The sequence below is a fragment of the Eucyclogobius newberryi genome, unplaced genomic scaffold (assembly GCF_026437365.1).
Source record: "Eucyclogobius newberryi isolate DKJ021-1_F unplaced genomic scaffold, fEucNew1.0.hap1 SCAF_4, whole genome shotgun sequence".
NCBI classification, from domain to species: Eukaryota; Metazoa; Chordata; class Actinopteri; order Gobiiformes; family Gobiidae; genus Eucyclogobius; species Eucyclogobius newberryi.
In genome coordinates this window covers 13,871,898-14,009,376 of record NW_027316056.1, presented here as the reverse complement: position 1 = coordinate 14,009,376, position 137,479 = coordinate 13,871,898, and the positions used below count along the sequence as shown (strand labels likewise).

At 40.1% G+C, this 137,479-nt stretch overlaps 6 protein-coding genes across 8 annotated transcripts in view; 3 read left to right on the top strand and 3 right to left on the bottom strand.

Moving 5' to 3' along the window:
• Positions 1-9,051, top strand: part of dgke (diacylglycerol kinase, epsilon) — a 9,582-nt gene extending 531 nt beyond the window's left edge. The window contains exons 2-11 of the mRNA XM_072462963.1: positions 1,518-1,671; positions 1,743-1,862; positions 1,929-2,072; positions 2,191-2,348; positions 2,428-2,476; positions 2,893-3,006; positions 3,088-3,159; positions 4,099-4,226; positions 5,363-5,474; positions 8,807-9,051. Of these exons, the coding sequence (XP_072319064.1) occupies positions 1,518-1,671; positions 1,743-1,862; positions 1,929-2,072; positions 2,191-2,348; positions 2,428-2,476; positions 2,893-3,006; positions 3,088-3,159; positions 4,099-4,226; positions 5,363-5,474; positions 8,807-9,016 (1,261 nt within the window). The 3' untranslated portion in view covers positions 9,017-9,051. The remainder of the gene's footprint in view (positions 1-1,517; positions 1,672-1,742; positions 1,863-1,928; positions 2,073-2,190; positions 2,349-2,427; positions 2,477-2,892; positions 3,007-3,087; positions 3,160-4,098; positions 4,227-5,362; positions 5,475-8,806) is intronic.
• A 6,937-nt stretch (positions 9,052-15,988) lies between these two features.
• On the bottom strand, positions 15,989-25,458 carry trim25 (tripartite motif containing 25). The gene is made up of 10 exons (XM_072463112.1): positions 25,185-25,458; positions 24,086-24,460; positions 22,611-22,706; positions 21,707-21,940; positions 21,011-21,179; positions 17,957-18,034; positions 17,791-17,877; positions 17,225-17,374; positions 17,090-17,149; positions 15,989-16,524 (listed from the first exon to the last, which is right to left on the bottom strand). Exons 1-10 carry the CDS (start codon positions 25,437-25,439, stop codon positions 15,992-15,994), a joined length of 2,037 nt encoding a protein of 678 aa, XP_072319213.1. The 5' UTR covers positions 25,440-25,458; the 3' UTR covers positions 15,989-15,991.
• A 1,293-nt stretch (positions 25,459-26,751) lies between these two features.
• Positions 26,752-41,519, bottom strand: rasal3 (RAS protein activator like 3). The gene is made up of 17 exons (XM_072463105.1): positions 41,452-41,519; positions 41,007-41,071; positions 40,846-40,925; positions 39,575-39,698; positions 39,392-39,490; positions 37,941-38,615; positions 36,966-37,110; positions 36,760-36,904; positions 35,375-35,611; positions 32,779-32,980; positions 32,168-32,259; positions 31,961-32,074; positions 31,087-31,252; positions 30,898-31,008; positions 30,002-30,213; positions 27,233-27,317; positions 26,752-26,909 (listed from the first exon to the last, which is right to left on the bottom strand). The coding sequence occupies exons 1-17, from the start codon at positions 41,492-41,494 to the stop codon at positions 26,817-26,819; spliced, it is 2,688 nt and encodes an 895-aa protein (XP_072319206.1). The 5' UTR covers positions 41,495-41,519; the 3' UTR covers positions 26,752-26,816.
• A 288-nt stretch (positions 41,520-41,807) lies between these two features.
• On the bottom strand, positions 41,808-47,350 carry LOC140377401 (uncharacterized). The gene is made up of 5 exons (XM_072462792.1): positions 46,942-47,350; positions 46,016-46,316; positions 44,450-44,496; positions 43,757-43,878; positions 41,808-41,894 (listed from the first exon to the last, which is right to left on the bottom strand). The coding sequence occupies exons 1-5, from the start codon at positions 47,291-47,293 to the stop codon at positions 41,808-41,810; spliced, it is 909 nt and encodes a 302-aa protein (XP_072318893.1). The 5' UTR covers positions 47,294-47,350.
• A 3,806-nt stretch (positions 47,351-51,156) lies between these two features.
• On the top strand, positions 51,157-89,167 carry LOC140377049 (SEC14-like protein 1). 3 transcript variants are annotated; one of them, XM_072462321.1, is made up of 18 exons: positions 51,168-51,419; positions 51,808-51,834; positions 54,708-54,797; positions 75,512-75,661; positions 75,828-75,959; positions 77,539-77,667; positions 78,553-78,832; positions 79,675-79,784; positions 79,907-80,096; positions 80,837-80,925; positions 81,103-81,173; positions 81,947-82,118; positions 82,212-82,346; positions 82,826-82,960; positions 83,604-83,855; positions 84,835-85,013; positions 85,381-85,407; positions 87,210-89,167. In XM_072462321.1, the coding sequence occupies exons 2-18, from the start codon at positions 51,829-51,831 to the stop codon at positions 87,313-87,315; spliced, it is 2,253 nt and encodes a 750-aa protein (XP_072318422.1). In that variant the 5' UTR covers positions 51,168-51,419; positions 51,808-51,828; the 3' UTR covers positions 87,316-89,167. The 3 variants fall into 3 exon arrangements, with proteins under 3 accessions (XP_072318424.1, XP_072318422.1, XP_072318423.1); XM_072462323.1 differs by lacking the exon at positions 51,808-51,834 and having other exon boundaries at positions 51,157-51,419; XM_072462322.1 differs by lacking the exon at positions 85,381-85,407 and having other exon boundaries at positions 51,169-51,419.
• Positions 89,168-90,900: 1,733 nt separating this feature from the next.
• Positions 90,901-133,535, top strand: LOC140378172 (endonuclease V-like). The gene is made up of 9 exons (XM_072463888.1): positions 90,901-91,069; positions 100,387-100,558; positions 102,085-102,219; positions 103,839-103,878; positions 104,257-104,369; positions 110,666-110,734; positions 110,825-110,953; positions 128,581-128,638; positions 130,071-133,535. The coding sequence occupies exons 1-8, from the start codon at positions 90,903-90,905 to the stop codon at positions 128,635-128,637; spliced, it is 882 nt and encodes a 293-aa protein (XP_072319989.1). The 5' UTR covers positions 90,901-90,902; the 3' UTR covers position 128,638; positions 130,071-133,535.
• The last annotated feature ends 3,944 nt before the right edge of the window (positions 133,536-137,479 follow it).

The window sequence follows — 137,479 nt, the reverse complement described above, 5'->3', positions numbered from 1 at the left end:
GGCTCCTAGGACCGGGACAGGACCGGGACAGGACCCGGACAGGACCCGGACAGATCCCAGATAGGATCGGTTCAAGACCCTGGACAGGACCTGGACAGGACCTGGACAGGACCCGGACAGGACCTGGACAGGACCTGGACAGGACCCGGACAGTACCCGGACAGGACCCGGACAGGACCCAGACAGTATCCGGACAGGACCCGGACAGGACCCGGACAGGACCTGGACAGGACCTGGACAGGACCCGGACAGTACCCGGACAGGACCCGGACAGTACCCGGACAGGACCCGGACAGGACCAGGACAGGACCCGGACAGATCCCAGATAGGATCGGTTCAAGACCCTGGACAGGACCAGGACAGGACCCTGGACAGGACCGAGACAGGACCCCGGACAGGTCCCGGACAGGACTGAGACAGGACCCTTGACAGGACCTGGAAAGGACCTGGACAGTACCCGGACAGTACCCGGACAGGACCCGGACAGGACCAGGACAGGACTCGGACAGGACCCGGACAGGACCCGGACAGGACCCGGACAGGACCCGGACAGGACCCGGACAGAACCCGGACAGATCCCAGATAGGATCGGTTCAAGACCCTGGACAGGACCAGGACAGGACCAGGACAGGACCCGGACAGGACTGAGAAAGGACCCTGGACAGGACCGAGACAGGACCCCGGACAAGTCCCGGACAGGACTGAGACAGGACCCTGGACAGGACCTGGAAAGGACCTGGACAGGTCCCGGACAGATCCCGGACAGGATTGGTTCAAGACCCTGGACAGGACCCAGACAGGACCCGGACAGGACTGAGACAGGGCCCCGCACAGGTCCCAGACAGGACCTGGAAAGGACCTGGACAGGACCAGGACAGGACCCGGACAGTACCCGGACAGTACCCGGACAGGACCCGGACAGTACCCGGACAGGACCCGAACAGGACCCGAACAGGACCCGAACAGGACCCGGACAGGACCCGGACAGGACCCGGACAGATCCCAGATAGGATCGGTTCAAGACCCTGGACAGGACCAGGACAGGACTGAGAAAGGACCCTGGACAGGACCGAGACAGGACCCCGGACAGGTCCCGGACAGGACTGAGACAGGACCCTGGACAGGACCTGGAAAGGACCTGGACAGGTCCCGGACAGATCCCGGACAGGATTGGTTCAAGACCCTGGACAGGACTGAGACAGGGCCCCGGACAGGTCCCAGACAGGTCCCAGACAGGACCTGGACAGGACCTGGACAGGACCGAGACAGGACCCTGGACAGGACCCTGGACAGGACCCCGGACAGGACTCCGGACAGGTCCCAGACCTGTCCCGGACAGGTCCCAGACAGGACCGAGACAGGACCTGTCAAAAGGGAGAGGAAGTGCTGTGTGTGACATAACCTAATGGCTCACTGGGCTTAATCCCACTTTAATATGCCCTAATGCTGCTCCCGTCATGACTAATGCCATGTCCTTGTCTCTCTGGGGTCTCTTTACATGATTGTCTCTGTCGCAGGTGTGTGTGGTGCCAGAAGACGGTTCATGACGACTGTCTGAGTGATGTGCCTGACCAGTGTGACTTAGGGGAGTTTCACAGCCTCATCATTCCCCCTCACTACCTCTATCATGTCAACAAGCTCAGGCGCAGGCATCCAGACGAGTACAGCAAGGTGCGCCCAACTCAGGCTCACACTAAGTCTTCTCTATAATCTATACAAACATTGTGCTTTGTCTTCTGTAGTTGGCAGAGTCGTGTGGGAGCAGCTGGACCCCAGTGTTGGTGTTGGCAAACACACGCAGTGGTAACAACATGGGAGAGATGCTGCTCGGAGAGTTTCGAAGTGTCCTGAATCCAGTGCAGGTCAGTGTGCAGCGAGGGGTACAAACATTTCTATAACAGTTGTCTCACTGTGTTTGGTCCCTGCAGGTGTTTGACGTGTCCCAGCTGAACCCCTCCAAAGCACTGCAGCTCTGCACACTGCTCCCCCCGGGCAGTGTCCGGGTTCTGGTGTGTGGAGGGGATGGCACCGTGGGCTGGGTGCTGGACGCCATCGACATAATGAAACTTAAGGTACGTTGTTTTTGTCACAGACGCTGTAAGAGGTATATTTTTGTACCTTTCTCTACTGCTCCACCATCTGTCACTTTGTTACTGCCAAGTTAATAATAAACCTGCTGCTCCGGGCCAGGGCCAGGACCAATTTATCCCCCGAGTGACCATCCTGCCCCTGGGCACCGGAAACGACCTGTCCAACACTCTGGGCTGGGGCGCTGGCTACGCCGGAGAGATCCCTGTGGAGCAGGTGCTGCGGAACATAGTGGACGCTGAAGTGGTCAAAATGGACCGGTGGGAGCTCGAAATACCCAAAATATATCACAAATAACATACAATGTGCTTTGATTATAACTATATTTAACATTTACAGATGGAAAGTGCAGGTCGCATCAAAAGGTGCATATTTTCGCAAACCAAAGGTACGTTTAATCGTCTGCATTAGCCACAGCTACAGGTGGATGTAAAAGGCATAAAATCAGCTGTACTGAGAATAAAAATGTACTGGGTTTCAAAAGCCCTCATCAGAACCCTAAAATACTTTACTTTAGCATTGTTGAGTCTTTAGTATTGCTTAGTGCTGGTGATGGACTGTACTGAAAGCAGCTTTAATACATATTACAATATATATTTGATATGACTTTCTTTCACAAAGCTGTCATTCTCTCTTGATTGGAGAAGCTGTTATCTTAGTGCTCATTTTGTGAATCTTTACTCTACCTCTCTCTTGCCAGATTAAAAAGAAGAAGTAAAATAGGCTAGAGATAATAATACATCAGTGTGTTATTCTGGCTTTGTCTCTAATAATAAGATTAACTTCTGTAATAACTCATCGCAGGTTCTGTCCATGAATAATTATTTCTCTGTTGGACCGGACGCGCTGATGGCTCTTAATTTCCACACGCACCGAGAGAAAACGCCCTCTTTTTTCTCCAGTCGCATCATCAATAAGGTCAGAGTAGTGTAACTCATTTTACTGACTGTGCAAATATGATCTAGCCTTTTTATTTGAATATGTAACGTCTTTCCACAGGCTGTGTATTTCCTGTACGGCACCAAAGATTGCTTAGTTCAAGAATGCAAGGATCTGAATAAGAGGATTGAGGTAACGCTTGAAGAAAGGGCTGAGTGTTTGGCATTAAAAGAAAAACTGTAGAGAAGTTCATTTATTAGTAACTCTACTCATAAAGTGCATATTTCTGTATTTAAAGGTGCTCCGTGTAACTTTTCTCATCTGCCGCTTCGTGGAAATGTTGTCCACGTTATTGCTCTGCTTGAATGTTCCACAGTATGACGTTATACACCTTGCTTTTATTCAATTACGGGTGTTTTAATTGTAAAAAATAAATAAAAAAAACCTGTGTTGTTACTGTTAGCGGGCTCGCTTCTCCACAGATCTGACCTGTAACTCTTGTCGTCACAAAGATGTACAGGTTTAATTCTATACTGTGGAACAACTCAATGAGGACAAACGAGTGACAGGCCAGAAAAGTTACATTCTGACGGTATAAAATAATGTAATGCGTAGATTAATATACCGTATTTTCCTTTTTTCATTGTTTTGGCCGGGGTGCGACTTATACTTATATTTATACTTATATACTATATATATACTCCGGAGCGACTTATATGTGATATTATTTGTTATTTTCACACTTGCAACCGCATTTCATATTCCAGTGCAACTTATATATGTTTTTTTCTTCTCCATTACCATATTTTCCGGACTATAAGCCGCACCTTTTTTCATAGTTTTGGCCGGGGTGCGACTTATACTTATATTTATACTTATACTCCGGAGCGACTTATATGTGATATTATTTGTTATTTTCACACTTGCAACCGCTTTTCATACTCCAGTGCAACTTGTGTATGTTTTTTCTTCTCTATTATGCATTTTTTGGCTGGTGCGACTTATAGTCCGGAAAAATACATAGTGCAGAAGCTTCATTACTTCGCTTGTTTACTCATTATTCATAAAGACTGTGATATGCTAATGCTAATGCTAATGCTTGTCCACTTGTCGTCCTTGTATTGACCGTAGCTGGAGTTGGATGGAGAGAGAATATCCCTGCCCAGTCTGGAGGGGATCATAGTGTGTAACATCGGATACTGGGGCGGCGGCTGCAGACTGTGGGAGGGGATGGGGGACGAGCCTTACCCACCGACCAGGTACAACACGCCACAACATGCGGCAACCGCATCGACCGTGCAGAGGACGGCAATAGCGGCAGAAACGAGTATCCCGATAACGATGGTCATGCTATGATGTGAATGTATTAGTTTAGGTTTAATTGTCAGATATTTGTACGTATATACAAAGTTTCCATTATTGATAGTTTTCAGTGACATTATGTTCTGCTTATTATTATGTTCTCAATATAAGATTTTAGTTTTAAGATAATTGTGAGAATTAAAACATCACGATTTAACAATTATTCACAATTATTGAGACTTTGACCGAACAAAGGTGTAATCTGTAATTTTCTTTCATTCCTCTGGTCTAACATGTTATTTATTCCTCAAATTTGAACTTAAATGTGACAAAAACAGCCAGATAATCAAAATGTCTTCACATTTAAGTCTATTCTTTGGGCTATATATTGAACAAAAAATACTTAAATACCGTAAATTTGGATTAAAAAATTCTAACGGTTATTCTTTTTTGGTTCTTACGATTTACTGTACAATGATTTTCAGGATAATGTCAGTAGAATGTGATTAACACGAGCATTTACGGTCTCGTTTAGGTGTTTGATTTTCAACACAATGATGAAAGTTTGTGACTTTTTTGCTGTTTGAGAAGGTCAAAACAGCTAAATCCGTTCTTTACGGTTCGATTGTGTTAAACAAAGCTCAGATTAAAGTCTAACCTGAGGAACAGAAAGAAGTTCAGTCCATTCTGTAAAATCAAGTCATGATTTTGTTCCTGTATAAACACGTCCAGAAGTATTAACACTTAAGAGAAGACATAGTTGCTAATAGTCTTAAATGTACACAATCACATGAACCCCTTGCAATTTCATACAAGAGGACTAAGCTGCAGTGGTTGGTTTCATACATAGTAAGATGGAATAGTTTACAGTCACAATATCACATTTTAATTCACACGATTTTACCATTTATTCTCGATAATTGAGGCCGTGAACTACTTTTCTTTGATTCCCACTGACCCAAAAACGTGACTGTTCCTCAAATTTGTGACCGGCTTTAGGAAATCAAACGCTCTGAATGACAAAATAATGTAAATGTGACAAAAACGTCCAGATAGCGCCAATAATAGCTTATGAATTGCCTTTTTGCTGCAGACTGGACGACGGTCTGCTGGAGGTGGTGGGGGTCTACGGGTCTTTCCACTGCGCTCAGATCCAGGTGAAACTGGCCAATCCTGTGCGCCTGGGACAAGCCCACACAGTCCGGGTAAGACACACACACACACACACACACACACACACGCTAACGACAGGATGCTAACTTCCCATGCGATGCCGTGAATGACGGATGAAAGAAGATCATGAAAGGAGCAAATTAGTTTTGGAAAGCCAATTGCATTTTCTTAATGGACGAGCCGCAGCGACGCGGGAGCAGAGCCGCAGCTGCTGTTGACACTCACGACGCATTCGAGTCCTCGTTTATCACACCGAATCACCGCAGGAAATGACAGTGGCTGGTTTCCACGCTTTCAAACGGCGGCGAAAATAGCATGGTTATCTTATCTTGAATTACAGTTTTAATCCTGACGTTTTTAAAGGCACGTTTGTTTGAGTTTGCCTTAAAAGATGTGTAAATATGTAATGAGTAATGTCACATAATTATAGTGTTCTAAACCCACCAAGCTTACAAACGAATCAATTCTTAAACTAGCATTGAAACTAGATACTCATTTGAGCAGGTATTGAAAAACAAATATGGCAAATTTGACCTTGAGCTATGTCAGAACTAGTGTAAGATCACGTTTTAACATGAAATAAACTACAATTGTCCTATTTTATGTTCAAATGTGCTCTCTATTGTCTAAAAAAGCAGGTAAACAAAGGCAGAGCAGTTTCAGGCTCTAACGCCTTCATTAGGGCAGGACTAATCGCACCCAGCTGTAAATTCTACCTCAGACCAGTACCTTCAGATTGAAAATGACATGATTGTGCTTTCATAATTTTTTATTTGAGTCTCAAGCCTTTTCCTTAGCGTCAGAGTTTAATTTTAGCCAAACTATAATATACTAAATAAAAGCATATTTTTTCATTGCAAATGTTTTTATTGCTCTGAAAACGTTAATGGAAAAACTGCATCCTAACTGTGAGAGCGCTTTCATGTCTGGTTTCCATTCAAATATTGCTCTTTGGCTACAACATTCTTGGATCCAGAATAAACACTTCTTCACTTCTTTGTGAAGAGTGAGTCAACACAGATTTATGTTTTGTTAATTTATTCTGCATAAATCTGTGAAGTTTTTCCATCCGCTGTGATACTTTTTTCCTTTCTTTTTACCTCCTTTGATATTGACAAACCATGCGTGTCCCTGATTGGCTGATCCACCTGTCAATCACATCCCTCTGAACTCGGGGGGATTAAAGCAGTGGCATTGTCAAAGAGCCTAACTGTAGCTGTGGGAGTGATCAAGAGTGCGAGTGTCCTTAGAGATGGCTCGCTGCTGGTCGTGTGCAAGGACGCGGCTCAGCAACGGAAGGCGATTGGAACTAAACGTCTGGGTGGAAAGGACATTCTTGTGTCTGATGCTGAAAGAAACACGGTCAGAGGAGTTATCGTAGGTGTCCCTACGGCGACGTCTGTGGATGAAGTTAAGGAGAATTTGACTGGAGCTACGGTGGTGGACGCTAGGCGTTTGAAGGTGACCCGGTTTGGGGTAAGATGTGACAGCTTGTCGGTAATGGTAACACTTGAAGGGAGGTGCCTGCCTAGTAAGGTGTTCATTGGGTTCATGTGCTATGGCGTTAGGCCATATGTTCCGCCGCCCCTGCGTTGCTTTAAGTGCCAGCGCTTTGGGCATATTGCAGCGGTCTGTAGAGGGAGGCAAAGGTGTGGTAAATGTGCAGGAGATCATGAGTATGGGAAGTGTGACGTGGGTGCAAAACTGAAGTGCTGTAACTGTGGGGAAGAACATAGCTCTGCCTACGGGGGATGCAGGTTTAGCAAAAGAGCTGCTGAGGTGCATAAAATAAAGGTCTCTCAAGGTATATCCTATGCAGATGCAGTCAAGAAAGTTTCAAGTAACGAGTTTAGAGTAAATACAGAGAGAGGAGCCAGCGCTGCTCCCAGCCAGGGCGAAATGAGAGAGGCCAGCGTGGCTCCCAAGGGGTGTGAGGGTTTCAGGAGTGGCGGTCCCAGGTGTGCAGGTTCCAGAATTAATGAGAATACCCTGGTTGTGGATAGAGAGGATTTTGTACTCTTTATGGTGGATGTTGTAAACTGTGCTGCTCAGACTCAAAGCAGAACTGAAAGGATGAGGATCATTGCTAAAGCTGCAGGGAGATTCCTTGGAACAAAGGAGCTTGATTGGGCAGATATAGAAAACAGGCTAAAGGCGCTAAATGGGAGTCGGAGTGATGGGGGTCTGCTTGTGGGGAGTCAGAGTGATCAGAGTGACGAGATGGGGGTGGGGGTGGTCTCCTGTCCTCGTCCAGTCTCGTAGACGCACGGCTACCAAGCGGCGACATCAGTGGACATATTAAAGCCTATAGAATGAAGCCTGAAGAATAAAGCTGTACGGTGGAAGCGCCGAACGTCAAAGAAGGAGAGGAAGATGAAGAAGAGTCTCCCTGGAATAAAGCCGGTCGGTCTCTGAAACAACAACTATTCTAGTCACAAAGACATATCATGACCTCATGGGCTTTGTAACACCAAAGCAATGGAAGGAGTACTTTTACGGACTACGACAGTCTGAGGACTACGACAAAGTCTGAGGAATAAAGTCTGGCGGTAATGCAACACTTGGATGCCAACCGCCATAAAACAACAACAACAACAACAACAACAAAGCGATGACCAAACTGATATCAATCTGTATAAACTAAAGAGCAATAACATTCTGGAATTTCCAGGCAGATCATGTTCCACAGTTAGGGATGTCGCAAAATCTAACTTTATTGTGTAAAAAAAACATCTAAATTTACAATTATTCACGATTATTTAGACTGTGACCAAACAAAAGATTGTGATGAAGATTTCACCTTCATCTTCATTCTCGGGGTCTAACGCGTTACTGTTCCTCAAGTTTGTGACCAGCTTTAAAAAAAACAAAAAAACAATTCTGATACTACTTAAAGGCGGTATGGACGATTTTTCGGTGATTTGAGAACGCCGGCGGAAGTGCACATGCCACTCCCCCGTGCGGACTGATACAACACACACGTGTGTTTGTTTATTAGCGCAACGGAGCGCATCGCATCGCTCGTCTCCCGTAGATTTCTGTCCACTTCTGCGTCAGCTCGAACTGTCTTTCTCCGTCTTCATTTTGCCCCGTACACTGAGGGAACTATATTATGATAGATCCATGCGCTTAGGCACGCGGAAACGTGGGGACGAGCCTGACGCGGCTGCAGGTGAGCAATAGGTGTGTTTTATGATTGATACGTGGCAGGACAAATGATTTATCCACGCCACGAGGAAATATGATAAAAAATTTGCTGAAAAAAATCGTCCATTCCACCTTTAATGTTGATCCTTTGACATTTGAATAAAGACGATGTGAGGCGAGTTTGGTCTGAATATGACATAATAACATGTGTGTGCAGCTGGTCCTGAAGAGCTCCAAGATGCCCATGCAGGTGGACGGAGAGCCGTGGGCCCAGGGGCCCTGCACCATCACCATCACCCACAAGACGCAGGTGCTGATGCTGTACCACAGCTCGGAGCACACGGACGACGACGACAGCAGCGACTCCGAGGCCGAGAGCAACACGCCACACGACTCCCCAAGGCCCCCGGGCTCTGCCCGAGCATGACCCCCAGAACCGCCTGCAGTCAGCGTTCATACACCTCCTCTGCTCCACTCCTGCATTTCAGACTGAACTGACTTTTATGAACCCAGGTAAGATATTAAGAAGGTGTTTCCTTTTTACAACGACAAACTGGGAACACGCTTGACCTCAGTGTTTCTTTGGTCTTTGTATAAAATGTCCAAACTATGTTGCTTTTTGTGCAGTGGAGTGGCCATCACGCCGTAACACATTACAGTCGAGTGCTCTAAACCTTATTTTGAGTCAAAATGACCACTATAGAGTTCATAACATGCTTGACATCCCAAAAATTCTCAAGACTTGATTAATCTATAATTCATTTTGTGGCCTTGGCAAAAAGAGGATAAAACGCCAAATCAAAATGCATTGAAAAGGAACGACATGAGCTCATTTGTGTCATGTTTATTTGTGTTTGCACTGACCTCTTGTGCCATAGAATCTTTTTTAGAGATCTATAAAATGTATAAATGATACATTTTTACAAGTGAATATTTATTCACCAAAGCCATGGCCATGAGGATTTGATGAATTCCTGACAGAGCACAAACCAAGCGAAAGCGAAACATCTTTGGGGTTTCATACAAATAAATCAAATGTTGAACCTCAGCACTGTAGTTGACCTAACCACTTATTTATGTTCTTTTAGCTACATACGATTCGTTAGGTTTTATGTTGAGTAACTACTGCCAAGAACTGCTGTTAACGCTCTTTATTTTGCAGAAATGTGAAATTGTTGTTTTTCCTTATTATTTGCCTTTCTATTAAGTTGTGTGTTGCACCTTTTGGCACTTGTTCTACTAGTTATATTCAATCAGATTTATATTTTATTACCAATATTATATATGATCTGTTTATGTTCCAAAGCAGTTCCAAATCCCTACCACAAGATGGTAGTATACAAGCAGTGTTTCTCTCTAGGCTCTTGCTTGATCTTCTGTTTAGAGTGGTTGCCATGTGACTTTCTATCTGAGAAATTATAGCCATATTTGAATAGACTTTTGAATGTTCGTTGAGCTTGGAAGTGTAAATGTTTTATTTCATGCTGTTTATGGCTCTTATGCAGGTAACAACCCCTTCACTGTCAGACGCCTCGTTTTGTGACTGCATTTCTCGTTTCATCTGTCGTTTTCTGTGTTGCACTGAAGTCTAAAGTTACTGAGTTTGGCTTGATTACCTGCACAGCTCTCACTCCATTTTTGCCTTTGCTGATAAAGCCGAAATGTGTTTGCTTATTTAAATTAGGCATATTTATTTAGGCCGTGTGTGTTAAGTCGATCATTAACCAGTCTCATCCTACAACATGCAATCTTCAGGTGTTTTATGAATTGTGTCTTGTTTTCTTTTATGTTTTTTCCATTTATAAATGCCATAAATACAAATGTACTGGCCATGGGGAAATGGCAGTGCAGTTACATTTAGTTTGTACCTTTTAATATGCTAGGAATAATAGTTTTAGGTCATTTTTGCTTAGAACTGCACGAGTCTGACATGTGTTCTTTAGATCACATCAGTGGCTGCAGTGGTCGACGTGTTTATTTGAGACTGTATTTCTTTCCCATTTTTGTATCAACACGTGTTAAGCAGGTGTTCAGACGCCTTTCGTGTCGTTGTGAATAAGAAGTCATTATTCTGGTTGTGTATTTGCCATAATTGTTTTAAATAATCTATATTGGGACAGCCCATACGACGGAGTATAGGGCCAACCAAAAAAAAAATATCAGTGGCTATATAGCCTCAAGGCTAACCCTGACCCTGACCCTGACCCTAACCCTGACCCTGACCCTGACCCTAACCCGGCGCGGTCAAATAGCCCAGCAGTTTCAGGAGCCGCGGCACGACATAGCCTAGCAGTTTCGGCCGCGCGCCGCGGTTCTGTAGACAGGATTTCGACCGTGTCCCTCGGGGAGTCCTTTGGGGGGTGCTCCGGGAGTACGGGGTCCGGGGCCCTTTGCTCAGGGCTGTCCGGTCCCTGTATGACCGGAGCAGGAGCTGTGTTCGCATTGCCGGCAGTAAGTCAGACCTGTTCCCAGTGCATGTTGGACTCCGCCAGGGCTGCCCTTTGTCACCGGTTCTGTTCATAATTTTTATGGACAGAATTTCTAGGCGCAGTCGGGGTCGGAGGGTGTCCGGTTTGGGGACCACAGGATCTCATCTCTGCTGTTTGCAGACGATGTTGTCCTGATGGCTCCATCAAACCCGGACCTGCAACATGCACTGGGACGGTTTGTAGCCGAGTGTGAAGCGGCTGGGATGAGAATCAGCACCTCCAAATCCGAGGCCATGGTTCTCGACCGGAAAAAGGTGGCTTGCCCTCTCCAGGTGGGTGGGAAGTCCTTGCCCCAAGTGGAGGAGTTCAAGTATCTCGGGGTCTCGTTCACGAGTGAGGGAAGGATGGAGCGTGAGATCGACAGGCGGATCGGTGCAGCGGCTGCAGTGATGCAGTCGCTGCATCGGACCGTTGTGGTAAAGAGGGAGCTGACCTATGGTCATGAGCTTTGGGTAGTGACCGAAAGAACAAGATCGCGGATACAAGCGGTCGAAATGAGTTTCCTCCGCCGTGTGGCTGGGCGCTCCCTTAGAGATAAGGTGAGGAGCTCGGGGGGGAGCTCGGAGTAGAGCCGCTGCTCCTCCACGTCGAGAGGAGCCAGCTGAGGTGGCTGGGGCATCTGTTCCGGATGCCTCCTGGGCGCCTCCCTCGGGAGGTGTTTCAGGCATGTCCCACCGGGAAGAGGCCCTGGGGAAGACCCAGGACACGCCGGAGAGACTATGTCTCTCGGCTGGCCTGGGAACGCCTCAGGATCCCCCCGGAGGAGTTAGAGGAAGTGCCTGGGGAGAAGGAAGTCTGGGAGTCCCTGCTCAGACTGCTGCCCCCGCGACCCAGCCCCGGATAAAGCGGAAGAAGATGGATGGATGGATGGATAATCTAATAATTTAAAGAGAGTAAAGGCCCGGGGCCGATACGCGTTTCACTTTCAGCACCACGGCCAGGACACAAATGGAGCTTGACTTGGATGGATTAAAGTTAATATAAAAGCCCACAATAGATGTCGACCTTTATAATGCGCCTTTTAGACATCACAAACAATCATTTCCCCTGTGCAGTGTCCCCATGTCAGGTCACTGACCGCGCTCAGACCACAGAGAGCTTTGTACAAAGTCACAGTTCATACGAGGTTTGTGTGTTTTACGTCACAGCACTACAGGCTGGTGGAGCTGCAGGGCCTCAGTTAGAGATATGTGTAAAATGACGTACTCCGGTGTCGGTGCACGTGTTGTTGGAGCTGAGCTCATGCCATGGCCATAAGCATATTGCAGGCTTTTATGTAGTTCTAAACTGTAAACTCATCCAAGCCTGTCCTGCCGTGGTCCTCAGTGAACTGCTCACGTCACTTTGAATCGGAACATTGACGCTGGACCCTAAACTACGACTTTATTCTCGTTAATTTTTTGAGTTTAGTCTTGTTAATTAACGAGAATGTCATTGAATAATTACATTGTTCTCGTTAATTTCCAATTTTTTCCTGACTTCTGACGATCTCATAAGATTATGACTTTAATGTCAAAATGTAATGACTTTTCTCGTTGTTCCCTGCATGTATTTTTTTGGTTGGCCCTTATACTCCGTCGTAAGCCCAAGTGATTCTTACCAAAAGATTCAGTTGCTAACAATCACACTGTGTTTACAAGAGGATTGCACTGTCAAAACCAATGTGGATTAAGCTGAATGTAGTGAAACTGAGTCTGACATTCCCATAAATATTTTCATAAATAAATGGTGTCTTGTTTTTTGTGTCAGGATTTGAACAAATCTTTAATTTCTACAAATGCATTTTTAACTCCTTGATCCACTTACAAGAATCCACAATATTTTCTTTATTTGCCGACATGAATGCACTATAAATAACACTTCATACCGAGGTAATAAAGCTGCAAAGGCTGCATCTTTCATTTGATTAAGTAGTATTCAGTGTCCACACCTAAACCGGTCGTCTGCGCGTCACACGGCCTTTACACAGATAAAAAGATGTTACTCCATTGTTTGCTTTGTGTTGCTGGGAGTTGTTTGTGCGTCTGAAATAATGAAAACATGAACACCCACACGTCTGCGTTAAGCCAAGAGCGACGGAGCAAACGACAAGTTCCATGTTTATCACTGCAGCGAAACCTTTACCATTCAGTACAAAGATCAATGAAAATGCAGACAAAGGTAAATTTTTATTAGTTTCTATAAGTGCAAGACAATATAACAATGTGATTAAGACTAGATGCAGAACTACAGATATTCATGCAAGTAGTTACAAACATGGGATAAAATCTGACAATATGAAGGATTAAAGATGTTACACACATGTTACATAAAAAACATAGAACTCACAATAATTAAAGTGATTACAAACCCCAGCACCAACATTGGCTCTAAAGTGCGAGGAAAACAAGGTGTACAAGCGTTAATTAAGTTCAGTTGTTGCATCAAAATGCATAGCAACATAAACTCAAGTCATTTGGACGGATGCACAACGTACGCATCTCAGTCCAACCTCCAGAACCACGTGGATCATCACAAACTAAACCACCTCCGGAAGTGAAGAAAACATTATGTTGCAAAGGCCGTGATGGAGATTCAATTCATTTGTTGCATTGTGAAACGTTTTTATTCCTTTTAAATCCAGTTTTGTCCAGAATTTCCAACGGGAAATAATACTTAAGTTTATAAAATGGTCATGATCATGTCTTTTTAAATTCAACCTATAGAATTGGAAGCAGAATTTAGTCTTTAATTCAGTCCGTACAATACTTCTTTTGTAATTCGGAACTATTAGAAAATTAACGATCCGTTTGGTCATGTCCAAGTAATCAGAAGTAATTGTAAAATAGTGTTTTTTGTAAATAATATTTGCAGCACTGACTGAACTAAATTCACATCGACACCTCCTATAATAATAGATTTGAGGAAGTTGCCCTCCTTTGCCATTCCAAGTACATCCAAATACAGCTCATCAATAACCAAGCAATTTACATTTACCTATAACATTTTGTTGCCGAGGAGGAGGGCGGAGCAACATAATATTAGCTTCACCTTTTCCACCGCGTTCACAATCTAGCCCCGTTCCAAAACCTTCAGACAGGTGAAAGGTCGAGAACAGAAATATTAAAGACCGTCACCACCATAAGTTCAACCTTTCACCTCCAGCGCCTCCATAAACCCTGGAACAGCACCAGGTTTACAGAGTGGTCAAAGAGCAAAGCGACACTATGCAAGTTTTTTTTTAAATGTGCAGCCTCATCGTGTCAAAGGTAACTGCACTTTCCTTCCCATAAAGACGTTTATCATCCTTGTTTCACATCGATCTTTACACGCCAAGTGACTGAAAAGGGTGACGTTGCATAGTGCTGCTGCGGAAAGCTCCGAATCCCGTTTGTTTCACACTATTGGGCACGTGCGAGACAAAAACCTCTCGTGTGATCCGGCGATACGCGTTCACACACAGTAAACACGGCCGGGAAAGTGATCTTAACCGGCCCGTGATGTCTGCGAGTTCATCTCACACGTGGGATCAAGAACGTATGCGATCCTGCGAAATTATAGATTTGTAATACACAACTTTGTCACGTCGACACAAACTCTGGGAACGACAGACAATAAGAAAACCCTCCACTCCTTTAACCAGAAGAAAAGAAAAAAGGGCTTATTTTATTTATTTTTGTCAATCAAGGGAGAGGGTCACGTAAGAGCGTAGATAATAAGGAGAACTGCAATTGGAAAGGATCAATTATAACTCTGGATGTCATGATTAGACTAAATTGAGAACATTCAGGTCACTATATCATAAAAAGGCTGTGTTATGTGCCAATATCATTACTTTTTCATTCAGAAAGTTCAATTTAGACGTTAAAAATTGTGAATGAAAGCAACTTAAGGATTTATTATCGCAATAATTGTAACGTACAAATATTAAAACGCAACATCTCTATTTTTAACAATGACATACAGGGAATTCAAGACTTAAATTTGTGAGAATTATTTAGCCACATCTTTGCTCATAATATAATAAGTGTTTGATTCGGGATGTCAAGGTTATTCCGGTGACAATATAATGGTCAGAACTAAAAAGTAACGACATTGGCAATTTTACAAGCAAAATTCCAACAAATCTGCACTCTAAAATGTAATGCCCTTTTTTTTTTTTTTAGGGACGTTAATGTCATGGCTCTCATTAAGCTGCTCACGTCCTCGAGGAGAGGAATTGTGATTTTGGGGAGTGTGGGGAAAAAAAAAAACTATTCCAAAGTTGTTTGGTCGTGACAACCTATACGAGTATTATTTATACAGCACTAAATCAAAATCGTGCACAGTATTAAAAGATAAAAGGATACATTTGACTTTTATCAATATGCACATGAATCCAGAGCTAAATACGTTTATTGTTAATGCGTCGTGTGTGAGATTATCCCAACACATGTTTGATTGTAGATGTTAAGTACACAACACGTCGTGTGTGTGTGTGTGTGTGTGTGTGTGTGTGAAGGCCTTGGCATTTTAAAAACAAGACACTGATATTTAGTTTGACTGATCTTTTTCTCAGCACTCGTCAGTCAAACAGTCTTACAGCGTTTCCTTGTCCGTATTACAAACGCAGACAAGACCCGATCTCACCAAAAGTAACAAACAGTAGCAATTCACACCACTACCGTTTGTGTACTGCAATTAAATAACCTTAATCATCTTAAATCGAATACCGTAAAACCTTTATAAATGCTTTCTTGGTTCGATTATTCTCTAGATTACACAGATTTACATTTTCACCATAGAATATCAACACGTCAAACATTTGATTTAGGACCAAACATTGTGATTTACTCATTTCTTTTCCAACTTCGAATCAAACAAATGGGAAAAATTTGCTTTTTTTTTGCGATACTGTAATCTATCGCTCGCTGTCAGTTTGATTACTGCGCATTCTACGACGTCAGTTTGCACAAATTTATGGACGAGCCACTTGAGAAGATCCAGAAAGCCGGGTACACGGCTTTAGCGAACGCGAAAACGAAAGTGTGGAACGGATAGGCCCGGTCCGCCACGCTGTAGAAGGTGGCGGTGCCGCCCTCGTAATCCAGCAGCACGCCCACGCGTTTGGGATTAGGATTGGCCAACACCGACTCGTTGTTGCTGTGCCAGGCCGAGAGTTTGACGTTGAACCACTCCACGCACCACGACTGCTTGTTCCGGCCCAGGCGGCTGTTGGGCCCCTTGCGGTCGATGGCGTCGTAGGCCAAGCCGACGCCCACGAAGTTGTTGCTGGTCATTTTCACCTCCCAGTAGTGGCGCCCGGCGGAGAAGCCCTTGGAGCCGAGGACCTGGGAGCAGACGGCGAAGCGCTCGGGGCAGTCGGGGTAGTCAATGTGCTCGTCCGACACCACGGCTCTGGTGAAGTTATCGGTCAGGAGGATGCGTCTGTGGGCTGTCTTTGGGTCCAGAGTCATCACGGTGCCGTCTGCGGGGAGGGCACAATCTGTTCTAAATCTGAGAGAGGTTTTAGGAATACTACGACTGCACAATATTGGATTCACTCTGACTGATTTAGTCTGTAGAGTACTGCAATATCAATGTTGTTTACGGTGTTTGAATATACTTTTACGTTATTAAAACAAATATATTTATTCTTTAATGTATTAGTCAAACTCTGTCAAAGTAAAAACTGAACAGACAAAACTAAATAGAATCAGATCTTTGATGTTGTGATACATTTAGTTTGTAGAGATTATCAAGCAATATGTAGGTTCCAGTATCGGTTTTGGCCGATATTTGGAGCTGATATGTAAAAATGGAAATAGAAGAACAACATTTTAATCAGAAAGCTGTTCCTATCAGGATTATTGTGGTGATCATTTGTGTAGCGAGGGCGGTTTGTAATGAGCCACTGTGACTGTACAAAGCTCCTCATTCACTCCAGGCGTTCACTACGACCACGCACTTTGAGACCACATGTTCAGTTTGGTCACTTGTATATGACCAACAACGACAACCCTTTCAGAATGATAATATCTACATGCACTCACATTTCAGAAGGTCGCTCCTTTTTTCGGCGGTTGTGATGTTCAGGGGCACCTCCGTGTTGTCTGCAGCACAAACAGACCAGTTAACCAGGGCAAGCAGAAGAAAAATCCTTCAAAAACAGCCATTGATAGTGACACCATTGTGATCTGAAGACTGAGGTTTGCTGGGTTTCTCCCGGTATTCTGGGAGAGGAGGAGGGCCTCTGGTCTTGTCTTTTCCATAGTCTTCCAAACGATCCATCGAGCGATTCATGTGCTCCGCATTTCCCTCTAAGGATTTGTTTTGCTCTGAGGAGAACAAATTAAAGCAGAACTCTTAACGCTGGTGCCAAACTTTAATAAACGTCCCTGTGCAAAAGAAGTTTCAGATTGCAAGAATGAACGTAGGTCTGTCACTAAAGATTATTGTAGTAATGGTTTAGTCATAGTCGAGACAATACGTTATCGACAAAGTAAAAGGTTGAAATATTGTGACTGAACATCTACAAATGAAGTGGGTAAATAATCATATCTGATAATTGGTTATTCTTTGTTGCATGCATGGAACTGTCTTTTCCTATGCATTTATAGTCCAGTCCGTCTTTCACACTACTGTCGTCATTATTTATTAAAAGTGCACAAATGGAACAGAACATTTTGTCTGTGAGGTTTACTGTGACGTGTGGTCGATACTTTGTGGAGAAAAATGGATTGACTGGACTCACTCTGCGCCTTCTTCTTTGGTGCCAATTTGGCCTGGTGGTGAACGGGGCCGGGGCTGTGAGACCTTGGGAACCTTTGGAATCCTGGTGCTACAATGTAATTAGAACAATATTCATTAGAAAATAAAAGGTGACATAAACGGGTTGGGGAAAACAACAACGCACAAACCTAGAAGTGGCCCTGGGAGCAAATAAGAGGATCCTGGTGGAGGTCTTTCATAAGAGGATCCTGATGGAGGTCTTTCAACTTAAAACAAAAAAACAATCAACACAAGTCATTAAGCAAAGGAAAGAGACATTTGTAAAACACTAGACATTTTTAGAACAGTTGTGTCACTTGTGTATGTCAGAAAAGTACAGAATGTCATTGTTGATTCAAACCACAAAAGGAGTCTCAGAGAAGGAACGCGTCAAGTCAATATTAAAAACATCTTCACTTTGATTTCAACGCCAAAGTGAAGACTGACTTAACCATGTGCAATACCGTCATATTCATGTGCAATACTGACTTAACCATGTGCAATACCGTCATATTCATGTGCAATACTGACTTAACCATGTGCAATACCGTCATATTCATGTGCAATACTGACTTAACCATGTGCAATACCGCCATATTCATGTGCAATACTGACTTAACCTTGTGCAATACGTCATATTCATGTGCAATACTGACTTAACCTTGTGCAATACCGTCATTCATGTGCAATACTGACTTAACCATGTGCAATACCGTCATATTCATGTGCAATACTGACTTAACCATGTGCAATACCGTCATATTCATGTGCAATACTGACTTAACCATGTGCAATACCGTCATATTCATGTGCAATACTGACTTAACCATGTGCAATACAGTCATATTCATGTGCAATACTGACTTAACCATGTGCAATACAGTCATATTCATGTGCAATACTGACTTAACCATGTGCAATACAGTCATATTCATGTGCAATACTGACTTAACCATGTGCAATACCGTCATATTCATGTGCAATACTGACTTAACCATGTGCAATACCGTCATATTCATGTGCAATACTGACTTAACCATGTGCAATACAGTCATATTCATGTGCAATACTGACTTAACCATGTGCAATACCGTCATATTCATGTGCAATACTGACTTAACCATGTGCAATACAGTCATATTCATGTGCAATACTGACTTAACCATGTGCAATACCGTCATATTCATGTGCAATACTGACTTAACCATGTGCAATACCGTCATATTCATGTGCAATACTGACTTAACCCTGTGCAATACCGTCATATTCATGTGCAATACTGACTTAACCATGTGCAATACCGTCATATTCATGTGCAATACTGACTTAACCATGTGCAATACCGTCATATTCATGTGCAATACTGACTTAACCATGTGCAATACCGTCATTCATGTGCAATACTGACTTAACCATGTGCAATACTGTCATATTCATGTGCTATAACTGTCGTACTCACAAGCAATTAAGGCCATATTCATGTGCATATAACTGATGTAAATAAGAGTGTTTTGTTTTGTTTACTTACTTACCATTAGTATTATTTAGTCAGTATGCTAGCTATTTTTACTATTTTATTAATTTATTTTATCTTTTATTTATTTATGTTTATCTTTTTATTTCATTTTATTTATTCCCCCTCCATTCCCTATTAAGATACGAGAGTTTTGTTCATAAGAGTTCTTCTATTAAGAGTGTTTTTTGAAGCTTCCTATACGTTTTGTCCTTTCCCCCCGTATCTACTGCGTTGCAACACCGAAATGTCCCCATGTGTGGACAATCAAGGATGATCTTATCTTAAAAGGTGCGACCGCGTTCTTTCTCTGACCCCTTTAGAAAAGCCATGTTTGTTTAATGTTCTCAGTTCGTTTCAAGTACAAACTGTTAATCCGTCACCATCGAGGGCTGCACAATACAGTCAAGCAAGTTTGGAATACAGTTCAATGTTTCTGCCAAGTAGGAATATCCAAGCCAATGTAGTTTTAATGCCAATGTTTTATATTGTGCAGCCCTTAAATCAAGAGGAGTCGACATGATTTATGTCCATTCTTTGCATTCACTTACTTAGTGCATTACCTTCAGCCACAACACCTAAAACACAAGACACGATCACTCTTTTCCCCTTCAATGTGTAACAATTAGGAATGCAACAATATTCAACATCATATCAAAGAGTCCGATACGGGAGTCACGCAAGGACACTGACAAAAAGACTTTGCCATCTTCTTTTCAGGCATTGTTTTCAAAGTTTAACTCAGAAAACGGTCCGTCAAGACATTTATTTGCAATATTACATCATTAAATACATTAAGAAGTGTTCCCCAGGTTAAAGGTTCAGAGCTGTAACTCACTCATGTTTCATCTGTTTATATCTGTTAAAAGTTCATATCACAGGTGTTACCACAAAAAACATGAAACTTTTATTTTTATATTTAATAAGAGCCAAAATGTATCGAAATCAAATGAATCACTTCCTGTGCCACCAGAACGGCCCCGCCCCCTTTGGGTGAAAACAAACCTCCATTAGAAATGAAGGGGATGCGATTGTGATAAACTTGAAATAAACGTCCCAAAACTATATATAGTGATTAGTTTTAAATAGCCAAAGACAAAAGAATGCAAACGACCAATGCTTCAGGCAAATCACAGACATTTTTAAACTCACTCGACTCAAAGCTAATTATAAACGTTTGTATCAGACGCACACGTTTTCATATCAAACACCTGTTAATGTTCACGTTTTATAATAAATGAGCTGTCAATCTAAATAAAATTTGAATCCACAGTATGATTTGTGATTTCTTACATGTTTGTTTGGCATTTCTACCTGTAACATTCACTTTGTGTGGTTTTATTTTTTGGGGATAATTTAAGTCCAGTATTTATTGTGTTGGATTTTATATAGTTGAAAGAATTGTAAATAGATTAATGAGTTTGTATTTCTAAATTACCGTTTGTTCACTCGAAACAGAGGAAATCCAATGCTATGTCCTATTAAAATCATCTGCTGGTGGTGATTTCATGCGTCTGTGAGAAAGAGCGTGTGGTTCTGATGCTGGGTCTCAAAACTTTAGGATTATAAAAGGAGAGAAGATCCGTCAATTTGTATCTGCAGCGCTTGAATGAAGCGGGACTCCTGAGTCACTATATCGTGACCCATGTGTCGAGATACGTATCAAACTATATAATGTTGTCAGAGTTACCTGCTTTGATCATCGAGAGTCTGGATTCTACCGGCTGTTTGAAGATCTCCTTAAGATACTCCTTCAGGGCAGTGGCAAAAGCCTGAGAGGCCAGGAGCCGTTTGGAGTCCAGGTTGATGCGAGGGGTGTAAGGGTCAAAGTTCACAGCCTGAGGAAGATTCACTGTAGTCTGCAATGAAAAAAGACCAATGTTAATACACTAAAATGAACAATAGGACTTAGTTTAGTAGTCGACAAGTCACACTATTATATCTATTGTGCACTGTGACTTTTTAAAACCAAATAAAAGGTTGAAATCAAGGCTTCTAGATAGAGAATACTTACAAATAAAGCTTAATAATGATTCAAATCTGAAATAGTTTATACATTTTTGACATTTTGATCTGATAATGCCTTTGTCCTTGTTATAAACGGTCTTAGTTTGTTTTACAGTCTGTATAGTCCACATAACGATTATTGAGAATACAGAATGTTTTACTTTCAATGACGACTTGCATATTTCATAATAATAATAATAATAATAATAATAATGAGACATTTGGACCGTTTATGCTCGATTGTAGTTCTGACAAGTACGGGTCAATTTTGTATATTACATGGACACGACTAAAAATAGGAAAATGACAAAGACCTGCATATATTTTAAGACACATTCAAGTGTTTCTTTTGTATGCATCAGTTTTATGTGAGCAGTACCTGGAGGAAGGCTATGGTTTGTGTCTGTCCCAGCAGTGTGTAGATCTTCTCTTTGCTTTTGCTCATGTTGTCCACGTTCTCGTTGAACTTCTTCATGAGGCCGTCCAGTTTGCCCTGTCCCAGCTCCAGCTCGCGGTCCACCACCTGCAGCGCCTCGTTCTCCGCCAGAGTCAACATCTCGCGCATCTGCTGGAACTCCACGGACGCGGCCTTCTTCCTGTTGGTCGCAAAGTCCTGTGGAAAACACAAAACGTACACTTGGTTTGGTCCTGTTCTGGTCCAGATTAAGACGCAGTTTAGTACCGACTTTCATTTGGCGTGAAGGCAGCGCAAATGAGTGATGTCATTTGTTTTTAGTCTCTTTTTAAAAGGATTTTATCAGGTCAACTGTATGATTTGCTATGTTTTTTTGATCAGATTGTATTGTGTTTTAATGCAGCTTTCCTCTTACTTTGTGAATGAATTGTGCTCTAAAAATCAAACTTACCATGCTTCAAAGAATTTAAATTTGACCAAAATCCAGTATTTCTTTCAGTATTCAGTATTGTGGAACTTGACACTCAATAGCTCGTCATTAAATGCTTTTATCAGTCAAGTTGTTCCCCACAGGTTTATATTGAGACTATAGTTACTTCTAAACGTTCATGACAACAAATGAAGCCAAAAGTATGACCTTTTTAAAACACAAACGTATTGCTCAGCTCGTTTTTAGACTACGTGGGCAGAAATTAGCCATTGCGGGGAAACACGGTACACAATCGTTTGACTTACAAGAAATACACTGGTTACAATTGACCCGTACAAAAGATGAACTCTTCTACTCTGCTGTCATTTGCAAAAGAGCCGCACAGCAACAATCACCACGTAGATGATCAACACGGTCTATAACCTAGGAGTGTTGTACCTTGAGAGTAAATTGCTGATTCTTCATTTGAGAAAGGACCGTGGCATTTTTCATAATCTTCCCGTCCAAAAATGACAGCTTGGCTCGGAGATCAGACTAAAAAGAGACAATTAGTTACGTTTTGTGCACTGCATGCGTCCAGCTGGTAGAATAAATGACCCGGAAGAACAAGTAATTCATTAAAAAACAAATATTAGAGACAGATATTTTCCCGTTTGACTAAGTGTAGGTTTTGTAAAAGGGTGATACAACCAGTTTCTTCTTTAAGATGAATACAAATGTGCTTATTTTACTAAACAAGTCAAGAAATGTCAAGTGTTTCTATTCTAGTTATTATGTGCCTGATGGATCAAGGTGACTAATCTCACAGGGACACTGATCATTACCATTATTATTCTTGTGATGACCTCAAAATGATCCTGCTTGTGTAAATGATTAATACAACTGCAATTAGGGCTGGTGTCTTTAAACATTTTAGCTGAGGTTTAATTATCTGACAAATGTGAAATGTCTTTCTAAATAAAAATGTAAAAAGTTTTATAATTAGCACTTTTGCTTTGTGTTATTTTCACTATATACACACAATAATACCTTTTGCATCTAAAGACATTGAAATTTAATAAATATTCAAAAAAATGTTGATATTCTTCTTTACGGTCTCCGCGTAACACGCCCTCAAAAGGACAAGTCACGCCTATTGGAAATGATCTACGGAGCTCATATTATTTCACTCACTAATGCGTTTTTAATGATCTGAGTTGAAATAATAAATACCCATGTAACAAATTTACTCCATAGCGCCCCCTACCCATTGTGTGAAAAACTCAACATTGTCTAATTTGTTTGAAACTCATGGGTTATATTCTCGAGACGCCATGAAAAAAGTGCATTGCAGATATTGTGTATTTTCACAATTGGCCAGCAGAGGCGCAATGAATGCCTTCACTTCCTCTTTTATTTTGATGGAAAATTTCCTCTTGTGCCGTGATCTTAGCATTAGCGTTAGCATCAGCATTAGTGGTGGGTCTCTGTTGCTAGGTGACGGAGGCACAGGGAGAAGGGGGTTTAAAGAATAAAGTCTGAAGAATAAAGTCTAGGAGAACGCAGTGTGGAGGCAATCATGATCAAAACACGGTCGTGAGGGAAGGCGGTCGCGCGGGTGGCGAGAGCCATCATCGCCGCTACCGCGGCTTTAATTTTTGTTATTCTTTCTTTAGATTAGTTGTTTAGATTACACAAGAATTCCAAGAATATTAGACTTGTACTAAATCTGACCCAAATGAGGCTAAAGTGAATTGACAAAGTCATAATTTCATTGAAAAGACAGTTTCATTCCTGCTTGATCCTTAAAACTCTTCCCTCAGCCCATGTTTTGGAGTGTTAAGTTCGCTGATTATCTCAGTAACTGATTGGCTGTGATGAGTGGATTATTGGCTGTGATGATCTCGATGTGGACAAGTTTAAAACAGACACACCTCTTTGTGGTTCCTCTGCTCTTCAGGGGACACAAACGTGCAGCCTTTGTGTCCTTGCTGGAGGCAGAAGCTGCAGATCGCCTGCATGTGATCGCAACAGAAGAGCTCCATAATTTTGTGATGCTCGGAGCAGATGCGCTCAGTGAGGTCGCTCACCGGCTCGCTCAGCTGGTGCAGCCGAAACACGGGGTTGTCCACGTGGGGGCGCAGGTGCACATCGCAGTACGACACCATGCAGGTGAGGCACGTTTTGGCCGCTACCTCCGTCATACACGTGTCGCATTTTACAGCAGGTGAACTCGATGGAGTAGGAGTCGATGGAGTAGAAATCTCCTCTTCTATGAATGACTTTGTCTCAGGGTTGTTTGCTCTCACCTTGAAGAGCATGACAGGTTAGACTACACAATTTACTGTTTAAAGTTACATTTTACTGTACATTTTGAGTACATAGTAAGTCTATTTTAATGTTGTTCACTGAATATGGCAATAAACATTTTCTGAGTCTTTCTGACATAACACAATAAAGTAGTGGACATGATTTGAATTAAGATTCTACAAAACATGCCGTTTGATCATTTTGGTGAAGTTTATACTTGGTTGGACATGAACAGATGTGACAGAGGTAGAGGTTACCTAGCAACCATGCTATAAACACGGGGCCAAAATCTATATAAATCACACAAATGTTATAATTTGACAAATAGTAATACTGAGAACACCTTTATTTGGTTAATGATGGTTTAAACTGTCAGAGAATGTCATGTTGACAACATAAACGGAGGGATTTGGGTTAATTTGTAGTTTTTGTAGTTGCAAATATTCCTTTTTGCTAAATCTTCATCATATTTGGGAGAAGATTTGGGTTAGGATTAGGTTTATGAATAGTTTATTTAGTTAAAATTAGAGTTAAGATCAGATTTTTGCTACATGGAAAGCTAGAATCCTATAAGCTTTTATCTTCTTCTGTGGCAAATGTTTATTTTACAAATCAGGGTACAATAAAGGTTGGGTCAGGTTTACGCCGACCCAGGACGAAATGAACCCACATGGAAAAAACGTACAAAAACCACGTTAAACATCCCGAGTCTGCACCGCGCACCTTGAACGTCGCCACCACGTTGTTGAGCACGGTGTTCTTCTTCAGCTCGGGTCTGGTGGCGAAGTGCGTGCGGCACTGGGGGCAGCTGAAGGGGGCGCAGTCCCCCCACGTGGCCAGGAGGCAGCCCTGGCAGAAGTTGTGCCCGCAGGGGATGGTCACCGGGCAGTCGAAGGGGCTCAGGCAGATGCTGCAGCTCAACTCGTCCTCCAGACTGAGCAGGGAAAACGGCACGTCGTCCACTGCGGCGGCGGCCATTCTGACGGGAAAACGAAACCTAACGAAAACGAAAGTAAAGTGTGAAATAAGAGTCAAATGCTGCTCAAATGTCATCATGATTAGGGTTTTGATCAGATTTTGACAGATACAAAACAAATAAACGTGTAACTATAAAGTGAAGTAGCATTGGTCGAAAAAACCTCCATTGGATATGCTGTTGTAATTAGTGAGTTTAGTGATAAGGTTTCTCCATTTCGCCCGCGTTTGACATTAAATTAGTCAAAAATACATCGTCCGAACAAAGCAAATGAAAATTCGGCATGAAATGTGAACTTAAGTTGTTAAATTTACCTGCAGGTTCGCTCCGTCCAGTTGTGAATCCTTTGCTTGGGAATTTAAAGTATCGTTTTTGAACAGGTCAGTTCCGTGTTCTGGTGACGTGACGCTGCGTGGGCTACGCCCAGGATGACGCGCGCGCTACAATAAACAAATAAAACATGCATTAACTTTTAATATTTATAGTTTTGGCTTTAGTTTTAGCTTTAATAGTTGCATATGTTGATGCAATGTGAACAATATAAAGATGATAAACTAACACAGTACTCGCCTACAATAAAGACATAATTTAATAATGATAGAATGATGTACACTACAAACTATTCATTCTACGTAGGCTACATTTTCTGCATGCATTTTACGTTAATAGTTTTATATCAGGTTAAATTTAGATATCAAGTTATTTGGAAGAGAAGAGGGAGTAAATTATATATTATGTAATTGTAGTGGAGTTCGATCAAGTGAAGGGTGCATTGATACTTTGTTTGTCTCATTGGCTGTTTAGGCTTGAGCTCGGTTTTAGTTCTATTATAGACTTGGTTTGGTCCTGTTAGTCCTGGTTTAGATCTGGTCGATCCCAGCATTTGTCTCGGTTTAGTCTTAATTGTACAGGCAATTTAAGCCGTACATTAACGAGTTGCCTGTAAAGTCACCTGTAAATTTCCATGAAAATAGAAAGTTAAACCTTGGAGACAAATGAGCTAAAAGAGAAACTACATTTCCATGGAAACGAGCAGGATGAGGCTCTAAGCCCTGCCCTATATTTTCTTTTGCGCAAATAAAAACATTGGGGTAAAAAAATGCTTTTATTTTGGTAAATTCTTTTGACAAGAAGGTTACACGTTTAAGTTTTTTTTTACATTTTCGATGGTGTAATAATACACACTATAAACAAAACAAAAACAACAATATAGTTTCATTACATTTGTATTGTACCATCACAATACAAAGACATAACAAAAAAATCTCTTAAATTCAAAATCATCCAAAGAAAATCAGTAACAGAAAGAAGTCATGTGGCTGTTTTAATTCAACTTCTATGTATATATTTGAGCATTTAGCAGTGGTAACAATGACGCTTCACTCTCCATTTGAATTCAGATGTGGTCGTATGTTGTTCTGACTGCTGTAGGCCTCGGTCAGATGCTTCTGGAGCCCTGCGACCTGCTCCTCCTGGAAATACAAAGTAACAAGGTCTGTACCTACTATGTCGCGTGGAAGTGGGCAATATATCCAAATTTAGATCATATTTTGAACTTTCCAATAAGGTGATGTTTCTGTACTTTTGTGATTCTTTTACAGAGATTTCAATCTGGCTGATAATTAAACCTAATTTTTTGTTTGTTGGATTGGCATAATATCGTCTGACTCATATTCATTTTTGACAATATCGCCCACCCATAGTCATGATTAATCACTGTATTGACCTGGTGCACATAAAATAAAAGCAAACTAAATCTTGACTGGAGGGTCTCGGATCAATGTGTTTGTCTTACCAATACGTTCACTCGCTCAGCCGCTGCCATGGCCACGCTTAACTTCCTCTCATCCTCCTCGCGCTCCTCCTCAATCACACCCAACCTGCAAAAAATGTGTAAAAAAAAAAAAAAGGTTGAATGTATTTTGGCACTAAGTGTCAAATTAAAATGGCATGAACAAATTAACAAATAAAAAGGGAGTGTCTGCAGAGCCGCGGCGCACGGCCGAAACTGCCATGTTATTTTTGTGCGGGCCGCGCGCCGCGGCTCCTGAAACTGCGCCGCTATTTGACTGCGTTATAGCGCCGTTTTAGACCGCGCAGGGTTAAGGTTAGGGTTAAGGTTAAGGTTTAGGTTAAGGGTTAGGGTTAGGGTTAAGGTTAAGGTTTAGGTTAAGGGTTAGGGTTAGGGTTAAGGTTAAGGTTAAGGTTAAGGTTAAGGTTAAGGTTAAGGTTAAGGTTAAGGTTAAGGGTTAGGGTTAGGGTTAGGGTTAAGGGTTAGGGTTAAGGTTAAGGTTAAGGGTTAGGGTTAAGGTTAAGGTTAAGGGTTAGGGTTAGGGTTAAGGGTTAGGGTTAGGGTTAGCCATGAGGCTATAACGGGCTATAAGGGAAATTCCGCGGTCCCTGAAACTGCGCGGCCATTTGACCGCGCTGCGGCTCTCCAGCCACGGCCAAATAAAAAAATAAAATTCAAGCCCAATTTGCAGGAAAATACAAGGCAAGGCAAGTTTATTTGTAGAGCACAAGGCAATTCAAAGTGCTTCACACATCAGGAGAAAAATGCATTAAAATCACACAGACATGACAGAAATCACAAAAGAGTCTAAGACCTAAAAGAGAAGAGTTCAAATAAATTAATTTCAGTCATATGCACAGCTAAACAAAACTGTTTTTTAGCTTAGATTTGAACATTGTCAGAGTAGAAGCCTGTCTCACATCTTCAGGAAGAAGAGGGCACCAGCAGGAGGCCGGTCCCCAGATGTTCATATAGACCAGGGGCGTCCAAACTTTTTACACCAAGGGCCGCATTTTGAAACTTAAACGGGGCAGAGGGCCACAAACAACTTGACAATGTCGAATTTGTTGAATGACAAAGTGAATCATTCAAAATTTTGCATTTGATGTAATTGCGATGAGCCTCCACACCTTTAATTAGACCTAGAATATTATTATTTTCCCAATTTCACAGTAAAAAGTACTTGTTTTTGTTGTTTGGGACGACATAGCAGGAAGCTGGAGGGCCATACAAAATTGGTCTGAGGGCCGCATTTGGCCCCCGGGCCCCTGGTTTGGACATGCCTGATATAGACCTAACATTGGTGCTAGGTCATGGAGAGACTTGTATACAAGCAAAGCTGCTGTCTATTCTCTGAGCCACATATTCTCTGAGGCACAGGAGCCAGTGCAGAAACCTGAGAACAGGACTAATGTGATCGTACTTCCTGGTTCTAGTCAGGACCCGAGCAGCAGCTAAAATATCGTAAAAAGTAATCAGATATTTGACTTTCACTTCCCTGTAAACCGGGACAACCAGTTGCAATACAAAACTATGCTGAGTTTGTCTTTCTCTGAATAGAAACACATTTCCCTAATCTTATTTAGTTAACCTAATTTTTATTCATGCCTTATTCATATTTTGAGTCTGATCCTGAGTCTGAGTCTGATTCTCAGTCTTGATATAGCACAGTATATTGCTATATCCTGAGTCTTAGTCCGAGTCTGAGTCTCAGTCTTGATATAGCACAGTTTATCGTTATATCCTGAATCTTAGTCTGGGTCTTAGTCCGGGTCTTAGTCCGGGTCTTAGTCCGGGTCTTAGTCCGGGTCTTAGTCCGAGTCTTAGTCCGAGTCTGAGTCTTAGTCTGATTCTTAGTCCGAGTCTGAGTCTTGATATAGCACAGTATATCGCTATATCCTGAGTCTTAGTCTGAGTCTGAATCTGAGTCTGAATCTGAGTCTGAATCTGAGTCTGAATCTGAGTCTGAATCTGAGTCTGAGTCTTAGTCTGAGTCTTAGTCTTAGTCCGAGTCTGAGTCTGAGTCTGAGTCTGAGTCTTAGTCTTAGTCTTAGTCTTAGTCTGAGTCTGAGTCGTGAGTCTGAGTCTTAGTCTGAGTCTGAGTCTGAGTCTGAGTCTGAGTCTTAGTCTTAGTCTTAGTCTGAGTCTGAGTCTGAGTCTGAGTCTGAGTCTGAGTCTGAGTCTGAGTCTGAGTCTGAGTCTGAGTCTTAGTCTTAGTCTTAGTCTGAGTCTGAGTCTGAGTCTGAGTCTGAGTCTGAATCTGATCCTGAGTCCGAGTCTCAGTCTTGATAAAGCACAGTATATCGCTATATCCTGAGTCTGAGTCTGAGTCTGAGTCTTAGTCTTAGTCTTAGTCTTAGTCTTAGTCTTAGTCTTAGTCTGAGTCTTAGTCTTAGTCTTAGTCTTAGTCTTAGTCTGAGTCTGAGTCTGAGTCTGAGTCTGAGTCTGAGTCTGAGTCTGAATCTGATCCTGAGTCCGAGTCTGATCCTGAGTCCGAGTCTGATTCTTAGTCTTGATATAGCACAGTATATCGCTATATCCCTAGTCTGAGTCTGAGTCTTAGTCTGAGTCTTAGTCTGAGTCTTAGTCTGAGTCTTAGTCTTAGTCTTAGTCTTAGTCTGAGTCTGAGTCTGATCCTGAGTCCGAGTCCGAGTCCGAGTCCGAGTCCGAGTCCGAGTCCGAGTCCGAGTCCGAGTCCGAGTCCGAGTCCGAGTCTCAGTCTTGATAAAGCACGGTATATCGTCATATCCTCTTGCAGTGCCTGATTCTTACCTGAAGGTGGCACTGGCGAGCTGCTCCTCTGTCATTACTAGGACATTGCGCAGATCGTTGACTTCAGCCTGGAGCACTGCGTTTTGCTCTTGGAGCAGTGCATTCTGGTCCTGGTTCTGATTGATGAAGTCCTCCAGGCGTTTGGCCATGTCCAGCTCTTGCTCTGTCACCTGCTCGATCCCAAGACGCAGCTCTGACAACTCCTGAGTGTGCTGAAGTAAAAAAACCACTCTTTTAAACTTCTTCATCAAATGTGAACAATAGGCAAATATAACAGTAACTCCAAATGTGATTGATGTCATTATGGTTTAGAAACATGCTGATAGTGGCTCTGAGTACAGACAATATCAGAGATTACATTGATCAGAATTTTGCCTCAGAAGTGATGTCTACATGGATAAAACAGTTGCAGACTACCAAACAGAAAAGTTACAGAGTGCAACTGTAATTTTCAACATAATATACTGCATGTTTAGAATAGAAACGATTATTAACTTCCATATGTGGCGAATCTAGACTAAACAACTTTACAGTGGTGGAAGTACTCAGTTCTGTTACATTGGTAAAAGTACAGCTATAAAAGCAAACTCTAATAAACTAAGTAGCACATAAAAAAATCTACATAAGAAAAAGTATTTCACTCAGATCTTGAAAATTGTTAAATGTAGTGATATGGCTAAAGAATCACACTGATCTTTGGTCATCAAAGGCCAATTCAAATCAATGTATACATTTTTCAAGTTCAGTTTATGTGTATATTTTTAGTACAGTACTTTTAGTTAACACTGTGTTACTTCTCACCACTGTAACTTCATAACATCTCTTCAGTGTCATTGTCATAATGCAAGTGTCCTAATCACACTGTGTTGTGTTGTGTCATGTGTTGGTTACAATACCCTGTCCAACACACTGAACTCTTCCGTTTCGGCCTTGGTCTCATTTGACTCTCTGTTTTGGTTGACTTTGATCCACGGGACGGGCGCAGGTGTCCGCTTGACGCTTTCATTCTGTTCAAGATGGAAATATGTTGTAGTCATGGGTTTCAATGTCTAAAAGAATCCCTCCTTATTCCTCTCTGCACTCACAGTTTGAGGCATGGTGATGTGTGGTTGGTTGGGTTCTGCTGCATCCTGTTGGTGATCGGTGGTGGGCAGGTTTTCGGTGCTGGTCTGTCTCTTCATGGCGTACTTTTTGTGGCCGGCCGGTCTGTGGGGGGCACTATGGGTTCGGTGGACTGGTTTCCTCCGGGTCCTGATATCACAAATATGATATACAACATTAATAATAGAGGGTATATAAAGTATTTGTAGGGTTTATTAAACATTTCTGTTTGTTTGAGCTTTTAAATGGTTATGGATATTGATAACAACCTCAAAGCAATTATTTCCATACAGTTGGTGACAATGGTAACTCCATAGAGAGGGGGGTATCAAAGACTTTGACTTAACCTAATGTTAAAACAATGAAGGTTCCAGATGCTACATTTCCTTGCAAAGTGTTTTGACATTATATAGTGTTAATATATTTACCTGTAGTGTCCCAGAGCCTTATCAGGTTTGTCTACAGCTCTTTTGTCTGATTTTTACCATTACATGGCCATTACAAATCTGATAACTAGATAATCCAAGGTAATCCAATAATTAGATGACATTTTTGTGTCTAGAAAAATCTGATCATCAAAATGACACGTGTCAGTTTATTCATGGGTTTTACAGTCATTTTTGTATTTTGAAGACAACGTACAAATAATTAAAAAAAAAAAAAAAAAAAAAATTAAATTCTTATTTTATTTGCATAATTTTCCTTATCGCATCAGCTGTAACTGTGATGATGTCTCAAATATCTGATGGATGTTTGGTGTGCATGTAAACATAGCCATTGTTTTGGCTAATGCAATGGGCGTTTTGCACTGTCTCTGTTAATGATCATATTCATTTATTTATTTGGAGTCCATCTTACCCATCTCCTGTGCCTTTAGTCTCAAGGAGAAGCTGCTGCATTGATGACTGAAGAGGGCTGTATTTAGCCAAGTCCTTTGGTGGCACGTATGTTGGCTTTATTTGACCTGCATGGCTAAAAAATACAATACAAATAAATCCATTGTAAACCTCATAACATAATACATGCATACGGTACATATCATTGTCATATTTATTCATGACGTACCTGCTGATCATGATGCGAGGGGCTTCAGGTCCCAGAGACTCTGTGATCTGGTTGAGGATTGACGGCAGTGGGTGCAGTTTGTCTATCGTTTCCTGATGAAAAACGAAGATTGTGTGCTTGTTTGTATTGGTTTGTAAGAATTTGGAAAGCTTGGGTCACATTTTGGGGTCTACACTTTTTATACTATGAATGCTTAAATATCAACATTTGTATATATTAGAACATGCATTTGTAAATACTGTATTACCGGTAGTATTGCAGACTGAAATAAATACACCAGTAATAGTATGTTTCACAAATCTAAAATGTTGCAATCATGTAGTCCATTTTTTCTTAATAACTGGAAGATGCGTTCTTTGTTCTATTATAAAATGCACTTTATGTATACTGTTTTGATTGAATATGATTTGAGCTGTATTATATGATAAAGCAGATGTGTGCAGGTTATACAAAGCAAGGTTGTTTAAAAAGTACAAAATCTGCAGTATAGATGAGCAATATGAGATCATGTCATGGTATTGTAAGGCATGTAAATGTGTGAGATGCTCTTTGATTCCCAGCCCTAATGTTTGTCTATATATTGGCTAAACGTTTGCTGTGTGTTGTCCTACCGGGTCCCTCTGATAGATGATGTCCACCAGCAGCCCGTGCAGCACAGCCAGGCGAAGCGGCAGGTCCACGTAACCGTCAAATGAAGTCATGGGGATTTCAGTGTCTGAGTTGGACACGGTTTGTAAAAAGCCTCTCATGCCGTCCCAGTGCTGCTCCAGGAAGTTGTTCATAAACAGCATGTACTCCTCCTTCTCCCCAAATCTACATCACCATCAAAAACGAATACAGTGGCTTTTAATGCCCATTTAATGAACATAAACAAACAAGACAGACCTTTAATCACTGTCATTTGCACCAAAAATAATCAAATGTTCTCCAAACCACGTGCTTTTACTGACGGAGGATTGACTGTAAAAATCTGTGAGTCACTTATATAGTAATTAATAAGCATTTAATATTGTAATGCATTAATATACCTTTCATTGTTATTGCATACTGGACACACACACACTCCAAATTCTTGCTCTGTCTGCTTGTGTCTGTTTCTACTTCTCCCAAATCCAACCAACTTCTCTGTCTGGGTCAAGGGTCGCACCTCACGACCATATTAGGAAGTGGAAGGTACAGCCTGGTACGCCTGGTGCCAGAGAAGATCCACCTGTGTGTGAGAAGCCCCCCAGATGAGGAGCAGACCGGTCTGGGGGAACTTGAGGGACAGGCGTGTTTTAATCTGTTAGTTTTGTAATTGTAGGGAATAAATTATTTTATTTTAACGATAATAAAATATCTTGTCTTGTTATTCTCAGTATATTATAACCTAACACTCCACATGAATCATTTGTCACTGAGATCATCTTAAACTATGAAAATAGCGAGCTCATATTGAGTTTGAGCAGAAACATGTCTGTGATATGAACATTTCATATCATAAATCACATCAAAAGTCCATGTTCCTGCTCCTGCTGCTGCATGAATATGGACTCTGTCTTTCACCTGCTGCAAAAGTCTCCACAACTATTACTAGGCTGTAAAAAAGCTATTTATTTCTTATATTTTTTATTGTTTTATTTTGTACACAATATTTGGCCCACGACTCAGCTTGAGCGTCGAAATTCGACAAAAGAGTTTGGTTTGATGGAACACTGGCTCATGCACTGCTCCAACTTTTTTTTATTCTATATTTTCAAGGCCAGAGGGGTAACTTAAGCTCCTTACTTAACGCTCCCACGTTTGTTTGTATTTAGTGGTGAGTCAGTTCAGGTGAACAGAGAACTACGGATAACTACAGATGACTACAGAGAACTACACAGACGTGGAAATGTTAGTTAGTACATTTAAAAGGTTTTTTAGATCTTGAGAAGTTTATTTTGTTATAAAGTCAAATACAATATTTTTCAGTTCCAAATACCTATGACTAAATGCTCTGTAGATCAACTGTGATCTGAAGTTGTGATGCACATAAACTGAAGCACAGTATTGGTGAAATTACACTGTTTTTTCTTGATAAATTTCAGTTTATGACAACAAACGTTTTGTAATTTTTTTTATCGATCCAGTAATTGCTTCAAAAACAGCGTAGGCTATATAAAGCTCTTTATTTCTTATATTTTTTATTGTTTTTTGTTTTACGTTATGTTCGGCCCACGACCCAGCCTGAGCGTCGAAATTCGGCCCAAATGAGTTTGACACCCCTGTAACTAAACTAAATGCTGTGACAATGACGTTTGTTTCTTTCAAATATGTTCAAGTGAATTATAACATGTAGACCATCATTTTACATTTTGTTCATTGTAAACTGCAAATCGGATGTTTAGTAATAAAAAAAAGGTCCATTGACTTTCTGTTCAAAACTGCAGAACTGATAAGCCCCGCCTCTTCACAGTGACTTTTTCATTGTAACAAGCAGCAGACTGTCATTTACACGCTATGTGACATTTAGTAGAACACAACATTATCATATCATCATTTGGAGTCTTCCTTTTTCAAATAATTGTATCTAAGTTCAGGGATGTGGGATGTGAGGGGACGGTGTAAAACAATTTTGAGTAAACTAATTATGAGGAAACACTGTTGGAACAAGGTTAAAAGCTCATTAAAGTTGATTTTGCATAATATGTGAAATTATATTGTTATATTATATTGTTTATTTAGTAATGATACCTTTGTATATTGTTTTCCTTTTCCCCCTCAATAATTTGTATGTTTAAATTATTACTACTAGGTGGATTTTGGACGTAACAATACATACATGTGACAATCCCCTGACCTGTCGACCCGGATGCTCCTCATCTGCCTGGATGAACTCTCCCTGTACTAGATGAACCACCCTCTCTCCCCCTGAGTGGTTCTGGCTCCACAGTCTATGTCTACACAGGGAAGCCCATCGGTCCTGGACCATCTGCGGCCTGTACGTCTGCAGGAGTAGGATCTCTCCTTCACAGTGGTCTTGCCTGAGTTTTCTATTTTTCCCCAACAGGATTTTTTGTAGTTTTTCCTTGCCAAGAAGGAGGGTCGACTTCCATTAAAAAGCCATTTTCAATCAGATTAAGTCCAGACAATCACCTTTGAAACCTTTTCTAATCTCGTTTTTACTACTTCCACTGGTCATACACAATACATGTTTACAGACTAGCAGCTAATACACAAATGACTTACTGAGTGAAGTTAGCGAGGTTCTGAATGACTTTGGCCGTTAAGGTGAGCGTGCGTAGGGTGCTTGGTTCAGGGTAGGGTTGTGCCAGACTGAACAGAGACGGGCTGAGGATGGCCGGACACAGGAACCGCAGGAACAGAGAGGCGGAGATGAGCCTTTGTCCGATCTCGGGTTTGCCCTGATCCTCACACAGCTCCGTCCAACTCGAGAAGATCTTGTTCAACTCTTTAGGAAACGGTCTAGAATGTAAAAAGACAAATTATAAATCCACACAGTCCCATGGCTGAATGTAGATGGATAGGTTTGCTACAGTCATAGTATCTATCAGAAAATCAACATCAAATTACAGTACAGTACAGAAAACGACAGGAAAGAGGAACTCAACCAGGTGTACTTTTATACTTTTAGTACTTTTTATGTAATTTATACCTTCATTTTGAGTTTATTGTAGATTTGTTTGGTTTACGGACATACAGCAACACTTTTGGATATTTTCACTCATATCACTGATTGGATTAAGGTATATTGTAACGCACATATTGTACATACACACAAGATGATGTAATTTATGGATTTATCAGATATGTCCTGTACAAACAATTACATCTCATGTGAATATTCTGATTTATTTCCGATTTTTCAAGCCTGTGCTGGTTTTGGCAAAGAAAAATGTGTGTGGGGGGGGGAAACTACCGGTAATGTGGAAAAGACACAAATGTAAAAGATACAAAGGCATCTATCCATCTATATTTAAAGAGATATTTTTAAATGTATTGTAGTTTATCTTCCAAAAAGTTTCTACAAAAATCCATTGACAAACTACATGTTTTGGATGATCAGATTTCTCTTGAGAATGTAAAAACACACCATATATCTCTCATCTCTAAATCTCTTATTATCATGTTATCTGATTATTCTAACCGTGTAAAATAAGATAAGATAAGATATTCCATTATTGTCCACACATGGGGAAATTTCGGTGTTAGAACACAGTAGATACAGGGGGAAAGGACAGATAACTTATAGGAAGTTTCAAAAAAACACTCTTAATAGAAGAACTCTTATGAACAAAACAAAAAACTCTTATTAACAAAACTCCTTTCATATCTTAATAGGGAATGGAGGGGGGAAATAGATAAATTAAATTTAATTTAATTTAAAGATAATAATAATAAAAATAATAAAAATAATAAAATAAAATAAAGTAAAGTAAAAATAGCTAGCATAAGACTAAATAATACTAATACTAATGGTATGTAAGTAAACAAAATAAAACAAAAAAATGTTAAAATGTTAAAATGTACCCTCTGGCCCTACCGTGACTACACAGCGAACAATATTGTACTTGTTACACGCTCCAGGGTTGTTTCATGCTAATTCTTCTCACCCATGAATCCCAACGATCTTCTGCACCACCTCCTCACACGCGTCCTCCAGCTGCTTCTGGTTGTTTGCCAGATCAGACGGAGGACATTTCTTGGGGTCGACTTCACACATCTCCACAGACGTGTACAGACGGGTGATGAAGTCCCCTGATAATTGAAAAACCATACTGTGAAAACTATTTGAGAGAGGTTTTATTTTCTGTCTTACCTAATGTGTCGATGAGATACTTTTGCCCGACCAGCTTCATATATTCGTCGATGGCTTTCGTTGCCAGTGTGTTTTCTCTGAAGATCAGGGCCTTGTTTTCGCCGAGCCGCTCCACCTCAGCACTGCCCAGGTCAATCAGGAACTCCTAATATTTCAGAGGAAAATATTACGGTTAACTAAAACAGAATTCCTAACAATTAATCTTAATGAGTAGTAGTAACTTTGCCTGCATCATTTATACATTTGAAATCACAATTTGAATGGCGGAAATCGCAAAGAATGCCATTATTAAAGTAACATAATAGTCTCTGCAAACAACCAAATATCCTGTTTTATGAAGTAATAACCTTGCTAACCTCTTGTATTAGTTTTAGTCTTTTTTTCAAACGTTAATTCTCCTGGGTGTGTTTAAAATATGAACTAGTATTAAACACATATCGCAAATCTAACCGCAATTTATAAGATACTAGATCAAATCAGAATCAGATACGGTTTATTGCCATTGAACACAGTTTGCAAACATAGGAACTTGTCTAGGCATTAGGTGCAACATAAAACAATGAATAATAAGATAATAATAATCACATTGACTATGGAGTCACAAATGGCATGCATAAATTAAGAATTTCACAAATGGGAAATTTGTAAAGGGTTAGTGTAGCACAAAATGACATATTCTGTATATACATGACCTCAGATTCAGTTAATTTGTCACATAAAATATATCAAAAGTGCCATATTACTATAGATTTGCTTCATCTTTTACACTCACTCTGAACCTTTTGTGTCTGCTGTTTCAGTCGGGCACCAACACCTTTTCCTGATTTAATTTGAAAGAACCTTTTCAGTAATATTTATTCATTTGTATCATTTTCATTACTCTTACTTGAGTACAATTTTTGTCTGCTCGGCCCAACCTCTGTGTATAGCGCGGTATAAAATGACAGAATACATTCACGCAGCGGTAACATTTACCTTTGCTTTGCCAATACTCTGCAGCACATGGACCAGCGCTCCCGCCAGCTCCTCTTTCTCCTTCACATTCAGCAGAGGCTCCAGATTGGTGCACATCTCCACATAGTCCAGGGTCACATACTCCGCAAACTCTTTGTACTTCTCCATCGGCAACACCTTCAGATTCTGGAAGCGTGCTTTAATTCTCAGCGAAGCCTGCGGCCCCAGCATTTCTTTGGCCCCCGCTGCTCCAGATGCTTTGTACGGCACTATGGGATACCACTTCTCCTGATAGGTCCTGCCTCGGATCTCAGCCAGAGTTATGCTGACACTGCCCAGCGGGTGCAGGGCGGACTCATCCCGGGAGTGACGCTTCTTCTTGGGGTCCTCGTCGCGGAAGAGGTGCAGGCTGATTTGGGAGACGGAAGGGAGGTTGTCGAGCTCGAAAAACTCACCCCAGAATATTTGACACCCCGCAGTCACGCCGCCGCTGGAGTTGAGGACGCCGGTGGAGCCCATGGCGCCCTCTCCCGCCAGACTGGAGCGGTTCGAGGGTTTCCCAACGGCACGGCTACTGGTGCGAGCAAACAGGGTCCCGTCCAGGTGCACCTCGCAGTAGTAACGCTTCTTTGGGAGCAGATCCTTGGCCTCGTTCACCCACAGACTGAGGAAGTTCTCCGTGCGCTCAATGTTGTCCTGGGAAGTAGGGAATTGCTATTTATTTGTATACGATTATGATGAAATGACTGCACGTTTACAACAAGGTGAATTTAATGACTGTTGTGTTCTGAGAAAGAACCAGAAAACGGTGTGAAATTATGAGAAATGTTCCAGTGGATTTGACCGCCTAAATCCTTGTTCAGATAAATGTTTTAATCTGGTATATTTCCTCATTTTATACAGTATAAGGCCTTGGTGTATTTAGATATTAAGATTAAGTTTGATTTACTTTTATTTTATTAAACATGTAGATATATTTATTTTTACCTTATCTGACCCGCTTTTCTATTTCTTTTGGTTATTATGTCTAAGTCCACAAGTTATTTATAGATAATAAAGATAAAATGTTAGCAGGTTTACTGATCTAAGATATTTTGTTGTACAACTTGCATGCTGAATAACAAATTAAATACAGAATTATCACCTGGCTGCTTGAGATGCACTAAACTACTTTATATTTAATAGTTTTAATGAATAGACGTTTTCTGTGCAGTAGTATGTTCCATTAGTTTGATGGCTCACAAAGTTTTGCACTAACCACTAACACAAACACTAACTTTGACTCATTATCAACATTTAGACTTAAATCTGTGGATGGGCTATGATAAAACCAGTATTTCTTCCTTTTTTTTTGCCAATACAAATTACATTTTGTTGTGTAGACAGCGATGTGGTATTCAATCTGTACTCCTGCTCATTGATCGTTCCAACTCATCATTTGTTCATTTTTTGTAATGGTGTCGTGTGCAAACCTTATTTGGCTGCGCAGCCCGTCGCAGATCTTCAATCCAGCGGTCACGTTCTGATAATGAAGTGCATCCAAAGCAGTGGGTATTTTCTGAGTTTATCACCTGAGAATTTAAAAAACAACCATTACGATTTATTTATATTACAATAGTGATGTGACCTGGCTAATATTACGAGCAGAAGTCCACCTCAAAGCAGTACTTCTCCCCGAGGATAGAGCTATGGACGGGCCTGATGACTGTACTGGAGTCTGTGCTGAGGTCCAGACTGGGCAAGACTGGGATGGTGATGGAGGTACTGGAGCCATAATGCCTTTAATGCAGAAACAAATGAGTAAGACTTTAAAGTGCAAATGACAGGTTCTTATGTTTTTTTTTTCTAATTATGACTTGAAAAATGAAAAATAAAAGTTGAAATTCATAGAAAGCAGAGCTGAGTTCTAAAACTGAATCCCTCTGTCATCAATATGCCACATTACATCCACAATGCAGGGGCAATTTACATACAACTGACACATTTTCTTACAGTTTAAATAATCATTTAGAAAAATAAAGGTTTTATCAGAAATGATTATTTGTCAAATCATAACTATTGTGTAATTAATATGAACAGGTAACAGTTACGGAATTACCTCTAACGGTGTCACATCTGCTGCTCATGTCCAAACAGGAAGAAGTATTATAAACTAGTTTTTCTCAAACTTTTCACACCAATTAGGCCGCAGTTATTTGATTACTTGGTTTACGGATCCGCCGCACTTAGATAATTGATTTATACAATATAAACAAAATTAATTATTATCAAAAATGTTTTATAAAGTACCGCCGACAACGCAAAATAGCATTAAATGAAATATAAAAAGCGGTATTAAGTCAAAAGATATGAGCACGTGAAGCGTGACGGAGCGGGTCCGACCCTGCGCGGTCCCGGCGAGAGCGCGCCCGTTTCCTTGTCTGCTGCGCGCCTTTATATCGCAAATATACATTTTAAACCCGTTTACCACATTTTCTCCAGCGTGTTTTGCTTTGACTGAGACTGCACACTTAGAAGCGTCAGTTCTACCAATGCAAAACATGCTAAATCTACTGTTGCACTCACCTGCGCGCCGCGTCTCCCCCCCTCGTCCTCCTGGTGCGTTTTGGGTAAACCCGGAAGAAAAAATCTTTTGAAAGTGAAATTATATTTATATTTCGTCCGCCTGTTCAATATATTTCATTTAAAAATCCGTAAACCAAGTAATAAAATAACTAAGGCCTTACCACCTAAAAATATATTTCATCCACTGGTTCCTGGAACAAGGCTAGTCAAGGTCAAAGCTATGGCTAAAAGAGGTCTAAAATAGGACTCTACAATATTTCAAGTGCAAAGGAATCCACGTAGCACCTGAAGAAACCCCTATCATAGTTTGAGAACCACTGTTTACAAACGTTAACAAAATTGTCACATTGAGTAGAAATACCCGTTTCCTTTTCGGAGCCCCAGAGATTGTGAAGAACTGTTCCTTTTGGCTTTATTCTCAAGGCGTTTCTTAATCAGCCCCTGATCAACACATTAACATTGTCATTAACATTGTGATACAAAGGTGAATGAATGAGAACTCTTCATGTATGCAACACATACCAGTACGCCGCCATCTTGGTTCTTGGATCGAGGTCCGCCCAGACCCACGTTGTCAGGGCTGCATTCTGTGAGCGAGAAAAGTGAATTTCAATCTTTAATCATTCAATTCTCTTTTAATTCATTTAATTCATTTCTAAATCATTTTTGAATGTGACATGTTTATATCATTTGAAACAAACAAGGTACACTTATTTTGTTTAAATTATGTCACATGCAAGAATACATGTATAACTACAATATATCTCTTTTTTCTTTTTTTAAAATGATAGAATAAGTAAGAAAGAAAAGTCATAATATTACTGACTAAGACTCAGAGGAGCAAATTAAAGTAATATTATAAACAAAACTACTTAATAGAACAGGTAACTACTGTATATTTGAGACGATGCGAAACAAAAAAATATAACATTCCACATAAAAAAGGTCCAAAAAGGTCTTTTCTTACCCAAAGCTCCACCACAAACAATCCAGTGTCTAAATCCCATCATTTTGTCGAGTTAAAGTCCTTCTACTAACTTTCCAACCTACTTTATTGACCAAACTTGACACGAAACATAATGAGTAAAACGCGAGGGCTGTAGAGATGCATTGCTTTTCCTTCTCAAATGTGATTGGACAGTAACATGATGGTATCAAATAGGAAGCAATTTGACACTGGCACGCATAAACATCAAGTCATTTCCTGCCTGAACCTTTTCGTAGAAGACAATAACAATTCTTTCAAGGAGAATGTAGTCTTAATATACAGTATATATCAAAAAAATATAATAATAGTATAGAATTTTAAATAAGGAATGTAAGCTACTGACCTTTTTCAATATCGACCAGGTTCTGCATACTAAGGTTGAACAGGCAGCTGCTGAGACGACTGCGGGTCCACATTGTCGGCTACAAAACAATACGTTATACAAATAATAAGAAATGCCATGTTAAGGCAAGACAAGGCAGGTTTATTTGTAGAGCACATTTTGTACACGAGGCAATCCAAAGTGCTTCACACAACAGGAGAAAAAATCACAAAGATATGACAGAAATCACAAAACAGATTAAGACATAAAAGAGAAGAGTGCAAAGAAAATCCTTTCAGTCATAGGCACAGCTAAACAAAACAGTTTTAGCTTAGATTTGAACATTGTCAGAGGAGAAGCCTGTCTCACATCTTCAGGAAGACGCAGATTTCCAATGTTTAGTCCTGACTCTGGCACCAGCAGGAGGCCGGTCCATGTTTAGTCCTGACTCTGGCATCAGCAGGAGGCCGGTCCATGTTTAGTCCTGACTCTGGCATCAGCAGGAGCCCGGTCCATGTTTAGTCCTGACTCTGGCACCAGCAGGAGGCCGGTCCATGTTTAGTCCTGACTCTGGCACCAGCAGGAGCCCGGTCCATGTTTAGTCCTGACTCTGGCACCAGCAGGAGGCCGGTCCATGTTTAGTCCTGACTCTGGCACCAGCAGGAGCCCGGTCCATGTTTAGTCCTGACTCTGGCACCAGCAGGAGGCCGGTCCATGTTTAGTCCTGACTCTGGCACCAGCAGGAGGCCGGTCCATGTTTAGTCCTGACTCTGGCATCAGCAGGAGCCCGGTCCATGTTTAGTCCTGACTCTGGGCACCAGCAGGAGGCCGGTCCATGTTTAGTCCTGACTCTGGCACCAGCAGGAGGCCGGTCCATGTTTAGTCCTGACTCTGGCACCAGCAGGAGGCCGGTCCATGTTTAGTCCTGACTCTGGGCACCAGCAGGAGGCCGGTCCATGTTTAGTCCTGACTCTGGCACCAGCAGGAGGTTGGTCCATGTTTAGTCCTGACTCTGGCACCAGCAGGAGGCCGGTCCATGTTTAGTCCTGACTCTGGCACCAGCAGGAGGCCGGTCCATGTTTAGTCCTGACTCTGGCACCAGCAGGAGGCCGGTCCATGTTTAGTCCTGACTCTGGCACCAGCTGGAGGCCGGTCCATGTTTAGTCCTGACTCTGGCACCAGCAGGAGGCCGGTCCATGTTTAGTCCTGACTCTGGCACCAGCAGGAGGCCGGTCCATGTTTAGTCCTGACTCTGGCACCAGCAGGAGGCCGGTCCATGTTTAGTCCTGACTCTGGGCACCAGCAGGAGGTTGGTCCATGTTTAGTCCTGACTCTGGCACCAGCAGGAGGCCGGTCCATGTTTAGTCCTGACTCTGGCACCAGCAGGAGGCCGGTCCATGTTTAGTCCTGACTCTGGCACCAGCAGGAGCCCGGTCCATGTTTAGTCCTGACTCTGGGCACCAGCAGGAGGTTGGTCCATGTTTAGTCCTGACTCTGGGCACCAGCAGGAGGCCGGTCCATGTTTAGTCCTGACTCTGGCACCAGCAGGAGGCCGGTCCATGTTTAGTCCTGACCCTGGGCACCAGCAGGAGGTTGGTCCATGTTTAGTCCTGACCCTGGGCACCAGCAGGAGGCCGGTCCATGTTTAGTCCTGACTCTGGGCACCAGCAGGAGGCCGGTCCTTGAAGTCCACAGATTCCGAGATGGTTACGGATGGTTAGGCCATGGAGAGACTTGTATACAAGCAATATACAAATTTTAAATAACTTTATAACAACATTCCACCAAAATGTCCCCTTTACGGCTTTAAGTTTCAACAAAGAAATGTCAATGCCAAACCACTTTTTATGGTTGAAATGAGACCATTGTTGTATTTTTAGTTTTCATACATTTTAATATAAAATCTTGTAAAATGATTGGTTTGTAATGACTATGTACAGTATAGTATATGTATTGTCGTACCTCCTCCTCTTGTAAGATGAGGATTTGTCCATTTTCAAGCATACAGTTGCTGATGTCCCACAGTGGCACTTCCTGAAGCGGCACCCACGACAGACACGGCACCTCCGAGAGGGCAGCCGGCTCTGTCACATCCACAGACAGAAAGAGAACATACTTTATTACCAGTGTTGTTACACGGCCCAAACGTAGACAATTACAAGTACAAGAATATGTTAAAACTGTAAAGCTATGTTACTGCAGTGATATAATACCTTTGAAAATGTGCACAAACCCTCACAATCTCTGGGTTTGCCACCTGCTTATCACCGTGGAGATGTTATTGCCTTGTCTGGAATGTTCCACAGTATGGCATTAAACTTAACTAATACACAAGCAGATCACATCACCAGACCAGGTTACAGGTTAGATTTGTGGAGAGGCAAGCTCGCGCACAGTTTGAGTTATTTTATTTTTTAATGGTATTTTTGAGCAATAAAAACACCTAATTGAATGAATGCAAGATAAATACATTTAATGTCATACTGTGGAAAATTCCAGGCAAAACAATATCTAATTACTAATCTACTGATGTATATTTAAGTACTCTTTATGGTTTATATAACTCTCAGAACAGTACAGTTGCACACGGCTATTGTTTATTCAGTGACTTGACAGCCTTTATCTCACAGTGACCACTCCTGTTTGTGGTGTTACCATGGTGACTGATTCTATCATACCGAGCCAGGATGAGCTGGTACATCCTGTGCAAAAAGTGCTTCTTGTCTACTTAATTTCCAACTTTATGCAGTGCTCAGGGTTAAACGTATAATGTGTACCTCCTCTGCAACAGTTTACAGAATTAGGCAATTTGGATTTTTTATCGTCACATTTAAATCTTTTCATGATATTTCTGTTTCAGTGATGTTTAAAAAAGCTTAATGTGGAGAAATGTCAAAAAGTCTTGGCCGCCAATGTACTGCAAATTCATAAATAATTGAGGCCACATTTGAAGATTAATTAATTCATCTGCAACCCACAATAAATAATAAACAATTGAGCAAACGTTTTTACTAAAACATATATCCCTGTGCAGTAGAGGTATGACTGAAGTGTTGCCTAAAGTTTAGAAAATGTCCTGATGTTGCCTCATATCCCTTACACACATTTTGTGTTTTTGTGCAAGTTTTTAAAAAAATGATACACCGGCTTACTATGATAAATATGAAGTGAACATTTATTACCATATTAATTGGGCAATGTGCTGTTGAACTATGTTGAACTTACCACAACTTGATGGGTTGTTGTGATTTTGGGCGTTACAAAAATAAATTGAATTGAATTTTTGAATAATGTTCTATTGTGTCATTTATATAAATTATCTATTATAAGTTATAGTGTTACCACAAAATCACGGTATACATTATGTGGGAATGATTATCTTTTCAACACACTCCTATTCAGGATGGAGACACCCATCCTGCTAACTTCCAGTAAATTGTCAACTTTTGTGACTGGCATTCACAATATATATAGGTTTTTCACTAATGTGTCATAGAGTTTTTGTTGTTGTTGGGTTGTTTTGGAGTATCTTTGGTAAAGATATAAGCCACTAAATGAACACGTGGCTGGAAACTCTTACACCAACCACTATGCCACGTGCATTGTGCATGGTGGGAGCTAGTCAGCTATTCTGCACCAAACCCTAACCATTACCTGTTTCCTGACCTTCATCATCACTTCATCACTTTGATCAATCATAACACAGCACCCCCCACAACATAGCACCAACCGTCAGTATAAATGATAATGCCACAATACCACCTGTAAAAGGAATGTCTATCCCACCATAAAAGACAAAGTCAACAAACCCACCACACCAAGTTGAGTAAAGATTTTATCACAGGTACCAATTTTGTATATATTTATATATTTATGCTGTGTTGATACACATTTAACCTTCACAAATCTGACAAAATATTATCATAAAGCTAAACTGTATTTCATCATCATTTTTCATTTATTTAATCATCCTGTGTAGAACAGGTCAGGATGGAGTTGTGGCTGTTGTGGCCAAGACAGCAGCACAAATCATCATAACATCAACATATTTACAGTCACAAGAATGTGTTCCCTAAAAACAGGTATAAAACATAATTTCCAAACCTTTGAGCATTAATTTAAACCGACCTATTGGAATCAGTCATTTTAGTTTCCTTTGATTCTTAAAGTAACACCGAGTCTTGAGATCACAGAGAATGTGGTCCATCTGTTTTTACATACATAATATGTGGAGATGCACCATTACCTGTGATAAGGGCGGGGTTGCTGCTCCGGCTCTGAAGTCTGGGCCTCTTGAGTTTCTGCGACACCGTGCGCAGGTACTTCTTAAACAGGGCCCCACCGCCCGCTGCCCCCTTCTGCCCCGGGTCAGTGCTGGGCGACCCCCCGGAGCCCTCAGTGTCAGTAGCAGAGGAGGAGGGCGGGGCAGCCTGAGAAGAACCGCTGGACTGGCCCAGGGTGGAGAACAGCACTCCTGGAGGCTCAGACAGGGCTCTTCTGAACGGATTCTTCCTCCCTCCTCCTGTAGATTCACCAGATGTATTTATCACATGTGGATTTATGTTCCGAATCCTTATGCACGATTTTAGTTTGGAGAATTTTGATGATTACTTTCTTATGACGACGACCAATGTTAAGACACGATATTGCATAGGGGCAGATCAGGCCCTTAATAATGACCTGATCCATAGCCACAGCAAACCTTCCAAATATTATGAATGGTATTTTCTCTTATTTACTGGTTTAGTCGTGGTGTGATCCTGGTTTAGACCTCAGTCCATTCTGAGTTGGTTCTAGTTTGGTCCTGGTGGTAGTTCTGGTGTAGTACTAGTTTATTCAGTTGGCACAAGACAAGTCCTTGGTTAGTTCTGGTTCAGTACTGGATCAGCAAGTTTGCAGGGCAGTGTTGAGAAACCCTTTTGTTTGTTATTTTCCACAAATAAAATTTAACATAGCAAATAGAGATATTTTGTGCAACTTCCAATTGTGTCAAAACTGGATATTTAGTGGAAGTGGTCAAGAATGAATATGTTTAAATAAAGAGTAGCATTACAAACCTTCTCAAATGTTACTCAAAAGGCTTGGTTAAAGGGCATTCTGCATCGAAATGTAGCATGAGACTTTTATGAATACTGATAACGCCATACCATGAGATTTGGGTGCATCCCTTGATCCTTCTGCTGCTTTTCCACTTGCACAAGCCTTCTCTCCTGGGTCCTCGCTCAATGCTTTGCGCCAGTTATGCATAGTTTTCCATTTGTTGGTGGATGCCTTGTGGAGTTTGTCGAGTGTAGAAGATGGAGGGGCCGCTGCACCTGCTTCCTTTGCCTCCTCAGACACTCCTTTTGACCCAGTGTGCCATTTGTAAGTGTTCAGAGGGTCAGAGTTTTCAGGAGTCTGAGGTGAATCCACTGAAGAGTCGGTCTCTCCGTCCACCGGTCCAGGCTCCTTCATTGTCGGACGAGCTGTTAATTCTGATTCTGCCTCCTCAGTGCCCATTGTAAACCATCACAGCTGTCAAATGTCACAAAGTCTCTCATCAACATCCTTTTCAAACTTAATATAATGTTAAGATTCAAGGTTATAGATTAGTCGTACCTCAACTGGTTTTGACCTCTTCTTTACTTCCTTTCGTTCAGAATGCTGCTCTGGTGCAGCAGAGTCAAAAGGCTGTGTCTGTGGTTAGTCGTGCTGAAGACTCAACTCTCTCACTTTCTGTCTGCTTCCTCATGCCACACACGAGTTCACCTTTTCACCAAATTCACACTGTCTTTTTCCACTCTGTTTAAAAGCAACACTTCCTCTCCCTTCCCCTTTAAAGCTGCTGTTCTACTGAAAATGTTTTGTTTAATATACATCATTGACTATAAAAACAGCATGGTTTTCACATTTGTTGAACTCAAATGAGTCAACCTTTTACATTTATGTAGTTTTTGCATTCTCTTTCATACTTTATTGTGTTATTTTCAATGCAAGTTTCAATATAACTGCAACATGATGCTTTTTGATTGTTCCTTGCTGAAAACACCTATGAGTGTGTGGACCAACTGCTCAGAGTTTCCTGTTGAAGCGGCACTTCCGGCCCTGAAAACCACTTCCTGATCTTGTGCTGTTTTCTTATGACAAACACCTGCACCAAATCTGTGAGAAAAATCCTATTTTCTGCCCGTTAGCTAAAGTGTGGGGATTAGGTCTTTAATGGTGGGCTTGATTAAGACAGCACACTCTGGTATTGCAACACAACATTGGCCCATAAACAAACTAATGCATAACATACTTACATTTGGTATGAGAAAATCATTGCTGACTAATTTTAAACATTTTTTTTGTTGCCAGGACGATAAGATTTCTACTGTATTTTTGTTAATGGCGCCCCCTGGTGTAGAGTCACAGCACTCACATGGACAATGTTATAGATGTAAGTACAAGCCATTTCCGGCAGAGGGCACTAAAGATAAGTATAACATGTGCGTCCAGTATAACAAAATAGTCATACAGTATTATCTTCAGCAGCCTATTTTTAAGATGAATGACTGTAGTTTCCTTTCAATAAGTCTTGAATTGGTCCAAAGTAATTGATCTGTTCGTTAGGGCTTCAACTTGCAATTACTTTGTAGTTAATTTGTCAGAAATTGTCTTTTCGATAAGTCGACAGTTGATTATTTAGATTGTGCCTTAAGATTTTTAAAACACATTCTTAACCAAATAAGTGTAAAATATTCCAACAGAAGGTAATATTTTCATTTCGATTTAATAATGCAGCTTTATTAGTAATGTAATGTATTTTTTTCATGTGAATTAGAGTCTGCATTGTCCAGATAACGACAATTTTAAATAGTTACCAGCACGGTTTTAGACCAGGGCATAGTACTATCACAGCTGCTACCAAAGTTATAAATGATACCGCATTGCATTGGACAGACATGGATAATGGTTTGCTGATTACCTCACAAATAGAGCTCAAGCTGTTTCTGCTGATGGCTTGAATTTTCTTACTATAATAAAGGTGTTCCTCAAGGCTGTGTCCTTGGACCACTGTTATTTACAATTTATACAAACTCAATTGGGCATAATCTAAAACACAGTAGCATCCACTTGTTTGCAGATGATGCAACTCTGTATGCTAAGGCTCCTTCTTGTGCACAAGTGATTCAAAATATTCAAGAAGATTTGCACTCCATCCAAAAAATAGTTAATGAATTCAAATAAACAAATCGTATGCTGTTCTCTAAAAGACACTCTAGTGACCTAAAAAAGGTATCAAGTCTTACGCTTGATCATAATGTAATTGAACAAGTACCCTATTACAAATACTTGGGCATTTGGATCGATGATAAACTCTCCTTCAACAAACACATATAAGAGCTGACAAATAATCTTAAATCCAATTATTCTGGTTTTAAGATTATCATCATTGTCATTCTTCTGTAAAAATAAAACGTGTTTTCCTCTTAACTGCTCCTCCAGGCCACATTTCTCTCAGTTCTAGATTATGGTGATATTATATATATGCATTCTACAGTACAAGTCTAAAAAACCTCTGAACTCAGTTTATCACTCAGCATTAAGGTTCATTACAGGAGAAGGATGCAGAACTTACCACTGTCACTTATATTCTAAAATATAAAGGTAATCATTGGATGCAAGAAGAGAACAGCACTGCATTTTGTCTGTGTACAAGGCTCTAGTTGGCATTTGGCCTGATTATCAAGTTTGTTGCACCTCAGGCCAAGTTTTTCACCGCTTGAGGTCTCAGGATATTTTTGTGTTGACCCATCGTACTAACACAGAGACAGGAAAAAAGGCCTTCAGCAACTTTGCTCACTTCCTGTGGAACAAAACACAAACTTTTTAAATTAAATCATTTTATGATTTAACATTTGAAGTGCTGGTGCACTTGTTTTCTATAATTGTATCTCATAGTGTATATGCAAGTATGTTGTTTGTACATTATATTAAACGTTTTTTTGTGTTATATTTGGATATCCTGTGTTGTGTTTTAACAGGGTGAAAAAGATGAGTTTTCTCATTGGGTTTTCCTGTATCAATAAATAAAATTGATGAATGAAAAGCAATATGAAACAAATGCTTAAGAGAAAAAAGGTTTCGCTGAAAAAAATAAAGTCAAAACAAAATCAAGAAAATCCTCTCTTGAAAGACGCTTTACTCCCAAAATGCTAGAGCTAAAAGACCAACAACCAGAACTAGGTCATAAAGAAAAAAGGTTAATTGCAGTGAGTGAAAAATGGAAAACAATAGTAAGAATACATTAGAACAATAATAAAAGAAGAATGAGCAGAAAAGGAGTTGTGTAACATGACAAAGAAAACATGCATCATTACTGGCATGAACAAAAGGAACAGGAAGAAGATAAATCTTATAAACCCCTGTTCCTTTCACAGATCATTGAAATAAAACATACCAGTAGTTATCAATATTTCCCCTCACCCCCCTAACCCTAACCCAAGTCACCAATAAACCATTCTGTATTACAGTATATGCTTTACATTTTTTTTTATCATAGTTTTTTGTTCCTTATTTACATAGTCCATTATTTTCACTTTGTACTTTCAAAAAAAATCGTAAACACTGGTGCAACATTTAAAGTCATTATTTAACACATTCCAAAGCTTGACTCCATAAACATTGACACATTGCTGTTTTCATATTGTTCTTAGAAAAACAGATTGAAAGAAATATTGTCTTTTATGAACATCGTCTGCGGAAACAAATGTAAAAAAGATGTACAGATTCTGGTAGAGTCTGGCACTGACACAGGTTTATGATAAGGAAAGATAGTTATAAACGCTCATAAAAGTGGATTTTGCATATGACTCATTTAATCATGAACAGAGCTAAGTTTTCCTATAACGCCTGACCAAAATTCCCCCCAAAATAAACTGTTTCTGAACCCTGATTCCTCCCAGACGTCTTGATTGGACTGAAAATAAGTGAGTCATCCTATAGTAAAGCTTTCTTTTTATTCTTTACCTTTTAGGCGCTTGATAGATCATGAAGGGCCATCTGCATTCGGTTTGAACAAAGAACTAACGTGATTGTGCTGAATCGTGCACTTATTTCTTATCACACAAAAGGAGACAACGTACACGTTTTCTTGCCCGATTGAACAAGTAGTCATTAATAAGTCCTTCAGATGCGGCCGGTGTTCCATCCATGTGTAATACCACGACTCACCGCCGGCGGCGCTGCGCAGCTCCGGCGATGGAAAAACCCAACCATCTCCAGGATTATTTAACCGGGAGGAGGAGCGTTCACTGGAGGCGGAGGCAGCTCTACAGGCACATACCGTCCTCCTCCAGCTGCAGTCCGCTTACGACCGGCTCTCGCAACTACCGAAATCCCGCGGAACGAGCTCCAAAATGCTCTTATTCGAGCTCGATCATTGAAGAAGTGTCGCGTTTTGAAGCTCAAAACAACATGGGGAGCTGCAGTTAGCATCGAAGCTAACCAAGCGCTAGCGCCTCCATCCACCGACCGACCAAACACCCGGCGAACCAGAAAGAAATGGCAAGACATCCCACAAAGGAGCCATTGAAACGAAACGACAACAAGTAATAACAACTAAAAAAAGGATTAGTCCGGTTTTGTCACCGTTTATTCGCAGGTAAGTCCCGTTTTGTGATTCTTCATTGACTTAGAAGTGCAAAGTTAGCATGCGGGTTGTTGTAGTAGTCGACTGATGTCACAGAGCTACTAATCCTTCATAAAATGTGTTTAAAACCCTTGACATCTTGTTTTTTGTAATGTAATACTGCTCATATAAGCCACGTGTATCCCTTTCTTGCGTGTCGACAGAAGCAGTATCACAAACACAAAGTCAGACCTTTAATCTCTTGCCGCGGTTCAGTCAAAACATTGTCAACGACACGCACCATAACAAACTTGTAACAGATCTCGTCAAACTCTTCCTGTTTTTACATAACACTTTAAGTAATAATACACTTTTAATAACAGTGGTGACATACCTTTTGTCTTCTTTTTTTTAAAATAAGTTTGCAGACTGATCTCGAAGCATGACGGTAATTATTGTTGTGCATAAAGTAGTTTTAGTGCTAGAAACGTGTTGTTAAAAGTGGATTCTTTTGTGTCCCTGGTGTTATTAGTCTTCCTCTCTGATCTCTCTGTTTATGTTTGTAGTAAATCATAGATACATCATATTGTTTAGGCCCTCAATGTTCTCATCAAAACTAAGTATGTGTTTGTCAGACCAGTTTTTTTGCAACTATTCGTTTGTGTACGTTTTTTATCTTATTTTACTCTAATCTGTGAGTAATTTGTTTTATTTGGTGTACAATTTAGGCACTAATTATCATCTACTTTTTATGTGTTACTGGTAGAGTTGTTGGCTTAACCACTGAAAATTTGATATTATTTAATTTTCAGTTCAAAATAATAATGGTTTCTTGTAGCGTGCGCTGATATTTGTCCTTTTTTGTCCTAGTTTTGAGTCCGAACGTAGACGTGCCCCGTTCTAGTCCTGGTTTTGTCTTAGTTTAATCCTTTTCCAGGCAAGGTTTAGTTCCAGATGTTGTCCCAATTTTGAGATGTCAATTTTGCCAGTGTGAATTCACCCAAAATTGTATGCATTTTCTTCAGTAATGACACTTTTAATGGTTCAAATGAGTATCTAGTTTTGATAATAGTTTCGTATCATTAGTTGGTTATTTAGTTAGTTAGTATCTCTGAGCATACCTTTTTTTGTCAACCCTAATTTCTAATGACAATAACCAGGAAATATGATACTGACCTATTGACAATAAATAATGACCAAATAAATAATAATAATACTAATAAAAGTGTTTAAAAGCTTTTTGCTCTTGGTTCTGGTTCAAGTTTTCCCTTAAAAAAGAAGAAAATGAACATAAACTGTCACTGTTATGATTCTATTTGAAAGTTAAAACCTCACAGTTACATATGGTTACATATCAGTGACATGTAATTAACAATTAACAATGTCATTACTAGACACAGTATAGTATATAGTCTCATTTGACTGTTGACTAAACTATCTTTTTTAGGTTCCAAAATGTAGCTTTCATTGGGAAAATGCATTGAACAAGCAGCATTCAACGCTTTCTTTAAATATGTCTATGTGGGTATATAAGAGTTATTCTAGTTATATCGCCAATAGTTTGCAGAGAAATGCCACTGCATTTGTACGGTCTTTGATAAATGAGCCTGGAATGCTGCATCCATTGATCTGTTGGATCCCGGGTCGCCACTCTAGAGACGTCCTTCTGCAGCTCATCGTAATTCACTGTACTTTTCCATATAAGGCACCCATAACATAAACATACCGGGCTCTACATGCTCTTATGAACATGTTCTGTCTGTGGAGCATGCGGGCAAGCCAACGCACACCCCTTCATTACACGCTGAGTCCCCGGCTGTGGGCCAGACGCATCTGTCATGCAGTAACGTTGGCAAGCAGCGGGTTACTGAAATCCTGCCAGGAATGAGTAGTCTTTCTCCTTCAGTTCACCTTGTCTGCTCCTAATGACATAGTTGACAAAACAAGGTGGAATAGGGTTTATGTGACTCTGGCACAGTGGTTGGATAATGTCAAAAAGGGCTGTAGAGTTCATGGTCTTTTTGAGCAAATTAACAGAAAAACTGTGCAACGATCTTTATACGAGTTATACGGATCAAGTTTTCATGAAATAATGTGACTAATCAACTAAATAAATTCCCTATTCTACCTTTTTCATTTTCAGCAATTTGTTTTAAAGTACTGTTGTAAGTTTAACTTGTGCATATTTCATAAAAATGCAATAGGTGTTGAAATGCATTATTATAGAGTGTAAAGTTGCAACTAACCATTTTATAATTTATTTTATTACATTTCTATCCAAGTAAAGGTTGACGTGTGGTATCTGAAGACTTCTTGATTTATATGAATAACTTTCTATTATTAATTTTATTGATGAAAATCAGAAACGATCCATAATATTCTTTTGACATGCTGATATAATAATAATAATAATAATGCAGCTGTCTTTGTTGGCACCTGCTCAAACACTACATCGACGTTTAAACAGAATCCAGGACCAAACCAAGTCTACGATTATTCTGAATGTTGCAGCTCTACTTGGCATTTCAATGAAAAGGGATTATGTGTCCAAGCTTTTGACTCTTGACATTTATGTGACTTGCATGTAGCTCGCAGACACCAAGCCAATACTCGTATTACTGTAGGAGTCCAAACATAGGTCTCCAAGTTCAGAGTGTTATAACTGGAGCCTCACTCTGGCAACGATCCGCCTCCTGAGCAGAGATAATCTTGAGAGTTATAATTAGTGTTTAGTTTTCACATCCAATACTGGGACCGCAACGATTCATTGACTAATTGTGACTATAAAATATAATCGTAGTTGTATTTTCTGATAATTGCTATTATATAAAAACTCTGTCAAAGTTTGTGGCATTATTTAATCAAAATACCTCAATAATACACTAATAATAATAATACAATTTTAATATATACAATAATATTCTCTATCCAGAAGCCTTCATCAGCATATTTCAGTCTTTCTTTGCTTCCAAATACATTTTAAACATCTCAATGCACTGATAATAATAGCTCTGTAATAGAAATGCTCATTATTGTTATTCGACTATTAAAATAACAATTAGTTACAACCCTATCCAATACATAATGATTCTAAAAAATATTTAAAATTAGACAAATGTTGACCTGAAGAGAGGAATAACTCCTGTTTTGTTGTTTTAAACTAGTGCTGCTTTAAAAAATCCAGTCATGATGAAGTAACCATTGCAAAACAGCACTTCTATTCTATTGTTACTTTTCTAATTGTAGACGCTAAACAAATACTGTATTGTAAACCTTGTGTTGTGTTCCTTTTTAAAAGCTGATACATTCCTCTGTTTCTAGGTTGTTGCAGTAAGCGTCGCCTCCACCATGGTGCAGAAGTACCAATCGCCCGTGCGCGTGTACAAGTATCCCTTCGAGCTGGTGATGGCGGTGAGTGTTTTAACCTGTCATTTAGAGCCTCGGGTTTGACAAGCGCATGCATATTGCACGGTATAGATGAGGTGTTATGTAAAACTGTGGAGGTGGGCGCGCTCCAGAGGTCACCCTCGGCAGGTAGTCCATGACTCACTCTCCATGTGGTTTCTCCCAGACGTGGTGTAGCCAAAGCTGTGCGATCACACACTGTTTGCGTCAGCTTGTTTGCCTTTGGTGTTTGTCGATTGGAATGTTTTTAGTAAATGCTGCACAAACACGTTAAGGAACACTTAAATGAGTCACTTGTGCTGCTCTGAAATTTAATTAACAATTTGCAAGTTGCATGATTTATTGCAATTTAAATGGTCGGAGAAGGCAAATTGTAAGAGCTGCAAATAATTGAATTTGAAAATAATGTCCTCCACAAATGACAAAATGGTCGTCATATGAGTAAACTGGTCTTTGAATTTTCTGTTGCATGATACGTGATTGTAAAACAGAAGTTGCAACTAGAATGCATTTTTGAGGATCGTTCAAGATTTGCAATGAAATGTTGGGTTTGACAGTCATTTTTATTTGCGCCAGAGTGGATTTTTGGAGCAAAGCAATTCAGGCCAGAACATCATTGCACCAGCAAAGCACTTCATTTCTAAAAGTGTTCTGACACATTTCTGGCTTAATCACAAAATTGCACTGTCCTGATTAAAGATATTGGATTGTAATATTGAATTGCGTTGGCCTAGATCCTGGTTTCAAAGCCAGGACAAGTTTTCTATACTTACACGTGTATAAAATAATGATCAGCTGAAAAGGCAATGTTTTTACTTCTTTCTTCTTCACAATTATTTTTAAAAATGTGATTCACTGAATAGGTGTGCAAGCTTTTACCCGCAGCTACACCACTGTTCTCATGTCCAATCCATGTTTCGCTGCAGAAAGTGACAAAAGTGCATTTGCCGTTTTAAAAATGTAGTGGTTTAGCCTTTAGCGAGAAGCTTTCAGTGGAACGGCTGAAAAACTGGAATATTCCTTATCAGGTCTGCTTTTTTAGCTACAGCTTAATACTTAAAGGTAGCATAATCCATCAGATGAGTGCAAAAATGAAATCTCCAGCCTTTTTTGTCGGCTTTTTGCACGCAGGGATTGGCGCGCCTTTTTAATGGACGCGTATAAGCCGCCACATTGAACACAGGTGCTACTTTCTTTAAATGGAAATAAGCCTTTACTAACCAGGCGGGACCAGGATGTGGGGACAGCAAATCTCCTTAGCTCTGGCTCGTAGCACACGGCTAACACGCGGCTATAAATAGGGGGTTGGCACCTCCACCTGGGTCTAAACCAGGAGCTCTGGGCTGGGGACAGGAGACCGACATGATTTGTTAGCTGGAGGTGACCCTTTTCCTCGGGTGCTTCGCAAACGAGGGCCAGAGTTGGATAAGGTTCACGGTAGAAATGAGCCGCTCAATGACAAAAACGTTCGCTCCCGTCTGATTTATTAAGCAATTTATCTTCTCCACGCACACATTTTGGGTCCTGGGTATTTGACAGACAGAGACACCGCAGCGCCGACCTAATGGCGCGCCACCGTAGAGGCTGCTGTTTTGATTCCAAACAAGAAAATCGTACCCCTCCGCAGAATATACCTCTCACAATGCGTCATATATCATCATACATTAAATAACGGTATTTATTTAGGTTAGGTGTCTTTTTTTGCACACTTCTAAGCAAATATGCGATGTAAGAACACACAGCCAAAGCGGAGCGTGCTATACAGTAATGTCATGTGAAATACTTTTGACATCGACTGCATTAACCATACATTGCGCTACTCCCGTTTTTACCCGCAGCCCTGTACTGCACGACGGGTGTGAAATATTTCTCCCAGCGTTTCGACTTGACTTATAGCCGGCGCTGCCTTTGCTCTGGGAGGATTATATCTGACAGTTTGCGCTGAGGAATTTGGTACTTCCTTTCCCTTTTGCCTCCCTTATACGCTTTTGACACACCTGCTCATTTTATGTAACTAAAAGAGTCAGGCATTGCTGTTATCGTCTTAAAACAAATTCCTTTTTAATGAGGATTAGACAAATTCCCACAAAGTCCCTCCACAGGGTGACGGTTGCTTGGTGTTTGTGTTCTGAATAATTTAACGTTGCATAATCTTGGATGGCTTTCAGCAACTTGCCTCTCAGGTATTACACGCGGCCACATCTGAATTTCTACTTGGAATATTTTAACACTTGGCTCCGAGATTCGACTGTAAAACTCCAATCTGTCAACGGTTTAAGAGCAGTTTAAAAGGATTTACAACTGTTCACATTGCCTACATTGTTTGTGTGCAGTTTAGGAAGAACACCAGCTCACTGAGTACTGCCAAAGTGATCTTGACAAGACCAGGCATGACTCTTCATTTAAGGCGCTCGCTCTAACACTCTTCCTCGGGATTAGCAGCGCCGTTGTGGACGGATAGCTCGTCTTTTAAAAGCCTTGAGCAGCTTTAGAAGAAGTGAAAGCTCCACCGCAGCAGTTCTCAGTGTTCACGTGACGCTCGCATAGATCATGGCTCGATGGCCACCGCCGGACAACGTTTTCTTTCCTTCCGCTTGATATGCAGACTGGCAGATTTGTATTGCTTCTTGTGGTGAAGTGAGAGAGGAAGGCAAAATGCTGCTAAGCTGATTTTTATAAAAAAAAAAAAAGTTTGGTTGAATAAAAATCAAACAACATTTTCACTCATGTTTTAATATATTATACAATCGACTGACAACTAGGGCTGCACAATATTGGTGATTATTGCAATACTTTGTGCGGCTGTTAAGTGTTGATTGTCGATTGTTTTGACATAATAATGTGACAATAAATATGTTTATGCCTTAAATAGTTACATTTTGTCAAAATTAAACCTTTACAGAGACAAAACCAAGACTAAAAGAAGCCTAATTTGTACTGACAATCACCCCTTTCCATTTTTTTTTATTTAAAAACGGTACATTTCTGTCAGACACATGCAATATCAATCATTGCGATATTGATACTTTTGCGGTATTTTGTGCAGCTCTAACGCAAACGAACTTTACTAGTGCTAAGGGTTTTTTAATCGATTTTAGATACAATATTTTTGCATTAGTCTTGCATGAGTCAAGACTAAACCTGGTTTAATGCAGTTGAGAATCATGAACCTTGCATTTGAAAAGCCAAATATTAAATTAAATTAAATGATATGTTTGAAAACGACTAGCATGAATCAATGAGCAGTAATGCAGCCCCGGCCCCTGCAGTCCCTGGAGTGTAGTGTGCTGCAATAACAGGAAATGTAGTTGATTCTCTCGTTGTGGTTATCGGAGGGGGCCTTCGCAGACTCACTGGTCCTTCCTCTGGGGGACACTGTGGAATGTACAACACCAAAGTCCTGTGGCTGCCGTGTCAGACCAAAGGGGACAGTTCTCACTAACCAAAACTGACCGGAGAAGTCAATGATGAAAGGCGCTTAAAGGGGAGTGAAAATCAACTTTTAATGAGCTCATAGTAAACGTAATGAGTTGCTAATAATATCAATATATAATATTCTTAACATTAGTGTTGGCATTGGGTTCCAGTTTTGAACAGTAAGTCAATGGATCTGTTTTTAGAGCAATATTGCAGTTTAAAAATAAACAAAATGTAAAATGATTCATGGGCTTCTTCTCAATACTACCGGTAAGTACCTGACAAAAAGCATAATATGTCTCCTTTTAAGAGCATAAAGGGATATTGTCCCCAAACACGCTCCATGGAAACGTAGGTCTGTAGCTAATCCACAAGGACAAGAGTTTCCTCAGGGGAAATGGCTTGATGTTCCTTGAATGTTGCACATTGTTTACGCAGAAAATACTGAAACATAAAAAAACAGTTCAAGGAAATTTGGTATAGTCACTGTTTATACTGTATACCTTGCAAACTACTAAGAAAGATGTAGTCACTAACAAGGAAAGAGCTGGAGTTTAGTAAAGTGCCTCCTGGTAGAGCTGAAAGAGGAAGATGTGTTGACCGTTGCAATACTGTTTAGAAGAGAGTGTGTGAAGAGTCTTCGAGATCCTGGCATTTTTGGCCTTGAAAAAAGTCAAATGCCGCTTCTTAGAAAGTGAAACTTCCTCTTTAAAGTAGTTATTATAAACTCACTCGTGTTCCAATATTTTAGATCAGGCAAAAAATGACTACAGAGGAGGGTTTTTCTTTACTCAACAAAGACGGTGACATTTTAAATCAAAATGTCAAAAACAGTTCTTGATTTTCAGCAATAATACTCTATGTAGAATCCTTCAGTGGCCATATTTCAGCCTTTATTCCGGTTGATAATGTATTTAAAATGTCTCGTGTACAATTATCACTTGTCAAGTCGACTAATCAAAATATAGTCAACTACTAAAATAATTTTCAGCTGATGACCAATCGTTTCTGGTAATTTCTTCTTGAGAGAAGAGGGAAAACTTGCAACTTGAGATGACATTCTTTTCCAGAAGTTATTGTTGCCGTGTAAATCCACACCTCCTCCTCTACACACTTGAAAGTAGGTCATCCCTGGCACATTCTGCCGAGCTGCCCTTCCCACATATTGTATTGTGATCCTTTTTATTGCGGAGGCTGCGTTTATAAACTTGGTTCCTCCTGTGGCGTCGAGGCCTCTCCTGTGAGCTGACCCACTTCAGAACCGGTCTTGTTGAGGATTTTGGAGCCACGTGTTTTGGCGCAGTATCATCCTCTTTGCTTTCCCTCTCTGTTTCTTTGCTCTAATCCCTCTGTGAACTTCCTGTCACTTAATGTGTTTTAAATCTCAAAGCTCACTTTCCTTCCTATTAACTGCTTTAAATCAAGAAAAGCAATCTGGAAAAGCATTTTAGTTCTAGTAAGTAATAATGGGAAATACCAGAGATTTTTTAAAAATTGCATCCGATATCATGTACTGTGGCATGAACTGCAATATCGATGTCAATGAGTGCATAGAAACTCCTTTGCTGTAAAGAATGTGACCGTTGCTATTTCCCAGCTTGACCTAATAATATGAAAATTAAAATATTTGCAAAAAATTCAAAATGTAAACTATACAAAAATTAAATACCATGCATTTGTTATGGTATTTGTGCACTATTTGGTATCAATCCGCCCATCACTACTAGTAAGTTGAGTCTGAAAGATAAAAGACAAAGATGGGTACATTCATTTTAAAATCGTGTCACTCTCAAAATCAAATTAAATTGGCAGATTGAGCTCTGATTGTTAGTTAAATAAGGATTAATCTGGCACAGCAGCAAAAAGTAGAAAATATAGAATGAGTTAGCTGAAGATTTGGGTGTGAATCACAAGTTTAATCTTCTTTTTTACACATAATACACTGTTTCTTAGTGTCGTTGTCTTGTGAGTGCAGTTTTGGTCAGATCATAGAGATAGAGAGGGTGTTTGTTTTCACGCTTTCAAAAACACCACATAAAATTGAGACTAAACTAGAACTAAGCCCGCAACTAAAGGCCTGGGCTAAAACGGGACTAAAATTGGACCAAATAACGTCCACATCAGAATTAAACTGGGCTCAAACTGGGACCAAACTACTAGTACGCACAGACTAGTGTGAACGCACCCTTAGTCAACTATTCAATGCAAAAATGTATTTCGTGGTCAACAGCTAGTGATAATTAGCCAATTTTGTTCCTTTTTAAAGCGTCTCCAAATTCGTCGCTCCATCCATTTTCATTCAGCTCGGGTTCCTCTCTTGTGAATGGATCCATCCTGCTTCCTCCCTGTAATTCACCGTCTTTTCAATGCCAAACCCCAATGAAGAGTTATGGCCCCCTTTGGAGAGTGCGAGGGAGGGAGCTTATCGGAGACGACATGCAGCATAAAAAAAGACTGTAGCCCGGTCACGTGACTTCAACCGTCCAATCGGAGACCTCAGGAGCCGCTTTCATTCACGGACAGTCTGGATGCTCATTCACCCTTTCTCACTGCTGCAAGGTCGGGATGCTGCAGCCGCGGAGCCCCTCCCCCACTGCTCCCCCAGCCACAGATGAATGCACTTCCACAATGACTCCGGCTCGCTTAACTCTGCATCATCCTCGGTGCTGTGACGGCAGCAGAAGTGACATTAATGTACAGTTAACGCACTCGGCTTACGCATAGGCACCTTTTCTATTGACGCGAAACTAGTACATCAATAAACTGTGACGCTGTGTTTTAATCTGGGTCGTAATAATTGGCTTTGTACTTTTGCCGCTATGTAAAGGTTTGGTCTGCCTATGCTTAAGATGTAGGTAATCCTGGACGTTACAAACTCTAAAACAGATATGAACAGGCTTGTTACAACAAAGACGACCACCGTATTAGATAAAAAGGTCAAAAAATAATCATTTTTTTTTATTTCTAGCAATAATACTCTTTAGTTGCGTTGTCTCAACCTTTTATTTTGTTAAAAAATTATTAAACAATGTATGTACAATATAGATAATAACTTGTCCTGTCGAATAATGGAAGAAATAATCGCTGAAACTGACAAGTCAACGACTAAAATAATTCTTATTTGCTGTCCTACACATCTGCCCGTAGTGGATTTTTTTTCATTCTACGTAGAAAATACAACACCTTCCACGTAAATTAATTAGAATTTTAATAAAATAGCCATTCCTCAGTGGGTTTTATGGCCGAAAGAAACAAACGACAAAAAAAAACATAAAAACTAAATGACAAACTATCAAAATTACCATTTGAATTAGTATTTATTTTATTTCAGAGCTCTAAACAGAAAACGGATTAAAGGCAGACATTGTGCTGCAATTGTTTTGGAAAAAAAACAAAAAAACTACCTGTTCCTCGTTGTTGTTCCGATTGATTCTCTCCAATTCGAGGCGTTCATCTAATTCCTGTTCCTTTTCCTCGTCTAATGCATTACAGTTAATTCAATAACCGAGTGCGATGAGATCACACGATTACTCTGCCAGCATCATTATTCCATTTTCACTTCAAACCAATGGGTATCGACTACTCCGCCATTTCCTGGAGTGTCTGACTTCTTGGTATTTGTTTCACTGACAATACCCATATTATGATTTTGTAAGGTGAAATTCCTTTAATATTTCGATCTTTGCGGTACTCCAATCGGCATCACGCTTTGTCATTGTTTTTGGTTAGGGCTGTAGGGCAATAATACTGGATGACAAATAAATGCATCACATTTGTCTTATTAAAAACAAATAACAATTGCTTTCAGTATTCATTTATTGAACATAAACACAAGAAACTTTGACTTATTGCCATTTAAAGTCAAAAGATTGTCAAATTTTCTACCTCGTGTTTTTACTTAAAAAAACTGACTAGTTTCTGAAAATTTAAAAAAACTCACAACTTCAGAGCAGCTTTGCCTCATCCACTGACGGTCAACACATTGTACAGTTATGTTGTGGTAAACGTTATACTGGTGGGAATGCACCATTTTTACATTTATTCTCCTGACTTGTGTTTTTTTGTTAGTTTTTTGATAGGCAGCAGATGGTGTTCTCGAGTGTTGGCACATTATCAAGTCACTCACTCAGCCATGCATACAGTACACAAGCCAAGCAGTTTTGCCTTTTACATGCCTCGACAAATGCCCAGGACCTTACGTAAGATCGCGCACATTTTATAGTCAGCTGGTTTGGTCACAAAGCCTACTGTAGAGCGGCATTGCGAGGCTGAAGACGTGGGTGATGTGGCATGTACTTAAAAAGCTCTATTGTTGCAAGTCTTCAATCAGCGGCTTGTTCTCTGCCGCCTCTCGCCTCAGACCAGTCCACACCTTTGACCATTACGGCACTGGACTTCACTAACATCTATGGAGACGTTTAGTCACCTCTTTGTCTTCTAATAACCACGTTTCATAATGTCGCAAGGTCGGTGTGCCAAGGACTGTTTGTCCTTTTATAAAATATTCTATTATGTACCCTTCCTGCCAGCTTTGAATATCTCAATATTTTTGGAGTATTCCGATAACAATAGTCAGAGGATATTACGTCAATCCAACAGAAATGTGGTAAAACATGTCTTTAAATGTATTTGTTGGGGTTTTAATTATTATACAAATATGAAATATCTCTAAAATGAATGACACAAGTGCAGAAATATCAACTTGAACCCTTAAATGAATGAAACACTTTAGTACTTAGTTAGATGTGGAAGTTACTTCAGCATCTCAAATCAGATCAGGTTCTGCAGGTCATCGTTGTCAATAAGCTTTATTTCTAAATCGACCTACTTGGATAAATGAAGGTTAAATAAATAAATCATCCAACAAATAATTAATTCAACAAACTAAAAAAAATAAAATGTCCCCACCACAAATGCAAAGAACATAAATAATAAATACTGAGTCCCAAACAATACTGTTGCAGCTATATTATAAGTTGATATATTATTGTGACTTTTTCAATACCTTCTCATTCTTACATTGGAGCGTTTGCTTTGGATAAATGTTAGACTTCTCATTTTTAAGACTGCATCTCAATAACTTATTAGACAATGCCATTTCTCCCTTATGGCATTAACTGCAGAACCATTTATGGAGTAATTATGGAGTAAATGTGTATAGCCTTTCGGTCTGAAGCCGGTCTGAAGCCGGTCTGAAGCCGGTCTGAAGCCGGTCTGAAGCCGGTCTGAAGCCGGTCTGAAGCCGGTCTGAAGCCGGTCTGAAGCCGGTCTGAAGCCGGTCTAACTGGTCCGTCCAATTGCTCAGAACTGGGACATGGCTGTTTTTTGTTTATTAAGGGATTCTTTTCCACCGACTCTCACTAAGACCCTCCTCTTTACATTCCTTCGACATGGAATACGTTGTTATGGAGCCTAATGCATCAAACTGGCCCAGAACATTTGTGCAGCTCCCCTGCGTTGCGTAACATCACAGAGCATGCTTAAACATTTTGTACAGCTGAGGTAAGTCTACACAGTAAGCACGTATTATCCAAAGGCACAATGCTGGCACGGTATTCAAGTCAACGGCCACATGTGCTCTTTGATCATACAGTGCATAACCAACATTTTTTCTTGACCGCATAAAATCAAATCAAAATGACTCAGACTTAGGCTTGAGTCAAAACATTGCAGGTAGAGCAGCACATATTTTATGTCTGGCTGTTAAAGACATTTCCTCCTTCTTCATCAAGATTTGCTGATCCATTACGTTGATTTGAAAACATCAAAGTTCCCTTTTTTCCTTGTCGTCGTCTATGACATTTGCTGGTAAGTTAATTTCCCTTTCCATTTCTTGCCTGGCCTTGTCCCTGGCAGCCATGACCTACTTTTGATTGAAGCCCTTTTTTTTTGTCTTTTTAATCGGGATGTTGACAGTTGATCGCTTAGTCGATAAATCGGTCGATAGCGTATTACCTGTAGTTCGCCAATTTGTTTGATTTAGATTATAAGGTTATGGAAAACTGTTTATTTTTTTAAGCTTAAGATTTTGCGAGTGAGTCATCTTTTTCTTCTGCAGTGCGCGTCTTTAGTCAACTGCGATTTTCTCTCTCTGATCACAGCCCTACTTTTTAAACCCGATCATAATTTGAAAGCCCTTTGCTCTTGGTTTTAATTGGCAGTAATATCATATACACTCTCATACAGTATGAAGACTTTTTGTAACAGTAATCTATGTCTTCTAACGCCTCCCAAATCTCCCAGTGACCCTAATTTTGCCGACGACCAGACCGCTTCCTCTGTGAAAGCTAGGCCAGCGCTGATAGCCATGCCCCAGTCAATAAATCTACATCTCCCTACATATAAAGAGCAGTCTGTGCTCTGACCCGCGTCATGACGTACGGAGCTGCAGCCAACAAGCGCCCGTGAGCAAATAATGACTCCACTTTGAAGCTTTGACATCACATGGCCGAGAGCGCAGCGCCCGCCCCAAGGCCTGTTCAGCCGGTGATGTCAGCAGTGTTGTTTCGTTTTTGTTCTGAGGAAACAAGAGAGTTCAGGGAATTTGGAGACACTCCCTTGTTAAACTTTTGGCAATGAACGCTTTCACCAGTAATTGCTTATTTGAAATCCTAGTCGGGGCCAATATTCTCTTTCACCTGCTTGATATTAAATTATAGTGAAACCAGTGAAACCTAAACTGTGCGTTTTTCTACAAGTTAAGCATTTTATTATTTGTATTATGTTTCAGCCTACTAGTTGAATTAGTCAATTAAAGGAGACTCATTTCATAAAATGTTATGTTAAGACCTTTTAGCCATCTTATAACCGCATAAGTGTGGAAAATTATGCATATTTACCGTCGTCATTAATAATTTGAAAACTGCTCAAATTACATCAAAAGAGCAAAACATCATCAAATCAAATCATCAAATCAATTTATTTTTGTAAGGCCCAAAATCACAACAACAGTTGCCTCTGAGGGCCACAGGGAGAAATGAATCAACAATGTCTGTGGTGGCGATGGAGTCAGACAATGTCTGTGGTGGCGATGAAGTCAGACAATGTCTGTGGTGGCGAGGGACGATGTCCCAGGGTCCTCTGTCCTTAGACTCTCCTTCTCGGCCAGGAAAAACTACAAAAAAACCTCTTTGGGAAAAAAGCGTAGAAACCTGGAGGAGTTCCAGTGAAGGAGAGATCCGACTCTCACAGACGGACAGACGGACACAAGGAGACTGGAGCTGGACCCACTCTTCAGGCAGAAGAGGGACCGTCGGAGGCGAGCTGGACCCACTCTTCAGGCAGAAGAGGGACCGTCTGAGTCGAGCTGGACCCACTTTTCAGGCAGAAGAGGGACCGTCTAGAGGCGAGCTGGAGCCACTCTTCAGGCAGAAGAGGGACCGTCGGAGGCGAGCTGGACCCACTCTTCAGGCAGATGAGGGACCGTCTGAGGCGAACTGGAGCCACTCTTCAGGCAGATGAGGGGCCGTCTGAGGCGAGCTGGACCCACTCTTCAGGCAGATGAGGGACCATCGGAGGCGAGCTGGACCCACTCTTCAGGCAGATGAGGGACCGTCGGAGGCGAGCTGGACCCACTCTTCAGGCAGATGAGGGACCGTCGGAAGCGAGCTGGAGCCACTCTTCAGGCAGATGAGGGACCGTCCACACAGGGCAGGGACCACTTCACCAGGGGAGGGGCATCTCGGTCCACAGGTCCTCAGGAGTGAGAGAAAGAAAAGAAGGCGGTGAACAGTTTGCAAGTGGAATCAAAAAATAAATATTGTTTGATAGCATAAGTAGTCAGAAGAAGAAGAGGATAGTGCTCAAGCTGTCATACTTCCCCCAGCATAGTTACTCCTAGGGCAGCGTAGCTGAAGCTGTGGGTTTAACATCCAGTGTAATCTGTAATACTTTATAATAACTACATGTTTAACAGTAATAACGCATGAACAAAGACTTAATTCATACTGAACTGCCAGAAGATCCATCAGATTATAATAACAGCCACTGGCCTCTGCGCTTCTGTCATCTTTATTACACAACGTTTCTCAGAAGCTCCAGAGATTCATTATTGTTACAAAAGAACTCCCGTGGCTGTTTGAGCACGGCCTTGTTTCTCTGTAGCCCTCAGACACCGACAAAAAGTTCAATTAATGCTCAAAAGTAAGAAGTTCAATGGGTTGTATAAGCAAAAACCCAGCCATTGTGCCCATTAAGTGTCACAATACTTACATTTTAGACCTGAATCTCAGCTTTAGTATCGAAATCAAATGTATTACAATGTGATAATATATCATTCAGAAACTATTCAGTAAAGGGCCAATTTTGACAATTCTGCCTTGAATGATCGTAGATTTAACCGTAACTGCGAAAGACAAAAATGCCTGGTCATTTCATAGATATCTGATCAGCCATAAACTATTAATTCAAGCGTAAATAAGGTGGCACAATAGTTTAGGTTTGTGCTTAAATGTTGTACGCTATAGACAAAATAAAAAGGATCAACTATTGGATTAAATTGCCAGGGAAATATTCAAAAGGACTTTCAAAAAATGTAAACAACACCATAAAACTTACAAAATGACCGTGTTAAACTTGACCTGGAAGTTGGCTTTGTGTTATCAAATGTTTCATCAGTGAAAAGAGTCTCTTGTCTTGCACATAAAACAATGTCAGGTAAAAATAAACGCTCAGAACCTCTTGTTGCCTCTGGGAAACGCGTGCGCGATCATCAACAATATTGCGTTGCCAAACAGTGCGTGCTTGCCACCTCTGTGCTCCGTGCCAGCCGCGCAACAAGCCGTGACACGACGGAAACGGGAGAATCGCCTGTTTTGGGAACGAGCCTCCAACGACCTCGTCGCTGCCGCCGCCGCCTCCCAACGAAACATTTAGTTTTTTCGCCCTGTTCTTGTGTCCTATTCAACTGCTTTGTGGATCGAATGTCCCTTTACAAAGCCTCTTAAATCCTTCATAGTCCAGATATTGTTTTCCCTTGCACGCACGCTGCATAGTTTGTTTGCTAAAACGGGGAACTGCTTTGTGGGAATCAGGAAGCCATTAATTAAACGCGTATTGTTTTTCATATTTTTTTTTTCTTTCTCCCTCTTGTGTCCCATTAAAACATACACAGAAACTATTACTCATAGCTTGGCCATTCGGGGCATGCTTTAGTTTACTCTTTCTGTTCCAATAAATGAAGGGCACTTGTGTCTGTATTTGCAGTGTTGGGGTTGTGTGCACTGTATTGTCTGGGTTACTATGTCGTTCAAGGCTTTTAATGTTGGACTAATTTGACTGCCACATGAGCATTCGCAAACACCATTTTGAGTGCAAACCATAAAACAAGCCGTGCGTTTCTTATGTAATATGATTCTGTTGGTTTTAGATGGATTTCCAGGGTTAATTTGCGGCCATTGCTACGAATATAAGCAAGGATAATAATTGCTGCAGTGAGTGATATGGTTTGGTACGATGGTAATATGGTAGCTATTGCCTCAAGACATATTTACCGTAAGTGCTTCCAATGACCGTGTTGTCGTAGGTTAAGTAATGCACATTAAAGAGTGGCCGAGCCCTCAAAACAGGTTAAATGACTGTTTTCTAAATGTACTTTTAGTCTCTGCGATTCTTCTGCAGTTTGTTATTGTTCCCTTTTTCTACTTCGGGACAGAGCCAATCAATGTGTCTATTCTTTAGGGATGTTACAATTATTGAGAAATGATTCAACAATTGTTCACGATTACTGAGAATGTGACCAAACGACAGAGAAATCTTACATTTTCTTTCATTCCCATTTTCTACCGTGTTTCTGTTCCTCAAGTTTGTGACCATCTTTACGAAATCAAACGGACTGAATGACAAAATGAATTGAATTTGACAAAAACAGCCAGACTAAATGTACTTTCCATTTACATGTATTTAGATTTAGGTCTTTCTTTTTGATATTGTGACCTGAATAATCCTGATTATCGATCAACCCAATCATCTCGACACCCTTATCACTCAACTACCTATGTTCTAATCTAGTCTGCCTGTATATTCATTGTACTTAATAAAATGCATCAAAGATTGTGTCAAAACGGCTGTGCCATGGTGGTTTAGTGTCTCCAATGGTGTCAAATCTGCCTTTGATCTGGAAAAAAACAATCCTGTCCATTTATATTTAGCCATTACTGCGTTTTAAAATATCCTTACTGTTATGTTGACAGTTGATCGCTTAAGATTTTGCGAGTGAGTCATCTTTTTCTTCTGCAGTGCGCGTCTTTAGTCAACTGCGATTTTCTCTCTCTGATCACAGCCCTACTTTTTAAACCCGATCATAATTTGAAAGCCCTTTGCTCTTGGTTTTAATTGGCAGTAATATCATATACACTCTCATACAGTATGAAGACTTTTTGTAACAGTAATCTATGTCTTCTAACGCCTCCCAAATCTCCCAGTGACCCTAATTTTGCCGACGACCAGACCGCTTCCTCTGTGAAAGCTAGGCCAGCGCTGATAGCCATGCCCCAGTCAATAAATCTACATCTCCCTACATATAAAGAGCAGTCTGTGCTCTGACCCGCGTCATGACGTACGGAGCTGCAGCCAACAAGCGCCCGTGAGCAAATAATGACTCCACTTTGAAGCTTTGACATCACATGGCCGAGAGCGCAGCGCCCGCCCCAAGGCCTGTTCAGCCGGTGATGTCAGCAGTGTTGTTTCGTTTTTGTTCTGAGGAAACAAGAGAGTTCAGGGAATTTGGAGACACTCCCTTGTTAAACTTTTGGCAATGAACGCTTTCACCAGTAATTGCTTATTTGAAATCCTAGTCGGGGCCAATATTCTCTTTCACCTGCTTGATATTAAATTATAGTGAAACCAGTGAAACCTAAACTGTGCGTTTTTCTACAAGTTAAGCATTTTATTATTTGTATTATGTTTCAGCCTACTAGTTGAATTAGTCAATTAAAGGAGACTCATTTCATAAAATGTTATGTTAAGACCTTTTAGCCATCTTATAACCGCATAAGTGTGGAAAATTATGCATATTTACCGTCGTCATTAATAATTTGAAAACTGCTCAAATTACATCAAAAGAGCAAAACATCATCAAATCAAATCATCAAATCAATTTATTTTTGTAAGGCCCAAAATCACAACAACAGTTGCCTCTGAGGGCCACAGGGAGAAATGAATCAACAATGTCTGTGGTGGCGATGGAGTCAGACAATGTCTGTGGTGGCGATGAAGTCAGACAATGTCTGTGGTGGCGAGGGACGATGTCCCAGGGTCCTCTGTCCTTAGACTCTCCTTCTCGGCCAGGAAAAACTACAAAAAAACCTCTTTGGGAAAAAAGCGTAGAAACCTGGAGGAGTTCCAGTGAAGGAGAGATCCGACTCTCACAGACGGACAGACGGACACAAGGAGACTGGAGCTGGACCCACTCTTCAGGCAGAAGAGGGACCGTCGGAGGCGAGCTGGACCCACTCTTCAGGCAGAAGAGGGACCGTCTGAGTCGAGCTGGACCCACTTTTCAGGCAGAAGAGGGACCGTCTAGAGGCGAGCTGGAGCCACTCTTCAGGCAGAAGAGGGACCGTCGGAGGCGAGCTGGACCCACTCTTCAGGCAGATGAGGGACCGTCTGAGGCGAACTGGAGCCACTCTTCAGGCAGATGAGGGGCCGTCTGAGGCGAGCTGGACCCACTCTTCAGGCAGATGAGGGACCATCGGAGGCGAGCTGGACCCACTCTTCAGGCAGATGAGGGACCGTCGGAGGCGAGCTGGACCCACTCTTCAGGCAGATGAGGGACCGTCGGAAGCGAGCTGGAGCCACTCTTCAGGCAGATGAGGGACCGTCCACACAGGGCAGGGACCACTTCACCAGGGGAGGGGCATCTCGGTCCACAGGTCCTCAGGAGTGAGAGAAAGAAAAGAAGGCGGTGAACAGTTTGCAAGTGGAATCAAAAAATAAATATTGTTTGATAGCATAAGTAGTCAGAAGAAGAAGAGGATAGTGCTCAAGCTGTCATACTTCCCCCAGCATAGTTACTCCTAGGGCAGCGTAGCTGAAGCTGTGGGTTTAACATCCAGTGTAATCTGTAATACTTTATAATAACTACATGTTTAACAGTAATAACGCATGAACAAAGACTTAATTCATACTGAACTGCCAGAAGATCCATCAGATTATAATAACAGCCACTGGCCTCTGCGCTTCTGTCATCTTTATTACACAACGTTTCTCAGAAGCTCCAGAGATTCATTATTGTTACAAAAGAACTCCCGTGGCTGTTTGAGCACGGCCTTGTTTCTCTGTAGCCCTCAGACACCGACAAAAAGTTCAATTAATGCTCAAAAGTAAGAAGTTCAATGGGTTGTATAAGCAAAAACCCAGCCATTGTGCCCATTAAGTGTCACAATACTTACATTTTAGACCTGAATCTCAGCTTTAGTATCGAAATCAAATGTATTACAATGTGATAATATATCATTCAGAAACTATTCAGTAAAGGGCCAATTTTGACAATTCTGCCTTGAATGATCGTAGATTTAACCGTAACTGCGAAAGACAAAAATGCCTGGTCATTTCATAGATATCTGATCAGCCATAAACTATTAATTCAAGCGTAAATAAGGTGGCACAATAGTTTAGGTTTGTGCTTAAATGTTGTACGCTATAGACAAAATAAAAAGGATCAACTATTGGATTAAATTGCCAGGGAAATATTCAAAAGGACTTTCAAAAAATGTAAACAACACCATAAAACTTACAAAATGACCGTGTTAAACTTGACCTGGAAGTTGGCTTTGTGTTATCAAATGTTTCATCAGTGAAAAGAGTCTCTTGTCTTGCACATAAAACAATGTCAGGTAAAAATAAACGCTCAGAACCTCTTGTTGCCTCTGGGAAACGCGTGCGCGATCATCAACAATATTGCGTTGCCAAACAGTGCGTGCTTGCCACCTCTGTGCTCCGTGCCAGCCGCGCAACAAGCCGTGACACGACGGAAACGGGAGAATCGCCTGTTTTGGGAACGAGCCTCCAACGACCTCGTCGCTGCCGCCGCCGCCTCCCAACGAAACATTTAGTTTTTTCGCCCTGTTCTTGTGTCCTATTCAACTGCTTTGTGGATCGAATGTCCCTTTACAAAGCCTCTTAAATCCTTCATAGTCCAGATATTGTTTTCCCTTGCACGCACGCTGCATAGTTTGTTTGCTAAAACGGGGAACTGCTTTGTGGGAATCAGGAAGCCATTAATTAAACGCGTATTGTTTTTCATATTTTTTTTTTCTTTCTCCCTCTTGTGTCCCATTAAAACATACACAGAAACTATTACTCATAGCTTGGCCATTCGGGGCATGCTTTAGTTTACTCTTTCTGTTCCAATAAATGAAGGGCACTTGTGTCTGTATTTGCAGTGTTGGGGTTGTGTGCACTGTATTGTCTGGGTTACTATGTCGTTCAAGGCTTTTAATGTTGGACTAATTTGACTGCCACATGAGCATTCGCAAACACCATTTTGAGTGCAAACCATAAAACAAGCCGTGCGTTTCTTATGTAATATGATTCTGTTGGTTTTAGATGGATTTCCAGGGTTAATTTGCGGCCATTGCTACGAATATAAGCAAGGATAATAATTGCTGCAGTGAGTGATATGGTTTGGTACGATGGTAATATGGTAGCTATTGCCTCAAGACATATTTACCGTAAGTGCTTCCAATGACCGTGTTGTCGTAGGTTAAGTAATGCACATTAAAGAGTGGCCGAGCCCTCAAAACAGGTTAAATGACTGTTTTCTAAATGTACTTTTAGTCTCTGCGATTCTTCTGCAGTTTGTTATTGTTCCCTTTTTCTACTTCGGGACAGAGCCAATCAATGTGTCTATTCTTTAGGGATGTTACAATTATTGAGAAATGATTCAACAATTGTTCACGATTACTGAGAATGTGACCAAACGACAGAGAAATCTTACATTTTCTTTCATTCCCATTTTCTACCGTGTTTCTGTTCCTCAAGTTTGTGACCATCTTTACGAAATCAAACGGACTGAATGACAAAATGAATTGAATTTGACAAAAACAGCCAGACTAAATGTACTTTCCATTTACATGTATTTAGATTTAGGTCTTTCTTTTTGATATTGTGACCTGAATAATCCTGATTATCGATCAACCCAATCATCTCGACACCCTTATCACTCAACTACCTATGTTCTAATCTAGTCTGCCTGTATATTCATTGTACTTAATAAAATGCATCAAAGATTGTGTCAAAACGGCTGTGCCATGGTGGTTTAGTGTCTCCAATGGTGTCAAATCTGCCTTTGATCTGGAAAAAAACAATCCTGTCCATTTATATTTAGCCATTACTGCGTTTTAAAATATCCTTACTGTAATCTAGTGGTGCTTTCCCGGGTACTTCCCTTTTTGAAAGCGACCTGCCCTTGTTTTCCTGTTTTTAGAGCTGAAATATGTCGAGCTATTCCGAGCACACAATAGGCAGGTGCATCTATTTGTTTGGTTTTGTGTTATTTTAAGCCCCACACAGCTCTTTGTGGGTTTCTTCTTTCATGTGTACAGTAAGACCGGTGTTTTTGCTCTCTTCATTCACTCTTTGTGTTCAGGTTCACTGGTGTTTTTGGCAGACTCTTTGGGTGGGCTCAGCTGTTGATGCCTGGTTGTTTTTAATGTGCGTGAATGATGTTTACAGCCGGTGCTTTTGTGATGACCGCAGTACAAAACCTGTGTTCGAGAGTAAATCGTACTGGAAAACAGGACTCAGCATTTTCTGCGACGGTGGACAGAAGTGATTCAGCGTCTCCATGGTTCTGTTGTCCACTCATGACTATGCTGTTGTATGAAAGACAAACGGGGAAGGGCCATAGGGTTCAAAAATGTGTAAAAACAAAAGAAAATGTGCGATAACGCTATAATTGATAATAATATAACTAATGGAAAACAAATATTATGTCACCATTAAGTTATGTCAGGCTTTTAGATTTGTAGTTGACCTGCTTCTCTGTTATTGACCACTGACTTGTTTGATTTTCTAACTTGCTGGTAAAATCTAACATTTTGTGCAGCCCTACGAGCAGTGGGCGACTTATGGAAATTACCACACATTTCTTTTTCTATAAAACAATAGTAATTTTCTTTATTTTTGTTAATTGATTTGTTGGTAGATATGCCTTTTTATAGTTATTGAAATTATGCTAGTTGACTAATTGAAAATATAATTGCGGACTACTAAAATAATCGTTAGTTGCAGCACTATTGTTGATTTGGTCCAGCACAAGGTACAAAGTGTAAATGTTAAACACTATGTATGTACTATAATTTAAAATAAAACAACCAAGTTTAAGGTGCACTAAATAACTAAAGAACATTTCCGACCTCCACCAATCACTCACTCGTCATATTCATACACGGCACTGACTTTCTCCACACTCTAATGTTGGAGCATTAGACAACAACTCATGATTATTATTCCTTATCCAAGAGTTTGTTCATGTTGTTTTACTTAACATGACTCAAGTCTGTCATCAGCACAGCAGATTGTTGTTGGAGAAACTCTGAAGCATATGGAGTTCATGCTCCACAGAACACGGCTCTTTTATCAGCACAACTCAGATGGTGCCTCTCTCCGACTCCGAACGTCTTGTTCGCACAGCGTCCTTTAGTCCTTGTCCTTCTTTGCTCTGCTTTCTTTAGTCGTGGACTGTTTGTCCTGGTCAGTCTTGATCACGCATTGTTCTTTTGCGAACTTAATCAGACGGCTTCAAATTCTCTAATCTCAACGATTTGTAATTGTATAAAATCAAGATGTGGGAAAAGTGGTGTGCTCGACTCTGACATGACAAGTTCAAGTGAAATGTATTGGTCTTACAAAGTCTTGGCTGAAATGATATAAAAGATAATGCTATAACAAAAAGGACTAAATAAGGACAGTCAATAAAAGGTGCCGTCCTAAAAGCGGGAAAACAACATTTTTTTACAACAGTTTTGAGTGGCCAAAATGTTTTACTTTCCTAACACATTCCGAGTATGACTCAGTTCACATCTTTCAGAGGTCAGAGAGCGTTTTGCTTATAATGACTCATGATAATGCAAACAACATCTAGCACTCTTCCTGCTTTGCAAAAGAAATAAAACGCTTTAAACCTGGATGCAGACGGAACACTGCGGCCTCATTTTGACCCTAAGTGCTGCTTTTACTTTTTTATATCTGTTCTGTAAGACAAATGTACTTTATTACATGAAAAATTTGGTTCAGCCACCATGATTTTTTCCTTATCAACGTTTTTTTCCACAATTCTCATTTAGGCATTAGTGTATTGAGTTAGGAAGCCGTGTGCACTCCTGCTCTAGTCAGAATATGTGGCCAGTAGTGAGTAGTTTTGAAGGTCATTTGTTGTAGACCATACACACGTGGAGACACATGTTATGAAGTAAAAACAAAGTAACACTCTGGTCCTGTTGAGCAAATCATTTTTTGTTGCTTTTCCATCTGTCTTTTGTTGTGTAACTGTGTCTGCTGTAAAGCAGGATTTGTCTCATGCCTTTAAGAGAACAGTTGGAGACATTGTGTTTTCCCTGGCCACGGGTCGCTCTTGTGTGTTCAGACCTTTTGTGGTCAAGTGCTAAAATTGGTCTAGAGCCATTCTGCGCTGCGTGGATGGGTCTGAGACGAGCTTAAGGGGCTTTTGTTTTGCCTCTCACTTGTTCTCTGCAAAGGCACATATTCTTCCCACCTCTTTGAACTCTTTTTCTATCGGCTGTTGTGATGGAAAGCCTCTACATTTGGTTACAGTTGAAGAAATCAGAAAAAGAATCACACAATCGCTTTAGTTTTATCATGTTTAATGCTTTCAATTTGACAAAGATTTATATTTTTCACCTTATTTTCCTATCATGCCGTGTGTTATAGTTCGGGGTGAGACGAGACACTATTCCCATGAGACGAGATTAGGTCCACAAGAATGAGAAAAGAAAAGAGTTTGACATCATTTATGATTAAAAAAAAAAACCCTGTTGAGGTTCAGTTTGCAGTTTTGGCGTCACAATTTTAAAAAATGAGTTTAAAATTTTTGCTGACTTTTTAATGCATCTTCTCAAAAGATTAAATTTACCTGCGCTTGAACCATTTTTTTGTCCTGACCAATTGGGGCAATCTTTTCTTACTAGATCTCATCCACATCCCTCGTCCCATCCTTAGGAAAATAGGAAATATAATTATCTATAGTTGGTTACATTTTTTTTACATATTCTACCACAGCTTCAATCTCAGTCTTAGTATGACTTGAATCTCATATTTTGTTCTTCCCTCCTCCTGTGTTCCAGGCCTACGAGCGCCGCTTCCCCACCTGCCACCTCATCCCCATGTTTGTAGCCAGCGATGTGGTCAGCGAGGAGACCAGTGAAGACGGCAGCACCATCAAGATCGAACGGCGCTGCGCCCTGGATGTGGATGCCCCCCGCCTCCTCAAAAGGGTATGCCGGCGGTGGTCGATGTAGAATGTGAAAAACGTACTTTGACTAATATCTGATATAATAACACATACATTTGCCTTGGCATTTCCTATTGTGTAATTCAATTTACCTGTATATGACTTGTTAAAGTGATCTAATTCGCTGGTTTTATTATCTTTTGTAACAGATCGCTGGCATGGACTATGTTTACTTCATCCAGAGAAACACTCTGAACCGTAAAGAGAGGACACTTCATATCGAGTCGCACAATGAAACGTTCTCCAACAGAGTCATCATCCACGAGACCTGCTGCTACTCGGTCAGTGCTGACTCTTAACTGATGAATAGCAACTAAAACCTCAGCTTATTACTCAAGTATTCGTTATCTGGACTATACATAGACGTCGAAACATGAAGAGGTTTGATGTGACTCAGACAGAACAGGTATTACATCCAAATGAGACTTGAAATGTGAAAAGGAAATGTTGTTATTGTCTTTTTTATCGCCATATTAAGTACAAACCTCATATTCACAGACCTTTTACAATCCAAACAACAAATAGATTAACCAAGGCAAGGCAAGTTTATTTTTAGAGCACAATTTGTACATAAAGCATTTCACATAACACAGATAAAATCATAAAATAATCATTAGTTGCAGCCCTAATTCATACTGAGGTGTAACAACAAACACAAACAACTCAATTGTCCCGTTGGGTGCTTCTGACTATTCCGGACCCAAACATTTTAATTAAACAGATACAGTAGATCCCACATTTTGGACAAAAACATCAACAACCTCTAAGATTGGCGTGTGCGAAGCCGCTGGAGCCGCTGCTTCTTTCACTGCACTGAGGCTCGTCCCAGTTGTTCCGCTCCCCGATCTTAGCCATGCCCTTTTCTACCTCTTTGTACTACAACTCCATGTTCCGTGTACCTTGAGTAAATGAGGCTGGGCACTTTGCTGTAGGCTCTAACCCTGCTACTTTTAGTTTCTGCCCGCTCTGATCTTCTCCCGCGCTCGAACAGTGCAAAGCGTAAGTGGAGTGGACAGTGCAATTAAACTGAGCTAATGGACTGGCTAAGGCGCAAATAGCTCGGTAGTCATGGCTAATGACGCGGCCGGCCCCGAGCTCGAGGACGCATTTGGCTCCTATGAAATGCAAGTGGAGGAATGTGCAAAAGAACACGCGTAAAGCCATGTAGTTGTGTAGGATTCTAATGGCCAGGCTGACACATGGCCTCCCACTCACTGTAATCATGGCGTTCGTGCAACATCCTTTGGTGATGCTGGGTATGTGGTTTCCATAGTAACATCTCTATAGTTTTATGTAGAATGTGTTCACTATGGAGGGACACTATAGCGTTTAGATGAGTGTTTAATTATTTTTAAATGTTTGAAAGGGTTTGTAAAGCCGCTTTTATATGATGAGTGTCTTTGTTATTGAAAAAGCAGAATAGGGTTGTCAAAAGTATCAAAAAACGGGTACTAAATGATGAAACGGGTACTCATTAGAGGAAGTATCCATCCAAACACTAACTTTAACAGGACAAAATAGGACAGTTTCTGAACAGCTTTATCAGAAAGATCTCAATATTTAATAAAGAGTGCATTTTTTGTGTTGAGAAGTTCAGTTTATTGTCTAAAACCTTTGACCTAATGAAGAGCATTCTGAATTTTCATATTGGCATTTAAGTGTGTATCGAGAATGGAGCATATTCCTTTCTATTAAAATAGAGTTTGACATTTGAGACCACACTAAAGTTACATTTTTCTACATTAGATTTTAGTGTTGTTGTTTTTAAACTTATTATTATTTCTGTTATAACAATTTGGTAGGTTATAAAAGGCTGTCCTTAATATATTAGTTGACATATTTGCGTTGTGTCTTCCACAGGTTCATCCCGAGAATGAAGACTGGACTTGCTTCGAGCAAACGGCCAGCCTGGACATCAAGTCCTTCTTTGGCTTTGAGAGCACAGTGGAAAAGATTGCCATGAAGCAGTACGCCGGCAGCATCAAAAAGGTGTCAACAATGTATTCCATAACTCTTATGTTCATAGCTTATGAAAACATTACAGAGAAGGTTTTGTAAGTGTCTGAAGATGGAAATGGATATTCTGTTGTGAGAAATGAGTGGCGCTGTCAAAGGGGTTTTGGACGAATGAGTCACTTTTCTCGGGCTGTATCGGCTTAAAAAGACTTGTATAATCATTGGATGTGGGCAGTGGGTCGCTCGCTGTGGACACTGACTCACTGGCTGCCATGTAACAGAACTGGTCCCCTCAAAAGCATTATGTAAATGCAGAATCTTCTAGAAGGAATACATGCACAGTTAATCTTTCAAGACATTTCGAGTAACAATAAAACATAATCTATTAACAAAAGATAGTGGCTTTTATATTTATACATTTCAGACAAACTGTATTAATCCACAAGGGGAATTTCTTAACACTGAATATATTGGTAATACAACTAAAAATAGTAGTAAGAATGGTTTTAAAGAGTTTCAAAATGATCTTGAGCTTTATCAAAGATCACATTGTAACATGAAGAAAGAAATGCAATTTGTGTTGAAAATTACAGTCTTTTGTGCAAAAAAAGATCAAATAAAATTAACAACCAGTTATTACTTGAAAAACCAACAGTGGCTATGTTTCCATGCAGAACCGAAAATCTGATCATCTGATTTCTGGAGATTTCTTTCTGATTATTTACACGTGCAGGTTGTGACAAGGAAAATGTTGCAAACTTCCAAGTGGCAAAAACTACTACTACAACAGTTGCTCTAAAGATCTCTTGTTCACGTAAAAAATACCAAAAATGTGATCTAATTCTTTGGTTATCCGTTTATTTGAGCGATCAGATTTTTACTGGCCAGTTAAACTAACGTCTTTGTTTCCTCTTCTAGGGAAAAGAGATCATCGAGTTCTACCTGAAGGAGCTTGAAGATGAGGGCATTATGCAGGTGCCGCGCTGGTCGCCCTCCTCGCAGCCCGCCGCCCCGCCCAGGCCCACCACTCTGTTCACCAGCCCCTGCGTCCTCCCCGCGCTCCCGACGTCCCCCATTACCCCTGCCGTCCCCACGCCCGCCGACACCAAGGACGGAGCCTGCGGAGAAACCAAGCAGGAGAGCAGCCTGGTGCTGCAGACGGAGAGCCTACTGGAGCTGCTGACCGGGACGCCTGAAGGTCTGAGCCTCAACTTAAACTCAAGCCATGAAATAACGAGATGATGTACTGGATGTGCTGAGGTGGAGCTTCTTTAGTTTCTGTTTAGAGGAATTTGTTAGACATAATCAGTGCATTTCATCTGCAATATTAGTTTGTTTTTACCACAAGAGGTTTGAAATGAAGGTAAACCGTCGCTGTTAGGAGGAGTGTGAAGTATCGATTAAAAACACAAGACTTTAACAGTAAAGTTTTAGAATGATCTTCAGCAGAAAGCTAGATAAAGTACAATTATTTTGTGTTGAAAATGTCAGTTTATCATCTTAAACCTTTGACCAAAAAAAATAACATTGTGGCATCAGTATTGAGAATTGAGTGTATTGATATCCCTTTGTATCTAAATCGAGTTTGAAAATTTAGTACCGTGGCAACACTAATTAGGAGAAATCAAGAATGTAGGGTTGAATTTGATTGACACGATGGTTTAACTATATCGTTATTAGAGATTGACCGGTATGTTGTTTTCCCCATGGACGATGCTGATACCAATAGTTTAGAATCCAGAGAAACCAATGGCCGATACAAACTTTTAAGGGGGCAGTGTCGTCTCGTTTTGTGCAGTTCCCTCTTTGCACTGAAGTGTTAAAATAAAGCTTTGTTTATTGCTTAGGCAGCAGCTCGACCAAAAAAAACTATCGGCCTCTGCTGGAGAATTAAGGCTGATTAAAGATATGCTAAAAAGTGCACATAATATAGGCTCTGTATACTGATATATATTGTGCTGGTGAAGTTTATTTATTTAAACACAGTACATGATTTGCATTGTACTGTGCAGCTTTAATAGATTTTTTGCTTTGTTGCAGATAAATTGGATGCAGATTATATCAAACGTTACCTTGGCGACCTCACTCCGCTGCAGGAGAGCTGTCTCATCAGACTTCGGAAATGGCTGAATGAAACGCACAAGGGAAAGGTGATCTTTAGTTTATCACTTATTATCACTTATTTAATCACTTTCATACATACTTTTATAATTGCTTTTATTTCTGGTGGAACTCACGTCTACATTGACAATATTTCTTATCCGTTTTCTAGATTCCGAAAGATGAGCACATCCTTCGTTTCTTGCGTGCGCGGGACTTCAACATCGACAAAGCGCGGGAGATTCTGTGCCAGTCTCTGACCTGGAGGAAGCAGCACCAGGTGGACTATCTCCTGGAGACCTGGACCTCTCCTCTGGTCCTTCAGGACTTTTACACAGGCGGCTGGCACCACCACGACAGAGGTACAGCATCGTGTCCTAAAAACCTGTGTTGAATTTGATGTTGTATCCTAAATTGGAAGACTGCTGACTGTTTTCTTTCATGGATTATTGACTATTTGAGAAAAAAATCTACAAACATAATTTATTTTGTGCCCATAAACTTGCCATGTTGTCTTGTCTTTGTCTTTCCAATTTTATGCTTGTGTGATAAGGATTTTCTTTTTGTTTCGATACTATGGGAAGTCACGATATCAAATTTTTTTCAACAATTATTTGCTATTATTGACATGTAACAAAATGAAAATTAAATCATTTTCTTCCTTTCTAATACACTATAATACACTACCGTTCCAATTGGGTGTGACCAATCACTTTTCTGAATGCAGAAGTAAAGTTATTGTGATAAAAAACACCCACTTTAAAAGCCCTTTACATCGAAATGACTTCTTTTCGCTTCTAATAGTCAGAATTATGATTTTTTTTAGTTCTTCAATTGCATTGTGACCTGAATAATTACTTAAATTAACTGAATAATCTTGACATCCCTATGCGAAGATGTTTAATACAATTAGTTTAACGTGCATAGGCCCTGTAAATATAGCGATATTAACCATAATCCAGGTCAACAATTCAAAGACAAATATTACCATAGAAACTCAAATATTATAGGCTCTTTAGGATGATACAAACATCGCGTGACCTCGCCCTACATAACTGTACAAATAAAAAGGTGCTAAACTTGTGCCTGTGTTCTCCCGTAGACGGTCGGCCCTTGTACATCCTGCGTCTGGGTCACATGGACACAAAAGGACTGGTGCGAGCCCTGGGTGAAGAGTCGCTGCTCAGACACGTATGTAACCTGCCTGTGCAAAACTAGGTCTGTGTCTGTGTGCGCTGGAGTTTACCGCAGTTTGTAGGTCAGTGGCGGCCGGCTTACAGGTTAGGTAATGAACGCACACAGCAACTGACAAGAGCGCCAGCACAGTGACGTCTGCGAAGAATCAAGCTAAATGTATGTCTGTTGTAGGTTCTTTCTATAAACGAGGAAGGACTGAGACGTTGTGAGGAAAACACCAAAGTCTTCGGCCGACCGATCAGGTACGACACACAAAGTTATAGTTGTGGAAGCAGTTTATATTGTACATTTCGTATAGTAATGTTCATAACTTGGATGAGGCAACAAACTAAAGGGGGAAATGTATTGAAATCTGAATAATATCGCCGTTGTAGTTTTGGAAATACACTTGTATTGTATTTACAACAATTAAAATGACCTCAAATAGACAGAAATGTGCAGTGTTCGCTCGCAAATGAGTGATATTTCTGCTCATTTGTGATTCATTTTATGGCCCAACACATTTCGTACAATACATGAACCTCAACTGAGATATTTACAATCAAATTCTTGTTGCATTGTAAAAATACCATCAAAATATTGTTGTAGAGAGTATGCAAAAACACCCCTACGACACAAACTATGGAAAATGTTCCCAATCTATTTTGCTGAGCTCTCACTATAATATTTGTAATCCGTTCAAATGGCTATACATAGACAAAATGCATCTTTTTTGTATTCCCATCCTCTCGCCGTGACCTAATTCCCAAAGCGACGGGAACTTAGCTAGTATCTGTCAAGTGTCGGCTTACTCAAACAACTGGAGGTGACTGGGATACAAGCCAGTCGTGAGCAAATTATGAATGGGTCCAAACACGTCGCACACGAATACACGAGCGGGGAGTTGTGGAGGGCACTGAAAGGCATCCAAATTTAGCGAGTATTACTGTGCCCACTTAAGCCTCGCTGACAGGGAGGGCAGCTGCTGAGTGTCTGCAGTATTTATCAACCCTGCGACCTTCTCCGTCTCTCCTAGCTGCTGGACGTGTCTGGTCGACCTGGAGGGACTGAACATGCGTCACTTGTGGAGACCGGGAGTCAAGGCGCTGCTGCGGATCATCGAAGTCGTGGAGGCCAACTATCCCGAGACTCTGGGACGCCTGCTTATCTTGAGAGCCCCCCGTGTTTTCCCCGTCCTCTGGACACTGGTGCGACGCCGATCTGTTCACAAGTGATAAAATACAGCGCGTTTTCCAAATAGTTTCTGGGCGTACATGGTTTTTGGTCTGCTTTCTTTGCAGGTCAGCCCGTTTATTGATGAAAACACACGCAAGAAGTTCCTCATTTACGCGGGCAATGACTACCAGGGTCCGGGCGGCTTGGTGGACTACATAGACAAGGAGATTATCCCGGACTTCCTCGGAGGAGAGTGTATGGTGGGTATTTAAAAACAGACATTAAATACTTTGTCACTCAATCAATTAAGGCTGCAGTCGACAAAAGAAATGCTTGGTTGTCTAAAGACTTGATCGAGACTATGATTCGACCACACAAAGTGCACTGACAAAGAAAAGAAGTACATGTAGATTGAAGTACAAGTATATTTACATTATTGTAAAACTGCAGAATAAGTTCATAATCCATTTTGAAATATTCCACCATCATCATCATCTCCTTTCTGCAGACGTCTAGAACAATAATTATCTGACTAATTGGACTTTTGGTTGATTTAAGACTGAATTAAGACTGAAAATGTTGGGCAGGGAGAAAATTGTGCTAGACAAGTTTCCCCAATGAAGATTACATAACTAACATTTTATAATTCTATTTAAATCCAGTCTAAATACCGTCCAACTACTAAATACTATGTCTTGCTCTTGTTTGTATGTTAATATTCCTGGTTTATTTGGTTCAGTGCGAGGTGCCCGAGGGCGGCCTGGTTCCAAAGTCCATGTACCGAACGCCCGAGGAGCTGGAGAACGAGGACGTGCGCCTGTGGACAGAGACCATCTACCAGAGCTCCAGCATCTTCAAAGGAGCTCCACACGAGGTCAGAACAAACGCACGGGTTATTATCATTAGCGCAACTATGTACGTTTCTCAGTGGAGGGTCAACGTCTTCTCTTCTCTATTAAATGTTGCTGGAATATTCCACGAAATGGACGATAAACTTTGCAATTTCCAGAAAGACAAGGCAGTGAATTCGCCAGACAGTAAACTTGCATGTGCTGTTTAAGGTTGAACGAAGATGTTGCTTTTTTAACAAGGCCTGCCATCTAGTGGGGATTAGCGGTACATGAGTGAACTGCTGCAGTTTGACACGTTGTGTAAGACGGCTGAATAACCAGTTCACACTTTTCACAAGGTCATGGTGTTATAAGAACATCCTTCACAAAGAAACGTTGAGTGGGCTTTCTAAATGTTTGCCACACAGATGCAAATGCTGTGATTAGTTCTCCCAATAATCGATTAACAGATTTAAATTTCACAGTAAATGTTTTTTTTTTTTTTATTATTGAAAGAATAAACACAGACCAATCAAAACTTGTGTGTAAATAAAGATACAGTCCGGTAACATTGTCAAAAGAGAAAAAAAAAAGAAAGTGTGTTTCACAGTAAATGTAAAAGGATTTAGGAATAAGGCCAACTCTCTCACGCTCTTTCCTCTCCACATGTCGAACTTGCCGCTGCAGATCGTGATCGACATCATCGACGCCTCCTCCGTCATCACCTGGGACTTCGACGTGTGCAAAGGAGACGTGGTTTTCAACATCTACCATTCCAAACGCGCCGCTCAGGCCCCGCGTAAGGACCCTCTGGGCGCTCACGGCATCACGTCTCCCGGAGGAAACAACGTCCAGCTCATCGACAAGTCCTGGACGCTGGGCCTGGACTACAGCATGGTGGAGTCTCCGCTCACCTGCAAAGAGGGCGAGAGTGTACAGGTCTGCACCCAGGACAGAACTGACAAAAACACCTTCTACTTACTGTGTGGAAGTAGTTATTCTGGAATATGTCGAGACAGATGGATATTAACTTCATTAGATCATGCAGTAAAGTTCAAAGTGGCCAGCTGCTTTCAGAGAGGCAATAAACAATCAGTCTTTGAATAAATAAATCACTAAAATGCAATAAAAACTGTTAATCCATAGTAGCTGTTTTCTGTATAAACGATATGGTTTTATTACAGTTTATTCGAGTTTTATTTATGCTCCGTCTCTGATTTTCCAAAGACAAATAGCCAGACTACAAACTAAACTAAACATCCATTCATTAATTTAGGGATGTGTTTGTGAAATGTCATTTAATCACATTGTTGCCGAGTTTTCTTCTTTTTTAAATCTGTTGTTGTTGTTGTTGCTAGTAACCATTGTGTTCTCCCGATACAAACATTTCAAAACTCTTATTTCGACACTAAGGAATATGCTCAATACTTAATATCTATTTTAAGTGAACAACACACAATATATATATATATATATATATATATATATATATATATATATATATATATATATATATATATATATATATATATATTTTTTATAAATACATTTATTATTCAAGTGTGACCTTGGCCAACGTGAAAAAGTAGCAGCACATAAATCAACACATTTAAGGAGAAAATAAAACAGAACTAGTATAAACTTTACCATATGTTTTAAATTGGATCTGATAAAGAGCTCATTCTAAAACTGTTCAGAAAAGGTCACATTTTGTCCTGTTTAAGTGAATTTTTGTATATTATTCAAACGTGTATCTTGTATCGATTGGTATTTGGTTTTCGATACCTCTCACAACCCTATTCGCTTACTTACTTGAAAACTAGTTTGTAATCCACAGCACTATTGCAGATTTAGTGATGTTTGAACTAAATCCATCAGTATAATGTCACTTCAAAGCGTGAATCCTCCTTCTGCTCAGGGCTCTCACATCACGCGGTGGCCCGGGTTCTACATCCTCCAGTGGAAATTCCACAACATGCCGGCCTGCTCCGCCACAAACCTGCCCCGGGTGGACGACGTCTTGGCAACGCTGCAGGTTTCCTCTCACAAGTGTAAAGTCATGTACTACACTGAAGTACTGGGCTCTGAGGACTTCAGGTTGGTACTTTTTTGCCGACAACTTGAAACGTATCTGAACATTTCATTCAATATAAATGTGTATTATTCAGTCATAATTTGGCGTGTGATCATAGTGTTAGTGTTTTTATTTATTCAAAGCACCCGTCCTTTTTAGATCGCTCATTTTCACTGCCGTATCCTTCCGTTTTTATCCCCACAACCGCTCCCTTCGCCTCTGTACGACGTCTGATTTATCCGTGATGCTGTATATTGACTTTTCGAATAGCTCCTGTTGAAATGCCGTTGTAGGGCTGAATTGAAGATGCTGTTGAGATTTCTTTTAATCAGCTTTTTCTGTCCGATTTTGCTTACAACCCACTCCTGCTCTGTCTTCTTCCTGTTGAAGAACGGCTTGCTATGATGTGCGAAGTTTGTAAGTGGACCGTGTTTGCCCCTCCTCCTTATTAGCTCGTCGCCGCTGAAGCCATTTTTTGCTTTTGGCTGCTGCCTGTTTTTTAACAAACGCTTTTTAACGGCAGAGCCAAAGAGATGCTTTTCGCGCATCTGAATTTGCTTATGGATTCTCAGCGTTGCCTAACAGATTGTTTTGGCTGATCGCAGAGAATAACACTTAAGTTATCTACCACACACAGGCTGGCTTCATTTTGCTTGCATGACGACTAATAAAATGTGTAATCTTTGGGTTGAATAGCCACACAATCTTAACATTTTAGATGGTCATTCATCATCATGTGTACATTTCATTTTGACACCCATTAATTTGCATTATCCAACTATTTAAATATTTTTTTCACTTGTTCATCATTTATCTGTCTCTGTTGAAAATACATTTATTGTAGTAATGCTGCTGTAGTACATATTTTTGTGGTGTAGCTATGGGAAAGCTTTTTCAAAATAACTGAACATGTATGTGGCTTTATTTTGATAAAAAACCCAAACAAAACATGGTCCTTGATTAACAAAAAAAATAACCAATGGTGTCATGTTTTGCCATCGGCAGCAAGTCCTTGAACGTGCATATTGCCACCACACAATGTTGAGTCTAAAAGCACATTAGAACCAAATATTTAATCTATACTGTAAATAAAAATCTATTCTGATTTGTTAAACATTTGCAATTGTAACAAGACAACAATGAAACATACAAAACAAAGGGGGCATTAGTTTTGGACTGGGCTTGGTAAGTGTCTTCCGAACACTGAGGGGTGCAGCCTGTGGCAGAGCCTGAGCATGTTTTGGGTGTTTGTACACTGGGCACAGATGTACATTTAGTCACTAGTGGGTGTTTGTATTGCCATGGGGTTATTATAACACTTTATTTTAGGGTACACTTCTTAGCATTAAACTAGCTGCTTCTTTGCATAAGTGTAAGTGGTTTTAATGCAAGTTCATTTTTATTTATTTGTCCCTTATGTCTTATTCCGCATAACCTGCGAAAAGACCTTTACAAACATGTTCCTATTAATAACCTCCTGTCCTAAAGTTTATTAATGGGAAAGTGTTTCATTTATAGCAGAATATGGTTATGTAGAATAAAACCTCATTATTCGCTCTTTGGGGCACCTGCTCGTTGCATAAATAAATTTAATTAAATACATTAATCAGAATTACCTTTATTCATCTACAAGTGGGAATTATTTTTTTCACAGACCAACCAGCAGAAGAAATAAAGTTATCAAATATATATATATATATATATATATATATATATATATATATATATATATATATATATATATATATATATATATATATATATATATATATATATATATATATATATATATATATATATATATATATATATATATATATATATATATATATATATATATATATATATATATATATATATATATATATATATATATATATATATATATATATATATATATATATATATATATATATATAAGCTCAAATTATATCAGTATCCCAGTAAGAATAAAGTATAAATCTGTCCTTGAACTAAACCCCCTTGAAAAACAGGCAAAGCATGGCCGGTTTATTTGGATTGCTTTGTGTACAAATGTTGCTCTACAAAGTGCTTTACACAACAGGAAAAGATGTATTCACAAACTCCAAAGTTACCACTTACAAGTACACAAATGAGCAGTTAGCTATACATTAATAAGTGCAACCTGAAATAAAGTGTTGGCTGAACGTTAAATCCAGCTGTAAATCATTTGTAACTCTTTGCTCTGCTCTCTTCAGAGGGTCCATGACGAGCCTGGAGTCCAGCCACAGCGGCTTCTCTCAGCTCAGCGCCGCCACCACCTCGTCCAACCAATCACAGTCCAGCTCCATGATCTCCAGGTAGAGAAAGGAGACTTTGAGGAGGACGTCAACTCCCATAATCCTCCATTCTCCAACCGTCAGCCTGTTCCACCACCTCGCATTTGTTCCTTATTGCACAGCGAGTCTCTAAAAGGAACCGACGCATGCCTGCACAAAACCGAAAAAATAAGTCCATTCACAAGCAAAAACAAAAACTATGTGTACAGATTCAAAGGGCTCATTTTTGCACAAAGGTCATATATTTTTTGCGCCTGGCGTCATCGTTGGGTCACGTTTTAAAACCCGAGCATAAGCGGAATGTTTATGCGAGGCGAGGAAGCTGCACAAAGCAATATTTCGTTCAAGATGGGATGAACGCCACTGGAGGGCGCTGTTACATTTATGCATTCACATGAACACGCAGCACTTTTTGAAAAACGCAAACCTCATCCAAACGCGTTGAACGGACTGGACGTGCTGTTACATTTACGGACTCGCCACACCGTCTTTGCTTTATCGGGTGTTTCAAGGTCAAGTGTCAAAGCAAACGGTTAAATGAAACATTAAAAAAAAGTGTTGCGATAACTGCGACGTTTATAACGATAATGATTCAAGGCAACAGCACTTCACAGTTACCATTTTGTCTCATTAACTTCAGATAAAACCTCTATGTCGTGTAACTCTTAGCGTTGTAATCTACTAGTCTAGAAGCAATACGTTTCTACTTCTATCGTGTGAAATAAAAACTCTATCATTATAATATTTGTAGAGTATATAAATAGGAGATTTTATGGGTGCTTGGTTGGAGATTATTAGAATGCGCCAGTGTCAAAGTAAAACTGAGCCAGATTTATCATGATTATTACTTGCTTTTGTCTCTTGCGTCCTTCCAGAGACATTTGCCGTCTTGTGTGAGGTAAAGAGGAACTAAAGAGGTCAAGAAAGATGCCTTGATGATATTGAATTTTGAATGTGCTCGTAGTGATTAGGAGTCTCTAATCAATTACTTGCCTGAAATGGGGAGAGCTGTGATATGAACTGCCATTGTTGAACTATTACTTTTACATAACAGAGCCTATATTTGTCTTTTTGGAGAGAATGTTACTTGTTGTTACGAGGGAGCGTCAGTCGTCATATATTGATGCTGCAATGCTTTCAGTTTTGTTACTGTTTTTGGATTGCATGATGGTGTGGAGTGAGCGAGGGCTTTAGAGGGTAGAGTTTGCAAGATTTCAGAAATACAGCCATTTAAGAGCCATGTGTCTATACCATTTTAGCCTTTTGTAAAGTTATACTAAAAATATGCTTAGAAATCTTTTCTTTTAACCACTGGAACCACTGGAAATTGGACAGAACAGCATGCTATTTTCTAACACACCAAATCAAAACGGTTACATTTGTTCTTAATTTGTACAAATGTTATTCGTTACAGAACAAAGGACAACAATATGCAAAAATATTGAGGAAAAGTCCATTCAAATGTGAAAATGAGTTGATTTACAAGTTTAAAGTGGATTCATTTACATAATTACATGCGTCTGTTGTCATTTAAAGACTGAAATTGTCATTAATAACTAAAGTATAAAAGTAAATTAACATAAAAATTTGAAATGTTGTTTGAATAAGTTTTCATGAGAAGAATAATTTTGTATTATCTGCAGCACTTGTAAATCTTTTTGTGGATTGACGAGCCTGTTCTAACCCATTTTAAATGTCCCTGTTGTCGGTTACCAAATACATTTTAAGTATTTAAAAAAGGACCGTTTTGAGGGCTACAGCCATGGAGCATGTCTATATATACAGGATTAAACCTTCTGTAACTAGCTTCAGCTTACGTCCATTCAACGTTTACCTGCGCCAACATTTGTCTTTGATTTCAAGTTCTGCTACATCTTTCTCATAAAAAGAGGACAATTTTCAATGCATAAAATGTCATGTTGATTGATTCTCGACTTTTACATTTCAAGCGTCTACGTGTGAATAACTGGACCCCAATCTCATTTTCCCAGATGAGGGCTATAATTGTGGTGTCTGACTGTTTGTCTTTCTGCTTCTCTCAACATCTTTGCATATCTTTACCTTGATGTGATGAAATGTGTAAGAGTCTTTGTTTGAAATAAATAATAAATGGCGCCTTCACATTTTTGGAAAATATTAAACTTGGACTATAAGAAAAGTAAAAAATTTTGTCATCTTAATTTTTCTTAAATATTCAGCTTTGTGTATTTTTATTCCCGTTATTTACAGGGGAAACAACATATAATTAATGTTTTTTTTAAATTTGATATAGTTCAAGTATTTATTTTATTTCGTCTACAGAGTGACGGAATGTTGGCGACTGGTGACATCATCGTCACAGCAACTGTACGGCATATGGCCATGTATTATGCAGTCACTCGCAATGTCTTGTTGCCATTGCACGGCATCTAGTTATTATTATTTATTATTATCATTATTATTATTATTATTATTATAAGCCAGTGTTATTAAATATTTAAATAAAAGTAGGTGGCGGAAATGTAACACTTTGATACCAACCGCCATAAACCACCAAAGAAGAAGAAAAACAAGAATAAGCAAAAACTATTTTATTGTTGACTTTAAGACGACTCCAAATAAACATTGTAAGCTTTTACACAATTGTGTACAGATTAAACAATACACATAATTGTCATAATGATAAACTACCTTGGAAATATTTGTGGAGAAAATAACATGTGACATCACAATAGGTGCTCATTCCATCTGCATTTCATGCATAATTCACACAAAAGACATTTTTTCTCTTGCAAACATTCCTTCAACTAAAGTCATTCACATATATTTTATTTGTCAAATAAAAAACATTGTGACACTAGATGAGTTTTGGCCCAGTGGTTGCTGTGTAATTTCCTAGTGTGATGTCATCAATCACAACCAAGAAGTTGTGACCCTAAAAATATATATTTTGGGATAAAATGTGTATAATTTTTAGCAACATTTTAAATATATTTAACTTAACTGCATTTTAGTTCAATGAGTAGTCCAACCTGTCATAAGCACTGTTGTGCCCTGTTGTGATGCTGGTTCATAAAACAGGAACTAAAGTGTTGTAAAATGTCTTCTAATGCTGTCCTCCCATTCATGTGTGTTTATTTAGTATATCTTAATAGTTAGGAGGAAATCACCAATTTTCAAATCAAATATCAATTTTCAAATATCTAAATTGAAAATTGAAGTTTATGAAGATTTATTGGTCTTTTTTGGTCAAAGAAATTATTCGGCAAAATCAGGAATAGTGTTGGTGAGTTTATTCCCAGAAGTGCAAAAACAATGCAGAACAAAAAAATAATAAAGAGATATTTACAGTTCGTACAACACTCTGGAGCCAGTGCCTGAGGTGCACACAGCACACTGCCGCTGAGGTGATAGAGGCTCCGCCCCCAAAGCAATTAACAGCAATAAATCAAGATTTTTCTTTGAATAGAAACATTCAACTTTCATGATTAATACAACAAATTTACAAATATGACTATATACAAACTTACTTATATGTGTAGTGTTTTAAAGCAAAAGGGGAAAAATATTAATTTCACCAAAAACGTCACTTTACATGTCGTCACACGTGCGCCCAGCGTGTGACGCAATATTATGCGGAAGTGCGCGGGGCTCGTGTTGGCAGACCAAAACATGGAGAGCACGACGGTCCCCGGGGCAACCTGCGACGAGGAGACAGAGTTATTATGGGGAGACATGTCTGGCGTGTGTCCCCGAGACGGATACGAGGACTCCGGAGGGGACAAGGAACTGTTGGCCAGGTAAGAAAAGGGACAGGTGTGTGTGGCTGACGAAGCTGCTCCGTCACTGTAGAAACAATGAATAATATCAGATAAACTTCATATCTATTAATCTAGAACTCCCGCCTCAAATATCAGATTGGTGGTTAATATTTCCTCTTCAAAGAAACTTTCCAGAAGAAGGATTTCAAACCACATGAACATTACTGAACCCAGATCTGTAAAAATATTTATCTTATGACTATCATGTCCTGGTTTTGTCTAACTTTAGTTGTGTTTTATCACGCGTCTTTGGGAAATAAGAGAAAGTTCGAGTACATGAAGAGAATCCAGTGACTGAGGGTGTGGAGTACTTCAACAGCTCCCAGAGACAGGAAGAGTGAAGAGTGATATATAATTATGTATATTTGTACAGATTATATAAACATTTAGTTTTACCTGAAGTTATAGTCTTTATAGAGCACTGAGCATTGTTTACTCTCAGTCCAAATAATCCTCATGGAGCACTAAATGTTGTTGTTGTTGTTGTTGTTGTTGTTACAGGAAGTGGCCGGCAGGTGTCACTGTTACCGAGAGTTTCCTCGGAGCCAAATACAAAGTACCGGTGTAGTAGTATCTAGCCTGTAATTAGGCCTAAATTATAGAAGACAATTCACAGAAAGCCATGTTTTATTTAGACTTCTCTGGCCTTTCCGTGGCCGGTGTTATGCCGGCTAAATCCTCTGATTTCACTTTATTTCTACACAATTATCTCAATATATAAATACAAGGAGAAAATAAATATATTCTCAACATCTTGACATAAGTATTATGTCTGTATTTGATGTAACAAATAAATGAATAAATACATACATACGTACGTACGTACTTACGTATGTATGTATGTATGTATGTATTTACTTAGAAGACCCCATCAAGAAAATGTGAGAGAAAAAATCACCAGTCTTCTTCAAGACTGATGGTATGTGTACGTACGTACAGTACAGTACAGTACAGTACAGTACAGTACACTACAGTACAGTACAGTACAGTACAGAACAGACCAAACGTTTGGACACACTGCAGAGTGAAGACAAAATGGCCAACAAGTGCTATGCATCTCTGGAACTTCTTCAAGACTGATGGAAGACCATTTCAGGTGACGACCTCTTGAAGCTCATCAAGAGAATGCCAAGAATGTGCGAAGCACTAATCAAAGCTAAAGGTGGCTACTTTGAAGATCCTAGAATATAAGACATACTTTCTTTTTTTTTAAAGTATATAATTCCTATTCTTATTCCTAGTATGTGTTAATGTATAGTTTTGAGGCCTTCAGTGTGAATCTACAATTTTCATAGTCATGAAAATAAAGAAAACTTTGAATGAGAAGGTGTTTCCAAACTTTTGGTCTGTACTGTACATACATACATACATACATACATACATACATACATACATACATGTATGTCTCTCCTCTGTCCATCCTCTGTCTCTCCTCCTCTGTCCCTCCTCTGTCCCTCCTCTGTCTCTCCTCTGTCTCTCTGTCCCTCCTTGGTCTCTCCTCTGTCAATCGTGAAAGGTACTGATGTTCCCCCTGGCTACAGGCTATTGTGGCCTGTTCAATAGACAATATGATTGGTGATGTGGCTCTAGGTGCCTCTAGGTGGCTCTAGGTGGCTCTAGGTGTGCTATTCCTGTGCCAACACCTCGACGGCTCCATGGCGCACGGCTACAGTGCTTGTAAACTTATTTGTTGTTAAAAAACAACAACACAAGAATCTCATCCAGCGATTGCCCACACGTGTTGTTCAGTCCCGCTGTATGTGACGAGGCAGCAGCGGACATGTCATTACGAGAGGGAAGCAACACTAAAACCCCTAAGTCAGACGCAAAGTCGGGGAGGACGATCTGCTGTCCCGCTGATCAGAGAAATATTTGTATGTCAACCTCTGAAAGTGGCTTCACCTCTGCCTCTGACTGCTCTGATTTGGGTATTAGAGGCTTCCAGAGCAGAGACAGGGGAGCATGCACGATCTTTTCATCACCTGTCTTCACTTGTCTTCAGCTTTGACTCCAGCTTTGACTCCAGTGTGGACTATTCTCAACAAATTGCTTTTTTACATAGATTTTTGATGTACTGACTTGTACATCTGGTAAGATAGTACATATAGAGTTTTGATTTGCAGTGGGATTCTGATTTAGACTTCTTGTCGAAACGAAAAAATAGATAAATAGAATATATATAATCAACACACACACGCACAACATTCCAAAATACATTTTATTTTATTATTATTATTATTTTAAATTGGAATAGAATCTGGACCAATGCAACAATAGTCTAGGAAAAAAGTGGTACCAAAAATAAATATAAATACGTCATCCGGTTATTTGAATGTGATTATTCAGGTCACAATGACATCGTATGAACTAATAAAAGTAAGAATTGTGAAAATCATAGGCAGCAACAGCAGTTCACTTTATCCTCCAAAAACAAAACAAAAAACTGAAATTTTATCTGGCTCTATATCATTCAGAAACGTGCCAATGCTGTTTGATCATGTGCCAACAATCGTGAATAATCCTAACCGTAACCTTGATATTGTCATTGTAAACTACATGGATTACCAAAGCGAACAGGGTGACAGAACTGATCATTAACCAAACACTTTAACACTTTAACTACCATGCTACTCGTTAGTCAGGGTAGGGCTGCAAACGATCTGTTTCTGACATTCTGTCTCTTGTGTCCTGTGAGGGCCAATGCTACTGACTATAAAACAAATGCACACATTCAATTAATCGTATGTCTTATACTCGCTCCTCTCTCTGCTCAGCCTTTACCTTTAACAATCTGAGTCTGAGCAGGCCCAACTGTGATAAAAGTATGCGATCTCCTGCTTTGTGCACATGCAGGGATTTGCTTTTTACAGAGATGTTAACACTGAGGAGAGGGAGGAACGAATGTGCGACACTACCGTTTCTATAATGGGTGCATTTGTTTTCTAAAGTAATCGTAGTGGCAGTGGCATCCAGAGGAGATGTATGTCCACCTGGCATGTCTTGTGCGTTCTTGGAATGGGGGGGAGGAGACAGATCCACTGCGTAGGTCCCACATGAACGAAGGACAAAAACAGACTTATTTTAATCGTTTGCAGCTCCGCCCTGACTAAATAGCAACTTCAGAGATAAAAAGAAGGATTCATAGCAACCACACTTCAGATCATATGTTCCAGACGCTCTGCTGGTTTAGCTCAGATGATTCACACGCAAATACACTTTTTATTTATTTTTTTTACGTTAAAAGTGGCAATAGTTTCGGTGGAAGGAATACTTTGAGGATCTCCTTAATCCCTCAGTCACGTCTTCCGAAGAGAAAGTAGAGACCGGGGACTCGGAGGCTGGCTCATCCATCACCCAAGCTGAAGTCACTGAGGTTGTTCGCAAACTCCTCGGTGGCAGGGCTCCGGGGGTGGATGAGATCCGCCCTGAGTACCTAAAGTATCTGGATGTTGTAGGACTGTCTTGGTTGACACGTCTCTGCAACATCGCGTGGCGTTCGGGGACCGTGCCTCTGGACTAGCAGACCGGGGTGGTGGTCCCTCTGTTCAAGAAGGGGGACCGGAGGGTGTGTTCCAACTACAGAGGGATCACACTCCTCAGCCTCCCGGGCAAGGTCTATTCCAAGGTACTGGAGAGGAGAATCCGACCGATAGTCGAACCTCGGATTCAGGAGGAGCAGAGTGGTTTTCGTCCCGGTCGTGGAACACTGGACCAGCTCTATACCCTCCATCGGGTGCTCGAGGGTTCATGGGAGTTTGCCCAACCAGTCCACATGTGCTTTGTGGATCTGGAGAAGGCTTTCGACCGTGTCCCTCGGGGTGTCCTTTGGGGGGTGCTCCGGGAGTACGGGGTCCGGGGCCCTTTGCTCAGGGCTGTCCGGTCCCTGTATGACCGGAGCAGGAGCTGTGTTCGCATTGCCGGGAGTAAGTCAGACCTGTTCCCAGTGCATGTTGGACTCCGCCAGGGCTGCCCTTTGTCACCGGTTCTGTTCATAATTTTTATGGACAGAATTTCTATGCGCAGTCAAGGGTCGAAGGGTGTCCGGTTTGGGGACCACAGGATCTCATCTCTGCTGTTTGCAGACGATGTTGTCCTGATGGCTCCATCAAACCCGGACCTGCAACATGCACTGGGACGGTTTGCAGTGAGTGTGAAGCGGCTGGGATGAGAATCAGCACCTCCAAATCCGAGGCCATGGTTCTCGACCGGAAAAAGGTGGCTTGCCCTCTCCAGGTGGGTGGGGTGTCCTTGCCCCAAGTGGAGGAGTTCAAGTATCTCGGGGTCTTGTTCACGAGTGAGGGAAGGATGGAGCGTGAGATCGACAGGTGGATCGGTGCAGCGGCTGCAGTGATGCAGTCGCTGCATCGGACCGTTGTGGTAAAGAGGGAGCTGAGCCGAAAGGCAAAGCTCTCTATTTACCGGTCGGTCTACGTTCCTACCCTCACCTATGTTCATGAGCTTTGGGTAGTGACCGAAAGAACAAGATCGCGGATACAAGCGGTCGAAATGAGTTTCCTCCGCCGTGTGGCTGGGCGCTCCCTTAGAGATAAGGTGAGGAGCTCGGCCACACGGGGGGAGCTCGGAGTAGAGCCGCTGCTCCTCCACGTCGAGAGGAGCCAGCTGAGGTGGCTCGGGCATCTGTTCCGGATGCCTCCTGGGCGCCTCCCTCGGGAGGTGTTTCAGGCATGTCCCACCGGGAAGAGGCCCCGGGGAAGACCCAGGACACGCTGGAGAGACTATGTCTCTCGGCTGGCCTGGGAACGCCTCGGGATCCCCCCGGAGGAGTTAGAGGAAGTGTCTGGGGAGAAGGAAGTCTGGGAGTCCCTGCTCAGACTGCTGCCCCCGCGACCCGGCCCCGGATAAAGCGGAAGAAGATGGATGGATGGATGGATAAAAGTGGCAATAAATCTAAAGGCTACTTGAACAACTTGATCTATAAGAGTGTGCATAAGAACGCGGTTGGACCACAGAAATAGAATTAGTTTGACATAAGAAAGAAATGTCCTATTAATCACTCAAACTGCGCTTGTTTTAATAATGAAGGCCTATTACGGATGCTTTTGTAGTAATTCATTTTTTAGTTTTTGTAAATATTGAACCAAAAACATATCAACTATAGTAAAATAAGTTATAGGCCTAAATGATTTTATTAGGCATAAAATACCATAATAATTCAGAATATGTTATAAGAATAATATAAGCAGCTTAAAAAAGGTTAAACTATGATCTGTAGGCATCTGTGTGTAATAATCTCAAGGCAACACGTGGACTCCAGCACAAAACCTCAATGTAACGCCTCTGGAATGCACTGCCGTCCGTGGATCGGTTTATTCTATAGACTTTATTCCCACCCTCTGCTATTGACTGCTATGAAACTATATAAAGCATTATGTGAAAAGAAGGCGAAGAAGAAGGAAAGCAACTACAACAAGAACAACAACTACAGTCTGTAGTTGTTGTTGCCAAGTCTAAAGTTTAGAAAGTCTAGAAGTAGAACTATGGTAGGTGGCGATAATGTAACACTTGGATACCAACCGCCATAAAACACCAAAGAAGAAGAAAAAGAATGTGTGTACTTTAGATTCCTTTCTGCTTTGATCCCATGAGCCTTGAAGACGAGGCCTTTCCCTGGAATAAAGTCTAGCAGTAATAGTAATGCAAAACTTGAATACCAACCGCCATAAAACAATAACAACTTTTCTTTACCGTATAGCGTAAAACATACTTTGAACGCATAAAACTACAGTAGGTGGCGGTAATGTAACACTTTATGGATGCCAACCGCCATAAAACGCCAAAGAAGAAGAACACAGCGGTACGAGTCAGAATGGGCAGAAACAGTCTGCATGTGACTCAGTGGTAAAAGTCATCCACAGTGACGAGAAGTAACGAGAGTGTCTTCTCCTTGAAACGCCGTATTTACAGCAGTGGCGCTGTCCCAGAGGCTGTGGGGGGCGTGGAGACTTTTTTTAATCTCCCAAGGAGGGCGCGCCAGAACAAGTTTGAAAAGCCCTGGTTTAATGTGAGATCCATGAGATCCACTGATGTCTTCTGTTCCCGAGGAAAGGCTGCAGGTGTGGGAGAGGTAAGAGCGCACATGTCAACAATAGGATTAACTGTGACTCCGTAATAATACGTTTCAATGCATAAATCTGAATAAATCTATTAGAAATGTTCTAATATTATATTATAAATATCATTGACATAGGGATGTCTTCAAAATATCGATACGACGATATATCGTCCGTGACGATATATCGTCCGTATCGTCCTGCCCGTATTTTTTATTCAAAAAAGGCTTTAAACGAGGTGGACTAGTACTTTTGATCTGCTGTTTGGGGCTCGCCGAGGCGAGGAGGAGCTGTGGACCTGATCAGAAGCTCCTCTCGGTTGAGGCGAGGAGGAGCTGTGGACCTGATCAGAAGCTCCTCTCGGTTGAGACGAGGAGGAGCTGTGGTCCTTATCAGAAGCTCCTCTCGGCCGAGACGAGGAGGAGCTGTGGACCTGATCAGAAGCTCCTCTCGGCCGAGACGAGGAGGAGCTGTGAACCTGATCAGAAGCTCCTCTCGGTCGAGGCGAGGAGGAGCTGTGAACCTGATCAGAAGCTCCTCTCGGTCGAGGCGAGGAGGAGCTGTGAACCTGATCAGAAGCTCCTCTCGGTCGAGGCGAAGAGCAGGTGTGGACCTGATCAGTAGCTCGTGGACCTGATCAGAAGCTGTGCTACTGCAGCAAGTTCAGACCAGGCCAATTGTTTGGCAAGAAACATGCAATACTTTACTAGAATGTGTTCCTTATATTTCTATTTGGATCAGTTGTATGAAGTTATTAGAGCATAATGGATTTATAAATAATTTGTGGATAAACATGAAGGCATGAACATGAAATAAATGTATAAGATTTCATTGAAATTTTATAAAAAAAATTATTCAGAGTAAAAACAATATCCATTCGGTAAATTTTTAAGACCCTTTTTACAAAAATGTATCGGGATACATATCATAATGAGGGAATTGTATCAGAATATACAGGTATTGGGATATGTATCGTAGCGCGAGGGTCTTGGCAATACCCAGCCCTAATTGACGTATTGAGCTACAAAGTTTTGTCAATACCGCCCATCCCTACTTAACACTTATGTTATTTATAATTGATTGACTTATATAGCGATAGGACTAATGTGTTGTGTATTCTTATAGATGAGGTTAACTTTAAACTTTGAGACGACAGTTACTTTTAAATATCTATGTGAAAACACCGTCAACTGTCCGTGTTTTAAACATCTGCTGACCAACTGACCACCAATATGTTTCCACTGAAGTTGCTAATAATTTGTAGTTCCTGAATAATGCAGCTTGGCCATATTGCGGCCCTCTTTGCGCCTCGTGTTCTCTTCAGCCTCAGACAGTAGCCTTGTTCGGCTCCAGACGGCTCTGGCAGATGTCTCCTCTTGTCCCAGTGCTGCTGTTCCTCTGTCTGTGACTCTGGAGTGGTGCCACGAGAAACTATTGATTTGTGGGATTGTGATGAAGAGGTCGGCTTTAGCTTCACGACTGTGTTATGGTCCATATGCTGTCATCTGCGTTCCCACTGCCGTGTGTGTGTGTGTGTGTGTGTGTGTCTGTGTGTCTGTGTGTCTGTGTGTCTGTCTGTCTGTCTGTCTGTGTGTCTGTCTGTGTGTCTGTCTGTCTGTGTGTCTGTCTGTCTGTCTGTGTGTCTGTCTGTCTGTCTGTGTGTCTGTGTGTCTGTCTGTCTGTCTGTGTGTCTGTCTGTCTGTGTGTCTGTGTGTCTGTGTGTCTGTGTGTCTGTGTGTCTGTCTGTGTGTCTGTGTGTCTGTTTGTCTGTGTCTGTCTGTCTGTGTGTCTGTGTGTCTGTGTGTCTGTCTGTGTGTCTGTGTCTGTCTGTCTGTGTGTCTGTCTGTCTGTCTGTGTGTCTGTGTCTGTCTGTCTGTGTGTCTGTCTGTCTGTCTGTGTGTGTGTGTGTGTGTGTGTGTGTCTGTGTGTATGTCTGTCTGTGTGTGTGTGTGTCTGTTTGTCTGTGTGTATGTGTGTCTGTGTGTCTGTCTGTCTGTCTGTCTGTCTGTCTGTGTGTCTGTGTGTCTGTGTGTCTGTGTGTCTGTGTCTGTCTGTGTGTCTGTGTGTCTGTGTGTGTGTCAGCCATGAAACTTCAGGTGAAACAAAGAATGGCATTGGTGATACTGATTACAAGTTAAGTTTAGTTCAGTTTGTTTCTTTTTCATGAGACGGGGACAGTGCACAATAAAAAATGGCAGTGCATATGACAGTTATACTATACTTTTCATTAAAATGTATTGCTATATTTAAGATTTTGCTTAGTTTTTCCCAATTTGACCATTTAGGTTTAGAATTGTACTTCCTGGTTGGACATGAGCAGCAGATGTGACAGAGGTAGAGGTGATTTCACAACTGTTAGTTAGCAACCATATTGTAAACAAGGGCCAAAATCCATCTAACTTACGTAATAGTTATGATTTGACAAATAATAATACCTGAAAGCACCTTTTATATAGTTCAATTATTATATAAACTGTAAAACTGTCAGTTGTGTGTGTCTATTTTTGATGGAACGTCGCTTATTGATGACATAGACGGAGTTATTAGCTCAGCACTACAATTTCGCTTCGCAAACTGCTTCTTGACTGATATAAATCTATGATAAATATTTACCACAGATGCTATCCAACCAAACAAAGTAATAAATAGAAAAACCTTAGAGCCTTATATGTGCTTTACACTGACACAAACAAGTTCTATTACAATTATGCATTGTACCAGGTTGTGGTACTTGTGCCAAATCAATCAACTCATTGCATCACATATTATTTCCTTTTGCATTATGTGTCTGAAGTCCATCTCACATCATTCAAAACTATTTTGTTATTTTTAGGGTCAAAGATGATAATAATAGACTTATGTATTGCTTACTATGCAACTTACTTGCTTATAATAAATAAAAATGCCAAATGACAATACAGGCCTATATAATAAGGGGCTGCAGTGGTCAACTATTAAGATAATCGTAATTTTAGAACCATAATCATTATCTGGACGAGACAGACTCATAAATCCATGCCAAAAGGCTTTATATAACAAAGAAGCAGACAATAGTACATATAATTTTATCTTGAAGTCTCCGGTCAGCATATTTTCACTTTTATCAGGTTAAAATTGGTTAAAAAAATAAATAATCTATTGACTAGTTGACTAATCGAAACAAATAATCGGTGCTGTTGATGTTGTAGTTTTAATTGTTGTTGTTGTTGTTGGTGTTGTGTGCAGAGAGCAGATCCGCCTCCGTCGCCTTGTGGTGGAGCAGGACACGGAGCAGTGGCAGATAAGGCCACATTTCTCCGGACTGGAGCGAGTGGGCGGAGTCGACTTGTCTTTCATCAAAGGGGACTCTGTGAACGCGTGTGCCCAGCTTGTGGTCCTCAGCTACCCAAACCTGAAGGTGAGCGTTGCCCTTTTGCAAAGAGCCGGATTAGATTAGAGATACTGCTAGTGCTATCAAAGGGAAAGAGTGATGGCAGAACACTGTAAAGGATGCGCAAAATCTAAATTAATCGGTTTGCTTTGCGTTTAAGTTATTGTAAAGTATCTGGGATGGTTTTCCACATAAACTCCACAATATGATGAATAATTTAGAACAAAAGTGTCTTGCAAATGGGCACAACTGCTTCAGAATATGACGGAAAGAGCAAAGTATCACCAACTTTTATTTGGTATTGGCCTGTTCTGCCTTCTCAGTCAGTGCTACCACAAAAGCAGTGATTTTTAAACCAAATTAAAGTATTTTTGTATCACATGTAGACAAACAAAACCACATTATAGTAAAGAGATGAATTTTTACATTTCTGCCGATACCAACACTTGATATTTGTCTTGCTGTTGTGGGTGACGATGACCAATATTTGCTATTATCTATATAAATTATTTTAAAGTCAATGGCAATATTGAAGTAAAGGTGTAGTTAAGTTCACACATTAACTTGAATCATGTTTTTTATCTGATTTGTTGTTTTTTACAATAATGTTTAGCTAAATCGACAAGATATTTTGAGCCGTAATATTTATTGGGTGTAACTTTTAGTAATTGTTTTAGTTTTGCTTTTGTTATACGATTAGATTTGAGCTGTAGAGGGTTGATAAAGTTCCTTCTGTGGCTAATTATCATTTAATTCTGCCATTTGTCTGTTGCCATTTAATGACACTGCACATTTAGAAAAGTTATTGTGCCAGTGGCTTAGACAGTGTAGTTTCAATATTATCATTAATCATGATATTTTCTGCAGCAATATATTGTGAGAGGACATCAATATTAGCACTGGTATCGCGCTCATCCCTATTCTGCTTTCTGTTCTGTAGTTCCCACTTGTTTATAACATTACACAAAATATACTTAAATTGAACTGCCTTGTAAAATACTATGTGCCTGCGCTAACCCAATCAAGTATCCTCCAAGGTGATTCTGAATAAACGGCCTGTTTCGCTAAGCCCAGTATTGCATGTGTGTAACACGTTTTGCCGGACTTCACAAACCCTCATCTTCCCTTCTGTTTAGTTGTGCATTTACGCCCCTGGCCCGTCTCGTTGCGTAATACCTCATAATAAATTGGTTTTGTCAGGGCACCGCGGCGACACATGCTCCAACAAGGCTAATGAAATGTTTGGAAACGCCGTCCGATAATATGATTATGTTCCCCGCTTGTGTTCAATTTACTCCAAACACTGCCACCTCAGGCTTTTTCGGCACAATAATGGTCCGAACGTAATGCGTTGTGTGTTCGTATGACTTGGGGAATGAAATAATAAAGGTTTTCTGTCATCGAAATGGGCCTGCACCTACTGTATGCCCCTGTTCTTTGCGGTTCACTAAATTGCATTATTTACACCGTTTGCCCCGTTAATACCATGAGGCGAGGTAGTTTGGTGAAGAATGCTTGTTACTCCAGGTGAACTTGAATGTTGTGTTTTGCAGGTTCTGTACAAGGACAGCCAGATGGTGGCCCTCACCGCTCCATACATCGCTGGGTTTCTGGCGTTTAGAGAAACACCTTTTCTGCTGGAGGCTTTGAAGAGGCTGAAAAATAACAAGCCCGAACTTATGCCTCAGGTGGATATTTGTAGTTTGAATCATGAGATACAGTTATATCAGCAATGCCATATTATCAGTGTTGGGGAGAATAATCTGAAAATGTATCTACAGAATTCTTAATACTTGACTTGACTTTAAAACAGCTTTATGTTTGTTTTGCTGTTAAACTCTCACACGCACTCACCACAAGCTCAATTCACCCTGGAGAGACTCAGACAAACACAGAAAGGACTGTTTAGTAAGCTTTATTACGTGGCTTATTTTGCGCTCAGACCCTGGCAGAAGACATTGCAATCATAGTCTATTTGTATTATAGAGGGCCTGGAGACTGGTGGTGGTAGATATGGTGAGAAGGTAGAGATGATTGGGATGAGAGGGATGCAGAGGAGGAGAAGGGGAGGTAGTGGGTCGCATTACGGTCTGAAGCGGCCGAGCCAACTGCGTGAGGGTTTGAATGGGTTGGGAAAAACTGTGCGCTGATTGGGAGAAGAGGAGGTGCGCCGTGGGCACGAGGAAGAGTACCTTGGGTGCATTGATTGAGGATGGAGAGCAGGTGCAAGGGGCGATGTTCCAGGGTCCGCTGTCCTTAGACCCTCTCTCTCGGCCAGGAAAAACTACAAAAAACCCTCAATAAAAGTAGAAACCAGGAAGAGTTCCGTGCGAAGGAGGGATCTGACTCTCACAGACGGACAGACAGACGCCCGGCTTGGGTGTGTTGATTGAGGCTGGGGAGAGGTGGCCCTGGTGTAGCAGTGGACTTAGGCCTTAGTTATTTTATTACTTGGTTTACGGATCCGCTGCACTTAGATTACTGATTTCTACAATATAAATAAAATAAATGATTATCAATTTGAAGCAATTTCTCGCCAAACTCTTGCCGAAGTCTGACGGAGCTGCTCCGAGCTGCTCTGTGCCTGCACGCGGTCCAGGGAGAGCGCGCGCTCCCGTTTGCCAGCTGCTGCACGCCGTGCCAAATCCCTTTATATTGCAATTACACATTTTAAACCCGTTTACCACATTCTCTTCAGCGCGTTTTGCCGTGACTTAAGGGTGCACACTTAAGCGTCAGTTCTGTCTGTCTAAAACACGCTAAATCTACTGTTACTATGGATCTATGATATTATCGACTGTTACACGCTCCTGCGCACCGCGTCTCCCAAGTAATAAAATAACTGCGGCCTTAGATGGGTGGAGTTAGGTCTTCCAGGCTGAATTTACGCAGGCTTAATTTTTCTTTCTATGTTTCTCCCTAATGTCACGCATTTTGAAGCCTAAATTACATGCTAAAGTATCGCCTTTCATTACTTTGATTCTTAGGAAAAACAGGAATACATTTATTCAAAATTACTGTTCTAAATATGTATTTTTGGTACATGTATTTACTTCCCAACGCTGCATATTTTCTGTCATGGATGATGCACTATCACTTTCCTGAAAGGTATTTTTTGGCAGTAATGATAATGCAGTAGATGTTTTTTAAAGGTGCACTTAACTTTGGGGGTTCAGTCGCGGAGAGGTTATTGTTATGCAGTGGACCTTTAAACGACCTGTGTTTACACTCCCTAAAACTGTGACTCCTGATTCTACAGTAAAATACACGCCTGTTCATACGTTGTGTCTAATTTACATTGTTTTAGGTGGTGTTCGCGGATGGGAATGGCCTCTACCATTACAGAGGTTAGTCATTTTAGTACAGGTTCATGTTTTTGTGTCTTAATTAAAACAGAGAAGCCCTGAATTACGATAGGACTTCACCAAATCGGCAGATAGATGTGATTTGTTTTTTATTGCCATATCACCCAGCCCAAGTTTGGCTCATTTATTTAAGTATTTATTTTTACAGTTTATGAAAAGTACAACAAATGCTGCTAGTTGCACTCAAAAACTTCTAGTTGTACTCTTTTATTATTGAAAATTACACAGTTGAAGTTTTCAAAAGTATAATCTGTCCATATGCCTTAGAATAGATGAACACCTTCTTGAGTATGATGTGTAATGTGTACTTGTCCGGAGACATTATATGCAGGTTGTAACTTTGGCTTTTGTTTTTGACAGAGTTCGGTCTTGCGTGTCATCTGGGCGTGTTGTCAGGGTTACCTTGCATAGGCGTTGCCAAAAACCTGCTAGAGGTTGACAGCATAAACAAGAAATGGGAGCACAAATTACAGGTGACTATGACATCACCTTTGCACCACCTTTACACAACAAAAAGAGAATAGTATCTAGCATGGGTTAAAATGACTTGAATTCAGAATACTCTTCTTGATTTGAGTATTTTTCTACTTGGTTAGTGGATACAACCAACAATATTGAACTTATTTTACAGAATTTATGACTGATTTAGTTTGAAATAATGAATAAATCTGTGGAAACAAGAAGCAATGTACTGAAACCACTGAAAAAAGTCTCTTGAAAGTAAGCAATGTGCATCAAGTAAATAAATATAAAGTTCTCAAATAAAGGTGCACTATGTAACTTTTCTGACATGGCCACAGATCTGACCTGTAATCATGGCCCGTTGGCACCACCTGCATGTCCATTGATATTCAATGCAGTTTAATGCTATATTGAGTAACATTCCAGGCAAAACGACAACTTCTCTATGGAGACAAGCAGGTGGTCGACCCTCCTCCACATAGTGCACCTTTTAAGTATTTTACATTAAGTAAACTTTTAACTGATGGAGCTTTTATTGCAGCGCTCGTTTTTCATTTCCCATTCTTTCCAGTGGTTTTGTTTATTACATTTATTACATTTCCAATCATGACAAAGCAATGACACAGAGAGAAAAGGGCAACATCTCTGATTGTTTGTGAATGTGTTTAGTCCCTGAACATATTGCTTTGTGTGGAACTCAGTGACTTTTACTGCAAGCCCAAGGCCTCCCGGTGTAACTAATCATCTTGCAGTTTCCTGAATACAAATAAGCCTGAAATAAATACCTATTGGTTAAAGCACACCTCCGGGAGCAGAGGAAATATTATTTGGCTTTCATGAATATGCAAGTGTTGACTTTGGCGCTTTGGTGACCTGTAAGAGGTCACGAGGTGTCGTCTGAATCCTGCCTCAACAAACAGTGAATCATTCTTTTTTAGGTTTGAAAGTGTTTAAAGTATAAGCTAAAGCAAGTGCATCGTTTCAGAGCAATGAAGACGCAAAGTCATAAGGTTATAGCATAAAAAATGGAAAATTGACATCAATGCTAATTTACTTCGCAGGGGTCAAATCACTGCCTTACAAAGAGCTATGAAAGTAAATGGGTTCTGAACTAAAGTTGAAGTAAAAAGTTTTTGTCTCTACAAAGCAGAATTTAATGTTTTAAACAAGATATAGGAGATCAACAGTATATAATACGACTGAAGCTCTGCCAGTTTCACGCCCATATAAATAGAGCTGGAAGGGCATCTGAAGTCAAATCAATATTCCAATCACTGCACGCTACGAGGCTGAATATTTCCTTCCAAAAACAAAGTGACAAGTGAGTCCTCTGCAATGCGCTGACGTACGTTTGCAGCTTATCATGACATATTTCTGTATTACTTTGAGGACCGAGGAAACGTTACCAAAGAACGTTTAATAAACATTACAGCTTATGAAACCTGGAGGTCAAAAAGGCAAAAAGTACTCTTTAATATTAGTATTAAGCACACCACATCACCATCATTTATTTTGGACTGCCCTGTTGTACAGACTTATTGACACTATGATCCCATCAGACTTTAGATCCATGTATTTGGGTGTCAGAACCCCTGCCATGGACGTTGGGAATGGATATCTCTGGAGGATACTTTTGGCGGCTGGGAAAAAGGCCATCACACAAAAATGGATGACACAAACTGCACCAACAATAAAGGACTGGACCGAAATCATAATGGACATACGGAAAATGGAAAAAAATCATATATGGACTGAACTTGGAAATGGACAAATTCGACATAAACTGGATGAAATGGGACTCACATTATGGATCAGGTGCTTTAACTTTGTATTTTATTTTCATTTGGATGCATTATTTTAAAAACGTTCATCTCAAACAATACACACTTTGTATTTTCTCTGGTTCCGCCCACTCTCTCTTTTCCTTTTTATTTATTTAAAAAGAAAAAAGGAGAAAAAAAATTAAGTACACCTACCACATGCAGCAAGAAACTAAGAGAGAACGTTTAACTCGTTGCATTAATCCAGTATTTTATTGTATTTATCTTTGCTTTGGGGTGTATTAATGTGCAGTATCGATATGATAATTTCTCTTGATTTCATTAAAAGCACCGTTGTTGCCAGCAAGTGTAAAAACTATAGCTGCTGGCTTTTAGCAGGACAATACTGTTTGAAATGAAGACAATTTGAGCAGTGAAATCATGTATTGCTGGTGACAAGCACTTTGTTACATCCTCTGGTGGAACTGAGTGTTTTAATAACTTGAAAAGGAGACAGAGAATATGTAACGCACAAGCCCAGTTTAGTCCAGATTGAAACTTGGTTTTGTCCTGTACTAGTTCTGGTTTCTAGTCCAGAATTACTTACAAATTCATGTGCGAGTGTGAACGCAGCCTTAAACGTAATTGGGGGATGTCACTATTTCACATTTTTGAGTTATTGTGAGAAGATATATCACGGTTTTACAATTCGATTCTCATGGTCATGACGTGCAGTGACCAAAAAAAACTGGAATCCTTAATTCACTTTCCTTCACATTGTCTAGTAGAGCAAATTCCTGGAGCTGTATGAAATCAAAATGAATGAGAACGTTTGGTCAGTGTGACAAAAACAGGTTGATAAAAAGCACGTTACAGTTTTTGAGTACAGACTGAATTGAAATGACTAATTTTTACATCTAATATTCACCCGATTATTCTTATTCCTCATGATTATATTGCGACCCGAATGATCATGTTTATCAATGAATCTAACAATCCTGACACCCCTAATATGAATGTGTTTTAAACAAAGCCATGAATTCCATGTACAAAACATGAAAGTCATTCTCAGTCTTTATCTCTGAGGACCTGCCTGAACACTTTACATCCACAGTTTGCTTTATAAAAACTAAGAAGCCCTCATTTGACCACAGGGAGGGAACTGACGCATCATACTGTTGCATTATTGAATTCAAGTTTTAATCTGATGATTCAACCAAAGTTCAAAGCCAAAGTTACAAAAGAGGTTGGATAGATTTAGCAGGCACGGGCTTATTCAAATCGCTACCAGTGCCCTCTCCTCTTGTGACCCCAAACTTTTCACATTATTGTATCAACGTTGTAATTTAATTCCGTTCATCCATCCCCCTCAATTAGTGTGAGGCCTTTTGACAACACAAACTTTGCCTTTTGAACTTGTGGACAATCATTTTCATTTTAGTACGGTTGTTTATTCACTGCAAGCACCACTTTATGTAATATTTGACTTTGCAAGTACCTCCTCGAGGAAGTAGTACTGAAGTTTAGATGAAATGATGTGTAATTACCGTAGAGTAAATACCTTACGACGATGCCTTCGCTAAGAGCTAGTGTGGACACTTCTGGTTCATTCTAAATCGAAAAGTAAATTGTATAGATGCTCACAGTCTGGATTTGGCCTGTTTCTTGTCTGCTCCTGCCGCTTCTGCTGCTCCTGCCGCTCCTGCTGCTCCTGCTGCTCCTTCCCGCTCTCCTCCTCTGGCTGTTCTCCTGATGACCGCTGTTATTGATGACCTGCTCTGTCGGCCTCTCTTCTGCTGTCTTGGCTCTGGTCCTCTGGTCAACACTGCAGGTTAGAACAACAGTGTAAAATACAATTAAAAACAAAACAAGGTAGAATTTTAAGTATGACTGTAGACTGTGTGTACATTTTTTTTTTTTTTTTTTTGCTGACTAAAACAATAAGAAACAAAAAAAAAATAAGTTGAAAATAAAAGAGAGTAGATTTTTCCTACATAATATTCAGAAAACAAAAAGCTCTTAAAATAATAACATTTTCACTTGACAATACATTAAAGGTGGGGTACCCAGCTTTATTCTTTTGTCATGTTTTTTATGTATTATTGATTGCAAACCCTGATGAAAATGCAGAACGTTGACAGCGGATTGACTATGCTTTGACTGTCCGCCTCTGTTTCACTTTGCTATGTGGAAAAGCTTGTGCATGTGAATACTCGTGCCAAAGTTTTGAGAGAGCTAAGAACTAATTACATAGATTTGATCACCTATTTTTTTCCTTTTGTGGTTTGAAAATGGAGTAATGCAGCGTTAACAGGAAACATTTGACTACAGTAACTTTCCCTCTGTAAAGTCTCCGGGTCTCATAGGTGGTACTCCCATTTTAAAAAGTTTTATCATCCATGTTTTATTAGATTTTGATTCGACGTTCATTTCTTTATTTTTATTGCGCTTGGTCTCAACTTCTTTTTACTTCTTTCTGGTCGTACTTCACTTTGCTCCTGTCTACCCTCCGCGTCTCCTCTGGGTGTTCACTGTAATCCGTCACAAAGGAGCAGACAAGCCATTCATCATCGAGGCTAAGCTTCTCTTCACTGCTCTGGCCCATAACCCACAATGCACCTGTCACAGCGTCACTGACTTTGGATTGTCTTTATCAAAACTTTAAAGGATTAAAAAGTGAAGTAAAGAATTGGATTTGAATTGTATGAAGCTGTGGTTCTCAAAAATCTGACTTTAAGATAATTAAGAGTTGTGGAATGTCAATTACTGTTTATTCCTTGTTTATCAATGTTTTAATTGCCAGTAGTAGTAGTTAATGTGTTAAGATGACTTGTATTTTAAATATTTGTCTTATTTTGATGTTTAGTTTATGATGAATTACTTTATTATACTTATTTAGGTTTCCATTTATTGGTAGTGCAGTTTACCTCATTGGCAAGTAACAAAGCTTGAAATAAAAAGCAGCATACTGAGTCAGAATTATGTTTAAAAAGTGAAATAATCTAAAACTAAATTAACTTTATTTACTCAAAGGTTAATACATTTGACCTAATAATGCTTTTTTGCATTAATCTCAGTTTATATCCTGCATTAGACATTTCAATATATTTCTTTGGCTTGTCACCTTTCACAAACTATAAACATAAGTTGAGAAATCAATGTGTTGCTTTAAAGGGTTTTAAATGAGTTTGAGGTGCGGCTGGTGGATGATAGCACAGGGACTGTTATTCGATTCACACAAATAAGAAGCGTCTGTTTCTAATCGTCTGCAGGTCACAGTGGACAAGGTTTTCTTGAGAAGGTAATACGGGTCTTTGTTTGCTCTTTAAACTCTTATCAACAATTATCTCATTTGTTTTGCTCAGGGCCGTATAAACTTAATTAAGGTGTGAATTTCATTTGCTGCAGTGCAGGTTAATTACATTTTGTTTGTCTTGTTATCAAGACTAAAAACTACACGCATATTTTGCGTGTTTTTTTTACTTTGTTTCAAAGGGGTAAGATGCAACATTTACACCACACTATGTAGCATGTGGAAAATTATTTACACATTTATGGATGGATGGCATAAAGATGGCTTGGCTTGCTTATGGGGTGGGCGATATTTTATCCTGATAACAATGATCTGAAGATAGTTTGGCAATATAATAGATTACCCACAAAAGTGCAGGAATATCACTTACATCTTTGTTTCAAATATTACATAAATATTAACATAAGCTTGTTCCATTTCCAGTTCAGGCATTTCGGGATACTTTTGATAATATACTATTTATTCAATGTTCAAATTTTGGACACCTTCAAAGACCATTCAAGAGATTATCAATAGATGTTGTTTCCCACCTCTAAAATGGTTTATTAAATAATTAATCTCAGGCATACGTCCCGTGTCTTTTAAACTTTATCAAAGGCATGATGCTTATACCCTCAAAATACAGTAGCACTTTTGTTCGTTTTTTAATGTTACTATTATAAAAATTATCGTTAGAGGATTTAGATAATTTATCCTTTCCTTGCATTTTCTCAGTTCAACTATGCCTCACGGTGATCTTTCTTGGCATTTCACACATTAACACAACATTAGAATGGTACATTTACAGAATGGGAGGTCAGCGGTTCAAATCTAACATCCTCAGTTGAGCAGTCTGACTCTCTGGCTCTCTGGTTGGTGGTACAATAACATATCAGTATAAATCTGCTTATTCTTTCAACCCTTTGGACTGTATCGGTGTCATTTATTTATTATTCTTTATTTATATAAGGCAAGGCAAGTTTATTTGTAGAGCACATTTCATATACAAGGCAATTCAAAGTGCTTCACACAGTAGGAAAATGCATTCAAATCACAAAGAAATTAAAGAAACAGAAATACAATAAAATTAATTACATAAAAAAATAAAAAACACCTAGCCATATACAAAATGATTTACTTAAAATTGTCAGAAAAAGCTTGACGATTGTTGTGTAGAAATATAAACGGCAAGAGCCTCTGAAGTGTTCCTTTGGTTGACTTTGATATTTTCTTTCCTTTTTTTTTGCTTGCTCAGATCGCTGCTCTGCAAAAAGGAGGAGACAGCTTCCCCCTCATAAACTCCTCGGGCAAAGTGCTTGGAAAGGTAAAACAAAGGACAACAAATCAAACGTACATATTAAACACTGGGGAGGGCGCTGCTGACTGCACACTCTGCATACTCTGTCCCCTGAAGGCATTACGCAGCAGTGAGAAGAGCTCCAAGCCTGTTTACGTTTCCATCGGACACAAGATCAGCCTGGACACAGCAGTGAGACTCACACACAGCTGCTGTCGCTACAGAGTGCCCGAGCCCATCAGACAGGTGTTACACACACTCACAGGGCACTGGACACACACTCACAGACTCACAGGGCACTGGACACAGACTCACAGGGCACTGGACACACACTCACAGACTCACAGGGCACTGGACACAGACTCACAGGGCACTGGACACACACTCACAGGTCACTGGACACACACTCACAGGGCACTGGACACACACTCACAGGTCACTGGACACACACTCACAGGGCACTGGACACACACAGACTCACAGGGCACTGGACACAGACTCACAGGGCACTGGACACACACTCACAGGGCACTGGACACAGACTCACAGGGCACTGGACACACATTCACAGGTCACTGGACACACACTCACAGGGCACTGGACACACACTCACAGGGCACTGGACACACACTCACAGGGCACTGGACACACACTCACAGGGCACAATCACACAATGCTGCTCAAGGGTCCATTTTGAATTAATTTAGCCGCTGACAGTCTTTTGTTTTCATTACATTTTTGTATTCAGTATTCTGTAACTCAACGGTAAAAACATGAACACTTCGAATGGGGAACCTTCTTCCTTGCCTCTGCATTGCATGCCACTGTGCTGATGTTTTATTACATGATAAGAGGATCAATAAATGATTAAACAGGTACAAGGGAGCCAGCGAAATGTCCTCTTCATCAAACGGGCTCAATTAGATCTCTCTGTAAAGCTCACATTTAAGTATCTATCTCTTTAAATATCAACAGACACAAAGTTGTTATTTTTTTACAAATGTGTCTGAAGCAATGGGCTGCGGAGCTTTTAGTTCCCAATAAAGTGAATTGGACAGTTGCCCGGAGAAAACCTCTGAGATTTAGGTTTTATTGTTGGTTCCTCGTCTCCTGTTTGCCGCTGCACTGGTGTGACCCATTAGCACATAAGAGCGCATTGGAAATTAATGACACTTCTGCAACTTTCATGAGCTGTCTGATGAGAGATATCTACAACGTTTTAATTTCCGTTTAAAAAAGTTTGGTCATAAAAAGGTGTGAAAGCTCGGTCCATCCAAGTAGGAGGAAGTTCTTCAAGTAAGTGGCCCACTATACGACCTGAATCATTTAAAGGCGCACTGCGTCATTGTGGACATGTTACTGGTTTGCCTGGAAGGTTCCGCAGAATGAGTTTAAACCCGCTTAATGCCTTCGGTTCAAGTTACAGGTCAGATCTATGGAGAGGCAAGCCCACTCTCAGGAAGAATGCTTATTGACTTGAAAAAAATGCCTGTAATCGACTAAATGCAAATTAAGACGTCATCATGTGGGACATTTCAGACAAAGGAATAGCATTAGTAAGGAGACAAGCTGGTAAAAGGTTACATACTGCTCCTTTTAGGTGCATCTTTTTACTATTTTGGGCGTTCTAACCTATTGTAGAAGTAGTTGAAGAGTACAATTATTGAAATGGCTTTTGCTGCATTTTTGCGTTTGTTTCGGATCCCCATTTGCCAAAGCCTTGACAAAATAAAAAACATTATGTACCGTTAAAACATCACACAATATGAGTACACAATTTAAAATAATAAAATGTAGATTTAAAACATTTGATAAATAGAGGGTCATAAAACAGTATAAATGTTTTCAAAGGTAGTCGTCATGAAATATTTGAGTGAATATTTTATTATTAATAAGTCTTTTCAAAAACATGAATATTTGATTCACCTTGCAAATAATTGTGCAGTATTTGCACTTGTTGAGATAGCACTAAATGTGTTACTACTAGTAGAAAAATAATTGATGCAGAAGGGCAAATACAATCAGAACTACTAATGGTAGTATTTTGTGACTTTAATAGTAATAATAGTAAAGAAATACAGTAGTAGCTCTGTGACTCTAACATTCATTAATTTATTACTTAATGAAGTATGTTGTGTTCTATTTATTTATTTTAACATATGTTAAAAAACACATGTAGCATTCATAATTAATTATAAAAAATGGATGGAAGAAAATTTTGAATTACGTATCATACACTATTGAATCCATTATGCTCAAAAATATTATAAAGATGTTTTTAAACATGCTTTCTTCTCCCTGACTAACATAAACTGCAGTAACAGCACTTGACACGCTGTGAGATCATTCCATCTCTGGCCACAAGGTTGTGCTGTGTCTCTGCTGATGATGCTTGGCTCCCTCTGGGACCGAGAGCACGACCGCTTCAAATCCACACATTTCAAAATCAGTTTTTCTCCCCGGGAGCTGCTGTTGGTGGGGCTAACTCTCCCCTACTGCGTCATATTATTTTATCAAAACATTATCGTGATGAAGCTCACAGGTGGGAGACAGGCTTTCGACCCGCAGACAAAACCAAAAGGGTCACCTCTAAATTCAAATATTTTTCTTTCATCTTTCTCATCAGTGTATCTAGAGCTCCTCCAACATTTCTGATTCTCTTTAAAGTCCATATCACAGGGAGGACTGGGGATCTTGTTTGAGGGTGAACTCTTGGCTTACGTCACTGTTTCTTAGGCAGAATATTCAAAATACACATTCCCTGATACCGCAAATCCTCGACTTCGTCAAAGAGGAATACACTTGCATAAGATCTTAAGTTAAGAGCAGAACTGGAAGATGCACTTGATATGTAGCTTTCCACTAGTGTCGGGAGTAAATGAATAATCGTCCGCAGTAGCATGTTGAGAAGGTTGTTAAGTACTGTATATGTCCAGGACAATATTATTCGTCATCACTACTTCAAGGCCTACTGTCTACTACTGATTAGTACTGTTGTTGTTAAGATTTTGTGCCCCTCGGCTCTATTGACAGGAAAGTAGTGTGGAATGGGGGATGAGAGAGAAGGGAGGACATGCAGTAAATAGTTGGAGGCCGGAATCGAACTAGCGACACTGCTGAGCCCGGCATAATAATCCTAGCCCAGAATAACCCTACAAAAAAAAAGCTGTGCCTCTCGGTTGACTCCAGCAGGTTGTTGTTTGCCAGAGAATCCCACCTCTGTTCCCTGGGCTGGTGGAGTGTGCGCAGGTGCGAGATGGCACCTGTCCCAGGAGGAGGGGGGAGCGACCCGGTTGAAAAGCAGGACCGGGTACTGCAGGACTTGCCCTGGAGATCTTAAAATGGCCTCTCCTGCTAAAAAAATAAGCCACTGGGGCTCTATAGAATGGGCTTAGGGACATGCACACCGCACTTAAAGAAATGTGATCCATTCTGCCTGTGTCAAAAGTTTTTCAGGGACATATTTAAGCCTTTTGTGTCTTCCTCCAAGTTGTTTTGTCCATTGTTTCGTTGCCCCTATTTCTTCCCTTTTGGTTTCCAGTCAAGTGTGACTTTTTGAATCCTTGTATCTTCCATATAACTTATTCTTCACCAACACGTCATTCTTTTTTCTTTGTTGCTCAGAACTCATGGGCACTTTTTCTTCATTCTTCAGATGTTACATCAGTCCTTATCAGTTATACTTTTCAGCACACAGTTTTGGAATGCTTCCAGTCTGAGCTTTCTTTCTTTCTTAATGGTCCATGTCTCTGAACCATATAACAAAACATTCAGAACTAGAGACCTATATAGTTCCACTTTTGTTTTTAGTCATTATTCCGAAAAACTTAAAATTGCTGATAATTCAGCGGCTCGTCTGCCAGAATCAGAGATTTTCTGCTCTCCTTGTCACAGAGACAATCAGTTGGTGCAGCGTCCACCAGAAGAGTTACATATTGCACCTTTAAAGAGACTAAAAACTACAACAAAAACGAGGTTAGTTACTTTCCACCCCTGAATTTGCAGATCTAAGAAGTGGACAGGATGTGAACAGCTCAGACAAAGTCTGAAGTGAGTTTTTAAGGCGTGATGAAAGCTTGGGGCTGCCAGGTGTTGAGCTCGGTTTTGCTGTGGTTTGGTCCAATGAAAAAGTCACTGTAGGAAACAGCTGCAGACCTGGTTTAAAGTGACCAGGGGAAAGAAATGTATCCAGCAGCATTTAGAAAGAGCAGGTTGTATTGGTGCTTTAAACAGGTGGGAAGTGAATGAGCAGATGTGCTTTTCATGTTACATATAGATGCTGTATATACTACGCAATATTCTTGCACACTTGTGGTATAGTATTTATAAATAATAATGAACGTAAATTTCAAGATGTAAAACAAAACAAACTTTTGAAGCAGCAACTTTAAACTGAACAATTTATATTTTAGGACACACTATTATGGCCCCAAATTAGATCACAATAAGAGAAAATTAACAATCACAATATAATTGACAATATAAATGATGCTAGACAAAAACACTTTTCAACCTTGGGCTTCACCGAGACTAAGCTCTATTTTACCCGTGGATACATTGGCAACTCATAACATCCTTCTCCTACCTGGGACCTACTGTTTTATAAGGTCACATATTGTGATTTTTGAACTGCAATGATTATAAAATACTTAATCAAAGCAATTAACAGGTCTTCCCTTCATTAAAGATAATTACACAATCTAGTTTGGACCTCTTCTATGAACCCCTGGGGACCCCGAGAGTCTTTGGGGACCCCGAGAGTCTTTGGGGACCCGAATTTTAGGCTGGGAATGACTATGGTCCACAGGGGTGTGTTTGGTCCCCTCTGTTGTTCGCTCTGTACTTGGACCCATTGGCCCAATATATTAGACTGAAACAATTTATGATTGATAGGACAGGACATAAATTTGCCTTCCATGCAGATGATGTCCTACTATTTGACCAAACCAGAAATTTCAATTCCCAATTTGATGCACTTCCTTCGTGATATTGGTCCAGTGTCTGGATAAAAACTGAATGTAGAAAAAAATGAAATTCTATCTTACTGGCAACCCCCTCTGTCCTTCAGAAAGACCTACCCATTTCAAGGGCAAACTGAATCCCTTAAATATTTCAGCTACGATAAAGTACTGGACTTACATAATAACAGACATCAGACAAATGGGAAAAAAATGACATTCAGACTTAATTTGAAAATGGACATCTTTGATAGAATACGTAAATGGGACTGTAGGAGAATCTTCAAAAAGAGTCTGTAATCTGCTGGAGGCATTAGCGGTAACTACTGTGGGCACACATATCCCCTCTTACTCCCAAATATCACCAAATATATCCACACAACATGCACAATATTATATTGTAAGTGTGAGTAATTGCTTATCAGTTTATTCCACACCTTCCAGTCACAAATATATTAGTTTTCCTCTACTTAAGGCCCATAGTTGCGTGAATAATCATGTCTGAGATCCTGCAAAACCCACTTTCTTCTCTCCTAAAGATCCATCATGACTGACGTAATCTTCCTCCTCCATCAGCCTCTTAGCCCCGCCCCCCTCCTCCTCCTGAGCCTCAGAAAGATACAGAAGGATAAAGGATGATCTCATGCTTGATGTGTGAATGCAGTGCTGCTCTGTCTGAGGAAGCACACAAACTAATTCACGCTTCTCTTACTCTCACAATTCAATTCTTTCTTCCCTCTGGCGTCCCACACACTCACGCACACACACACACACACGCATGCACACACACACACACACGCATGCACACACACACACGCATGCACACACACACACACGCATGCACACACACACACACACGCATGCACACACACACACACACGCATGCACACACACGCATGCACACACACACACACACACACACATGCATGCACGCACGCACACACGCATGCACACACACACACACATGCATGCACGCACGCACGCACAGACCTCAATGATAAATCCAAGCGAACATTTGATAGCAGCGTGGACACCTGCCGTCTCTTATTCACCGCCGCATCCCTGGTGGTCACTTTGCCATTGACAAGAAAGACAGGCTGAGGTCAAAGAGATAGTGCTTTAATAAGTACACAATTCCAGCATCATATTTTTGTTTGCGATGAGTCAAGGACAAAGTTTGACAATTCATTGTGATGGATGGTACTAAACTCAATTTATAAATTTATGGTTATATTATAGTGTTGTTATATTATAATGCTATAATGACAAGTGCAAAAATGTTGCGTTTCTTGTGTTTGTTTTTTGTTTTATTTCATTTAAATTGTATTTTTTATAGCCCAAAATTACAACCACAGTCAACTTCAAGTCAAATTCTGATTTAACTAACAGAAATAAAACAGTAAAACAGTCATTATTCAATAAAAGACAGGCAGATTCACCAACATTCACAGGAAACAAGTTCCTCCTTCTCAACAAGCAATCACTCTAAAATCCCAGAGAAACACTCCCATGAGCAAACAGCTTCTAGATGTGGCCAGGAGTGACCACATCCATTTGAGGATAAAGTTCAATTTTCTTCCCCTCGTAATGTGCAATCACAAATTTTGATTTCATTTAATTTTGTCTTCTGAAAAACGAATAAAAATTAGGCTAGGCAAAATAATATGTCTGTTTGCCGTAACCCGACCAACCTGCTATGAAACTTGCCAACTAGAAAAAAAAATATCAGCATTTGCTAAATCTTTTATTTTTCAATTATTTCGCCGACTCACCGACCGGACTTTCCTAAACCGCCATGTCGAATATTTTTATCATGCTGATTAACCTATCTTTCATCTCAAAGGACTGTTAACGCATTGCGCAACACATGTGCGTCTTCATTTTTAGTCCTCCACATGCATCTGTAACAAAACAGAGCGCGTGCAGGAGTCGTCAAAATTGCTTTTGACAAGTTGGTTGTTGTTGTTGTTGTTGTTGTTGTTGTTGTTGTTGTTTTATGGCGGTTGGCATCCGAGTGTTGCATTACCGCCAGACTTTATTCCTCAGACGTTTCGTTGGTTTGCCTCCGCCACTGAAGTCTCCATATGACATGTGTTTCTCTGTCAGGGTGTGAAATTTGACTTACGCAAATGCATTCTGGGATTGAAACAGCGTCATCACAACAAACATGGCGGCGCCCGTGTCCCCCGCATGTTCCCCCCGCTCGCCTTAGCTACCAAAATAAAGGATAATGGCGCACAAAAGGTTGATTAAAATATCTTAAAATCGTGAGATTTAGTCTTCTAATCGGGCTGATTGAGACGTTTTATGTCATTGACTGTTGTAGCCTGACCCCTGGTGGTCACTCAGACTCAAAAAATTGCAAAATTTGGATCTTTTTTTGCCTTCAAAGTAAAAAAATGAGAATTTGCCTACCGACCGAGCCACTTGAAAAATGTTGACTCGGGTTACAGCAAACAGACAATTTATTTGGGGTAGCCTTACTCCAAATATGAATTCCTTTAACTTAAACACAACAGACTTGTAATAGTTAAACATAAGAAAATATGTGTTTCATTCTAAACTCTGAACTCTGCTCCAAACCACATGCTCTTACTGATAGGTCAGATGCTGCTGCTGCTGCTGCTGCTGCTGCTGCTGCTGCTGCTGCTGCTTTAAAAGTCTCTTACTGACAATCCCAAGGACACAATACAATAAGCACCATGTCCAATTAAACCGGCAACTCTCTGCTTGGTGACCTTTTCACTTGCACCACAGCATTTACCTCTGAAGAAAAATTATCAACTGGGCATTTTATTTTCAATTTCACCTGCATTGATTCACCTTTCTGTATTAGGACTAAAAAGTGCAGCACATGTAAGCGAATGGTCCTTTATATTTGCAGTAAACTCTGAATGATGTTTTGTCATGATGAAAGGCTGTAAATTAAATGATTTGGAATCACCGGTTCAGTGCTGTTAACCTCAAACCACCGTTGGAATTACACCATTCAATCTTTTTATTCGTGCGGTGCTAAAGTTTGCAACCTCCATAGAAACGAGTCATGGTGTCGTGTGCGAAAAGAGTCCAAATAAAGAACTGGTCTGAAATAGTCAGTGGGTGATCAGTGATACAAATGACAAGTCTAAAGTTAAGATCTAGCTTTTTAGTCCAAATGATGCTGATAAATGGGTTTTGATTATCTGCTGATTCACAATGTGCCTTAGTGCAGATATTTACCTTTTAAGCAGAGCTAACACCTCGTTGAACTAACGATAAAAGGTTAGTGTGACTTGTGCAAAATATATTATTATAAAAAAGAGACTGAATTCTGCTCATTCACTCCAACAGATGTCCATATTGACATTCAGTATAAAAATTGTGTTAAAATGTTGCTCTCTGAACATATAAGCTTACACCTAGAAACAACAGCAAGGAGGATTTATTGTTTTGACTGCAAAAAATGTCATTCTTATGCAGGTAAGATCTAGTTTTCTCAAATACAAGAAGATAGAATAAGACATCCCCTTGGTAAATATGGAAATATAAATGTCTATCCATTTTTCAAATTTATATCTCTCAACTATGTGCAGTTTTGGCCAATTCTACACAGAATGAAATAGTTGTAATACATTTTGTGTGTTCTAAGTAAACGACGGGAGTTTCATACCTGTAAACAAGTGAGGACAACTATTACTACGTTTAGAAATGGGCTTGATTTAATAAACAATCCTATCCCTTCCATACGCTACATTTTTAAAAATTACAACCTGTATCATGCTTATAGGTTGTATAATGCTATAATTATACGCTATCATTTTCTCATGATAGCCCTCAATATGGACTGTGTGAGTACCAGTGCTTTTATTACCAAACCATATACTCTGTTTCCATATGTACAACATGCAGCGTGCGCCTGTAAGTGCCTCTATGACCTTTTCAAACCCACAGCCTCCGCCCCATCTGTCTTTCTTCCCGCAACAGTCACTTAACAGATCTAATAGACAGCGGTACAAGTCGAGTGAAACCCAATTTACTCTGAGCTAATTTCCTTTGACAAACACTGTACCCTCGCCCTGTCAGCCCCGACCTAGCTGTCTGCTCACTCAAAGCGCTATAGGAAAACTGTGTAAAAAGATATATCAATGTATTCTTAGCTTAGGGAACTGTGCTGCCCTAAAAACAACTTCATGTTAAGTGGGAAAGTTCGTGACTGCAATGGCGCAATGCAGTGAGATATTTCATATGACATATCAAGAAAAAAACGTTTTATGACGGAAATTGAGCCACAATTGCAAAATAAATGAGGTGAAAAATGTTTAAATGTAGTGTATTTCAAATCAATCCAGGCTCCTCAATACACTACAAATGTTTAAATGTAGTGTATTTCAAATCAATCCAGGCTCCTCAAACGGCTTCACTTAATTCAGTAAAAACATTATCATCATTTGACTTCTGCTTTCTAAACAACTAATCGATTAATCGAAAGAATAATCTCTACACTAATCGATTAACAAAATTGATTGTTAGTTGCAGCCCTAGTACAATTGCATCCTTGAGCAAGACACTTTCCACGTTATCTGATTGTCAATGTGCTTCTTTGGCGGTTGTTGAGCCCATAGATACTTTTTGAACATTTGAAAGAGAATGTTGAATTTTGTCTGTATTTTTCCATTTCCGTTTTCCGTTCGTTACATACATTGTGAATCATAAACCTTTATTCTAACCAACTTTCTGGGTCAGTATATTGGTAAACAGTCCATCTCTTAAGCCTCTTTTGCCTCTCCATTACCTCAAGCTCAGTTCCCCTCCGCCTCTTCTAAAAACAGAGGGGCTGATGGGAAGGCGTGCTGTGCTAATGGTACTCAGAGGAGCAGGAGGAGACGCTCATAACAGCCTTATAGCCTCTGTCTGATTGCACTGAAAGGATAGACACATTTATTTGTATCGCCATTCATATAAAGGCTAATTCAAAGTCTTTTCCAGAAAGAAAGAAACATAACGTGTGTTTTCTTTCTTTCTTTTGGTATTACTAATAGAGTATCTTGGTATCTACTCTTTAACCACCCTAAAAGTATGTACAATTACATAAGGGCTGAGGTAAAAGTCTCCTGCCTACAACTTTTCAGTCTGTCTATGCATTTGTTCTGGGGGTGAAATATGATTCATATTCAGTAGTTTGGTGGAGGATTTTGCTGACAGTCCTTTTCCCTTCTTCTTTGCAACAAACTGAAAATACATTCTCAGTCATATTGTGTCCCTGCTTGACATAATCCAGTATATGCCACCACACAGATCATGGACTTGTGTGTTTTGTTTTCCAAGAAGCACAATGAGATGCTTCCATTATGGGAATTATTGAAGCAAAAATAAAAAGTTGCCCCGCATTTTTTAGATAAGATTAAATTAGATTCTCCTCCGTTTATAGTCAACATGAAGGGGATGTTGGGGCTGCTATGACAAGCAACCCAACTTGAACAATTGAAATTCTAACTGCAGGTAAGAGAGTGAACACAAAATGCTAAAACAATATTCCTGGTCCTCCCACAAAGCAGCTGCTGATGCTGAGGATAGCTCTTGTGCAAAATGAATGTAGCTTTTCCCAACAAATGCACTTCCTTTCCTCTGTGCGGCATCTGCAGTTTGAGTTTGGCTCCTTTGTGGAGACCAGTGTGATGGTTCGACAGGGAGCCACACAGTAAAAGACTTTATGCTTTATACTTTATGCTGAAGTGAAGTTTGAGGATATTGAAGTTTTTGGACTATATTATGAATAAATGTGGGATATTTGTCCAGATTTAGTTTTGGGCTTGTTTTGCTTGTGGAGTGTTTAGTCACAGGAACAAGAACTCTGTTTTTTTTGCTTTCTTGTCTCAACAGCACAATTCAACTTTGGCCATTTTTGTGATTCATCTACGATCCCACCGCTGCCACCAGTCTGTAACCCTTATTTCTTGACTGTCATCGGTCTCGGAGGCAGTGGGTATTGCGGGTTACAGTTGAGTGTATGATGTTGTGGGTTTTCTGTTATTTTCCTATGCTAAATTAGACCAACATGGCAGGACAGTCTTTTAGCAGCGTCTCTTCATTTCACGTGCTCTCAACTCAATTCTCACTTCCTGTGCGTCAACAAAAAGGGTTGTACTGAAACAATATACAGAATGAATAAATGTACCCAAAATAAAATAAGTGCAACACACTATAATCAAACCCTCAAATCAATGTCAAATATAAATTCCCCAAATAAATGTAAATCAAATAGAAATTAATGTTAAATAAAATCATATGTTACAGTGATATGGAAGTTTTTGGACTATATTATGAATAAATGTGGGATATTTGTCCGGATTTAGTTTTGGGCTTGTTTTGCTTGTGGAGTGTGTAGTCACAAGAACAAGAACTCTGTTTTTTTGTTTTCTTGTATCAACAGCACAATGCAACTTTTGTGATTCATCTACATCACTGCACTTTGACACGTATGTGGTCGGTGAGGTGTCTTGCCCACGGACACAACAGTAGTATAAATAAGGGATTATCAACTATCGTGTGACCCCTCGACTCCTACCAGAGCCCAGTTCCCCTCTGATTTAGTCTTGATGCCTTATTTGTACAGCAACAACAGTAAAGCTAGTCTATAGTTAAGTTCTTTTTTTTAATTTGTTGAGTTTATCATTTTCTTCCATCATTTGGTCATAGCTTTTCATCTTCAGGTAAGGTCTATGAATGATAAGGCCCACGTTAGAGATTGTGTCTTTATGTTGTTTCCCTCAATCAATGAAAAATGACTCCCTTGGTTAAATGGTGCACCTTTAAAGTGACTGGAGGTGCAAAGTCCCCTGCATGATTCCACGAAAATAGAACGTTAAACCCATACTTTATTAATAGACACGTTTTATGCCATACTGTGGAACATTATAGCCAATGAAGATTTCCATGGAAACGAGCACAATGCGTTTAGAACGCTCGTCTGCTCATGCTTTTATCTTTAGTCTACATCTTGGCTGAAGGCTTCACGTTACATAACAAAAGACTACGAAACGTCTGAGGAATAAAGTCTGGCGGTGATGCAACACTCGGATGCCAACCGCCATAAAACAACAACAACAACAACAACAACAAGAGGCACTCAAGAGGGAGTTCTAGAACATCTTTTTCCACCTTTGAATTAATACTTTTTATGCTTTAACTTTTCCATCTCTCTCAGACCCATCCTTACAGCAGTTTGTCTCCTTTTTCCTGCTGCTCTGTCTTCACCTTCTGAATTATTCAACTCACCGAAGCTGATGTATTTTCTGTGGCTGTCACTTTTGAAACACAAGTGTGACCTGGACATAGTGGACAAACAATAATCCTCTGAGGAGCTCATTAGAGCAAAGGTGCAGGCTATTAAAGACCATTGTGCAACGCATTTCAGCTAATTCCAGCTAATGACATGAAATGTTCCAATGCCTGTATTCATAGTTTCAGCTTCCTGTTATAGGCAATAGTTTGATATTTTTTTTCCCTTCAAAAGATATAAATCATCTTTATAAATCAACCATTGTAATAGCATCATGTGTTACAAACTGAGTGAACTTTATAAATGCAGTTGAACCTGAGCTTGTGAGGCCCCATTACTCACTATCAGCTCCTGTTTGCTCCTGTTAATGTAATCATCATTTACCTGCTACTCACACCGAGATCAAGAATGTTTCCAATAGGCACAGTCAAAGGTGCTGAACACAGCAGTTAATTTACATAAGAGTGTGTTTGATTATAACAAAAAATATTCAGAGCAGTGAAGCTCGCAGGACTAACACACGCCTAAGTTAAAGAACATTTATCACAGGTTGTGGCTGCCATTTTCACTCCATTTAACATCTGCTTATACGGACACGTTACGTAAACCTAGAAGTATAATCTTGTAATCTACAGCAGGTCCTAGAAATACTTTTAAATGTTGATTACTAAAATGTATGGTGTCACTTTGCTCTGGAGGTGATGTATTTTGTTTTTCAATGCAGGAAATATATCTGTAAAATCTGTTTACGTTTCATCAAAAAGTCGTGTTCCTTTGAATTAGAGTTTGGGGTTTTCCTTTGATATGTGAAAGCCTCATATTTTAACTTTAAAGGTTATGAAACATTTGCTCGACTGGGCAGGATTAGAGCCGGCGCATCACATGTTTTACAAATGTGGACCTTTTAGTAGAACATGGAGCACATTCTCAGCTCTTTTTGCTAAAGCAGCCGGGCCTTTTTCAGTTGTACCAAGACATTTGTGTGAATCTATAAAACGGACCAGGCGGATTTGAAAAAGAAAAAAAATCAACTTTCCATTTGAGTCTGAGGTTGTCTAAATGTTTATATTGTATCCTTGTGACTCTGGACTCTGGTCACTTAAATGCAGAATGCTAAAATATTCTATAAAGTAGATTGATTTGTGTAAAATGCCCAATGTCCATGTGACCAACAAGTCAACGATGCACCGATTCCCTGGGCAGACTGAAAACAACTTTTAGTCTGTTAAGATCTTATAGTTTTGTATTTTGCGTTGAAATATCTAAATTCCTTTTGTTTTAATCCGACAATTTCTATTCACAACTAGACTCATTAACTTCTTCTATGTAAAAAAACAACAATCTGCATTTTAACAGTATTTATTTTATTGGCTTGTAGAATGTTGTGATGTCATCTGAAACCCAGCAATAGCCCAATCAGATATAGTTACAGGAGAGTCCGTGAAAAGGGTTTAGTTTTGTGTTACTGGCCGAGTGGTTAAGGCAAAGCACATGTATTCCAGGCCGCAGTGTCATGAGTTTGATTCCTGACTCCGACTATTTACTGCATGTCCTTCCTTCTCTCTCATCCCCCTTTCATTCTCATCTGTCCTGTCCAGTAAAGCCTACGGGCCAAAAACCCTTTAAAAAATATGTATTTATTTATATTAGATTAGTTAAATGACATTTGTTGTGCTCTTTCAGATATTTAGTATTGAACTATACCATAAGTAGATCATAACTTTACATTTTGGACATTGCACTTGAGTGGCAGGAAAATACAGGATTATTTAAATTACTACTTGAGTAAGATAATGATGAGGCAATACCGCTGTGATAAAAGCACATTAAAGTTGATTTGACCCAGAGATCAGGTGACAACGGAAAGACAGACCTTATGAGCCGAACAAACAGGCACAATAACTGTTGCCGGAGCAAACTTACTAAAAAGGGTGGATCAAAACTGAAACATTCAAACAGACTGCTTCAGATCACACGACTTTACTGAAAGATGTGAACTCATGGACGAACCTGAATCCTTATAATTAAAGTACAACCACAGAAGGAGAATTGTAAACATATTGGATGCGGAAGAGGTTGAGAGTGAACTGAGAGGGCAGACGGACAGTGCTGCAGGGCTTTAAGTGCTTTGGGGATGTACGATAAACAGCTGCCTTAGGCCACTGCAAAAACACTACCACTCTTGTGTGTATCACTGTGTGTATCAGGGTGTGTGTCAGGGTGTGTAGGTGTGTGTGTGTATCAGTGTGTGTAGGTCTGTGTGGCCTGGAGGTGGGAAAAAACCCTGCAGACAAACAACAGTGCCTTTTCTTTGTTTACCATGATGCTGAACATGTCAAAGAAATAGGTATTAGGTAAGTATTATTGTGAAGTATTATTTAAACGGCTTGTATTGTGCTATACTTACCTTTTTTAAGCTCTTATCTTCTTTCTATTTCAAGGTCGCAAAACAAACCCTGAGTTGTGTTTTGTTTTATTTAAATTGACTGAAGTACTCCTGAATATTTTGACATTTAAAATAGTAAAGAATGGTATCACAATTTAACAATACTGATATCATGCATTCATTACCTTTAACATTTTGGTTTCTTTTATTTTCTAGTTAAACAGTTAAAATATGAATAGTTGTAGTTGTAGTATTTTTCTCCTTTTAGTTTCTCGCTCTTGCCCTCTGTTGTCTGTGAAGCTCCTCCTGCGCAGCCTTTGAGTCTCTGCACTTTTAAATACTTTATCATGAGAATGAGGCTAACGTCTACATGGAGCTAATGACAACACAAGCAGAAATTCACTCTCAGACATTGATTACTAAATTCACAATAATTACAAGCAAATAAGTCAATCTATTCATGAAATATAATAAGATTGATTCAAAACACACGCTTTAACAGTTCTAAAGTATGGTATGAGAATATAACAATGCTGATATCTTGACCTCATTGCCTTTAACATTTGGAATTTAGATGACAGATCGACCTTGCCTCACTGAATCATATGATCCACTCAAGTGCAAATTAATTTTGTCATTGCTGACATTTAAGCTTATTTAAATTCCTATGTGCTTAGATTTATGTCCAGTTATCAAAAAAAAAAAGAGAAGACCTTAATATGTTTAGGGTCGCCCACTTGTCAATCACAGCTCTACATGCCTATAATTCTACTCTATCTTCTGACCATAAACAGGAGACTTGTTGTTTACCACATCGCTTGCTATGCCTCTTCACAGCCTCTGGAGATTACAATATAGCTGGCCAAACAACAACATGATCGCATATAGTCCTGGCCTTCTTTGATTCCTTTGAAGGGAATACCTTGGTGACGGTGTAATCTTGTAATGCTACTTGGGCTTGTCACTCATGCTGACAACGTGCAGTCTCCAGGGGTTACGGGATTTGCATCTAAATGGCATTACAAGAACAGAGATGTGTAAGATAAATGGTTTGATCCGATCAGGCCAGGTTTATGATCTCGATTTCAAGAAATCAAAGCGCTGATCAAAAAGAAGGAATTGGTGTGTGTCTCGTCACCTATTCACGTCAAGTATTCAAGCAGCATCTTAAAGCTGGGGCACTTGATTTTCAAACCGTGAAAAGAGGTAGATATTCAAGTTGGTCTAATTATGCCGCGTTCTAGGTCGGATTTTCTGATTTCCAACGTAAATTGTGTAAATTCACCCTCAAACACCCTTATATCTCAGAGTTAGACAATCCAACATTTCTGCACTCTATAGATGGATCAATTAAAACATCCGATATATTTATAATCCTTGTATAATTTCTTTCCTGTTAGTTTCCCTCTCCTGTCCACCACTGTCTGTGAAGCTCCTCCTGCGCAGCCTTTGAGTCTTGGCACTTTTAAATGCTTTGTCATGTTGCTAATGTCTACGTTGAGCTAATGACAACACAAGCAGAAATTCACATTCCAGATCCACATTTATTAGTTGATTTAAGCATTTACCTGGCTTTTATTATTTGATTTGTTCCGTTACGCAATGTTATCCATGTACTGCTCATGTTTTTTTCTGACTTGGAGCTGTAAAACGTCTCCGAGGTTCAGGTTCCGAATACAATGCAGCATTAGTTCCTAGCTCTATGACACACTGCTGGTATTCACATGCATGCTTTTTGGACAAATGCGCAGCTTTAGAACTGATTTATCAAAAGGAAAAGTAAAGTAAAGCAGGGTGGATCCCCAACGAGTTTGATTGAGATAATGTTTTGGACAGTACCTCACAGTTCTGCTTTTACCGCTCACTTTATGGGGAAAGCAAAAGTTACCCATTTTCAAGAGAACAGCTTTGATTTTAGAGGATGCTTTGGTTTGATTGTGAAATGCTGCAATAAAATGTAAGGATTCCAGTCTGCCGAGTTGTCAATACTGATACATAAGAGCTTGGTCCATGTTCTGTAACACGGGAATTAATTACGGTTAAGGATTTCTAATATTCTTGTAGTTAATTTATCATTTAATTAGATATTTGACATTTTGGTTTGACATTGGAACTTCTCCGTTCTTCTCTTACATTATAAGAGCCCTGCTATTTGGTATTTTTTTGCCGGGCATCTATTAACGTTTCTTCCAGTGAAATAAGTACTAAGTAATAAGTTTACCTCACTCTCTGTTCTCGTGATATTCTGAAATTGAGTCACATTTAAATCCATGATTGTGAACCCTTATTTAAGAGGTTTGTTTAGTGCATTCTCTGTCCAACCTCAAAAGTTGCTGAAAAAGCTGCAGGCTGCTCTGGAAACTCCACAAAATAAAGTTTGAATGAAATAGCTTTGTGGCCATAAAAACATCAAAAACATAGAACAGAACATACATCAGAACAAACTATCAGAGTGCAGTATCCAAGGCTATTCTGGCTTTGTTATGGCTGTTTGCTGCAAATGATGTGATATTAACTCTTCAACAACAAGCAAATGTTAATGTTCACCACAGAACAACAACATTCTCAAGTCACATTCCCGCTTAAAGGTGCAATGGTGAACTGTGTAACTTTTCTGGTGGAGAACACGCCTCACTCTTGTCTTTGGAAATGCTTTCTTGTCTGTTCCTCGGTATAACATTAAACATACATACATACATACATACATACCTCACACAAACACACAAACACACAAACATGCAACATTTATCTTTCTCCCCATGTTTTTACTGCCAAAACCCCCAAAGCGTATTAATAGATAAGCTGATAACGCTTTAAAACTAAACTAAACTATTTACAATACACTGATAACCACTAGTTATTTGTTTTTAAGCACTTATAAGTCATTTAGTAGCATTTTTCACTTGCTTCCTTAAAACAGTTTAATAAGCAGCTTATATAAGAATCTTACAAACGTTTTTGGTTAATAGCTTATTAACCGTTACATTGTATTATAACCCATTTACAAATGCTAATAAAATGCTTAAAACTAATAATTAATGCTCATTAATGCCTTATAGTTTACTAAGGAACCTTTTTTCAAAGCATCACCGGTAAGTTTTATGCCATATTGTGGAACATCCTAAAAGTAATCAAATGTCTGTAAAACAACCCTCATAGTACATGTTTAATTCATGTGGCTGTATTGAAATAACATTATATTTAGACTTGTCATGAACACATTATTTTCTAATGTAAATATCGTTAACTTTTCTTCTTTGTGTATTTTTAGGCTGATTATCACTCCAGAGAATACCTGCGTTTACACTTCCCTGCTGCAGACACATGAGGTGCAGATGAGATAAACTAACACTTAACTGTACATGTGGTGCTCTGAAAGTGCAGAGGAGAGATTTACAGGTCTTAAAATAACCACAGGCTCTGACTCATCAAGGATTCTCCCAAAATCTTTAAGCAAAGACAAGCGCTCTAATCATTTCTAATTTGATGCAATGAGGTGCTGTGTTCAGAGCGGAGAAAGCAAACGGTGTGGGAGTCGTTTCCTGAGGTGTACAGGACCGACTAAATGCTTCTGCCTATACAATTTTGCTCTATAACTAATTGAAATATGGAAGATAAAGTTGCTTTTATTGATGTTGCACATAAGGAAGTGTGAAAAAGAAAAATGCGTGTTTTCCTTCATCAATTAATTATTATTTTTTTTCATTGAATTCAAATTTTGTATAGATTTTCACTTAGTTGATCAATATGGCTGCATTTTGAAACATATATGGAGCAGAGGTCCACAGACAACATGAAAATGAAGTGAATCATTTGCATTAGATGTAGTTTTGATGAGCCATCTCACCATTAATAAGGCTCGGAACATTAATATTAGGTCTGTATAATCATATATTATAATGTTGTTATGATGGTCAAAAGTACTACTTTTGGCTGTTTGGGCCAATTTAGAAAGAAGCTTGAGGGCCAAAAAAATGTTATTACAGGGAGACCATCTCAAATTGTTGTGCAATGTGATGTGTTAGCAGATGAAAACCACTATAACACTCCATATGATTTTCAGTTTCTTTCTCTCAAGAACTAGAGATTGGAGTAACAATAGGTCACAACATACAACTCAGAGAGTCAGTAGTGTTTTATGTGAGAAAAATTGCTACTATTTAGTTTTCTTGCTTCTCGCTTCTTCTCTCATTTACTTTAGCTCCATCAAAAAGGTGTAACATTCTCTTAATCGATGAGACAGGATAGAGGCCTAAATGGCATTGATTGTCTGGTCCCCCAGAACTTCCATCTGGCCTTAATATCTTCTCCGTGACGACATATGGAGTAACTAATAAATGCTGCCAGGAATCAAATCCAATCCCAAGCATTTTGTCTCTGCCTATGGCCATGAGTGATAATTAGTCCTATTATTTAGTAGCGTAACCTGTGACAATGATGCATTCACGGGTCATCAGTTATTATTATTATAATCTCACAACACATTGGTGAGGGCCGTGATGTGTTCAAAGATACTCGGAATCTGTAGTTTTTGGGAGAATGCGTCTTGGAGTCATTGCCATCTATTGTGTTGTGAATGCTGTGATTTCTGTGTTGTGCAGTATTTATCTGCTTTATTTAAACTTCCTGTAATGTATATCATCTATATTCACATATTAACTGTTCTTATACTCCTACATGTATATATGTCAATATGCATGACATAATTGTGATTCAGATTATTTATTAATTACTCACTGTACTTTATTTCTGTCTTTATAGAACGCGCCCATGCACACAAACTTCAGTATGAGCCTCGGTTAACGAAGAGTGGTGGAGTGTGCACTGCTTCCTTCTCAGCCTGTGGAGATGAGAGAAGTTAGTCCATGTACAGTCCCTTCAGAGCTCCCAAGTTTGTGTCTCCTTCCCAACACCTCATTTACACTTACAGTGAGGAAAGTAAGTATTTGAACACCCTAAGATTTTGCAAGTTCTCCCACTTAATAAATATGGAGGGGCAGGGTTCAGAATAAGCAGTATCGCATCGCAAAATGCGACGCAATTTCTCTCAAATGCGATGCATTCGTCAGAAAAAAGTGCTTTTGTATCGCAGCTTTTGCGATACAAAAATGCGTGTTCAATTGTATAACCAAAGTACTGATCACTCGTTAATCGATCGTCAATAACGGCATGACACATGTGGGCACTGTGTTGTCGTGACGAGTCCCGCTGCTGTCTCAGATCTCGAGTCTGAAAGTGGGAGGAGCCACGTGCGGCAAAGTTAGCGTCAGATTCAGACTTCTGAGGTCAATAACTCCTAAACGCAAAAGTCTTTGCAGATCATTTACTGCCAAAACATTCATATTTACACTGCCAAGTGACACAACCTCGTTTTTAACAATCAGATGCGTATATACTGGGCGCAGCGAATTACACGGCTCCGAATGTGCAGCCGGAGCTGAGGCGAGTGCTTAGGGACCGTCATCAAATGTGCAGCGGGAGTGGTGACGAGAGTACTTAGGGACCGTCATCAAGTAGAAAAACAAAAAATGGAATGGAACGTCAAATAGATTGGTACAATTTGAATAACACATAAAATACACAATGATGGAAACACCACAGCAACCTTTATTTGATTAATATGTAAATGAGACTCCTGCAAATAGACATCTGACTGATGATGATATGGAAGAAAGTTGTAAATAAGGCCATCTGACTTTGTGTTGATTAATTTGTTCAACAACTAATTTTATTTGCAAGTTTTATTTAAAGAAAAAAGTGTTTAAAAAGTGTTTAAAAGTTAATTTGTTAAGAGTTTTCTTTAATAGAATGTTTACAAATACATTTAAATAAATGATCGTGTTATATCAATGGAAAATATTGATTGTTAGTCACTTTCGTGTTTTGCTATACAAATTTCGAAAAATTAACGGATTGTTTAGCAGCACTGTTTATACACGTGAAAATCCTTAATCTGAACCCTGAGGGGTCTGAAATGTTCATCGTTGTCCGTCCACAAATCACACTGTATGATTTTAAATATTTTATTTGTTTGTCATTGGCGCAATGAACATTTCAGACCCTCTAGTATAATTTCTAAGTGGGAGAACTTGCAGAATCACAGGGTAGAAAAGGATTCAGTATCATCTAGACACTGTTTTTAGAAGAACAAAACGTTTCGACTCTCATCCAAGAGTTTTTCTATATCTGCGGATCGAGTCTGGGTGAGAGTCCAAACAGTTTGTTTTTCTAATTCGTCGTCCAGATAACTACAACTGAATCTTTTTCTACAATGTAGCACTCCCGGACGAATGAGGGATTACACCAACTCGTTTCTAAAAATCGCAGGGTGTTCAAATACTTACTTACCTCACTGTATGTTCTTAGCTTAAATTGTTTTGTATTACAGAAAACAGTTTTTTACAATATTATCTTTGCACTTGAGCTTCTGACTCCGGGAAATGTAATTGATGATGACTGGAGCAGAAGATGAAGAGTTTTTTGTAAAAAAAAAATAATTTGATATTGTGTGTTTTTAAATGACAAGTTGCAAGACACACAAGGGCTTCATCTTACTGTGGGTATGGCATGTATTCAGAGCACTTTACATTTTTCACGCTATAATACAGCCATGAGTTTTCTTGAGATGCAATGATGATGAGTTTGTCACACCTGGATTTGGGGATCCTCTGCCATTCTTTGCAGACCCTCTCCAGTTCCATCAGGTTGGAGGGTGAACGTTGATGAACAGCCATATTCAGGTCTCTCCAGAGATGCTCAATTGGGTTTCTCTGGTCTGATTGAACATGTTGACATTAATTCTAGAGCCCTGTTCACACCAAAGCATCAAAAACGTCCAGTTTACATTCAAAGTCTATGTAAACGCGCGTCTTAGGCGTCCTGCGTTTTGAGCGTCGGACGCTTTGGACACTTTGGACGCGCGTTCAGAGCTCACCTCTGAAGTATATGCGGGTCCCAGACAAGCCCCGGAGCCTATCGCCTCAGTTTTTGGACTTTGTAAAGTTAATTCACCAAAGCCACTCTCTCAACCTGGTCCGCCATTACAACAAGAGAAAAGCAACACTGAACAACTCCTCCACTGCACATGTGTGTTGGATGCCTCGGACGCCCGTCTGCTGCTTGGATCTATTATATTATGATCTGCTGGTGAGTGTATTTTTCAGACGGGGCGTCTGCCTTCAAATGTACAGCCGTCCAACTTCTGCGTCGGGCACGAATTTGACGCCCCGGTCTGAATGCACGTTAGGGCACGCCCTATCGGCCTGTTCAGACCGGGGCGTCAAAAGCGTCCAGTTTACATTCTAAGTCTATGTAAACGGGCGTCTTGGGCGTCCTGCGTATTTGGCGCATGATTCCTGCGTTTGAGCGTCGGACGCTTTGGAAGAGCGTTTGAGCGTCGGACGCTTTGGAAGAGCGTTTGAGCGTCGGACGCTTTGGAAGAGCGTCCAGAGCATCCAAAACGTCTGACGCAGACGCGGCGCAGCAGCCAATCAGAGATTATGCTCTGGTGACATGCGTGAGAAGAGAGAAACCAAGCAACACAGCACAACCCCTTCACTGTGCGCTTGACGCCTCGGACGCGCAACTGCTGGTGAGTGTATTTTGCTGACGCGCGTCCGAGGCGTCTGCCTTCAAATGTACAGGCGTCCAACTTCTGCTTCGGGTGCGAATTTGATGCCCCGGTCTGAACGCCCGTTAAAGTATGTGTGGAAAAAAACAGGCACTGCTCATCACCTGCCCAATACAATCCAAACAGTGAAACCTGGAGGTGCCACATCATGCTATGGGGTGTTTTTCAGGGACAGGGACAGAACGACTGGGTGCAATTGAAGGAAGATGAATGCAGCCAAATACAGAGATATCCTGGAAGAAAACCTCTTCCAAAGTGCTCAGGACCTCAGACTGGGCCGAAGGTTCACTCTCCAATAAGACGATGGCCCTGAGCACACAGCTAATAACAGAAGTGCCTTCAGAACAACTCTGGAGAGAACTGAAAATGGCTGTGTTCACCAACTTTCACCAGTCCCAAGAAGACTCATGCTGTACTTCTACTCAATACTGAGCAAAGGGTCTGAATACTTAAGACCATGTGATCTTTCAGTTTTTCATTTTTAAAGAATTTATAAATGTCTGTTTTTCCTGTCAAGATGCTGAGTTTACATTAATAAAATTAGTAAAATAAACTTTTTTATTTTAGCAAAAGCTGCAATGAACCAAAGAGTGGAACATCCCAGTATTTGATTCAATTGTATTGTGTCTTATTAAAGACAAATTCATTATTGATTTTGCTTGATACAAAATACATTTAATTTAATTGTCTTGTTGACTAATTCTTTTATTTAGAATATAAGGATTATAAGGACAGCAAAGGAGAAGCCATGAAGTGAAGTAGCTGCCTTTTACCTATAAATACACTAGTTTCCTAGTACTTTTCTGCATAAAAAGTGCAGTTGTAGTCTTTGAGTGCAGTTTGGATCTGATGCTTAATTGTTTTGATAGTGCCACGCACTTTTTTTGGCAACTAATCAATCGAAGGGATGCCTTTAGTCTACCAAGGACTTCTTTAGCCAACTACAGCCATACGGAAGGGCTGAATCTTTATCTTGATTCAAATTTGATTAATTGCTCTGTTCTATACTTAACAGATAAAGTTTTAAAGGGGCCTTTAAGGGTTAGAAGTGTGCTGAGGTTGTGTTAGGTTAATCAGAGTTAGATTCTAACAGAAGAAAGAACCAGCAAACCGAGAGAGGAGAGTCCTTTGAAGGTGATGCTCATTTGAAACAACAGGCTTCTCCACTGCCTTTTTCCCTTCTTATACCTTCCTCATTACAGATCAAACACACAGATCACCATGTCCCTCTGAAGTGAGACAGTCAAACATAATTCACTCCTCTCGTTTTGGAACGTGCGCTGAATCGAATCTACTCGGCCCCTGGGGACACCACGCGCACCGGAGCGTCCCGAAACTGAAGCTCACCGGGATAACAAAATGTGACGTGCGCGTTGATCTCGCTGACGCGCTAAATCCTCCGGGCGCGGTCCACCCTCTTTGATCAGCCTCTCCCACAAAGATGCAGCGGTCTGGAGCAGGGTGTGTGCTGAGTGTGCAGGACGCTGGTGGGGTTCTCCTGGCCTTAACCCAGATTTACCCTCGCACTCCTGCTCTCGCACAAATGGTACCTCAGAGGACTATCAAACACACTCACCCACACTAACGACAAAGTATTATAGCATTATGATGGTTCCAGGAGACCTTCATTGATATTAGCTGCGCAATAAATTGTGTGGAATATTAACATTTCGACTTAACTGTAAAAAGAACAGCCACAGCAAAGGCCAGTGGCTCTGTTTGTCTAGCAAGGCAGATCAATCTCAGCTCACACTATTTGCAAATGCCTTGGGTGATAATCTAAACATGCCATGCCACAATCTACCAAGTTTATTTTTATTTTATTAGTACTGTACATTCTTAATTATGCAGCTGCCTTGGGACTGACTAACACAGATGCAACAGCAGTTTTGTGCATGTCCCAGACAGGCACAGGCCCTTTCATGTAGACACAGTGGATGAAATTAGATCATACTGGAGGCACAGGTTAATCCTTTTATTTCAGATTAGTGAGCGATATATTTTTGTTCTTCTCATATTAATATATTTAATGAAAAGATTTAGTAAAACCCATTTTCCATGTAAGTCGATGAAGATAAGAAAACAAACTATTTTATTTTGTCTTTGTCATTTATTTTCTGCCTCCCTCTGTTGTTGTTGTTGTTGTTGTTATTATTCTTGTTATCTAGTATTTTATTTTGTCTCTGGTGAACATGCCACAGCAGTTTAATGAAATAAATGCGGCTTACCCAATACATCGTTCATGTTTTTGTGATCACATTGCAGTTACATTGTCGTGGTCCTGTTTGGTGCAGCATGAGGAGCTGCAGATGAAAGGGCGAGTGTCAGGAGATGAACACATCCAGAGCGGGAACAACAAGAAGCACTGAGCAGGGGGAGGCAGAAAATCAATGGCGGGAACAAAGAGTGGGAGAGATCCGGGACAGTTCTCTCACATCTGTGACATGACACAGGTGCAGCGCCCGCTCAGTCATGAAGAATGTGCAGCAGTGAAGTATTCATTTATATTGGATTGGAGTTTATTACTGATTTATGTTGAACTGATTGAGCTGTATTCTTCTTCGGAGATGATGAAGTCCATTGTCAACAGCGATACATCCATAAAGTATACATTACCATGAAAATATTGAAGATTGAACGGTCTTGCTTTGTTCTAAGTATATTCAAGCACATCGTTACTATCTATAAACTAAATGTGCTTCAATTAACATGCACAATAATGACATACATGTACTTTTGCCTAGTATTAAAGCTGTTCAGCTGTGTTTGCCGGTGGTATCATGGTTTAAGGCGGTGCACATATGTGGTTGCTGCCACCTCGGCGTCTTAGATTTGATCCCCGGCCTCGACCATTTGCCAAATGTCTCTACTCTCTCTCTTCCCATTTCGCACTACAGCTGTCAAAAGTTACGAGCGTAAGAAAAAAAAAAGATGATACTAAATGTAGGGATGGGCTATTATGTTTTTTTAACCTCCCGATACGGCTAGCCGATATTTGGCTTGCTGCTGTTGCCGTCAACCGATATTTGCACATACCAATATTTAGATTTTCAAATCCATAGTCAGGACAACAACACTATTTTAAGTTGAAGTACAGTTTATACAAATAAATATCAAATGTGACCATTATGTTTAGCCTAATTACTCTTCTATTCCCGTTTTTACTGATAAGGTGCCAATATCTGCCTTTTTTTCATGCAATTTTTTGCGATATCGGCCCATACCGATACTGGAACCGATATATCAACCATCCCAACTAAAAATCTAACAGTGTTTTTTTATTCATTTATGCCAGTTCTAGTTTCAATGTGGATTTAGTATTCATGCATGGATAAAACAGTAGCTTGCTTTTGGTTAATCTGGGTTGAAATGTATCTAATGAGGTCAAATATTAGCACATTTCTTCTTTGTTCTATTTTAAGTGTGTTTATGCTTGTCATAATAACACACTGAGCTTGTGCGCTTAAGCAGGAGGATTCCAGTAAAGCCTTTTTTTTTTTAATGAACTGTGCTGTAATTAAAATAAATGTACATACAATACATATTTAGCCCAAAAATGGTGTCCGTCTCTTGATAAATGAGTGGATATAGTAATTATCCTGTGCGTTAGTCAGTCCAGCTCTCAAAAAATACAAAAGGTCATGACATTGGCCTTTAAACATGACATTTGTTTGACACCTTTGAAATTTGTCTCCGAAAATCCAGTAGGAACAATCATGAATTCTTATTGCTTGTGCTTGCGATATATTTGCTAAAGCTTCAGGTTTGATTTTCTATAAAAGGTCGTGTTTGTACATAGTATTGTTGGGCTCGGGATCAGGACTTTTTCTTTTATTTAAAGGACAAACTGAGCCAGGAGCAGAGAATGATTTGTCAAAGAAAAGAGCACTCTCATTGCTGGTCGTCTTAGGTGAAAGCTTTGCCCGTTCTGATTCTGTCCCGCAGAGGTTTAGGCTTCTTATTACATGTTTGTGGTTGAGCTTGTTGGGTTTTCTGCTTTCGTAACATCAAAAATGATTGGATTTTTTGTGTTTTGTTTTTTTCTATTACTGCATGTTTTTGGAGAAGGTACATTTATTGTTTTATTAACCAAGCTTTATGGCATTAAATTGCATATACCAGGTTAGACTTCAGGCTACAGTTCACTCAAATGTAGTGTGCATTTAAGAGGTAATGTTTATGAGGTAATTACACAACTTTTACCATATTGTCAATTGGTTTGTTTTCCAGATTCCAGGATTTCCCTCTTATTCATGTCGTTAAGGGTTTCCCAGTTTCCAATAACATACCACCTCCAGCCACAAGAGGTCAGCAAAGAACAAAAAAAATATTTAATTTCACATTGAGCTGAATAAAAAAAGACAATCTTGCTTTTTTTTTTTTTTTTAATTCTTGTTCAATAAGTTTGAAATTAATTGCGTGCCATACTTGATTCATAATACATCAGGCTAGTGATGTTAAACAACATTAATAAGATATTTAAGGTAAAATAACAATTTGAGGTGGGAGATATTTTTATTTTTTAATTATCGATTGTACT

What these genes read in the sequence shown, in the direction of transcription:
- trim25 (XM_072463112.1), bottom strand. Translation starts at nt 25,439, where the DNA reads ATGGCCGCCGCCGCAGTGGACGACGTGCCGTTTTCCCTGCTCAGTCTG. An exon ending in AGCAGAGGAACCACAAAGAG is followed by an intron (nt 22,707 to 24,085) that starts GTGTGTCTGTTT and finishes GTCTCTTTTTAG; the next exon opens with TCTGATCTCCGAGCCAAGCT. An exon ending in ATCAGCAATTTACTCTCAAG is followed by an intron (nt 21,941 to 22,610) that starts GTACAACACTCC and finishes TGTTTTCCACAG; the next exon opens with GACTTTGCGACCAACAGGAA.
- rasal3 (XM_072463105.1), bottom strand. Translation starts at nt 41,494, where the DNA reads ATGATGGGATTTAGACACTGGATTGTTTGTGGTGGAGCTTTGG. An exon ending in AAGATCGTTGGGATTCATGG is followed by an intron (nt 35,612 to 36,759) that starts GTGAGAAGAATT and finishes TTTACATTCTAG; the next exon opens with ACCGTTTCCTAAAGAGTTGA. An exon ending in CTGAGCGAGTGAACGTATTG is followed by an intron (nt 26,910 to 27,232) that starts GTAAGACAAACA and finishes TTGTATTTCCAG; the next exon opens with GAGGAGCAGGTCGCAGGGCT.
- LOC140377401 (XM_072462792.1), bottom strand. Translation starts at nt 47,293, where the DNA reads ATGGGCACTGAGGAGGCAGAATCAGAATTAACAGCTCGTCCGACAATG. An exon ending in GGATGCACCCAAATCTCATG is followed by an intron (nt 46,317 to 46,941) that starts GTATGGCGTTAT and finishes GTGAATCTACAG; the next exon opens with GAGGAGGGAGGAAGAATCCG. An exon ending in TCATCTTACAAGAGGAGGAG is followed by an intron (nt 41,895 to 43,756) that starts GTACGACAATAC and finishes ATTGTTTTGTAG; the next exon opens with CCGACAATGTGGACCCGCAG.
- LOC140377049 (XM_072462321.1), top strand. An exon ending in CCCCCCGCCTCCTCAAAAGG is followed by an intron (nt 75,662 to 75,827) that starts GTATGCCGGCGG and finishes CTTTTGTAACAG; the next exon opens with ATCGCTGGCATGGACTATGT. An exon ending in ATGAAACGCACAAGGGAAAG is followed by an intron (nt 79,785 to 79,906) that starts GTGATCTTTAGT and finishes TCCGTTTTCTAG; the next exon opens with ATTCCGAAAGATGAGCACAT.
- LOC140378172 (XM_072463888.1), top strand. Translation starts at nt 90,903, where the DNA reads ATGCGGAAGTGCGCGGGGCTCGTGTTGGCAGACCAAAACATGGAGAGC. An exon ending in GACAAGGAACTGTTGGCCAG is followed by an intron (nt 91,070 to 100,386) that starts GTAAGAAAAGGG and finishes TGTTGTGTGCAG; the next exon opens with AGAGCAGATCCGCCTCCGTC. An exon ending in TCAGCTACCCAAACCTGAAG is followed by an intron (nt 100,559 to 102,084) that starts GTGAGCGTTGCC and finishes TGTGTTTTGCAG; the next exon opens with GTTCTGTACAAGGACAGCCA.